Below are 122,548 nucleotides of genomic sequence, written 5' to 3' on the forward strand. Positions count from 1 at the left end.
ATCTAGTTCCCTGCACTGAGGCAGGACTAAGTATTCGCTAGACCATCCGTGACAGATGTTTGTCTAACCTATTCTTAAAAACCACCAATGATGGACATTCCACAATCTCCCTAAGTAATTTGTTCCAGTGCTTATCCACCCTTACAGTCAGAATGTTTTTCCTAATGTCTGGCCTAAATCTCTTTTGGTGCAATTTAAGCCCATTACTTCTTGCCCTGACCTCAATGGCTAAGGAGAACAATTTATCACCCTCCTCTTTTCAAGTATGTAAAATATTGTTATAGACTGTTTTGCCCCCTTCAGTCTTCTCTTCTCCAAACTAAACAAACCCATTTTTGTGAGTCTTTCCTTGTAGGTCATGTTTTCTAGACCTGTAATCATTTTGGATTGTCTCCAACTTGTCCACATCTTTCCCAAAGTGTGGTGCCCAGAACTGAACACAGTACTCCAGTTGAGTGGAGTAGAGTGGAAGAATTATTTCTTGGGTCTTGCTTACCATGCTCTTGCTAATACATCCCAGAATGATGTTCACTGCTTCTTTTTTTTTGGCAACAATATTACATTGTTGACTCATTTAGTTTGTGATCCACTATAACCCCCAGATCCTTTTCTGCAGTACTCCTTCCTAGGCAGTCATCAGTTGCACAAATACAAAATAGGAAATTATTCCTTCCTAACTGTATTACTTTGCATTTTTCCTTATTGAATTTCATCCTATTTATTTCAGACCATTTCTCCAGTTTGTCAAAATCCAATTGAATTATAATCTTGTCTTCCAAAGCGCTTGTGTAAGGGGACTGTTGCCCCCTTACTAACATTCAGTGGGGGTGTTTTGATTGGCTTGCTCCCAGTACTAAAAGGGGAAGGGTCGATGGCAAATCAGGAGCCTGAGACTGACAGTCCCCAGGAACAATGGGGAGAGGCCAATGCTCCAGATCAGCCTGATTGATAGGGCGGGCAGGCTAATCAGAGAATCAGGAGGCGAGGGGGGTCCCGTCCTCCGTGTGAGCTGGAATTGCCTGGGTCAGACAGAGTGGGGCCGAGCTAAGGAGAGAGCAGGGGCCCGAGCTAAGTTGCTGGGAGCAGAGCTGCAGCCCCAAAGCCAGAGCACAGCCCAGAGAGAGCAGACCTGCCCCGGGAGGAGAGCTGCAGCCACAGAGCCAGAGGGGCCAGACAAGCAGCCAGGAAGCAGGTCAGAGCTGGGAGCAGCGTCACAGAAGCAGCCTGCAGAGCAGACCTGTCCTGGGGGCAGAGCTGTAGCAACCAGAGCCAGAGAGGCCAGAGAAGCAGCCCAGGGAGCTGGAGGCAGAGCAGCAGCAGCAGCCGTGCTGAGGCAGAGTGGAGCTGGAGCTGGGGCTGGAGCAGTCCGGAGCTGGGTGCGGTGAGCAGCTGGGGAGAGTGAGGGGGACCCTGGCAGTGGGCCCAGCGCAGGGAGATACCTCAGCCAAGAGGCCTTGCAGGCCAGACTTGGAGGGGGATCGTAACCCTGACAGGCGGGGGCGACGCTGGGAAGAAGGGTCCTGCCACCTAGAGCCTGAGAGCGTGTGGCCACCGCCAGAGCAAGTGTCCAACCCGCAGCATCTCTGCAGCACAGCCAGGGCCTAAGAAGGAGGCCCGGGACCTACAAGGAACAGACTGTGAACTGCCCTGACGTTCCAGAGACACTGCTTGTGATGATCCCTGCCACAGAGCAGGGTGATGGGTTTTCCTTTAACCTTTCCCATTTGTCCTTATTCTTTTTAAAAAGTAATTGTTAATTAAACAACTTGTATTTGCTTTAAATTGTATAAAATGATCAGTGGGTCAGGGAGGTGCCCAGTGCAGAGAGAGTACCCCGGAGTGGGGACACCCTAGCCCCTGTCCTAGGTGACCACAGCAGGGTTGGGGGTCAAGCCCCCCAGGAATCCTGGGCCCAGCCTTGTCGGGGTTTACGAGGACTCTGCCAGACAGGAGAGTGGAAGGGGAGTCCTCAAGGGCAGGGAGGCCTCTGGGTAAAGGAAGTGGGAGCGAGGACTCGGATCCTTTCGCTAGCCCACTTCACCGGGGTAGTGCAGAAGCCAGGAAAGTTCCCCACAATAGCGGGACCATTCCCCCGCTTACACTTGCAACATCTCCAAGATGTATATTGTTTGCACACTTTATAAGTATACTCTCTATGCCATTATCCACATCATTTATGAAGATATTGAACAGAACCGGACGCAGTACCGATCCCTGTGGGACCCCACTCGATATGCCCTTCCGGCTTAATTGTGAACCATTGATAACTACTTTGAGTACAGTTTTCCAGCCACTTGTGCACCCACGTTAGAGTAGGCTTGTCTAGACTATATTTCTCTGCTTATTTATGAGAAGATCATGAGAGACAGTACCAAAAGCCTTACTAAAGTCAAGATATGTCACATCTACTGCTCCCCACCACTCATCCACTAGTCTTAGGATTTCCAAGCCATGTAGAGAAGCTAGATGGAGTAAATTGGGGTTTTTGCCTCAATATATGTTGGATGGAGTTGTTAGACTGTTTTGGAGAATGAGCTGTGATATATTGTGGTCTCTTCACTATGGTGGATAGTTGGGATTTGGGAGAGTTAAGTCTCTGATCTGCCTATGAAGAGTAAAATGGCAAGCTGTGGGTATCTCTATCTAATAAAATAATGAGAGCATTAACTGAAAGATGGTCTGTAGTAAGGTTTATGAGCCATGTGTGACAGGTGAATGATGGTTTGATGGTAGATGGAGGTAAAAGGGTTTCAGATTTATAATGGAGACTGGGTAAAGATATGACAGAGTTAAGGTTGTTTGGGCAACATCATATTTTACAAATGAACAGTGAAATCATCCTGGGAGACCATAGAAAAGAGTTGTCTTACCAGGGATTTTGCTTCTTCCATACTCTGGCCTATTCTTATTCTAGAGGCACTTATTATGCAATTCCATTCTGCAGGTGCTGGTAACAATTCCATAGTAAAAAGTTGAGTTAAGTCCTGAATTTTAAAGCAGAGGTTCATCATTTGTTATAGATGAACATTGCAGTATATCATTTACTTCTGTGGTAATTCTGTACCACTGTGTGTGTGTGTGCACAGAATTCATGTCACCCATGGATTTCTTTGCTTCCCTGCAGAAAAATGGGGAAGCAAAGAAATCAGCGTGGGACACTCACCCCTTCCCCAGCAGCCTGGGCAGTCTATTTGAGTGCCTGGAACAGCCAGCGGAGACGTGCATCAGTGTGTGTGTGTGTGTGGGGGGGCCTAGGCATGTGTGGATGGGGAGACACCAATCATTACTGGGGGGGCAGGGTTGTGGGGGCATGCATGTGAGTGAGCAAGACTCTGTCCCTCATGCTGGCTTGCTTTTGTGGTGCACCTGGTGTGGAGGGGTAAGGCTTCGGGTTGTTTGGAGGTAGGCATGAGGCAGGCTCTGTCCCCTCACACAGAACAGAAAATATAGCGGCCTGCCTGCCTAGTTGTTCCTGTTGTTAGGAAATTGTTCCCATGCTTAGTGAATTCCCCCAGCATAAAACAGGTGTAAAAGTTTTACGGCTCCTTTACACTGCCCGAGAGGTATAAAGGAGCTTTATTGTAAATGACAGTAAGGGAATCCTCAGCTAGGAAGATCTATGTACTGTTTTTTCCTATGCCACAGTGGGGTTAGATTACAGCTCAGAATCTATTTTACTTACCCATTAAAAAAAATAAAGACTTTAAGGGCAAATAAAACTTTTATCAAGCAGTCAATAAAATGTCAGGACAGTCAGAATCAAGCATTTCCCCAAGAATCAGCCAGAATTATAACTGGAATGCAGGGTATCTGTAACTTAACTTCCATGTATTTAGGAAATGCTGAATAGTTAGTGACTTTTTTCTGTATTGCAGCTTAAATAAATTACCAAAATAATTGAAAGTAATGTGATTATATTGTGCTATTTTAACAAATAAAATATGCAGAACAAAATTTTTAATTTTTTGGGGCAGAATTCCCCTAGGAATGATCATACCCCAACTCATAGCTCTTACTTTTTGAATACCAAATGAACATTTGGAGAAGTTACAAGTAAATCTGTTAGCCTGAGTTAAAATAATGTATAATGAGCTCTTAAGGACATTTAGAACTTATTTTTAGATCTTTCTTTGACTTTGATTTCTTTAATAATGGCATAACATAGCCTCTTCAAACCTTCCATGTAGTTAAAATTTACTGAAATCTTGTGCAGAAGGTACATTTGAAAAATTAGTTTGTTAAGCTATGTTATTAAAGATTGTATTGAATTGTTATGATTGCACAGACAATAGCCAGTGACCAGTGACCAGATCAACAGCTCAGGTCACTCTTAAGAGGAACCATTGTGCTATCAGAAGTAACGCAACCAATCATCATCCTTCCTTTACAGCTAATTTGCATGCAACAATTCTATTGGTTGTAATGAACCAGCACTGTGAAGGGAACTATATGCCTTTGTCAACAGTTCTTACTGGTAGATCACTTGGCCGCCACTGCCACAGCAGTAGATGGTTCTGTGATTGCATGTAGGTTCCTGTGCTCCATCATACGGGAGTCTCTTTTCAACCTACTGGATTAAGTTCACTGGAGAGGGTCAGGACTCCAGCTGGACAGGATGAACACTTTCTCTATACGAACATCAATAGGAGGATATGGATACCACCCATTCCCCGCACATCCCCACTTATCACCTGCCGGGTTCATAGCCCTGGTCTCCCCACTACAGGCCTCCTGCGCACATAACCTTGTTCCATCCATTCTTCGGCCTCCCCTAACTAGACATTGTTACTGAATCCCCTTGACCCCCACCTCCACATTCCTGCTCACCCATACTGACAACCCCCACTGAACCCTCATTTCCCCCTTCACTCTGTAATCCCCAGTCATCCCTCCCATACTCCTCATACATTCCTGTTTATATCCCATCATCCCCCCTTCCACACCCACAAAGGCGTGATCTCTCCCATCACCTACCTCATTCTACCAAGTCTGCGTCTGGGCTCTCACAGATAATCAAAATTGGAAAATGAAGCAATGGGTGAGATTGTGTGCTGTGCCGCTTAGAAGTGCAACACATACAGGCACCGCCCAAGGTGTTGGAGGAACCAAGGTATCTTGAAGACACCTTTTCACCCTCCTGATCCTGAGCTGTTCTGAGCACTAGTGTAGCCTGTGTGTGATTTAACCAGCTTTGGGGGACTCCAAAGTTACAGCAGCCCATCCTTGGCAGCCTCTGGGCAGCACCACCACCTAGGATCTCTGCAGTACTACCTGCTGTGTGTGTGTATCCTGGAAAAACCAATCTAGTAAATCAATTGCAAATTAAGCGCCAGATTCACCTGTATGCTTAAGTAAAGGTTGAAAGTACATATCAATTTAAGGATAGAAGACATTACAAAAATGTTGCAACTTTTCTAAAAATAAGTATTGCAGACCCAAGAAATTGAGAGTTAAATTTAAAAGAAATCCAAACATGTTTAAGGTATGGAAATGTGTATGTAAAGCACCCAAATAACCTTAACTCTGCCCTTTAGTGACACCATACAATTACAATTATAGCAATTTACTGTTGGCAGATCTAGGTTACATTAAACTGATTTTTAAGGGTAAGTTAGGGTTTTTCATTATTTTTCCTTATGTCATGTTATAAAATCAATATTGGAAATGTGCTCTACTATTCTTGTAATAATATTTTGGACTTATATAGTGCCTTGCATCTGAGGTTTTCAAAATTCTTTACAATAGCTATGTTGGGTATGAAATGTTATATTGTTCATGGCTTATTAAATTACATGCATGTATTAGACCCAATAATCAGTTTTTAAGGATATTGCAGCAATCCAAGAGGAGTCTAAGCTATCATCTTGTGACTCCATTTTGTGACCCCTCGATGCACTGTCAGCTTAGCCTGGATGTAACTGGATTTAACTGTTTTTTCCCACTACTGGGCTATCCCCAAGATTCTACCACCTCAGACTGTTTCCCGCTTTCCCAGGATCATACCATGTTTTCCCGCCACAAACTGTATAAAAGGACTGTAATCACAGACTGGTGGTGCAGTCCATCTTAGTGACTGTGCATGTGCGGCTTGGGTCTTCGTGGCACCAGTGCACCATCAAAGAATACCATTCACTCCTGAGGTGAGAAGAAAGAAGAAGACGCATTCCACCTTACCTGCTCCTGGGAACATCAACAACCAGAGGGTCCTCGGTCTGTTTCTTCCATCCCAACTGTCATCGAGGGACTCTCCAGTGCTCCTCCTCTACGGGTGCCATGGAGTGGAGGTCCTGGACTTCACCACCGCCACGGAAGTGCTTGGAATATAGTGAGACATAATAATTAGGGTTTTCTTAGTTGGGGTTACATTTTCAATTGCCAGGGTGGGTTCTGTATTTTTGGGCCTGAGGTTTATGCTCATAGGAAGAGCTGCTGTGTCACTGGGTTTGTGTTGTTTATATAGTTATTGCTCGTTACATTTATCCCTTCCCTTATCTGTAATTTATCCTTTAATACACTTACCTGTTGTTTAAGCCTTATTTCTGGTCAGTCTTTATTATTTGTGCACCACATAGGGAAGAGGGAAGGAGATCTGCACCAGTCCACCGGTGACAGATACAGCAGAGGACGGGTCTGCTCTTCTGAGAAAAAGGGGCTTGTTTATATTCTGTTACCTACACCCATTACACAATTAGAGTTATCTTGGCTCCCCTTTGAGATAACAGCTACAGCATCCCTGCAAGGCAAGGGATTATTGCCAATCTCCATTTACAAATGAGGTAGTACAACAATGTATTCTACCCACCACTGGGTGGCACCCCATTCTGGCAATTAGCTCCTCCCTGTACAATGCCCCCTTTCTAGCCTTCCACTGTTGCAGTTTTCCTCCGGCTCACAGAGTTGCAGTACGGCTGCTTTGTGACTCAGCCCTCCGGCCACGTTACACTCTGATTTCCCCTTTTTTGGGTGTGTGTGTGGGGTGGGGGAAGGGGTGTCTTTCAAAGTCTCTCTGCACAAGCAGTATCAGGCAGCCCTCATGCCTGCTACCCTATGTCACTCCTGCAGTCTTCCCATTCACTGTCCGAAGCAATACCACTCTGCAGTGGATGGTACAGGGGAACCCAGGCCCACCCTCTACTCTGGGGTCCAGTCCAGGACCCCCCAGTGAGCAGTTAAAATTCTGGGTCTTCACCAATCTTACTGCTCTCTTCCCTGGACTACTTCCTACTGTGCTTCTTTAAGCTCCTCCTTCACCCAGGGGTGCTGGAACAATTTATATAATGGGGGTGCTGAGAGCCACTGAACCAAACCATAAACCTTGTATATGATGGTAACTACTTCAAGCCGGTCAATGCGGCCACACACCCAGGACTCCTAGTTCCAACATCTATGCCCTCACCAGTCTTCCTAGTCAGCCCCCTCTCTCCTAGGCCTACTGGGTAAACCCTTCCTCACAGGCTCCTATTCCCCTTTCCTTCTCCCTTATCTCAGGGGGTGAGACTGCAGACTTCCTGTTGCCAGCCTCCTGGCTTTATAGAATTCCTGCTTGTTCCCTTACAGGTGATCTCCCTTCTAATTAGTGCCCCCACACAGCCTAAATCGCCCCTGTTTGTAGCTTAATTGACTGATTGGGCCCACATGGCCTAATTCAACTTGTTGGCTGATAGGGTGAGTACACCCCTTCATGGGTAGATGGAGACACAAGAAGTTGGTGACAAAGAGGGAACAGAACCTGAGTTTCCTGTTTCACGTGCTTGTTTTTGCTACAAACCATTCTTCCTTGGTGTCACAGTTTGTGGCACAGAATATGAACACATTGTAGATATGTGGAACAGCAATATATCTCTGTTACTTTTTATATGCAATTCTGAGTTGCTTCTCTTTCTCCTTGCCACTGTATCACACTTTCAATAAAGAGTCACCTTTGGCGCAAAAAAAATTATGTGATTAAAAACAACATGCTTTGGGTGCATGTTCATGATTTCTTTGGTCAGTCATCTACAATAGTTTGTATTATTTAGAATGGAGGCAAACTGAACATCCATTATTATTTTTTTTTAAACAATGCACAAAAGGGTTGTTAGCTGTCAGGATTCTGATGTACAAAAATATTTGACTTTGTCATAGGATTCCCTTCACTTCAGGGTAATGGACTTTTTCAAGCTGTTGTATTATTTGCGGTGTAACAGTTCAGCTTCTTGTGGCACTCACATGAATTTCCTCTTGTGGGCCACAGGGCAGCCTATTCTTGTATCTGGAATCTCCTCATCGTATACGGCAAGAGAAGCAGAAAAGGGTGCAGAAGGCCCAATAATTCTTAGATCAACCACCAAACAAACAACAACAAAACAATAAAAACAAAAAACAAACAAAACATCACAGTAGAATTAAAATCCAACATTGCAGAATCCATGTGAATATTCAAAGTATTAAGGTGCACTTACTCTGTAAAGAAGGAGTCTTTCAATACAGCCTCTTGGTTTTCCTGTTGCATTTAATCCATGTGTAGATGTAGTAGAAAATTGACTTGTTGAAATATATTAGGTGAAAAGCAGTTATTGCCCTGTTTTCAGATATGGCACTGAAAATAAAATGCACAGTAATGTTAACTCTGCCTGTTACCACTATACAACAGCACAGGCTGTTTAGCCAGCGATGGAGCAGAATAAATTCTCATCCATGTTAAAATAAGTGTACATAAATCCCCAAAAGTTGTTTCAATGTGGGAAGAGTACCAAGTTTAAGCTAAATTCAAAATAGATAACTTTAAGAAAAAAATAAAATTAACTACAGTGGCTTCCCTTTTGCCAGATCTCTACATAGAGTCCTAAATTTGTCATGCAAATGAGAGAGAAGGACAGAGAGAAGGCGGCAGTTGAGTCAGCGGAGAGAGAGACTAGTGAGTAATATGTTAACAAAGGCTGTGTTCTGTCTCAGCTTAAAGAAATTATGTAAAAAGGGATCAAACTTTGTTTTAACTCATGCACATAGGGCCAAGTCCTGACGTCCTTACACAGTTCTTATTCAGGCAAAACTCACATTGGGTAAGATTCTGCTCTCATGTAATCCCACTGAAGTAACTGAAACTGCTCAAGGTGTAATTACAGGTGAAGTTGGTTCATTGACTTCACTGGGAATTTTCTGCTGAGTAAAGAGTTCAAGATTTGGCCCTTAGTGCTTTATAAATGCACAAAACAGCATGTTAAATTTATTAAACAAAACAACCTTACATGTTTTGGATGTACATACATTTCTCTTATCAAAACATGTTTCACATTTACAACTAAATGATTTATTAAAGGAACAGAGAGATTAACTGTAATCAGTTAATTAAATTGATTATTTCAGGTCAGCCTGGGAAAATGTTCAAATATGCCTAAGTAAAAGTGATGGGAGTTTGAGTTTGTATTCACCTAAGTCTCTTGAAAATGAAACAACAGTCTCCTAAGTACTTGGACTGTCCTTCAAACTTTTAAAACTAGTAGCTCTCATCCCTTCCTTCCTTGTTTTTATTCATAGACTGGAAGAGAAATATAAGTTTTCCTGCTTTTTCAACTCCCAATAGATTCCTCAGTTTTTATTTTTTAGTCCAAATGAAGAAAATATTCTTTGTGTGCCTGCTGAAGAGGCTACTGCTGTCCAAAACTGGTTTAGCACTTCAACAAACTCTGGTTCCAGGTGCTTAGCTAGTGATTATCAATGGTGTGACTTTCTCTAAAATATCATCAACAAACAGGTCCTGCTTGAATGGTTCACCTCCAGCCCTGATATTATGATTGGCCTGATTGATGGGTGATTATTAGATGCCCATGTCATAGTAGCAGCATCTTCTTCAGTAGTTAGGCATATACCTTAGTACTTTGGGTTGAGAATATTGGCAAGAAAATGAGATTGATTGAGTGCTTGATCCATCTGTTTCTTTATTGCCTGCAAATTAACTTTGCTGTAGAATATTTGTTTCTTCAGTGTCATAAGAAGAGCCATACTGGGTCAGACTAGGGTTACCAGTTAGCAACTGTGAAAAAACGGGTCAGGGGGTCTGAGGTAATATGCGCCAATATAAGAAAAAGTCCCCAAAAATGGGACTGTCCCCTTTAAAAACGGGAAGGATGGTAACCCTAGGTTAGACCAAAGGTCCATCTAGTGCAATATCCTGTCTTCCAACAGTGGCCAATGCCAGGTGCTTCAGAGGGAATGAACAGAACAGGTAATCACCAAGTGATCCAACACATTGCCAGCGCTGGACTAATTCTCCTGTGGGCCCGGGGCTATTAGATTTTGTAGGGCCTCTGGGGGTTTAGAGTGGGGGAATGGGCTCAGGGTTGGGGCAGGGGATTGGGGTGTGAGAGGGCATGGGAGGGGGTGCAGTTCCAGCTGGGGGGGCTCTGAAGTGGGGCCAGGGATGGGACAGGTGGTTGGGTGCAGAAGGAGGTTTGGGGGGTGGGCTCTGGGTGGGAGTTTGGGCGCAGGAGGGGGCTCAAGGCTGGGACAAGGGGTTGGGATGAAGGTGGGGATGTGGGGTCTGGGAGGGAGTTTTGGTGCAGAAGGGAGCTCCGGGCTGGGGTAGGGGGTTGGGGTGTGGGTTCTGGCCTGGAGGCGCTTACCTTGGGCAACTCTTGGTCAGCGGCGCAGCAGGGCTAAGGCAGGATCCCTGCCTACCCCGGCTCCTCGCTACTCTGCTCCCCGAGGTGGCTGGCATGTCCGGCCCCTAGACAGAGGGGCCAAGCTGCTCTGCACGGTGGATGCTGCCCGTGCCCACAGGTGCTGCCCCTACAGCTCCCATTGGCTGCGGTACCCGGCCAATGTGAGCTGTGGAGCCAGTGCTGGGGGCAGGGACAGCGCACAGAGATTCCCTGAATGCCCCTCATCCAGGGACTGCAGGGGCACATCAGCGAGTCAGCACTCGCAGCTTCAGCCTGGGGGGAGGCACCGAGGCTCGAGGACCAGTGTCCAGCCCACGGCGCGGAGACTTGCCATGGGCCCAATGAAAAGAAGCAGTGGGCCGTCCGGCCTGCGGGATCCCCCTTAGCCCAAGGCCCTTGGCTGCAGCCCTTAAAGCCCCTGCATTAATTCGGCCCTGCCTGTTGCCCATTCCTAGCTTCTGGAAAACAGAGGCTAGGGACACCATCCCTGCCCATCCTGCCTAATAACCATTGATGGACCTATCCTGTATTAACTTATCTAGTTCTTTTTTGAACCCTGTTATAGTCTTGGCCTTCACAACATCCTCTGGCAAAGAGTTCTACAGGTTGACTATGCACTGTGTGAATAAATGTCTCTTGAAGTTCTTTCCAGATTTCAACAGCATCGGCAATACAGCAGCAATCTTTCTGCAGTTTGTCCAAGGCTATGAAAGTAGGTTTCAGTATATTCAACACACCTTCTACATTTCTCTTTAGACCAATGTTGACTAATTTGGCTGTGATCCTTCAATCTATTTTGTCACAATTTTCTTCACAAATTGTCACCAGAATATGCTAGTTCTTAATAAATAGCTCTAAACAGTCAACCAATGAATTCCATTGTACATCTTGGGGGAGAATTAGTTTGGTTTCTCCTCCTGCTCTCCTGCATATGCTCTGCCCTGAAAGCCAGAAACCTGGGGCTTTAGTGACTTTACAGGGAGAGCAACTTCCAAAGATGTGGACTTTTTGCTGAATATAGCCTGTTGCCAGGGCCCTAAAAATTGAAACTTTTTGCTGAATATAGCCTGTTGCCAGGGCCCTAAAAATTGAAACTAGAGTCTGTTAGAAGTCGCCAATTGACCATGTGTCTTAGGACGTCACATAAGCCAATACCTAAACCATATAGAGCTTTATATTATAACATCTTGTATTGCACTAAGAAACAAATTGGAAGTCAATGTAACAGATGGAGCACAAGTGTACTGTGTTCAGCTTGTGTTGTCCTGCCAAGTAAGTGGACTCCTGTGCTTGGACAATCTATTTCAGTGTGAGCGGTTTGAACATTATTTCATTTACATGTTGACTAAGAACCCAGTCTTGTGCAGGAAAGCATATCTTCAGAAAGTGTGTAGCACCAGAAGTAGCCTGCTTTGCTTAGCATTTCTGGTATATATATATATATATATAAAAGCTACACAGTGTAACAGTTCTGTTTCACTGCATTGTGCAAGGCCTGTACACACCCTTTAAGTCACTGCCTGTGGAGTAGTATAAAAGGTTCTGGATTTGGGAACAGGATATGTCATGGACTCTGACTGCTGCAACTGGAAAAGTGCCAGTGATAAATGTTGCTTCAGATCCAGGGAAAAATAAATTGCCTTAAGCAATAACTGCTGCGGGGTGCAGCCTACATTTTGGGGAAGGAAATGTACATTTGCTGTACATTTGCTATTTCTGCAGAAAAGGACCTAGGGGGTCACAGTGGACGAGAAGCTGGATATGAGTCAACAGTGTGCCCTTGTTGCCAAGAAGGCTAACAGCATTTTGGGCTGTATAAGTAGGGGCATTGCCAGCAGATCGAGGGACGTGATCATTCCCCTCTATTCAACATTGGTGAGGCCTCATCTGGAGTACTGTGTCCAGTTTTGGGCCCCACACTACAAGGATGTGGAAAAATTGGAAAGAGTCCAGCGGAGGGGAACAAAAATGATTAGGGGGTTGGAGCACATGACTTATGAGAAGAGGCTGAGGGAACTGGGATTGTTTAGTCTGCAGAAGAGATGAATGAGGGGAGATTTGATAGCTGCTTTCAACTACCTGAAAGGGGGTTCCAAAGAGGATGGATCTAGATTGTTCTCAGTGGTAGCAGATGACAGAACCAGGAGTAATGGTCTTCAAGTTGCAGTGAGGGAGGTTTAGGTTGGATATTAGGAAAAACTTTTTTACTGGGAGGGTGGTGAAGCACTGGAATGGGTTACCTAGGGAGGTGGTGGAATCTCCTTCCTTAGAGGTTTTTACGGTCAGGCTTGACAAAGCCCTGGCTGGGATGATTTAGTTGGGGATTGGTCCTGCTTTGAGCAGGGGGTTGGACTAGATGACCTCCTGAGGTCCCTTCCAACCCTGATATTCTATGTATGTATTCAAACTGCTAACATCTGCATTATACCTTCTATTTGCAAATTTGTGGATGGATTCTTATTTACACTAAGGCCACTTTACATTGCTCCAGCAACATTAAAGTCTGCCCCATTAGAGCAGGAGAAGTTGATAAAATATTGTTTATTTTCTTGCATAATTATATCTTTACTTAGGACTCAGCAAAAGCAGAATATCTGCCAATTGCTGAGCATGCAATACACGGTTCTGCTTTTGCTGAGTCTTACTGGAAATGATCTAGTAAGCTTCAAAGAGCATCCAGTCTAAAGGCCCGGTCCTGTGAGGTGCTGAGTGTCCATGACTGTAGTGGGAGTTCAAAGTGCTCAGCACCTTGCAGAAGGAGGCACTAAATTTGACAACTGCCACCCAAAGATGGACAAATCCAAATGCTTCACAACAGGCTTTGCAATTGTTATTAACAGACTAAATAAAAATCACTGCAACCACCTTTTGGGGAGTGAATTGCAGCAACTGTTTAACTACAACATGACGCAACAGCTTAAGAAAGGAAGTGAAAAAACACAATATTCAATGTAATTCCACATCAACAAGGGGAATTTAGATAAGGTTCACCCAGGAGTCTGGGATTAATTTTATCCTACTGTTATGAAAATACTGATCTATCATGACTACAGGTGGGAAGGATCTCAGTTCTATGCTTCCTTGAAATTAGCAAAGTGTGTGGATTTTGAAGCTCCCAGGAGGACAGACAAGCTTGTATAAAATTGACTGTTTTCATTTCATGACATTGTGTGAAGGGCCATCCTGTACTGAGATAAATGTTAGCAAGAATCCCAAATTAGCCTGGCTTTGCTTAGAAGGAAGAAGCCAATATCTAGGTCTCAGAAGCCAACCAGGGCAGCATTTCTCAAATGCGGCCACAATGGCCTCATGCAGTCCGGGGCTTTTCTTGCAGCTACAGCCTCTTGGGCGGTGATTGGTGTGCAGGGGCAAAGCAGCAGCCCCTGCCCTGGGGCCTCCAGCAGGGGCTGGGTCCTGCCCCCTCCTGAAGACACAAACACTGGAGGAGCAGGCAAGCCAGTGAATTGTCCACCTTCCCAGGGGTGGTGGGGTCGGGCTTCAGGGGTAGTGGGTGGAAGACTCCAGTTGCAGAGCTTCGGGCTCTGGCCATGGGCCCCATCCTCTGGCTCCAGTCTCATCACCCTGCCCCTCTCCCACATCGCCCTGGCAATTGCTGCCTTCTCCAGCCCCAGGCTTTATCTGTGCAGTGGCAGGCATGCTCTGTCCCCTGACTGCTGGGCCCCAGGCTCACCACTCCTTCCCCACTGCCCTTGGCCCCTGCTGCCTTCGCCAGCCGCTGGGCCTCAGGCCCCAGCCAAAGGGCTTTGGGTTGGGCCCTGGCTGTGCAGCGGTGGGTGCTGGCCCCCACTGCAGCCTCTGGCCCTTCACCCACCCAGCCCATTGCCCCTGGGCCTTACTGTCTCCCTCAGCCCCCATCCAGCCCCTCCCCTGGCCCCCTATTCATTCCCCCCATGGTGCCTGGCCCCTGCTGCCTCCCTACTCACTTCCCCATCCAGGGCTTAATTAGTCCCCAGACTTGCAGTGGCTGAGTAAACCTGCTGTGAAAAGTTATATTTGTATGTTAATATCACTTTTCACAGCAGACTTAGCAACTAGTTGGGAGACTGTGAAAAGTGATATTAATATACAGGTATCACTTTTCACAGCAGCAGACTTACGAGCTAGCAACAACCAACCAAAAAAGCAAAAGAAACAACAAAAAGGGACAAGAACATGCAAAACACATTATTTGTTTCTATTCTGTGTAGGTCCAGTAAAGAATAGAGACAACTATACATTATTTTTATTATTGAGTCTGCACAAATAAAATCCTTATATAAAGAAATTACACTGGACATGTATATGTGTATATTGATTTGTTTTTCCTAAAGTTAATTAAGTATTTTAGGGAAAATTGTCAAAGCTGTTGTTGGCAAGAGTTGGTGGCTGCACTCTGAGGCCATCAAAAAATGTGTTGTGAGAACCCCGATGGGTCTCTGTAATAAAGATGAGATGGTTAGAGAAAGTCACACACTGTACTGGCCACAGCTACAGTCCCATCTATGCTGGAAAATCAGCTGTGTGGGGCCCCTTGTTCCAGTGTTATTCTCCCCCCCCCCCCCCAAGAGGTTTAAAACCTGTGTCAGCCTGGCAGTCCAAATTAGGGTGACCAGATATCCCGATATTGTCAAGACCATCCTGATATTAGTCGCTTTGTCTTATATATGCAACTATACCCCCTTTCCCTCCACCTCCCGCCCAAAACTCCTGATTTTCCACACTTACTATCTGGTCACCCTAGTCCAAGTGGGCCCCAGCCATGCTCTCATGACACCTCCAAGAAGCCTGCCAAAGCCTGCATGGCGCACAGGGTGCTTTGCTCCCATCTAGGCTGAGAGGCTGTCGGATGTTTCACTCACAGCAGGAGCCCAGCGTTGGTTTTGCAGTGCACCCAGGAACAAAGCTGGGCAGGTGGCTGCGGCCCCAGCCCGCTGGATCCTGGAGGGCGCAGGACGTGGGGTGGCTGGGGAAGGAAACTTGCGCAAGAGCAAAGTGCAAGAGCAAGTATAAGGCCCAAACCCCCACCCAGGAGCCCAGCCCAGCCTCCCGGAGAGGAACTTCCCATCGCCGCAGCCAGACGGAGGAAGCCGGGGCTGAACGACACAGCGCCTCTCCCGCCCCGCAGCACAGCATGGGGCAGCTGCCGCCGCCAGGCAGCTAGAGCAGCCGCTGAGCCGATCGAGGAGCTGGCCATGCCCATGGGGCCGTGCAGGAAGAAGGACTCCCGGCGCCCCGGCCCCGCCGCGCCCCCGCTGCCCTGGGCGCTGCTGATCGCCCTGGTTGGGGCCGGGGTCGTCGTGTGCCAGCCGCACTACACCCTGCCCGTGCCCATCGACAACATCGCGGCGAGCGGGGACAGCCTCCTGCTGGCGGGCGGCAACTGCCTCTACAAGCTGCACCCGTCCCTGAGCCTGCTGCACCAGGTGCACGCGGCGGGGGCGCAGGACTGCGCGCAGCCGGCGGGCACCCACAACAAGCTGCTGCTGCCCGACCTGGAGGGCGGCCGCCTGCTCACCGGCTGGACCCTGTACGGCGGCAGCTGCCAGGTGCGGTTCCTGGGCAACCTGACGGTGCTGACCAACCAGACCGAGGTGGTGAGCTGCCTGCCGCAAGGCTCCACCACCGGGGTGCTCTTCGCGCCGCAGCCCGGCCGCCGCTTGCTGGCGCTGGCCGCCGCCTACTCGCTGTCCAAGCAGTCCGACTCCGATCTGAGGTGCGTTCCCTCGGTCTCGGACGCCAACACAGTGCTCACCATGCGCAGCCTGCCGGAGATGAGCCTGACCGGGGGGGATTCAGCGACGCTGAAGCGCCCCGCCGAAGGGCCCCCACTACACTTCGTGGACGCCTTCCTGTGGGGCGAGCACCTCTTCTTCCCCTACTACCCCTTACCCCTGGCGGGCCACCAGGCGGCGGCGCATCCCAGCGTGGCCGTGCTGAAGAAGGACCTCTCAGTCCCCAGGTGCTTAAGCGAGCTGCGCCTGGACTGCGGCGTCCGCAGCACCCTGCTCTCCTCCAGCCTCCTGGAGCAGGCGGGCTTGTGGGCCGGGGTCTTCAGCGCCGAGCCGGGCGAGCGGCGCTGGGACTCCACAGCGCTCTGCATCTTCGACATGCAGCAGATGGCCGAGAAGTGGAACAGCAGCAGTTGCAGCTCTTCAGGCGAAATCAATGGAAACCGCCATTCTGTGAGTCTCCCCTTCACTTCGGTTAAGCTTGTTGCCCGCGGAGAAATAGATCAGCTGGCCCCAGTCAAAATCCCTGTCCGAGCGCCCCTGAGCTGATCCGGAGCCAGCACCCAGGGACCTGGCTCCCCAGAAGGCTTAGAGAGAGCTTTATATTTTAAAAGCCTTATGTGCTCGCTGGTCCTTGAGGTAGATGGAATCATTCCCCTCTGCAGATGTGGGAAGACAGACATGTTCACGGTTACATCTCAAATGAGGGGTAGAGCCAGGATTGCAATTTAGGAGACCTTGCTTCAAATCCTCCTACGTCCTGTTGCCATCTAGACATGCTTCCTCCACCCGACCCCTAGTGCACCATGCACATCTCTGGGGCTGTATAAATAATAATAATGAATACTAAATATTAGGGCTGTCAATCACAGTTAACCCACACACTTAACTCAAAAAATGAATCGATTAATGATACTTATAACAATAGAATACCAATTGAAATGTATTCAATATTTTGGATGTTTTTCTACATTTTCAATATTGATTTCAATTACAACACAGAATACAAAGTGCACAGTGCTCACTTTGTATTATTATTTTTATTACAGATATATGCACTGTAAAATGATAAAAGAAATAGTATTTTTCAATTCATCTCATACAAATACTGTAGTGCAATCTCTTTATCTTGAAAGTATAACTTACAAATGCAGATTTTTTTTTGGTTACATAACTGCACTCAAAAACAAAACTGTGTAAAACTTTAGAGCCTATAAGTCCAATCAGTCCTACTTCTTGTTCAGCTAATCGCTAAGACAGACACGTTTGTTTACATTGATAGGAGATTCTGCTGCTGGCTTCTTATTTACAGTGTCACCTGAAAGTGAGAACAGGCAAAAGAAACAGCAACAAAAAGACAAGAATGTGATCTGTAAAGGATCTCTGGCAGATCCTCCAACACCCAAGCATTCTGCAGTTTAACCCGCTCCCCCTTCTCAGTTAGGACAGCCTTGTCCAATAATGGATGGAGTATTTTGGAAACTGCATGAGAAGAGGTTGTTTCCCTAACCACAGTTAGGGAAGCACTCTTGAGATCTTTCCAAATAAAAGCTGCAATATAAATGTAAAATATTATATTAAAAATAGCTAGTCACATCAAATAAGATTAAAAATCTGTCCCCTTCCAAATGGAATCATAAGATTAGGTGAGTGAAATCCTGGCTGTATTGAAATCAGTGGCAAAACTCCCATTGATTTCTATGGAGCCAGGATTTCACCCTCTGTTTTTAGGTGTCAGTAACTCACTTTGATTGCTGTGGTCACTGATGGTAAATTGAATGAAAGGAGTTAATAAAAACTCTCTCCTTCTCAAACAATGGTTATTTAGAAATTGAATTTTGGATGCTGGTTCTTTCATTGTAAGTGTTTATATGATTTCTTTACTGGTGATCTAAGGTGTTTTATCAGACTGTCATCCATGGCAAAAGTGAATTATAAACTTCCAATAGCAATCCACACAAAAAACCCTAAATAAATATTTTGCACAGCTCACATATCAGAAATTCTAGAGAATTGTTTTTTGTGACTTTTTGGGAAATGGGTCTAAGGAGTGCAAATACTACAATCTATTATATGGCTGTCATTACCATGGTATCTAAGTATCTAAATATGGAAGACCAACATCCATTATTTAAAGAATAGTTCTGTCTTAGATGAAAAGCATAGTCCCATTATTACAGCAATAACTCCAATCTTTCAAAAGGCTTATCTTTACTGGAAAATTAGGTTGTGCTAGAATATGACCATGAGGAGTTGGGTTAATTAACATGATGCTAAACACAGCTTTGCAGTCAGTATAGACAGGGATCACTATGTTTAATGTGTCACTAACTGGAACTCTAGAGGGTCCTGTGGCACCTTTAAGACTAACAGAAGTATTGGAGCATAAGCTTTCGTGGGTGAATGCCCACTTCATCAGATGCAAGTGGGCATTCACCCACGAAAGCTTATGCTCCAATACTTCTGTTAGTCTTAAAGGTGCCACAGGACCCTCTGTTGCTTTTTACTGATTCAGACTAACACGGCTACCCCTCTGATACTTGGAACTCTAGAGTTAATCATGACACAACGTTAAACTTCACTGGTTCCTGCCTACATTGGCAGTAAAGTCACCCATTTTTTCATGTTCTCTGTGTATATATATCTTCCTACTGTATTTTCCACTGCATGCATCCGATGAAGTAGGGTTTGTTTGTTTACATTTGCAGGAGATAATACTTTACAATGTCACCTGACAGTGAGAACAGGCGTTTTCATGGCATTGTTGTAGCCAGAATTGCAAGATATTTACGTGCCAGATGTGCTAAAGATTCATATGTCCTTTCATGCTTTAGTCACCATTCCAGGGGACATGCATCCATGCTGATGATGGGTTCTGCTCGATAAGAATCTAAAGCAGTGCGGATCGACACATGTTCATTTTCATTTTGTGAGTCAGATGCCCCGAACATAAGGTTGATTTTCTTTTTTGGTGGTTCGGGTTCTGTAGTTTCTGATTTGGAGTGTTGCTCTTTTAAGACTTCTGAAAGCATGCTCTACACCTCATCCCTCTCAGATTTTGGAAGCCACTTCAGATTCTTAAACCTTGGGTTGAGTGTTGTAGCTATCTTTAGAAATCTCACATTGGTACCTTCTTTGTGTTTTGTGAAATCTGCAGTGAAAAGTGTTCTTAACATGAACAACATGTGCTGGGTCATCACCCGAGACTGCCATAACATGAAATATATGGCAGAATGTGGGTAAAACAGAGCAGGGGACATACAATTCTCCCCAAGGAGTTCAGTCACAAATTTAATTAACGCATTATTTTTTTAATGAGCATCATCAGCATGGAAACATGTCCCCTGGAATGTTGCCGAAGCATGAAGGGGCATACGAATGTTTAGCATATCTGGCAAGTAAATACCTTGCAGTGCTGGCTACAAAAGTGCCATGCAAATGCCTGTTCTCACTTTCTGGTGACATTGTTAATAAGAAGAGGGCAACATTATCTCCTGTAAATGTAAACAAACTTTTGTCTTAGCGATTGGCTGAACAAAAAGTAGGACTGAGTGGACTTGTAAGCTCTGAAGTTTTACATTGTTTTGTTTTTGAGTGCAGTTATGTAACAAAAAAATCTACATTTGTAAGTTGCACTTTCAGGACAAAGAGATTGCACTACAGTACTTGTATGAGGTGAATTGAAAAATACTATTTCTTTGGTTTATCATTTTTACACTGCAAATATTTGTAATAAAAATAATTTAAAGTGAGCACTGTACACTTTGTACTCTATGTTGTAGCTGAAATCAATATATTTGAAAATGTATAAAAATATCCCAAAATATTTAATAAAATTCAATTGGTATTCTATTGTTTAACAGTGCAGTTAAAACTGCAATTAATTGTGAATAATTTTTTTAATCGGTATTAATTTTTTTTAGTTAATCGTATGAATTAACTGCGATTAATTGACAGCCCTAATGATAATTCATTGTTCATTATACACATTTGCAGGAAAGACACAGAAACAAATTCAATTCCATTTTAAAAAGTCATTTTACAAGCACGAAAGGCTAGGATAGGTAAACACAACACATGTGCTCACTTCATGCATGCATGCATGCTTCATCTTCCAGATATTTCTACTCGCATTCTTCTGTCATCTTCCCTCAAAAATGTGCAAGGTGGTTCACTTGCATAATGTGATGCCCCTTCGAGTCAAAAGTGTGCATGGGTTCAGAATCTTCAGAAAAATAATGCACAACTTGTCATTCAATATGCAAAACTTAAAAAAAAAAACCTGTAGAAATCGATAGGGCTTTTGGGCACAAAGGAGCACCATGTATCCCAGAACATCAACTGTGCAGCATAAAAAATGTGTAGAAATGCAGCAGGTAGTTGGCGATCTGTATGCTTTACATCCCAGATCTTTTAAAGATAGGGTTGTTATCTGGCTACAGTCATGGCAACATGAATATGTTGTATTATTACCACTGCCTGGAATTGGAGCTCTGAGCAACTCTTGTGGCTGGTTGGCTCATCTGAACATAACCCTGCCTTTTGCCAGCAACCCTTAAAAAATGCCCTTTTAAAAAATATTGCAAATCCTGGTCCTCTTGACCATGTTCTAAATCAGTGATGTGTGGCCAGGCCAGTGTACATAGACCCATCATGTTGGCTCTTTGCTGTGGTTCAGGATGCTACATTTTGGTATTGGGAGTGCAGCCCTCAGCAAGAGCATATGGTGACATGCCACAGCTTTGTGACAGCACTGTTTTTCTAGGGTTACCATATTTCCACAAGCAAAAAAGAGGATGCTGGGGGGGAGGAGCCCTGCTCTAGCCCCGCCCCTGCCCCACCCCCATCCACTCCCTTCCACTTCCCACCCCCTGATTGCCCCCCTCAGAACCCCCAAACTCCCCCTGTTCCTTGTCCCCTGACTGCCCCCTCCTGGGACCCCTGCCACTAACTGCCCCCTAGGATCCCACCCCCTATCTACGCCGCCCTGCTTCTTGTCCCCTGACTGCCCCCTCCTGAGAACCCCCCACTCTCACTGCCCCCCTACGACCCTACCTGTCCCCTGGCTGCCCCGACCCTTATCCACACCCCAACCCCATATTCACACCCCCGCCCCCAGACAGACCCCCGGGGACTCCCATGCCCTATCCAACTGCTCCCTGCCCCCTGACAGGACCCCCAGAACTCCCAACCCATCCAACCCCCTCTGCTACCTGCCTGCCTCGACCCCTCTCCACACCCCTGCCCCCCTGACAGCCCCCCCAGAACCCCAGACCCATCTAACCCCCCCTGCTCCCTGTCCCTGTCCCTGACTGTCCCAACCCCTCTCCACACCCCTGCCCCCCTGACAGCCCCCCCCCCAAACTCCCAACCCATCCAACCCCCTCTTCCTGTCCCCTGACCAGGGCCGGCTTTAAAGAGCCCAGGAATCGGGCTGCGCTCCAGCCGGAGCTCCGGCCGGGGTTGCGGGGCTTGTGGCCGGGCCGGAGGTGCTCGGCCAGGGCTGGCCCGGCGCTGCTGGGGCCCGAGCCGGGCCGGACCGGGGGTGCTCGGCCGGCGCCGGGCCGCCGCCCTGGGGCCGGAACCGGGGCCGCCGCCCTGGGGCCCGAGCCAGGCCGGAGCCGCTGGGGCCGCCGGGCGCCGCTCGGCCCGGGCCGGAGGGAGCCGCTCGGCCAGGGCCGCGCCTCCCCGGAGCTCTCCTCCTCGCGCCCCCGCCCCAGCTTACCTGCTGCTGCCTCCCGCCTGCCCCTGCTTCTTTTCAGACTTCCCGCGAAGATCTGATTCGCGGGAAGCAGGGGAGGGGGAGGAGCAGGTGGGCGGAGCGTTCAGGGGAGGGGAGGAGGGGGAAGACAGCTGCGGGGCCGGACAGCGTGGTAAGGCTGCAGGGGATGGGGGAGTCGGGAAGGGGCTTTGGGTGCCCAGTGGCGCTTGGCCGCCGCTTTTCTGTCTATAAATAGCCGACCAGGGGGAAATCCTGGACATTTTTAGATTTTTAAAAATCCCCCCGGACGGCTATTTATAGACCGAAAAGCCGGACATGTCCGGGGAAAGCCGGACATATGGTAGCCCTAGTTTTTCTGACTGATTTGTGTGGGAATCTCCTATTTGTCCACATTCACACTGCTCTTGCACTTCATGAATGTTGCCTCTGCATTGTGGTTCTGAGTGATATGCAAAGGGTCTGTATTACTAGGGGTATATGCATACTGGATCATCTGTATTCCTGCATTTCATGGAACAATGGTTTGGAGATTCCACTAGAAACTTGATCCTGAAAGGTACTGAGCACTCTGGCCCTGATTTAGCAAAGCACTTAAGCATGTGCTTAACTTTAAGTACACCAATAATCTTGTTGACTTGAAAGGAACTACTCGTGTTTAAAATTAAGCATAAGTTTTAATACTTTACTGGATTGAAACCAGAGGGGGTGTGTGTGTCTGGGTGGGTGGGTGGGTGTGATTTGACACAATATTGCTACTGTGGTCAAACAGAACTTGTGCTTTTGTTTTAGCAATGTATTTAAGTGTAGCATTTCAGACAAGTACATTTAAAATCTGTATCCACCAACTTTATTTCAAAACATATAACTCCAATGCTCACTAGGCCATATGTTGCATTTTTGCTTATGAGACTGGACCAATTATGCTATGATTTCATACAGTGGGGTTTGCACATGGCATTTTGTCCTAGGTTGCTACATTTATAGCAATATACAATATATACACAATTTATAGCTATATGATGTGGAACTCCCAGCAACTCATGACCCATAATTAGCATTCAGGGGAGCAAGGGGACAGAACTATACCTCAAACAAAATGTTATAGTTTTGTAATTTTTTTGTTCTCCTTGCTTTTCTCTGATCCAAATTTCTCTTGCCTTAATTTTGGGTATATCAAATTATAAATACAGCTGAAATATATGTCTTATTGGACCCTGCAATAGAAATTACGTGCAGATGAGCACATTTTCTTCTCAAATTAATGAGTGCTTTTCCCAATGAGAAATCACCAAATTCAATCTGAATTTGTTTTCAGAAATTTGGCTGCATACCAATGAGCATTTTTTGGATGCCTACAATTCTGAAATGGAAGCTCCATGGCTAAAATACATGAGGAATACTTGTTCCAATGCCCTTTGAAGTCAATGGGAGTTTTCCCTTTCAATGGGCTTTGGGCCTGCCCTGTGGGAACTATTGGAATATCACTCCCTGCCGAGAGATTAGGATTTTGTGCACAGTAAATTAGCATACATGACTCTGTAAATAGGGAGAGTGGCTTAATCCAGGGTTACCATATGTCTGGATTTTCCCGGACATGTCCAGCTTTTTGGTCATCAAATCCCCGTCCGGGGGGAAATTCCAAAAAGCCGGACATGTCCGGGAAAATAGGGAGGGGTCGTGGGGCTTGGATCCGCGCTGGGGCCGGAGCCGGAGCCGCTGGGGCCGGCGGTGCTCGGCCGCCGGCCGGTGCCGCTCGGCCGGGGCTGGTGCTGGGGCCGGTGCCGGACGGGCCGGTGCCCCGGGGCCCGATCCGAGCTGGAGTCGCCGGGGCCGGGGCTGGCGTGCTCGCCCGGAACCGGGGCTGGCAGCCCAGGGCCCGAGCCGAGCCGGGCCAGACTGGGCCGCGCCTCCTCGCGCCCCCCCCCCGCCCCAGCTTACCTGCTGCCTGCCTGTCTGTTTCAGGCTTCCCGCGAACATTTGATTCGCGGGAAGCAGGGGAGGGGGAGGAGCAGGGGGCGGAGCGTTCAGGGGAGGGGGCGGAGTTGGGGAGGGGACTTTGGGAAAGGGGCGGAGTTGGGATGGGGCCGGGGCGGGGAAGGGGCGGAGTTGGGGCGGGGAAGGGGCCCCTTGGAGTGTCCTCTTTTTGTTATTTTAAAAAATGGTAACCCTAGCTTAATCTAGATGAATGATCAGAATCAATTTAACTTAGGCAAGAAACTCTATTCTGAGATTTATCTGTGACTGTTCTAGGTGGAAAGCGGTTGCTAACTAATTATTGCAAGGGAATGAACATACTAAAGGAGAGAGTCTACTTACTACCTGCTATTGATATATTGCAAAACTAAAATAGGGCCTATTTTGCAGGGCCAAAAAGGAATGAAGAGTTATGGGCCAGGTCCTCAGTTGCTGTAAATAGGTGCAGTTCCAGGGAAGTTAGTAGAGCTGTGTCCATTTACACCAGCTAAGGATCTGGCTTTGTATCTTTACTTACTGAGCAGCTGCAGTAAGTTCGGAGCTGTACAAACAGGAAAACATAGTCCTTTCCCCAAGGAGCTTGCACTCTAAAACATTTAAATAAAATCAAGACAGAACATAGAGGCATGAATTTAGCAGTCACAGCTGTACTCAAAGTGGAAGAAATCTAGATGTAAATTATAGAACATGTATAAGTAATTTCATGCAAAGGGTCATAAACAGGATACATTACAAGATGAGGTGGTTGTAACACAGTCTAAATTAATCCAGGAGACATCTGGGTTTGTTTGTGAAAGTGAAGGAGATTGAGGAGTGTAGACTAAAGCAGAAAAGTGGGATTTAAGAACTGGAGAGAGCAACCATGTTGGACAGGATGGTCTTTTCTGGGTACATTTCTTGTGTTCTTATGGATCTTGGAAGTTGTGACCGGTGCCCCAGGGGCGGCCACACTGAGATTGCTTAATTAGGGCAAATTGCAAAGAATGGGGCAGACAATCCCCAAAGCTGGTGGTTATTCTAATACTTAGATTCACTGAGCCAGCAACAGAAAAGCTTCTACAATACCTTACTGGTTACCCAGAAGTCAGAAATACAGTTCTCTTAAAGCAACCCAGCTTTGAGCTTCCACCCAGACAGCCTAGTCAAATATGATGAGGATTAGTGAAAACCTTTTTCATCGTATATAAAAAGTGCTTTCAGGTCAATGAATATTTCAGATCTTACCCAAATACACATTTACAGCCAATTCTTATTAACTAAACTAAAATTTATTAAAAAAGAAAAGAGAGTGAGTACTGGTTAAAAGATCATTATACATACAGATATGAATAAAGTTCTAAGGTCAGTTCATAGTAGAGCTGGTGAGCTTCAGAGTTGTAAAAAGTTCTTTCAACTCAAACTTCCCCTGATGAAGCTTAAGCAGATCTGAGATGATAGGATCAGGGTCTAGGGCTCTTTTTATAGTTATCTAGCAGCCTCTTGACAGCGTGCAGTCCTTGGGTGAACAATAGTGTCTTTGACGTAACCTCCTATGTCCTAAGAACCACTAGTGATTAGCTGCATGGATTAATAAAAGGCAATTGCCCATCTCCTACCATTTACAGGTAGTTTCCACAAACTTCAAAGAGAAAGTCAATGATATTACAACATTCACAGTTTACATAAATATTAACATATCCTTTTGATCTTTGAATTAACAGAATACAGCGATAGACAGGAACCATTTGGTTACACTGTCAACCTCAAACACAATCATTATCTACTAATATGTCTCTAAAGGTTGAATCTGGGTCAATTAGCCTGCTAGTTGTGTAACCCTTTCTGGCCCTATGTCACAGAAATGTTCAGGAATAGAGGAACACGGAAGGGAGGAGAAGTATGACTAATGAAGCATAGAGGAAACTCCAACTGTAAATACATTTTTAGGGCTGAATCAAGATTGGTTTTACTTATGAAAGGAAAAGCCTGGGAAGACCCTGCACTACTATAACCCATTTGGTCACAGTGGAAGAAGTAAAAGGGCTGGTTAAAAAACTAAATGCTTGTGAAAAAAGGATGAAAGGAACAGCAGCTGCACCCCAAAGGGAGGGGACAAGATAGGAAATAGGCTGTAAAAGAGTGAAGGCAATTTTTTTGTTTTGATGGCCCACCAAACCTTTCATCATCCATGTAAGCTTAATATTATAGTGCCCCTCCATCTAGCAAGGAGAATTGGGGTGATGTTTTCTCAAACTTGTTAGGGTTGCTTCTTCAGTCAGAAAGAGAGGATGCTAAAGAATGGCACCACTCATCTACTAGTATATAAGTTAAAATAAAACTCAGTCACCATAGTGTTTCAATGTCTAGGTAGTTCCTCCTTCCTTCCAGGGTCTAACTGTGCAGCTTCTGCAAGACACCTTGAGTAGCTTGTCTTCCTTTCACTCTTGCCAGGGGTGAAAGTAAAATTAAGCTCTTACCGGTACGGGGCTAGCTCTGCCCCCTGCTGCCCCGGAAGGGGTGGGGCCTTGGGTGGAAGGGGTGGGGCTGGGGTCAGTGTCCCCCAGCCAGCCCATCTGCACTGCCTGGCCCGCGCCACTTGGGGCTCCAGTGGCGATTTAAAGAGCCCGGGACTCCGGCCGCAGTAGCAGCAGCCGGAGCCCCGGGCCCTTTTAAATCGCGGCCCCGGGGGGCGCAAAAGGGGCAGCGACATTAACGCGCTGCCGTGGCAGCGCTTTAAAGTCAGTGGTACGGGCCGGTACCGGCGGCCACTTTTTACCAGTACACCGTACCGGCCCGTACCACCTTACTTTCACCCCTGACTCCTGCACAACATTCCCTGAAAAAATCATGATGGTCCCAGAAATCCAATCTTGGAACAGTTGGTGACCTCCTTGCTCCTCAGTCTTAACTTAAATTCACTGTAGGGGCTAATGGTTCAAGTTTGTCTTCCTTTGATCTGCTACAAAAATGAAAGGTCAATTAACTTTTTTTCTTAAAATGCTTGCAATCATATGATTTCCTTATTTAAAACAGAGGACCATTGTACAGAAGTCTCATGCCTAAACTGAGTACTTTACATTTCTGTACTGATGCATCGCAATCTCTCTGTGTTTTCCAACCCCTTGAAAAAAGATATATATATTTTTTAATATCAACGTTAATCAAGTTTTTTCCCCCTAAATGTGCTTTCTACAAACTAATTGAAAGTAACTAATTTAAGTTACAGGAAAATATTTTAATTGAGAGTGGATTTACATTGTAGAAAAATATTCTCTCCATCGGAGGAGGGCCTTGTCACTGGACTTGACTTGGCGTGCTCTGTCACAGGTTCACTCTGTGAATGTGGGAAGTCGTGTCATTTTTCTAAAATCCCCAGTTGTAAAATGGGGAGGATAATGCTTCCCATCTCCCATCCTTTGTCTGTTTATGACCAGACCTTCCAAGGGAGCTAGTTAGGTTCCTGTCTTTGATGAAGCTCCATACAGGTGTAGGGATCTGCCTGTGAGGAACAGCGTCCAGGTTTGCTGTTTTAGATTGCAAGCCATTTCAGGCAGGGAAGGTCTCTAACTTAAGCCTGGTCTACACTGCGGGGGGGGATCGACCTAAGATACGCAACTTCAGCTACGAGAATAGCGTAGCTGAAGTCGACATATCTTAGTTCGACTTACCTCGCGTCCTCACGACGCGGGATCGACTGCCGCCGCTCCCCCGTCGACTCCACTTCTGCCTCTCGCCGCGGTGGAGTTCTGGAGTCGACGGCAGAGCGATCGGGGATCAATTTATAGTTTCTACACTAGACGCGATAAATCAATCCCCGATAGATCGATCACTACCCGCCGATCTGGGTAGTGAAGACGTACCCTATGTGTTTCTAAAACATGTAGCACAATGGAGCCCTCATCTTGGTTGGGGTCTCTGGAGGGCCCTATAATACGATTAATAATAAATTGTACATTTTTTTGCATGATATAAAAATAATTTTCTAAAGTGATATTGCCCTACGTTTTCTTATGTTGGAGTTGCCCAGGCATTTCCATAAATTTATATAGTTTTACCACTCAGTTTCAACAAAGAATTGTGGGTGATGCTTGGAATTGAAATGACCACAGATACGTTTTGTTTAGACATAGTGCGTCAAACACTGTTTTTTGTCTCTATAGTGTAAATCTTACACCAGTATTTTGGCCCAGCCTGTTAATAAAGTAATTAATTTGTTATTAAAATATGTCTATAATAATATTATATCATAGTTACATCTTCACAGAGTTTTTTAATTTTTGTTATAGTATTTAGTTATATTTTTATCATGAAGACTGTTACTGGATCTAAATTAAATACGGAAATTTTAATTTTATGCATAACAAAGTTATGATGGAGAGGAAAGCAAGGGAATAAACTGTATTTAATGCCTACAATATCACAAATTGTATGGCACTTTCTAGTTCTTATGGTCTAGCAATATGTTATATAAGATTCAGCTTCCTTTACTGCAAAGCAGGAAACCAAAAAAGGAAGGGTGAAGCACTTCATTTTCTGGCAAGAGAAAAAACAACAATACCTATTTGTTTGACTCTATACCTGCTGTATCCTGGGTAACTGCATTCATTAAAAGAGGCTACTGAACATATTTCAGGTCTGAAGCAGGGTTCCATGGACCCAGCTGAAGGCACACTGAGGATTGCATGGAGTGGGAGCCAGTAATTCATAGTAGATCTGGACATTATAGACTTTAAAACAGCAGAGCGGCTTTGCAGTATAGTACAGCAGGGGTGGACATGTAGACAATTGGCCAGAGAAGTAGTACCAATAACAGGCTTCGTATCTGGATAGATATCCACAGTGTATCAAGGAATAAATGGCTGTATCTGCTTTGATTCTTTCTTTCCCTCCCCATTTATGTTAGTAATTGTTTAGTACTTATATTTGCATAAAAAGAAGCTAATCTATGATAAACTTACATATTCACTGGGTACTTGATTTTTGGTCAAATCTTTGTCCCATTGAAGTCAATGGCTAAACAGGCCAGATTGACAAAAGGACCGTCACATCTCTCTGTACGTTTCCAAGAGTATATTGTGTTGACACGCTGTTGAGAATAGAAATACCTCCAAAAATTGTGGCCCATAAGGGGAGGGCATTTTAGAGTATTGTTGAATAATTTTGTCACATGTTCTTCTCTTGTCTGATTTTCAGCAAGAACTGTTATCACCGGTCAAAAAGTCACCAACCTTGATCCATTCTGATTTATCAGCTGTTTATGCTACTATAGTTTTGAACAAGACAGTTTTGTTTTTGGGAACAAAAGATGGACAGTTACTGAAGGTTAGTGGAATGTGGGATTTTTTCCTAATCAATGTGTTTTAATGAGTAAATGTTTCCCGTGTTCTATTTTATACATTATATTGTAAATTAACATCATCATCTGGATAGCTCTATATTCTGTTTTGTTTGCATTTTAAAGAACTTCAGTATTGTTACTTTCACTTTCTAAACATTCAAATGCACAATTATTGGTTTACAGTCCCTTGGTGACAGAGGAACACAGAGAACAAAATAACATCCAGATGAGATTATATGTCCTGCTTAAAATCCACAAATATATTTCACTAATTAAATAATACCTATAGTCCTTAATTTATTGTTTGTACCACATTTAGTTAGTCTGTGTTTACCAGTGGATACCAAATATTATTAGATTTCTCTAGTTGTTTTTAAAAAAACATTTTTCTGTGTCTGTGGTTATCTGTCCATTAGGAACCGAGACCAGACTCATTTTATTAAGGCTACTGAGCAGTTGACCTTTGCCTGTTTTGAATCAAAAACTTAGAAATGAAAGGCTTCCATCTCACTGTCAAACCCGGGAGGCAACTCTCTTTTATTTTAGATTTTTTGCCCCAGAGTTCTGTAACAGTGCATTTCCTGTCTACACTGCAAAAGATGACTTTTTTTGTTTTTATTAAGCAGACAGCTGGAGTAGAGTAGAATACACTATGAAAAACTTTCTCCTGTTTGTTTCCAGGGTGCTGGAGACCAATTTTTGATAATTAAATAAAACTGAAGGCTTTCATGTTTCTATAGCTCAGTGGAGACCATGAACACGTCTCTGTTGCTTAGCCTTGTTTGTGGAAATAAGAAATAAACTCAGGGCAAATTTTGTACTGATGTTAGTTTGCTGATTAGTATAAACATTAAAATATCTTTGGATCCCCTACTCCTTTTACTTTTGTGAGAGGAGAGGCGTAGACACTTGTGGATTTGGGTTGGGTGAGATATGGAAGAGGAATAGCAACTCACAAGCATCCTCTCATCAACCCCAAAAGCCCCAGGGCAAAGCAACTCCTGTTACTGGAGACAGAGTCAGCAATAACTTGTGTAGGTTCCTTTTCATGCTGTGGAAACTCCCCCTTGAGGGGTGGTCCTGGGAAGCAGGGGTCCGGGGAGCCAAGTCCCGTACAGCATTACTCAGACAAGAGCTGTACTGTCAAGGGGCTGCAGAGAGTATTGGGATTTGGGTGGCAGTGTGGAAGCATGGAGCCTCTACCCAGATAGTCTTTGCCTCTGGGAGTACCCGTGGATTTAGGGGGCTGAACCTCTGCCATGAAGCAGGGTAGGGGCCACTCTCCATCTTCTCAGAGAAGAAGGCATAAGATCGGTCTACGTTAGTGGTCCCCAAACTGTGGGGCGCATCCCCATAATGGGGTGTGGTGGAACATTTAGGGGGGGCGTGGTGGGACCACCCAGCCATGCTCTGCCCCCATCTCTGCTCTGGCCCCACCCCCAGCTGCGGTCCCGGCTGCTGGCTGAGACTCTGCCCCTGGTTCTGCCCTCAGCCTCGGTCCCTGGCCTGGCCGCAACTCCACATGCGGCTCCTGCTGCCGGCCCCAACTGCTGCGTGGCCAAGGCTCCGCTCCCAGCCTTGGCCCCACTCCCAGCTCCAGCCCTGGCCCTGGCCTCGGCCCCTGGCTCCCAGCCCAGCTGCAGCTCTGGCCTGAGCCTTGACTCCCTTATCCCTATCTTCGCCCTCCTTCCCCTGGGAGCCACGACTCAGCCCCAGCCATGTCTCCCGGGCATGGACGGGTAAGGAGCGGCCCGATGTGAAAAGTTTGGGGACCACTGGTCTACATCTTAGACCTTAGTTCGTACTATAGACCCCTTCACCCTCCACTCTACCGATAGAAATTGTTACATACTTCATATCATATGGGTATATCTCTCTCTTCCTCCTCGTTTGATGTTGATTTCAGTTAGTTACTTTATACTGATAAAAATTACATTACCTACCCTACTCCAAGATCCAGATTCAGTACAAAATATATCTAGTTTCTATGCTACAGAAAATATGATCTGATGTTCTTGTCCTCCAGCTTTCTGAATTATGAGAACCAGACACATTCTAAAGAAATCACATCACAATAAGTCCTCTAAGTGGTCTAATGATGTAGCCATTGTCAGAGCACGGAAAGGATTTATGATTAAAATATTAACTGTCTTCTTGTTAATTAAGGGGTTTAGTGGATAATTTTACATCTCATGTTTTTAGACTATTCTTAACGACAATATGGAACCAAACTGCCCAGAGATTTTGTATGAAATTGAAGAAGAATCTTCTGTTTTTCCCAAACTTGTACTTGACCCAGTGGATAGTGACTACATATATCTGGCATTTGCTAACGAGGTTGGTACAATACTAGATAAAATGATTAAATGATTAACTGCTATCTTGAACACTTTAATACATTTTCTGTTATTGTATAAGTAGAGCTTTTCAATTGAATTACAATCAAACCTTGATTATCCAAACTGCAGTTAACCAAAGCTTGGCTGCATCCCCCAAAGTTTCGCTTTAGACCCGCAGAGCTCATAATAGGCACTTAAACCCATGATGACTTTTATGTTCTCCCATTGAGGGAGTACTCATATGATTAAAGTTAAGCACATGGTTAAGTGTTTTGCTGGATCGAGACTAGAGTGTTTGAACCAGTCATGACTGAACACAAGCTGCATAGAAGACCTGCTGATAAACAGGTCTCATAAACTCTGTGGGAACAAAGCGCTGAGCCAGTGGGCTAGTTCTCTATAATGTGCGGCGTTTGGTAGCAGGCTTTGCAGTCAGTACTATTGAATTATGTTAACTCGAGATATGGGTTTGAAATCCTGGCTTTATTGAAGTCAATGGCAAAACTGCTATTCATTTTGGTGGGGCAGTATTTCACCCATGACCTTTATACCTTCCCTTACGATAAAGTCTCTTCAGTGCCAGTGAAAATCATATTTTTACCCTAAAATCTAGCAGAATGATTACAAATTGTTATAGACACCCCTTGACTTTCAAGGATGGAGAATCTCAAAGTGCAAAAGTTTACTGTTCTAAAAATAGGTCTAGATCTTTAGAAGAAAGAGCTTGATGTTCTTTAGTCTTGTTGGAAGAGCAAATTACTATGGAGAAACATTTAGGAATAAATACCTCTCCAAAACCTTGCTTAGGGGCTTAGCAAGATCTTTCATAAAAGGAGACTTCTGATCCTGAGTACAGACTTAAGTTTGTTAGTAAATTCCCCTAATGATCTGAACCTCTAATTATTTCAGACACCTTCAAATAAATTGGGTTCTGTTGTATGTATTTCGAATAAGAGTTGATCGAGGATCTGAGCAAAACCACAATAAACAAAAACAAACAATCTTAATGCCTGCAATACCATTTATAAGCAAATATTTTGAATCAGGAAAAAGTTTAGCATTTATAAATAATGTTCATAGTTTTCATTTAAATTATTTCATATTGAAAATGGTTAATTGGAATATTAGAGACAAATTTTCAAATATACATGTATCCACAATAACCTGTTTTTGCACACTAAAATGGAATTTTGAACACGTTTCATAATTCCATGCATTTGTACCAGTTTGCATGTGTAGTTACCCAATGCATACATGCAAATATCTATTTGCATGCACAGATGCATTTTTTGCACATGCATTTTTGGATGCACACTCATTGCAACATTCAAAAATTTGATTTTTAAGAGGCAAAAATCCATTCTCTGCTAAACTAGAAGATTCATCATAAACATGCCCCTTTCTATTATACATAATTCACTATGCTATTCCAGTATTTCTCCCGTATCCACTTATGGTAACATGGGATTTTTCAGAAGTTAGACCTAATAGCTAGTTTTCCAGACTAAAATTTACCTTACTTTACGAGTTAACTAATGAGAAAACTCCATAGATATCCAGTGGATATCTATTTTTTTTAAGTACATCACTTGCTTGCTGTAGATTTTTTTAAAGGCAAAGAATAAACATTCATTTTATGAGGTTCATGAAAAACTCAGGGCAAATTTTGTAGTGATGTTAGTTTGCTGATTAGTATAAATATTAAAATATCTTTGGATCCCCTACTCCTTTTGCCCTTTTTGAGCAGAGCTAGTACGGTTCAGTGTAAGTGATTGCTTTCTGTATTTTTAGGTGAGAAGAATACAGGTTGCAAACTGCAATAAATATGGTTCCTGTAAAGAATGTTTATCTGCAAAGGATCCACACTGTGGATGGTGTCATTTAAGCAAAAGGTATTGTCTGATATTTTAGACTTTCATACAAAAACATAATTAAATGTTATTTTTTAATAATTCAGGGCTGTATTCAGAATATACTTAGGCCTGATGTACACTAGGAATTTATATTTATATAGCTATGTCTTTTAGAGGTGTGAAAAATTCACACCCTGAGAGACATAGTCAAACTAGCCTTACCCTCCCCCCGTGTAGTCAGTGCTAGGGTGACAGAAAAATTCTTCTGTCAACCTAGATACCACCTCTTGTGGAGATGGATTACCTACACCAACAGGAGAACCTCTTCCATCGGTGGAGGTAATGGCTACACTGAAATGCTACTGTGGCTCAGCTGCAGCAACGCTGCTGTGCCACTGTAGTGTTTTAAGGGTAGGCAAGCCCTAAGTGTCTCTTCAGCTATAGGGGAATTTTTATGAAGCCCTCTAGCTATAAATATATGACATGTTTACTGTCACATGAGAAGGGGCTCCACGCCTTCCAGGGGCTGTGTTAACCTCTGGACATTTAGGATCTCCCGATGAAATTTATGTAGGACTCTTCTATGTGAGAAGAGTGAATTCTTCTGTTTTAAAAAATCATTTGTTGTATTAAATCATGAACAGGTATCTAGAGACCCTCTTTTTAATGCTAGGCATATTTTGTATGTGAAAATATAAATAAAGTCCTGAATCTCCTTCAGCAGTTAGGGTTCATTGTATTAGAATTCTTGTCTGATTCTCTATGCAAAATGTTAGGAAGATTTTTCTTCTAGGTCAGTAGGGAACAACTTCCTAAGCATCTCCCATTTTTGCCATTAGTTTTGTTGCTTTGTTTGAAGCTGCATGGGCAGGTTTGGCAGACTGCTGTAAATTTTAATCCCATCCGGTTTGTTTTGCGTTGATGTTAACAGACTGCTGTTGAAGACCCAGGCATAGGCAGATATTGGTGGAAAGTAATCAAGTATCTTTTAAGTTGTTTTATCCAAGTTGTCTTTTGCTGACCCAGAACAGAAGTTCCACCAAAACTATGTTGTTAATGGAGGATAGGTCCATCAGTATGGAGGATAGATCCGTCAATGGCTATTAGCCAAGATGGTCAGGGATGCAACCCCAGGCTCTGGGTGTCCTTAAATCTTTGATTGCCAGAAGCTGTGACTGGACCACAGGGAATGGATCACTCAGTATTTGCCCTGTTCTATTCATTGCCCATGCAGCATCTGGGATGGGCCACTACAGGGTACTGGGCTAGATGTGCCATTGGTCTGACCCAGCATGGCTGTTCCTGTTTTTATGTTCTTTTGTTATTTATGTTACCCTTATTGAGCTTTTCAGGTTTCAGGTTTTCTATGTGAGAAGTTACACATAGAATAGATGAGAGCTATTAATCAGTAAATCTCCTGTTAATGAAGGGGAGAGATATCACCAAAAGTTTCCATCTGTTGGAGAGAAAGAAAATCTGCATTTTTAAGAAACCAAATTACTGTAATATGCAACCTACTTAACACCCACACGATTTTTCAATATTAATGGATTTGTTTTTGCAAATTGAGGATGAAAAGTGAGTTTTTAGAAAAAGAGGTGGAGATGTTTTTAACAAATGTTTTTATTTAAGTTTCTACATATATACTAAAAACAATGTACTCTGTAATATATCTTTATCATGTGCCAGAAGTACACTTCTTGTTGTCAGCAGATATTGTTCTTTGTACAATAATTTATCCTTATCTGCTCCTTTACTTAAGGATAAATGTTTGTCTTAAATACACTTTCCCTTTATTTGAATAAAACTTATTATCATCTCCTGATTTTAAAGGGATAAAATTATCAGTATTGATTTAAATGATGGTGTTCTGATGTGAAAATATGTACATCTTGTCACATCTGTATACATGAAACAAAAAAATATTTTTTCTACTTTTTCATTAAATAAGGGCTAGTGCATACATTCCCTTCAGTCTGTCAAAACTTTTAATAACAGAATAGAGCATTTCATCTGGATCTATATTTAATTTCCACATGTAAATCTGTGCTTAACTGAAGTATGTTGGAATGAATCCAGTTGAAGGTGCTAATATTTTTTTATGCATTTCACATAGGAAAAGAATACAACCTTGCCTCCATATTTATACCTGCCTCTGGAAATTTCCATTACATGCGTCTGACAAAGTGGGCATTCACCCACGAAAGCTTATGCTCCAATACATCTGTTAGTCTTAAAGGTGCCACAGGACTCTCTGTTGCTTTTTACTGTTCCAGACTAACACGGCTACCCCTCTGATACTTAACAGATCTGTGTTATTTTTCTTATTGAAGAGCAGCTTAATTTTCAAATGTACTGCGCACTTGCAGCTCCCCTTGACTTCAGTGGGAAATGAGTTGATCAGCACTTTTGAAATCAGGCCACATTTCTTCAGAAAGGGCTGTACTTTTGCACCAGGAAACCAGCATTTTGCAGCAAGACAATAAAGAGATGAAGTACAGTAAACCAAAATGGCTTTTTGGTTAACACAGTGGTAAACTAGGTGAAGGTCCTTTATTGACTTAATCATACAGTAATGAATCTGTACATCTAGATATAGTGCTCTTCATGGTATATGAATGAAGTGATGCACATTGTAAAAAGGGATCTTTAACAGAATAAATATTTTGCTTGCTTGTAAAGATGTGACAAATTCTCAATTCTGCATCTGTCTGTACACAAATTCATGCATTTTGCAAATCTCATTGTGAAATTAATTGCAAATACTTAAACTGGACCATGCCACCTTGACTCTGTCAAATCTGCCACCCGCTCTCAGCCATTGCCAGACTCTGTCCTTCTAAACTTGCTCCCGTCTTCAAGATTCCCAGTCATTCACATCAATTTCTTTGTGTTCTCTCTTGCCTCCATGTCCCAGCTCCCTCATTTACAGTGCCGCTGATCCAGTCCCAGCTCTCTGCCTCCATCATGACTGGGCTCCAGATACCCTCACCTGCTCACTCTTAATGCATAGCTCTTTCCCTCCCTAGTAATTTTCTGAATCTGAATGCTGATAGCTGCTAACTGTCTGCCAGATACCAGTAGTCACTTGTAAGTACCCAATGGATCAAAAAAATTATGTGGCTTTGTTAGATCCCAATTTATTATTTATACAGTATGGGCTAAGGCCATGTCTACACTACAAACTGCAGTCATTGCAAGTTATGTCAATGTATAGTTGTCAAAGTTTATGAGTAAACTTGGCTGCTTGTGTTGGTGCTGTGTGTATTCACCAGGAGTGCTTGTGTTTATGTAGTGTGGTGCACCACGGGTAGGTATCCCAGTGGGCCATTCACCCCCACCAGAGCCACTGCCTTTGGGGACATTTTCTCAGTGTTTTCTGGGATAGTAATGATTCGCCAGGCATTTTGGGAAGCTAGGTGTCAAGTTCCCAGCATGCAAGTTTCTCCATTCCATAGTACCTTCCACGTTCCATAATTTTTATGACATTTTTTTAAAAATGCCACAAACTTGTGTGGTACTTTTCAGTGTCTGCTGTCTCTGACACAAGCAGGGAGCCCTCAGAGCTCAGCACTAGTCTCATGACCATTGCAAATACAGAATGCTGACCTTCAGGAAGTACTGCAACAACCAAGATGAGGAAGATGATGATGTCTCTGAGGAGAGTTTGTTGATGGACATAGCAAAACAAAAATTCCAGGTTGTTGGTGGTGTTCATGAGCAGGTGCAGATGGTGGAGCGCCACTTCTGGGCCCAAGAAAAGAGCACTGACTGGTGGGATTGCATTGTAATGCAGGTATGGGATGATGAGCAGTGGCTGCAGAACTTTCAGATGCAAAAGGCCACATTCCTGGATCTCTATGCCAAGCTCGCCCCAGCCCTCCAGTGCAGGGACACCAGAATGAGAGATGCACCAACAGTAGAGAAAAGTGTGGTGATCATGCTCTGGAAGCTTGCAATACCAGATTGCTACTGTTCAGTGAGAAATCATTTTGGAGTTGGAAAATCCACAGTGGAGTCCATTGTCGTGCAAGTGTGTGGGGCTGTTAATTGTCTCCTGCTATGCAGGACTGTGATTCTTGGCAATGTGCAAGAAATAGTGGATGGATTTGAAGCCATGGAATTCCCGAACTGTGGCGAGGTGATAGATGGAACACATATCCCTATTTTGGCACCATCCTACTTTGCTAGTAAGTACACCAACAGAAAGGGCTACTTTTCTATGGTAATACAGGTGCTAGTGGATCACCAGAGCTGCTTCATTGAAATCAATGCAGGCTGGTAAGGGAAGGTGCATAATGCTCTCATCTTTAAGAACACAGGACGGCTGAGAAAGCTGAATGCAGGGATATTCTATCCTGACCAGTGGATTACCTTTGGTGATGTAAAAATGCCTGTAGTGATTCTGGGGGACCTAGCCTACACCTTGCTCCCCTGCCTCATGAAGCCGTACACTGGCCACCTTGACAGCACCAAGGAAAGATTTAACTACAGGCTCAGTAGGTGACTGTGGAATGTTCTTTGGTAGATTGAAGGGTTGCTGGTGTTTTATTCACTAGTCTCAGCGAGGAAAAAATCCCAGTGGTTATAGCTGCATGTTGTATAGGCATCATATACGTGAGGCAAAGAGAGAAAAGCTGCCACCAGGATGGAGGGGCAAGGTGGAGTGGCTGTCTGCTAGTTTGAACAACCTGACACCAGGGCTGTTACAGGAGCCCAATGTGGAGCTATACATTTGAGGGAGGCTTTAAAGATTCCTTTTTACAGTTAGCCACATTAGTGTTCTCTCTTGCTGTCTTGAGAGAGTGTCTCTCTTCTATAGTTTAAAGTATGTATTGTTTTGGTTTTTGCCTGCTGGCATCTATTCCCTTGTGCCTGCTGCAAAATAATAAATACTACTGTGCCTGTGGCTTTCCCTGCCACTAGGAGTTGTGTGGTGCTTGCTGTACCTTTATAAATATGGCTGGGTGTTTTCTGACACTCTCTGAATTCTGGGGTGCGTGATGTGCATTTGTAAGTACTGTTTGATTTCTTAACTGCCAATATGCATTCTGTAATATTTGGTGTGAAACTAATAAAGATACTCTGATTCTCCGAAAATAGAACTTTGCTGAGTGAGCTGCCAGGTGTGTTCGTCAAGTTAGGCAACTAGGAAAGGGCATTTCAAAAATGTGGGGTTTTTCAAGGAGGGAAGGGGGGGGGCAGGCTTCTGGTCTCTTTCATCCTTGGGCAGAAATTATGAGAAGAGCAGTCACTGTCACAGGGAGAGGGGCATTGTGGAACAGTAGCGGGAGGACTCTTAGGGTTGACTCAGGTCGTGCAGTGTCTACACTCGCACTGCATCAGTCAGAGTAGGTTGATCATGGCTCTGCACCGTTCAGGAAGGTGGTTTTACTACATTGCTGTAATGGGATTCTTACTTTGGCTGGAGTCAAATTTGAGTGTAGACGTGCATAAACAGGTCGAGGCAAGGCGGCTTATGTTGACTTAACATTGTAGTGTAGACCAGGCCTAAGGATAGGGATATAACAAGATCATCTCACCCTTAAGTAAGTGTGCTTTACCAACATGTCAAGCATCATTTCAGTTGGTACTGGGGAGTAATAAGAACTTGGTGTGATGGGGCTCTGTGTGTTATACCTTTCCATTGTCACTGTTTCCTATAAAATCACCTTTTCTTTTAGTACTGTGCATGAGCATTAAAGGCCACCTTTAGGGCAGAGAAGGACACATTGTCCAGGGCCTGAAACAAACAGAACTCAGGAAATATCGTTTCTTGTTTTTGCCATGTAGGTATTAGAATTTTCTTATTTAAATCACATAAATTAGATATTCTGATAATCTAGAAGAAAGTTTTTCACTCTCGACCCTTCAGGCAAATATCTTTGCCCTGGATATAATTTAAGAGATTCAGTCTTAAACTCATCTCTGTCTTTCTGCTAATATTGCTGAAGTTAGTCTGTCTCCCTGTTTATAAACTGCAAGATACAATAGATACAGGGCTTTGCATTCCTTCTTTCTTTAACACTGAGCACCTTTGATCAAACTTCTCACTCAGTGGGTCTAATATTACTCTCATGTGCACCTATGTGATCCTACTGAAGTCAGTATGGTTGCAAGAGTGTACAAGAGAGCTGAATTTGTCCCATTTAGTTCAAGTGAAACCTTGTCAACCACATTGTTAATTTCTTGCAGTAAGGTTAGGATCTGAGCATTGTCTGTGAGGGCCTCAGCAGGTTCTGGTGCAATAGGAATTCAGTTTCCTGAGTTAGAGCACACAGAAAGTGGCCACTTGCTTGACTCTGTTTGTGCTGCCAACATCTTGATTTTTAGGCATCTTGGGGGGCGGGGGTGTTCTTCAGTCTTTTATTCATTTTTCCTTTTAGGATAATTCACTGTTTGTCTAAACATACTTTCATATAGTGATCCCTGAAAAATCCCATTGAATCCCCTGTCAGGATCTGTTACTTGAGGAATTTTATTAATTAAAGCCCCAAACATGCTTAATTGTAGATACTTGAGTAGTTCCATTTAAGTAAAGTTAATCATACACATAAGTGTTTTCGGGATTGAGGCATCATCTTTTTCATTCCACATGTCAAACAAACCAGTTTTGAATAGTTTTGTTATTATTTGCCTCCTGGAAATGAATGCTTTATTAAAACATTTCAAAAATTCCTAGTCGCTCCATGGTCTTCTGTCCAAACATACTTCTGTGCAGTCTGATTTACAGTGTATATTTTCTACATCAGTTTGATATTAATTGAACTTCATATGCCTACCCCTCCCACCTCTGATTTGATTTATACTTTAATGCTAGCAAAATATATTTTGCTATACCTTGTCAGAGACAGGGGTCTGATCCAAAGCCCATTAGAGTCAGTGGGAAGAGTCTCATTGGCATCAGTGGGCTTTGGACCAGACTTCAGGCCCCCTAAGACCATCTTAACTCAGATGTGTAAGTGCATTTCTAAACAAAGTCCCATTGACTTCAGAATACTTTGCTGAATCAGGGCCTAAAGGCATAAATGACTGCGCTGTGTATTTATTTCGAAATGCTAAATACGACTAGAAGATTTGTCTGACTGTTTTCCTATAGCTTTTTGTGGTAGCAGTTGGGTTCCTGTTAAAAATCAATAAGATACTGAATAAATTAAAGCCCTGCATCTGGTACTGAAGCTAGTATAAAGAAGAATTGACTAGTGAAATTTTGTGTGTGTATATGTGGTATTATTTTTAGGTGCACTTTAAAAGGAAATTGTTCACATTCAAATAACTCAAGGGACTGGGTTAACATTTCACATGAAGCTGATAAATGCCTTACAATCCAGATACGTCTCACTGGTAGAAACGAGGTATGTAAAAACAGTTTTATGTGTATTTGTTTGTCATTTTAAATGTGCTATTGCATCACTTACAGTAACTTTCCTCTTTTGGTCAGTACACTCCATAAACCAGCACCTGTCCATCTCAAAAACTGAAATATAGTGGATACTCTAACTGGGTGAATTTATAGATATGATAGATGCTCCCCTTATACCTCTTCTCTTCTCAGCCACAAGATGGGACATAAGGCCTTGCTTTATTGTGCTGACTCAGTACTTCATTATGCTGCCCAAGGGAGTGATTTAGTTATATTGTGACTTTATCACTTACGTTGTCCAGGGAGTATTTATGAAATGCACTAACTGGATTCCAGGTTTTATAAGAAGTCCGACTACAAGGCAGCATATGCACACAAATACAAACATGATCTTTGAGACCGTGACACTAGTGTTTGCAAAAATATTGAAATGAAAATGAATAGAGAAAAAAAAATCACAGGATCCTAGGAATGAGAAATGGAATATATGTACAGATGGAAGCCCACAGAGAACTTAATAGGGATGAAATCAGTAAGATTCTATAGAAATTGTTCTAATAATTGATATATAATAATATTAATACCTAGCTCTTGCACAGTGCTTTTTGTCAGTAAATCTGAATGCTTTACAAAAGAGGTAAGCATTGCTATCCCATGCGGGGAAACTGAGGCACGGGGCAGTGAAGTGACTTGCCTAAGGTCACCAGCAGGCCAATGGTCAAACTGGGAAGAGAGCCTAGGTCTCCTGAGTCCCAGCCCAGTGCTCTATGCACTACAGAGTTATTTTTAAAATTCTATAGGAGTTCAAAAAGGGTCCTCCTGTTAGCACAAAAAAAAGAATATGGACTATGGAGTCTAGTTTTATATATGCATACCAGTGCAGCTTTCGCTCCTTCTGTAGTAGATCTCACTTTTAGAATTTTTTTTCTGGGGTTCAGTCTCAATAGTCTTAATGTCATCCCTTTATATATCTCTGTACCCTCTTAAATACTTCTTCTATCTCCTCGTTGATCGCACCCTTTAAATCATTGTAGGCTGGTTTCATGTCCCCCAGCTTAGTTGTTTCTTTGCCAGCCTGTTCATCTTTACCTCTGTTAATCTTTCCTCATACATCAGTCACTCCAGCATCATGATTGTTTTTGCTTCTCTTTTCTATATTCCCTCCATTTCTGAGACATATTTCTGGCAATAAGAAAAAGATAGAAGTATGTTTGCTAAACACCATGAGGCGTAAAGCTGTTTATAGCTTATTCAGATGCAAGTGTCACTCTTACTGCTCCTGCCACCTGCAATCAGCACTACCACTATCACCTGACCAATTATTCTTGACTTGAGTGGGGTAAACAATTCATATTGATTAATATATTGGGCAAACCCAGCTCCTTTGTCCTTTGGAGAATTGTCCATGAACAGACTGCATTTTGTACTAATTTGCTCACTATCTGATTGTTTGGAGTCTCTTGCAAACAAATTTCGGTTTATGGATTTGCTCATTATCTGTTCACCACAAGTATTGCTTTGAGTATTCATTTTTTGAGCTGTGTGGTTGACCACCCAATTTGTATGATATTCATTTTGTTTCTTGATTGCATGAGCTAACATTTATAAATTACTTCCAACCAATTTAGTACAAAACAGATTTTATATTGTAATTAAATGCATTTTGGATATAGACCCAAAAGTTAACTTTCCATGAACATTTATACAGACCTGCACAAATATTTGTGAAAAGGGAATATAAAGGAGCATAACACTGTCAAAGCAAAATTCAATTAAACAGTTGTGAAAATATTCAAAAATATTTTTTCTCTCTTTTCACACACCTCTGATTTTAACAAGTCAGTAGTGCAGTAGCTCTCATCAACATCTTTTTTGTATCCTTCCCTGCTTAGAATTCCCTTTGACAGGCCTCTGGTGAATCTGTCTGCTTCAGACATGGTAGTTTTTCTCTGCACTTTATATAGTTTGAACTTTTGTGAAGACAGAAAGGCAATTTAATAAATATTGCAAGTAATCAATTGTATTTTTACTTTTTTTTTTTAGATTGTTGTGACTGCAATTGGAGATTTTTCAGCGGTCTCCAAAGGACACTTTGTTTGTATTGTGAAAGAGACAAAAACCAACCAAGTACTTTGTGAAAAGGAAGAGCCACAAATCATGAACTGTTCTTGCAATCTAAATAATTCAGCACTAATCAACAGGGGTATGTTTATTGAGCATCCACATGTTAAATACTTATTCATTATCCTTTATAACTGATTAAAACCAACAGTGAATACCTGCCCAGTGAGCGTAAGATGTAGATCAGTGGTCTCCAATCTTTTTACTCACAAGATCACTTATTGAATTTAAGATCAACCCAGGATCTGCCCCACTCCTTCCCCAAGGCCCCTCCCCGCTCACTCCATTCCCCCCATCCTCCGTCGCTCACTCTCCCCCACCCTCACTCACTTTCACTGGGCTGGGGCATGGGTTGGGGTGTGGGAGGGGGTGCAGGCTCTGGGCTGGGGCCGAGGGGTTCGGAGTGTGGGAGTGGGCTCTGGGCTGAGCCTTGGGCAGAGGGTTGGGATGCAGGAGTGAGGGGTGCAAGCTCTGGGAGGGAGTTTGGGTGTAGGGGTCATATGGTCACACTGTACCTAATCTCATAGAATCCACTGGACATTTCATGAGTTTTACTTTTTGTTAGTGTCATTTGTGGTTTATAGATCCAAAATCCTTCAGGGACTGTCACAAATCAGTGTAACATTCTCAACCATGGGGTGTCCAGGCTGGGGAGGAATGTCTGGGTGGGGCAGGGGGTTGGGGTGCAGGCCGGGATGCGAGCTCTGGGAGGGAGTTTGGGTACACGAGGGGTAGGGTGACCAGATGAGAAGCCAAAATATCGGGACCTCCGCAGCCTTTTCAATTGTTACACTCACCCGTCCGAGTCTTCGGAGGCATTTCGGTGGCGGGTAATAAGCCTTGCCGCCAAAGAAGGAAGTACCCTCCGCCGAAATGCCGCTGAGACCCGAACGTGCCGGGTGAGTGTAACAATTGAAAAGGCGCTCCCCTGCCTGTCACCACCGCCCAGAACAACAAGAAAAGAAAAAAAAAACGCCCGAAACAAAATATCGGGACAACTGGCGTCCCGACCGTACTTCGGTCGGGACGCAGGACAAACTGCTCGATATCGGGACAGTCCCGATTTTATTGGGACGTCTGGTCACCCTAATGAGGGGGCTCCGGGCTGGGGCAGGGGGTTGGAATGCAAGAGGGGGTGCAAGGTGCAGGCTCCAGCCGGGAGGCGCTTACCACAGGTAGCTCCCGGTCGGCTGCCTGCCTGTCCTGGCCCCACACCGCTCCTGGAAGCAGCTGGCTGCTGTCACGTCTCTGCTCTCATGTCCATGCACTGCCTGCACCCGCAAGCGCTGCCCCCGCATGGCAGGGACAGTGCTGGGGGCGGGGGCAGCGCACAGAGCCGTCTCACTCAGACACACACATCCCCGGGGCCACAGAGATGTGCCAGCAGCCAGCCGCTTCCAGGAGTGGCATGGGGCCAGGGAAGACAGGCAGCTTGCATGGGCCCCACTGCGCTGCCGGCTTCTGGTGGCCAGAGATCGCGATCAACTGGCAGAGGCTCCAGGATCGACCAGTCGATCGCGATCGACCCGTTGGTGACCACTGATGTAGACCATGCTTTGTATTAAGGTTTTTCATTTGAAAAACACTTGATTCTTATTTTGGCAAGTAATTTGAACATATTAGAGTGTGCTTGATCGTTCAAGTTTTGTTTATATGTAACCTTCTACTGAAGATGTTATAGGTCCCCTTCTGAGCCAATCTGCAGAGAATTTGAGTTGTTTCAACCGCCATCTGGGAAGCCTTGTCTCTTTAGCTCAACCTATACTAGTTCAATCTTTTAGCTCTGGAAGTGCTTGGTACAGCCCCTGCTGTGTTGGCTAAGATAGCAGCTGTCACACATACATTCATGATTATCATGTTATACCTACTTTGGGCTCAATTCTGTCCTCAATTACATGGTAAAACACCTATTGATTTCAATCTGAATTAAACTGAGGGGCAGGGTTGATTTTGTTTATACTGCGAAATATGCTGTTTAATACCTTCTCATACAGTCTCTTAACTTTTTTCTGGAAAATAGCTTTGTTTGGAGACTACTGGCAAGAGATGTTGAAAACTAATGTGAATTAGTGGTTAAGAATCAAATTCTGTTCTCACGTGGGAGACCAGAATTTGGCTTTTAATACTGTTGTACCAGTGTGAAATGAGAGAAAAGTTTGGGTATGTATATCTGAATTATAGTTTAACGTTAATGAACAGTGTTTTTACAATACATTGTTTATCAACTGTAGATAGAAAAACTTAGGGTTCAATGGTGATTGGCTGAGTGATAATTGTAAAGAATAATTTATTTGATAAATTTTGCCTCTTTATGTTTGTGAATTGCCTGCAAAAAGACAATGAACTGACTGTGAACAAATCTATTCTTGATTTCATTCATTATTCAGAGTTATTCATTACATCATTCTGCAGTAATTCTTAGTCCATGGCTTTGTTCATGAGCAGTTAGTTGTGAGTATTAAAAATTATTCTGATTGGACAGATAGGTCATGTGGTATGTTTCCTGACTTGGATGAGTGTAAGTCTTAGAATCAGGTTGTGAATTATTATAAGCTTGGAATTCACTTTCTGGAATTCAGGATTCAGTCCCAAAGTAGCTCAGAAGGTAATCCATGACACCAATTTCTGTTCAATTAGTAACATAATCTTTTTTCCCTGTGCATTGCTTCATGGATCTGTGTGGATACATATGGATCTTTTAAAGATCTGTTTTACAATGTTTCACTAGTCCACTAGAAACTGCTGGTGCCAAAGCAGAAAAGAGAGCTCTAAAACAACTGACAGGCAAGGATGCAGTCGTATTAGTGAACACAAAAATAAAACATCTTTAAAATCTACTGAGAGTTTGACAAAAAAACAGTGGGATAAGGAAATTTAACGTAGACGCTAAAACTCTAGCATTAACCTTTTCTCTTTTCCTAGGTATTGTAGACCAAAAGATATGTAACAGTATGCGTAGATCTGATCCTCTTTTAATACTCCCATGTAAAGGGCTAAATGAAACATCATCAAATTCTTGATTTTATTGTAGACCCCAAACCTGCAAAGAGCTCTGCACAGATGGAGTCTTGTTCCACTGGGAGCTCCTTGCAGTGTCAAGGTCTTAAGATCTCATCCTACAGTCTTTGCTCAGGCAAAACTCCCACTGGAGTCACAGACTTCACAGCCCTAACTGTTACTTAAATGTATTTCTCTGTGTGTTGACATCTTTTTCTAATATTGATTGTTAAAAACAAAAGGAAAAGCTTTTGTCATAAGTGTGTGACAGCTGGGATAATAGAGGATGACTCCAGGGCATTAAGCTGTCCGTTGTAAATACATATTAATGGCCTTTAAAAAATGCAAGTAGTGTTATAAATACATTAGGAACTTTTATAAATCCTATTATTGACCCACTCCCATGAGCCACGTTAGCACAGTTGTAGAATTTGTCACTTCCCCCCTCTTTTTTTATGGGGGGAGGGTCTGTTGCTTACAATGTGTTTGTATAATGCCTAGCACAAATGGGGCCCTGAACTCAACTAGAGCTTCTAAGTGCTACTGTCATTTTACTACAGTTATGACTACTGCTACAAATCAGTTACTAATAGAACCATGGGTGTGGCAAGTATGTTGAAAAGTACACGCTATCTGATATTAACTTGCCCTCACCCTGTGAGAAAGGGCCTTTGCGAGACTCCTGTGATCTTCTCACCAGGGAAAATGCTTTGAAAACAGCTACTGCTCAGTGCAATCTGATGCATTCTTCTTGGGCTCAGTCCAGCTCATACTGAAATCAACAGCTGTTTTTCCGCTAACAACTTGATCAGCCAGGGATAAGAGTAATTTGTTTTTAGTATTTAAAGAAGGCATAAACTCCACCAGAAGCGGCGAAATATCTTTCCTTTGCTCATTCTCTCTCCCCTCCCCTCATTCAAGCACTTATCAATAAATGGTGAATTATGACCAATTAAGTCTCTGATCATGCAGTGACTTAGGCGCGTGGTTAACTTTATGTGCTATGGACCAGATTTTTAAAGGTTTTTACGTGCCTAAAGCTGCAGATTTGCCTTAGTGTGAATTTTCAAATCCTGCTAGGTGCCTATCTGCATCTTTAGATAACTAAAATACCTTTCAGAGTAGCAGCCGTGTTAGTCCTGTTCTTTTAAAAATACCTTTAAAAATCTGGCGTTCTGGCCCCATTGCGGCAAAGTACTTAAACCTATGAGTAGTCCCAAAGTCAGTGTTCATCCCAGGGTAGACCGTGACCAGCTAACACACATAGGTGGGTAGGTGTAACTTGAGCTCGGGCAGTTCTTTGTTCTGTATGCATGTGCATGCAGGCACGCACACACACTCACAAAAATATAAGGGACCATTGCAAAGCACACATCATAGCTTAAGTGGCAAATGCCTGGCTATACTTTTGAGTGTGGTATTCAGCTTATGAGAGAGGAAGGTATTCTTTCATTCCATAGCTGCCAATGAATTGTTGGTATAGTAATTATTGGCTGAAATAATAGCAAATCAATTCATGTAGTCATAAAATATTTAAACAGGATAAAAATTGCTACTGTGTAGATAGCACAATCTGTAGAAGAGTTTGAAACAGAAAGAGAAGGAAGTATTGTTTGTGAAGAGAAGCACCTGTCTAGTGGTTAAAGCACAAGCCTGGAAGTTGGGAAATTCGGGTTTTGCCACAGACATGCTGTGTAATCCTGGGGAAGTCACTTAATTTGCAGCTAGCAAGGGATTTGAAGGGCAACAAGAAGGGTTTCTTCAGGTATGTTAGGAACAAGAAGAAAGTCAAGGAAAGTGTGGGCCCCTTACTGAATGAGGGAGGCAGCCTAGTGACAGAGGATGTGGAAAAAGCTAATGTACTCAATGCTTTTTTTGCCTCTGTCTTCACAAACAAGGTCAGCTCCCAGACTACTGCACTGGGCAGCACAGCATGGGGAGGAGGTGACCAGCCCTCTGTGGAGAAAGAAGTGGGTTAGTACTATTTAGAAAAGCTGGACAAGCACAAGTCCATGGGGTCGGATGCGCTGCATTCGAGGGTGCTAAAGGAGATGGCGGATTTGATTGCAGAGCCATTGGCCATTATCTTTGAAAACTCATGGCGATCCGGGGAGGTCCCGGATGACTGGAAAAAGGCGAATGTAGTCCCCATCTTTAAAAAAGGGAAGAAGGAGGATCCGGGGAACTACAGGCCAGTCAGCCTCACCTCAGTCCTTGGAAAAAGCATGGAGCAGGTCCTCAAGGAATCAATTCTGAAGCACTTAGAGGAGAGGAAAGTGATCAGGAACAGTCAGCATGGATTCACCAAGGGCAAGTCATGCCTGACTAACCTAATTGCCTTCTGTGATGAGATAACTGGCTCTGTGGATGAGGGGAAAGCAGTGGATGTGTTATTCCTTGACTTTAGCAAAGCTTTTGATACGGTCTCCCACAGTATTCTTGCCAGCAAGTTAAAGTAGTATAGACTGGATGAATGGACTATAAGGTGGATAGAAAGCTGGCTAGATCTTCGGGCTCAACAGGTAGTGATCAATGGCTCCATGTCTAGTTGGCAGCCAGTATCAAGCGGAGTGCCCCAAGGGTCGGTCCTGGGGCCGGTTTTGTTCAATATCTTCATTAATGATCTGGAGGATGGCATTAATGATCTGCAAACTTGCATTCTCAGCAAGTTTGCAGACGACACTAAACTGGGAGGAGTGGTAGATACGCTGGAGGGTAGGGATAGCATACAGAGGGACCTAGACAAATTAGAGGATTGGGCCAAAAGTAATCTGATGAGGTTCAACAAGGACAAGTGGAGAGTCCTGCACTTAGGACGGAAGAATCCCATGCACTGCTACAGACTAGGGACCAAATGGCTAGGCAGCAGTTCTGCAGAAAAGGACTTAGGGGCTACAGTGGACAAAAAGATGGATCTGAGTCAACAGTGTGCCCTTGTTGCCAAGAAGGCTAATGGCATTTTGGTCTGTATAAGTAGGGGCATTGCCAGCAGATCGAGAGATGTGATCATTCCCCTCTATTCGACATTGGTGAAGCCTCATCTGGAGTACTGTGTCCAGTTTTGGGCCCCACACTACAAGAAGGATGTGGAAAAATTGGAAAGAGTCCAGCGGAGGGCAAAAAAAAAATGATTAGGGGGCTGGAGCACATGACTTATGAGGAGAGGCTGAGGGAACTGGGATTATTTAGTCTGCAGAAAAGAAGAATGAGGGGGGATTTGATAGCTGCTTTCAACTACCTGAAAGGGGGTTCCAAAGAGGCTGGATCTAGCCTGTTCTCAGTGGTAGCAGATTACAGAACAAGGAGTAATGGTCTCAAGTTGCAGTGGGGGAGGTTTAGGTTGGATATTAGAAAAAACTTTTTCACTAGGAGAGTGGTGAAGCACTGGAATGGGTTACCTAGGGAGGTGGTGGAATCTCCTTCCTTAGAGGTTTTTAAGGTCAGGCTTGACAAAGCCCTGGCTGGGATGATTTAGTTGGGGATTGGATATCCCTTCCAACCCTGATATTCTATGATTTTATGAATTTCTCTGTGGGGGAGTTTCCTTGTCTCTTAGCATGAAGATAATATTACTTTCCTACCTCACAGGGGTGATGCCAAGCTTAAATCATGAAAGTGTGTAAAGTATTTTGAAAATTTTGGATGGAAGGTGCTGTAGAAAGACAAAATGTTGTTGTTGTTGTTGTTGTTATATAAAGCAAAAGTGTATATGTGAGGGAAGAGGGAGAGAGAGAGAGGACAAACATACCAACCGGGATGCAGCTTGATGTATGTTGGCTGCTAAGATTAAGTCAATGAATATTCAGCTATTTCTTGTAGCATGGTAACCAACATACATCTAATACAGATAACTTTTTTATTTCAGCTGTTCAAGTGACACTCATCTCTGATTCTTGGAATTTGTCAAAAACATTTCAGTTGAAAAAGTAAGAGTTTGTTTTCTAAATATGTTCACTAAGGCCTGTGTATCTGAGGTGTGTGCATGTTATTTTTTAAAAGTATTTAAAAAGGGGGATGCACTTCACCAGAGGCCGAGAAATCCCTTTTCCTGGCCTATATCCGCTCCTCTTTTTTGTGGCTTTATAAAGCTGCTTTTATGTGGTGTTTGTTTTAAAATCAAACGATAAAAAGAGATAATTCTTATAAGCCCCTGGCAGCTACAGGAGAGTTGTTATAACAATGCTAACTCCCACTGAAATAATAAAGGCTGTAACCTGGAAATTAGCGGACATTTTACCCGTGTAAGGGCTCAGAGCCATGTTGTACCCTCCCATGGTCTAACCTGGATGAATGGATACAGAAGACCCAGAAAAATGTGTGAAGTTCATCTTAAGGTGTTTGCTCCTATTAAAGCAGTGATGCCATTTGTTATGATGTTAACAGCAGAAAGTAACACCTAATGAAATAGTAGTAATATTGAAACCTGAGGAGCAGTTATATCTGCACATCCATTCTTTAGCACCATATTCTGGGCTTATTTTGCACTGAGAACTCTTACTGAGAGCAGTGGGAGTTACTCATACAGGATGTGGGTAGATTATGAACAAGATTATATATATATATGACAGGGTTGCCTGCGATAGTAGGGGACTGGATTTCATGATCCAAGGAGGTCCCTTCCAGTTCTATGTCCTGTGTTCCTATACCCCTTAATCAACACTTTTCCTTTTCTGACTGTAATAAACATTGAGATAGGGAAGAGTTGCAGGGAGCCTCTCTTCTTTCTCCTTGGTGGGTAGAACACTGGAGATTATAACACAAATAAGTGTTTTGCTCATTTTAATATAGTTTAAAGATTTACAGTGTTGTTCTGTTAGGTTTGTACTTTTTGCATAACTTGAAATTTCATGTTCACAAATGTATTTCTTAATGTATTTGCTTAATCCCTGTATTTGATGCAAACTATCTGTTTTATGTATTGCCAGTTGCTCAAGATGTATCAGCACTCGTGTTTGTGCCTTCTGTGAAAGAAAGCATATCTCTCCCTTTGTTGCCTGCAAGCCTGATGATTCTGGGCAAGTTCAGGTAAAATTCTTTGGGATTTATAGAACTTAACATTTTCTGTGGTACCTTTTTTATTATTTAAGCAAATGTATGTTTCTTATTCATTTTGATGTGACAGAATGTTTGGAATTTTTCAGGATGATTGTCATCCGATTGATAAACAAGGGGATGTGCCAGCAACTACTGCTTCCCAAATGAAAGCTACTACACAGATGTCAGAGGTTAGCTAACATTTTTAGATAGATGTAAATGATGCACAAATTGATCAGGGGAAATGCTCATATTAAAGGAGGGAAGGTTGGAAGGAAGGCAAGGGTAATTATAAGAGAATTAATTGGTATATAATTATTGCACAAACTTGTTATTAATTATTATTATTTATATTAAATAGCGTTTAGTGGCACAAACTAGGATTCGGGCTCCACTCTGCTAGGTGTTGTACATATACATAGAAAGAGACAGTACTTCCCTCAAACACCATACAAAGTACATAGACAAAGGGTGGATAGGAAGTATTACCAGCCCTACTTTACAGATGGAGAATGAGGCAAAGAGAGATGAAAAGTCACACGAGGATTCTGTGGCAGAACCAGAAACTGAACTCAGATCTCCAGTGTCCTAAGTGCCTTAACCACAAGACCATTCTCGCTTTCTTGATGGTTCCAAACAATCTTAAATGTTTGATAAAATTAAATAAACAGAATCAGTTGGTGCTGCTCAGCTTAGCCATCAGTGGTTTGCTGATTTACTGTAGGTGTCAGAAGAGAAGTGGGTATTGAAGAGGAGTTTGATTGATGGCTAATAGGTACAGTAACTCCCCTTTTAACATCCTCTCGCTTACTGTTGGTTTTTGATCTTGCGTCCCTGCTCAATTACAGAACATGCTCCATTTAAAGTTGTGCAATGATTCACTATAACGTCGTTTGGCTGCCTGCTTTGTCCACAGCTGGCAGCCCCCCATCAGCTCCCCTACGCCCCCCCCACAGCGCCTCCCGCCTGCCGGCAGACCCCGCAAATCAGCGCCTTCCCCCTCCTCCCCCCGCCTCCTGCCTGCAGCAATCAGCTGGCTTGTGGCGTTCAGGAGGGAGGGGAGAGGAGTGAGGACTCGGCGCGCAGGCTCCCTCTGCCTCCCAAACGCTGCAAGCCAGCTGATTGCCATGGGCAGGAGACAGGGGAGGGAGGGGGAGCCTGCACGTTGAGTCCTCGCTCCTCCCTCCTGCCTCCTGAACGTCGCAAGCCAGCTGATTGCCACGGGCAGGAGGGAGGGGGGAGGAGCGAGGACACGGCGCACCTCCGCCTTCCCTCCCCTGCCTCCTGCCCGTGGCAATCAGCTGGCTTGCGGTGTTCAGGAGGCAGGGGAGGGAGGGGGAGCCTGTGCGCCGTGTCCTCGCTCCTCCCCCCTGCCTCCTGAACGCTGCAAGCCAGCTGATTGCCGCGGGCAGGAGGCAGGGGAAGGAGGAGCGAGGACGCGGTGTGCAGAGTAAAGGGGGAGGAGGGGGGGAAGAAGAGGCGGGTTAAGGGTGGGGGCTTGGGGGAAGGGGTGGCATGAGCAGGCCGAGGGTTGAGCCCCCCGCCCCTGCTGCTTGCAGAGTAGGGGAAACTGCTGCTGCTGCTGCGCAAGGTGCTTCTCCTAGCCTACAGCACCTTCAGCCTCCTTGCCTGCCTCATTGTCTCCAGTGCCAGTGGGCTGTGCCTGTGTGGAGTAAGGCGGGAGCACCTCCCAACTAAAGTACTGTACTGTATGGCAAAAAAAAAATTCCCTGGAACCTAACCCCCCCCCCATTTACATTCATTCTTATGGGGAAATTGGATTCACTTAACATCGTTTCACTTAAAGTCGCATTTTTCAGGAACATAACTACAACGTTAAGCGAGGAGTTACTGTACATAGAAAGTTGCTACCTATTTGGTTTCTCATTTTCTGCGAGATAGCATGGCTGCTATAAATAGATGCTAAGGGGCAATATAGTATTCTTATCTCTACTTCTCTGAATATGTCCGCCTAATACCTTATACATCAAGATGAGTTACCTCTCAATCCAGCTGCTAGGCTTGATGGTGAAGTTTTTGAACAAAATAATAAGATCACTTTTGTTTTTCAAACAGAAAAATGGGACTGTAGTATGTGCATGTCTGAACACTAATATTTTGGAGTTGATGTGTGCATAGAGTGTTAGCACTGCAGAGAGAACAGAGCAAACTTCTCTATGCCTCGTTTCCAAGTGCATTAGTGTGGAATTGGTAAACGGTTGGAATTGTTGAAAGATGGTTTTCTCCCACATGCCTTATCTTGGAGACACCGTGCTGGACAAAGCTGTTGAAGCATTAAAAAGCAATGGAAAGGCAGATATTGTTTAGACTCAATTGAAACATTCAAAAGGCTTTAAAACTGCAGCTGAAATCCTGCTTTTTCTTTTATTCTGAAGGTTGGAATTTTTATTTTGGCTTTAGAACTTTAGGGTCCAACAGTGGCTGGACCTGCACAGGAGCATTAGAAAGGGGGAAAGGCCACAAGAAACCCTCTGCCCATTGGCAATCCACCCAGGGCACAGCCATAATTTGGCTGCAGGGCGCAGGATGGCTAGTCCTGCTCTGAGAGGTCTGTATCTAGTGGGCTGAGGTAGGGAACTGTGCTTCCTTACAGCCCATGAACCAGCTGACCTATAATGGGGCAATGCTGTCTACACCTTCCAAGATGCAGCAAAAGCCTTTTGCCCAGGACACTTCCCTCAGCACCAGTTGAGGCATTATGCCATTCAAATCAGAGTGGGCAAGATCACCAATTGGTGTAAATTGCTGTAGCTCCATCGAGATCAGTGACCATGTGCTGACGTACACCAGCTAAAGATGTGGCTCAATATCTCCAAGTCCTGCGGCTCAGACAGCAAGCTCCCTCTCTTTGTGTATCTAAGTATTTATACTGCACTCATCAGTGTGGTAGCTGAGCACCTTACAAAGAGTTTAAAAATATCACCCTGTTTCTTTCCTGTTTTCCTCCCTGTTGTTGCTGGGGGCAGGTCTACACTACCCGCCGGATTGGCGGGTAATGATCGATCTATCCGGGGTCGATTTATCGCTGTGGAAGAAACAATATCCACTCTCAGGTTGGAATCAACAAAATCAGAGACAGCTGTATTCAAGCAATTGCAAGGGAAGAATACAGCTGGCAGAGAGTATTTCTGCCTCAGTTTCTCCAAAGTACAAAAAATATCACACAAGCCTTTATACATTTTAATGGCATGCATTAATTAAAAACATCTGCAGTTTGTTTATATTATGTCCTGCCCATTCCTGTATTTTCTCACTTCTGTTCTCAGAACATCGCTATCTCAAGGCTGGGTCACGCTGACTCTACTCTGCTGTCTCTTACTCGCTTCTGACGTGAGCCCTTATTCTACAGGTCTTGCGATATTAGGCTAAGACTTAGCATGACAGTTGCTCTGTTTCTTACAACTGAGAAGCCTATATTTAAATCCTTTAACCCTGTTTCCACATCGCGTCTAGTCTAGACGTGATAAATCGATCCCCGAGTGCTCTCCCATCGACTCCAGTACTCCACCGCTGCGAGAGGCATAAGCGGAGTCGATGGGGGAGCGGCAGCAGTCGACTCAGCGCCGTGAAGACGCCGCGGTAAGTCGACCTAAATACGTCGACTTCAGCGACGCTATTCTCGTAGCTGAAGTTGCGTATCTTAGATCGATCCCCCCCCAGTGTAGACCAGGGCTGGGAGTCTCTCAGCTGAGTTTTGCATGTGCAAGTGGGGAAGTTAACAGTGGTGTTCTGACGCAGAAGTGAGTGATCTAGACATGGGGCTGCTGGCTGACACATCTGTCTCTCCCACATTCACGAGATCATAGTTTCACTGTTCCAGAGAAACTCCAGTTGTTGTGGGCAGCCAGGGGTCATGTAGAGAAGCAGTCGCCCAAGTAGCTTGGGTCAGCACTGTTCAGAGCTCTGAATATCAGCACTAAATCTTTTAATTTGATTCTGTGTTCAGTGAGGAAGCTAATTCCATTTTGCCCAGGAAAAGCATTATTTTGCAATGAAACTTGAGCATCTTTCTGTTTGATGATTTCTACTTTTTAATAAGAAATGAATTAAATTTTAAGTATCCTACATGCCTTTAATATGAGCTCCTTTTCCCTGCTGAACTTGCACCCTCCTTTCTTATATGTCAGCAGTAAAATGAAACTTAGAGCAATCCTACTTTCTAATGGGGCTTGTTACTCAGTTTTGTGAATGTCCTTTTATGCTGCTCTGGCAACGTAAAGGGATCTCAGTGGGGTGGAAATGGCTCACTGAGACTGTTCCCTGTGAAGAGGACCTCCCGAGCCAGTTTAGAGCTGGCATAAGGATTTTACACTAGCTGTCCTCCCACTTCCAGGTGTAGAGCATTGGTTGTTGGCATGATGTGGGTATAGCCAGCGTCTACTGCTCTGTAATTATTCTCTGCTTCCCAGGGCTCATAGGGGGTCCAGGTATTCAGGGTGTAAATTAAAGCATCCCTGAAGCTGCTCTAACTTACTTCAGAGGTCAGATAGGCCTGTGCCAAAGACCCTGCATATGGGAAGCGCCCGCCATAGCTTAAAACATCAGAGTTCCCCACTATCCTCTGGCCATGCACAAATTGCAGGAACCGAGTAATGGAGAATCAGGCCCTGCATTATATTTTAAGTTGAAAGTTGCTGTTTAAAAGATGACTATTCTAAGTGCTTTAAAAATCCACATGCTGACTTGGATTATCTTGAAATTTGTTCTGCTTCATGGGACTGTGGGGTAGAGTTACTGGTTCAAACTTGGGGTTTATTTGAGCAAAGCGTTCCTGATTTACAGCCCTCCTAAAAATTATGTGTTTTCAAAATCACCTGGTTCTTATAATGTTACTTGCACACACCTGGCACTCAAGCTATGACCCTAATCCTTTGCACACTGATCTGAGCCACTCAGGATTTATCTCCACTAGGGCACAGTACTCACTGTCCCTTCAGAGAAGCAATATTTCAAAAACGGTTGAGGGTTAAGTTTAGAACTCCAGGTCAGCTCAAGCCTTTTGCCCTGAGACCAAAGTTTATGCTTAAGAGCTGATATTTTGAAGTGCTCTAAAATCCCCATTCAGACTCTGATTTTACTTTAGAAGTATTGTCAAGGAAATTAGCATTTGTTGAATAGAGAGAAGATGAAAGGCTCTAGTAAGCAGTTGGGGTAATGTGATCATGCTCTTCAGCTGTTTCCTGAATAGTGGGACTGAGCGTGATCAGACTAAGTGTGATCAGAGGAAAGCAAGTTGCTGGGTCATTGGGTCCTGGGGTTTCTGATACATAGTTCCCTAACATGAGCTGCTCATAACATTTTCAGATTTTGGTTTTTTTTTTATGCAGAGCTAGGGAATACAGGGGAATAGAGCTGTGCAGAGTGGGGGTTCTGTACATTTGCTAACCTTCTCCCCTTAGAGCTGTGCTTTGGCTCAGCTACTCAGTGGCCATGCCACCCATAGGTGACAACCTATATTAATATAAGGAGTTATCCAGATACTGTGGTTAAAGAGCCAGTCCAATGACTAGAGCTTTGATGAAAAACTGGGTTTCTAGAAATACCATTTTTCTACATATACTTGATGACCAAGAGGTCATCCTCAAAAGGGCCATTGCCCTCTGGGAGCTCAGAAGCACTGACAGAGCAGAGTCATAATGGAGGGAAGTTGGGTACCTTCCACTCCAGTGACATACTTGGAGGGGAAGGGAAGTGGCGCCATCGGTGACCTCCCCCACTCCTACCCCCCTGCCCTACAACAATCCCCATCCCTCAAAAATTCCTCCCATGGCTGCTCTACCAGGCCAAGGGAGGGGCTTAGAGGCTTCTCTTCCCTTCAGTGCTCCTTGATCAAGGGACTCCCTCCCTCCATGATGCCTCCAGCAGTGCGGAAGGGGCTCCAGGCTCACCCTTCCTCACTAGTGCTGCTGCTTCTAGGGAAGAAAGGGAGGCCACAACAGTGTAGGAGAGAAGTGGAGCTATGTCTTGGGGGATTTAGGGTGGTCTTCAGCCCTGCCCCCCAACCCCCCCCATCTATATCCCTAATTCCTGTCCACCCTTCAAAACATGTCCCTGGTTACTCAGTGTTAGTACCTGCATCCTCTGCCCCGCTCTTCAACCCGTGCTGCCCTCACCCCCCCACCACACACACAAACTGATGCTCAGCCCTTCATAGGGAGGACTTGGCTATGCTGGACTGGCAGAGATAAGGGAGACAAGGAGACTTTGTAGAGGCAGTGAAGTATACAGCCAGTGCATTCGGTGGCCAAGGAGTCAGAGGCAGTGAAGAGGAAGAGCTGTGCTGTGGTAAATGGAGAAGCTGATAAATTGTTATTAAAACAGAACAAACACACACACCTTCCCCCCCCACCAAAGGTTGCGTTAAGATTGCCGCATGGTTCCTCGCTTTCTTCCAGAACATCGAGTTCAGCTACATTAAAAATCTCTAGAACCCATGAAATGAAGAATTAATGTAATGCAAACTTAAACTTCAGAAAACCGAGAAATGCAGAATTAAGATTTATACCACCCCCAACACAACCTTACCTGCTCTTTTAGAGTGACCTTCCAACACACCAATAACACGCATACTAGCGCTCTATCCCTACTGACACTGCAGAACTCTCTGGGAACAGAGCACATGGGCATTGTCAGGCAAAGTCTAATACCTTCTTGCTAAGTCAAAACTTGGGTTTATGTCAGGTGTAGCAGACAGGAGCTACCTATGCCCAAACATTGAGCCTGTGCCACACAAACCAGCCCACACTTGCTGAATGTTCTCACTCCTTCTCCCTGGCCTTTAGGATTCCCTCTGAGACATTGCCTTCACTTTAGCTCTGGAGATCACAGTCATGTATGCCACTGGACTTCTAACCGTCCCTGTGACAAGAAGACCCCTGTGCACCGCTCCTGACACAACCTATGGAACTCAATGCTGAAATGAGGCGTACCTGACACCATACGTACACCTCTCCTCCTACACAGTAATGGCTATGCCAACCTGCTCCAACTAATCCCACAGCTGTTCAGCACAGCTAGACATGACACAGTGAACACAGCTGGAATGCATGCAGGTAAATGCTGCAATTCAAATCTGGAACTAACCACAGCACAAAAATGGTGGCTCATTCTCTTAGCTATTCTTTGTGTGTACTTATTATGGCATCATCCCTACTAAACAATTGCCAGCACCATGGGGGCACAGTTAAGGTTGCATTGCGGGGGGCGGGAGGTGGCATTTATCTTAACTCTTCATTTCCTGATCTTCAGAGAGTTTAGTGTGCTGAACTTGATATTCTGGATGGGCATGAGGCACCAATGGGTAACTTGAACTCTGCCCTAACAGAGCTTTTGGGCAGTTAATTTTTATAAACATCTATGATGGATTTGGAGTTGCCTGCAACAATTTATGAACATTATGTGTTGTCTATGTTATTGGCAGGTTTACTGTATGCATATACTGAGTTAATTCAAAAGCAGTATTGTCAGGAAATGCATCCAGGAAGCGGGAGGTGGATCCAGCAAAATCTTGAGAGACAGTGTAAGAGCTATTCATTTAGATACCCTGACTTGGTCCCATTTGGCCTGCCAAACAGGTGTCCCCAGGAGGGAGTTGGTTCCTGTGGGGAGAGTGGATCACAGGATCCAAGAGGGTTTAAAGAGCCACATGCTCCCTCAAGAGTCAGGTTTTTAAGACTGAGAATGCAGAGCCTTTCAAGTTTGATTCTGGGAGAAGTTAGATCTGTTGGGGTCCTCATCAGAAGGATGGATAGGCTCTGGGCAAGGTAGCACATGTAGACCTTTCGTTGTTTTTAAATTGTTTTTCTCTTATGTTAGGCCTTATGCCTATGGTTAAATAAACAATACTGTTGTTTTAAGAAGGCTGTTTTGGGTCACCATAATTAGGGCCCTACCAAATTCATGGTCCAGTTTGGTCAATTTCACGGTCATAGGGTTAAAAAAAATGGTAAATTTCATGATTTCAGCTATTTAAATCTGAAATTTCACAGTGTTGTAGTTGTAGGGGTCCTGACCCAAAAAGGAGTTGTGGGCGTGTGACGTTGCAGTCTATATGGTTTTATAAAAATATGCTAATGAGTGAATATAATGTAACTGGAATATGCTTCATGCAAAAGGTCTCTTGTAACGTATCATTACAAAGCTTATAATCTACTGAGTGTGATCATCCTATTTGTATAAATGTACCACTCTTGTATCTGAAACTAGAAATATGAAATATAACTCTGAGGGCCTATTGTAATTATGCAAAGTGTGGGCCATTAATGGTGGTTTGGAATCTTGATGACTCCCATTAACCAGGACCGTTGTCTGCAGATGGGTGTGTTTTACCTATAAGTCTTCCTGTATATGTGTGTGCTGGCAAGTGGGCAATGAAGTCTTGCAGTGACATGTGATCATGTCACCTGAACTGGAATCCATCTTTAACCTGGTGTCTTTCCATTGAGAAAGAGGGGGTGGGAACCCGGAGGGGGACAAAGGATTCCCGCCTTATGCAAAAGATATATAAAGGGGTGGAACAGAACAAAGAGGGAGAGGAGCCATCATGAAGAATCCCCTAGCTACCACCTGAGCTGGAACAAGAGCTGTACCAGGGGAAAGAATTGTTCCCGGGCCTGGAAGGTGTCCAGTCTGAGAAAAAAAACTTACTGAAGCATCTCTGAGGGTGAGATTATCTGTATTCAGTTTGATTAGACATAGACTTGCACATTTTATTTTATTTTGCTTGGTGACTTACTTTGTTCTGTCTGTTACTACTTGGAACCACTTAAATCCTACTTTCTGTATTTAATAAAATCACTTTTTACTTATTAATTAACTCAGAGTATGTATTAATGCCTGGGGGAGCAAACAACTGTGCATATCTCTCTATCAGTGTTATAGAGGGCGAACAATTTATGAGTTTACCCTGTATAAGCTTTATACAGGGTAAAACGGATTTATTTGGGTTTAGACCCCATTGGAAGTTGGGCATCTGAGTGTTAAAGACAGGAACACTTCTGTTAGCTGCTTTCAGGTAAACCTGCAGCTTTTGGGGCAAGTAATTCAGACCCTGGGTCTTTGTTGGAGCAGATGGGAGTGTCTGGCTCAGCAAGACAGGGTGCTGGAGTCCTGAGCTGGCAGGGAAAGCAGGGGTAGAAGTAGTCTTGGCACATGGGGTGGCAGCTCCCAAGGGGGTTTCTGTGATCTAACCTGTCACTGGGCGGTCGTAAGGTTATTGTGGTGGGGGGGGGGTGTTGCAGTACTTCTCCTCTTACTTCTGCGCTGCTGCTGGCGGCGGCGCTGCCTTCAGAGCTGGGCAGTTGGAGAGCGGTGGCTGCTGGCCGGGAGCCCAGCTGTAAAGGCAGAACCATCACCAGCAGCAGTGTAGAAGTAAGGATGGCATGGTATGGTATTGCCACCTTTACTTCTGTGCTGCTGGTGGCAGGGTGCTGCCTTCAGAGCTGGGCACTTGGCCAACAGCTGCCACTCTCCGGCCACCCAGCTCTGAAGGCAGCACAGAAGTAAGGGTGGCAATACTACAGCCTCCTCTGAAATAACCTTGTGACCCCCCTGCAACTCCCTTTTGGGTCAGGACCCCCAATTTGAGAAACGCTGATCTCCCCCATGAAATCTATATAGTATGGGGTAAAAGCACACAAAAGACCAGATTTCATGGTCCATGATGTGTTTTTCATGGCTGTGAATTTGGTAGGGCCCTAACCATAATCCATTTGTCACAGCTCCCAAAGGAAAGAATCACAGGTGCCGAGCCCAGTCAGACCTGCTGGGTAAGCATGGTCCATCCATAAAATACTATAGTCCAGGGCCCAGTCTATGAGAGAATCCTGAGACCTGAGGAGTGCACGCAGAGAGGGGACAGAGGTGCAGCTAGCTTTGTAACCATAAAATCAGATAGAGACAGCATAAGTAGTTCAAATTTGGGGCTTAAGCAACCTCGAATTCTTTTAACATTAGAGGTGTGAATCTAAGTTCCCTTTAAGCTGCGCGGCCGCTGTTAAGCCCTGCGTGGGGGCTCAGGGCTGCGGCAGCGAGAGGCGCCCCTCCCTGCCAGCCCAAGTGCGGAGCTGCCGCAATGGAGAGAGGCACCCCTCCCCGCCGGCCCCAGCATGGACCTGCCCCGGACTTGCCACGGCCTGGGGAGAGGAGCCCCTCCCTCGCCCCATCCCAGCCCTACCGGAGCTGCCACAGCAGGGGAGAGGCGCCTCTCCCCCGGCCCTGAGCTGCAGTGGGGAGAGAGGGCTGGGGGGAGTCCTCTCTCCCCACTGCAGCCCCTGGGAAGCCTGCACCCCAAACCCCTCATCCCTGGCCCTACCCCAGAGCCTGCACCCCAGTTCTCTGCCCCAGCACTGATCCCCCTCCCAAACCCCTCATCCCTGGCCCCACCCCAGAGCCTGTACCCCAGCCCTCTGCCCCAGCACTGATCCCCCTCCCAAAGCCTTCAGCCCAGCCGCACCCCAGAGCCTTCACCCCTAGCCGGAGGGAGCCCTCACCCCCTGCACTCAACCCTCTGCCCCAGCCCTGAGCCCACTCCTGCATCCTGAACCCCTCATCCCCAGCCCCACCTCAGAGCTTGCACCCCTAGCCAGAGCCCTCACACCCCCAAACCCCAACCCTCTGCCCCAGCCCTGAGCTCCCTCCTGCACCCCGAACCCCTCATCCCCGGCCCCAGGCCAGAGCCTTCACCCCCAGCCAGAGCCCTCGCCCCTGCCCCACACCCCAACCCTCTGCCCCAGCCCTGAGCCCCCTTCCACACTTTAAATCCCTCAGCCCCACCCCCACCACATGAATTTTGTTATGTGCACCAATATGAAGGTGATGTGTCACACATCACCTCCATATTGGTGCACATAACAAAATTCGTTCTGCACATGGATATAAACAATGAGAGGAAACACTGGTGTGAATGACACTGCTCTGAGAGTAGAGAGGGGAAGCAGCAAATCATGATGAACACAGTGTGCTCTCATCGAATAAATTAGCAATGTTTTCTAGACATACACGCATAAAATGAGCTGGAGAACATATGGTAGAAGCTTTCGATATTTCAGCAGCCATGCTGAACCAAGCTCTAAACCGGGCAAGGGAGTGTGTCAATGGATGTGCCCACAAACAGACTCATTAAAAATTTGGATAATCACAAAACTCGAAATCCTAAAGGGTCATTTTTAACTTGTAATGTAACTAGCTTTTAAAAAATAGTTAAAAATCATTTACCCTTGAAGGCCCCAACCAATTTGTGGTTTTAGAGTCATACCTTCCTATATTTTTAGATATTTTTTTTCTCACCCCTGTTGCATGAATAATGTGCACAGAGGAAACTGACTAACTGATTATAATACAGTGGAAACAGCTAAACTAACTACACACACTCTGGTGTCAAATACACCAAATAAACAAACTGAAATAATTTGAGAACATGTTATTTTTTTTAACAATAGTAAGTAAAAATAAGAAGTCCAGAAAGAAATGTGACTATTAAAATTGGCCATGTTTCTTTAAAACATTTCTGGCTAGCTATTGGGACGTCACCACACATATTGTCATTTTTATACACAGGAGGATGCACACGTAAATTACTTTTCCTTGAAATGTGGCTGTATAGTATTCAAAAACCTGTGTATGGCCTTAAAAAGTGTCCCGTAAGCCAGCTTTATCCTGTTTCTTGTCTTTTCATTCTAGAATTCTAGCCAGCCATACCATTGGCTAGAGTTACCGTTTGTTTCTCTGAACTCTTTCAGTTATAGTGATCACAGGTATTGTTTCAGGTTGTGCTTTTTCTGAAGTGTGGAACAGTAACATATAAAGCTGCGTTTTAAAGTGGATTTCTGTAATACATATCTATCAATATGTTAGATTGCACTTCCTGTTGGTAGTTTTATTTCAGTAGAAATGCAAACGTTAACATTGCTAAAATTAGAAGACTTGAAAAGGAGTTGTGGTTGTTCAGCACCTCTCAGTATCGGATTCAAATATGTTACAATTAACAAGAAAGATGAATTCTGATTCATTTAAAAATATTTTAAATGCATAAGCTCAACATTTGTTTTTTTCAATAGCTTGTTTTTTTAGCCAGGTTTTGTTTTGTTTCCAATAGCCTATCTGCAATATTTCCATAGAACCTTTATGGATATCAGTGTTAGGTAAAAGAGACGTGATAATCAAAGGAGCAAACTTTACAGGAGCGTCAAACATTGCAGTGGTGTTGACTGGAACCAGTAGCTGCAAACAAGACAAGTGAGTCCAAATAATACAAATATTTATGTTTATATTTTTAGTACAGTGAAAATTACACACATACCCCAGAGCTACATTTTGCCTTTAGATGCACAGGCAAGTATGCAGCTCTCATTGACTTACAGTCAAGGGCAAAATGTGGCCCATTATTTACATGAATGACCCCTTAATTAGCCAAGTGCTGAACACATCCTGTAAGGTGCTCTGGCTCTCAACTCCCACTGAAAACCATGGAGGAAATACAGCCCTGCATTAGTGCACAGCCCAAGGGATGGTGTGGGCAGGTGGGAGGGGCACGTCTGATTCTGGATCCTGGAGCTGCCAGAGTGATCCTGGTTCAGCCCTTGGTACTAGTAAGGGATGTTCAGAAGGCTCCCCTGTCTCGTACTCAGGTGTCATTGCCCCTCTGGGCTTTGCAGCAGGCAGAAAATAGTTGGGGCATAGGAATGCTTCCGCTATGTTTGACCCACCCCAACAAATCCCAACCATGCTTCAGAACTCTGCCGGTACTGGAGACTTCTGTGACAACTGAGTGCATAGAGTGTGCAGTGCTCAGTGGGACTGTTTGTGTAAGTGCCTGTTCACCAATGTGAATAAGAATTGCACAGTGTAACCCGTAGTGAAATAGACTAGATTACCCTCGATTAATGATACTCAATCTTGAAGAGTCACTTCAGAGGCACTGAGAGATGCATGCTAATTGTGCAATGGAAACCTGACATTGCTTTACACAACTTCATCAAACAGCCACAATGCAGTGTTTGTGGCACACAACTTCTTCATTCAGCTGACTAGCTGCCTTCTCCTCCTACCCCTTTTTCTTCAAGTAGTATCCCTATGGGTGCTTCACTGTAGGTGTGTCTGCGTCCCTGCGCTGCTGATCAGAGAACTTTGGTAGCAGTCCATCCTGCCCGCGCATGTGTCGCTCCTTGCCTGCCATGAGGCTAGCCAGCACGCACGGGTGACCCTCCTCAGTTCCTTCTCAACCACCCTTGGCTAGAGACATAGCTAAAGCAGTCCTTTCACGGATTGTTAACTCCCTTTAGATTTGCTAATTTTAACTTCCCTTGAAGCCTTTTTTCCTTTGTTTCCTTGTTTGCATTTTATTTGGCCTTGCCTAAAAAAAAATAATAAGAAGAAAGAAAACTGAAGAAGAAAGGGTTTGCCTCCTGCCAAACCTGTTGAGGGGGACCCTCAGGACAAGGGTATGCCATCTCTCCATGCTTCAAAAAGTGCCTCAGTTGCAAGGAATCTATCCCAGTAACTGTCGGACACTGCCTGGGGGAAAAGCACATTCCACAAAAGTGTAACTTGTGCCAACAACTGAAGCGCAGGTCCAGGAAAGAGAGAGATAAGGCTTAAACTCCTGCTCATGGAGTCGGCCCTTCAACCCCCAGAATCCCGTCGGGAACTCTCAAGGCAACTTTCTATGTCATAGGGAAGTGAGCCCAGAGAGATTAGCCACCCACAGGACCACTAAGGTTTGTGAGTGCCCGTAGTGAGCCCAGATCGAGCCGAAAACAATCCCTGGCTCCATCAATATAATCAGTACCAATGGCACGGAAGCTGGCTAAAACTGGTACCCAGGGAACGCATGGTACCAAGCCAACAGAACAAGTTGGACTGCTCAAGGACCCAATGGGCATGGGCAAAGAAGCACTGGTACTGCAGAAGTGTGAAAGACACAGAAGATCCACCCTGGGAAAGGCTCCGTCAGTACGGACATCTGCACCGGTACTGACTCCGGTGCACGTGGCACCAACGGACATTGCAGCCAGGTCCATATCTCCGACTCCATTGGTGCAAGCCGCTCAGCACTGACAACCACTGCCAGTACTGACACTATCGGCACTGCCTGATTTCCGGTGTGTGACGGATCTTTCGATGTCCAACGCACTGGATTCACACTTACTTAGTACTGGAGCCCAGGTACCTAACTCACTCAGAGCCCCAGGTTCACTGAGGTCTCCTTGCTTTACACAACTTCATCAAATAGCACCACCATTATCATTGGAGTTGGAAAGTGAAAAGGAAGATGTGGGTTCCCCATGCTCTTCTCACTTGCCATACTGGGCCCAATTTCACTATGGGCATCAGGCGTATTGCCCACCTGATCCACTGTCTCCCTGGTTTGGCCATCCATGCTACCAGCCGCCGGGCCCCTACCCACCATAATGGCCATACTGGGACTCTTGGCAGGCTCAGAGGCAGCAAACCTTCCATGCCTCCAGCATGGCATACCAACAAGCAAGGAGACACCCTTCTTCAGCTGTGGCTTCGAGGGCTTCTGAACCCCCAGGACAAGGGGAAGAAATTGAGGCAGAGGTGGAAGAAGTTACTCCCAAGCCCATCTCTCATCGTCCTCACCAGATGAGATGGTGATCCACTCACCCCACCCCCACCACCATTGATGACGGATGATTTCAAGTTATTCCAGGACTTGTCACAGAGGGTGGCAGAAGCCCTACAAATACCATTACAAGAAGAAGTGACAAAGTCCCATCACAAACTGGTGGACATCTTACATTCTTCCATCTCCTCCAGAGTGGCCCTCCTGATTAATGAGGCCATACTAGACCCTGCCAGAGTCATATGGCAGACCCCAACATCTGTCCCGCCAATGGGCGAGAGGGTGGATAAAAAGTATTACGTGCTGGCAAAGGACACAGAATTTCTTTTTTCCCCACTCGTCTCCCAATTCCATCATTGTGGATGCCATTAACGCTAAGGTATGACAGCACCAGTTTAAGTCCACTCCTTATGATTGGGACCAGAAACGTTTAGATCTGTTTGGCAGGAAAGTGTACTCATCTGCCACCCTCCAGTTCCATGTAGCAAACTACCAAGCCTTGTTAGCACAATATGACTACCAGAACTACCCAAAACTCTGTTCCTTTATTGACCCACTCCCTGACTCTCATAAGGGCCAATTCAAAACCATAATTAACAAGGGCCAACGGGTGGCTAAGATGTCCCTCCAGTCTGTGAGATGCGGCTGACATAGCAGCATGATCAATTTCCATGGCTGTGGTGATGAGACGGGCTTTGTGGCTCCATTTGTCCAGCTTCCTTAGAGAAGTCCAAACCACGGTGGAGGATCTTCCTTTTGAGGAAACAAAGTTATTCGCAGAGAAGACTGACATGTCTCTCCACATGCTGAAGGATTCTTAGACGACTCTTCGATCCTTTGGGATCTATACTCCCATTTATAAAAGAAAGTACAGTCCTCTGCCACCGTTCAAGCCCCGATCAGCACAATATGCATCTCAGTACTCATCACAAAGATCTTATGAGCCACAGAGGAAGAAGCTGAGGTTCCCCAGGTGAAAGTAATCAGGACCCCAACTGACTTTATCTCAGCCCTCCACTTTGAAGTGGCAATTTTGACAGGTTGGTCGAGGTGCCCATAGAATACTCTCCTCACCATCTCAAACTGGAAAACCTCGCCCATCCCTTCGGAGACCATCTCTCCCCATTCCACAGCACATGGGAACAGATAACCTCTGACAAGTGGGTGCTGGAGATCGTCCAGAACAGATATGCAATTCATTTCTCCTCCCACCCCCTTTCCAAACACCCTTCCCTGTCCCTCTTCAGGGACCCTTCTCTTGAGAGTCTACTACATCTAGAGGTAAACCATCTCCTCAGCATAGGCGCCATAGAACCTGTGCCCGTACATCTCAGAAGCAAAGGCTTCTACGCTTGCTACTTCCTGAGACCAAAGAAAAAGAGAGGTTGGAGACCCATACTGAACCTCAGAGCGCTCAACAAATACATCAAAGCGCACAAATTCAAGATGGTTATCCTATTAATGATTATTCCAGCATTAGATAAAGGAGATGGGTTCTCAGCCCTTGACTTTCAAGATGCCTACTTCCACATTTCTGTCATACTGAGTCTCAGACATTACCTCAGATTCATGCTGGGCCAGGACCACTACCAGTACAGAGTACTCCCGTTTAGCCTCTCATCGACTCCTAGGGTATTCTCCAAGGTCCTTTTGGTAGTGGCGGTCCACTGACACTCTCAGGGCATCCTGATTTATCCTTACCTGGATGACTGCTTTCTCAGGGCATGGTCCTTCACAGAATCCCAATGAATCACCCAGACCACACTGGATCTGTTTCTGAATCTGGGCCTATAGACCTTAACACATGTATAGAGGCTTGACTTCATAGGAGCCAACCTCAACTCTGTTCAGGTGAAGGCGCTCCTCTCATATCACAGATTCCATAGTCTCGCCTCGTTGATAGAGACAGTACAATCCATCCCCCAGATTTTAGCCAGACATTGCCTACAGCTCCTGGAGAAAAAGGAAACATCATACTGATTACTCCCACATGGCTTCTACATGGCCCAGACAGACATGGTATCCTTACTTGTCACAGCTGGCATTATATCCATCGATGATGACTCTTCCAATCACTCCTTATCTCCTGTTGCAGAACGAGAGATGCACTCTTCATCCCAATCTGTGGGTTTTCTGGCTCAAAGCATGGCTCCTTTGTGGTGCCAGCACATGGAGACATCATGCTTTGAGGAGGTACAGGAGGTGCTGTTACACAGTAGGAAAGGAACTACTCGTCGTACCTATCTGCAAAAATGGAAACGATTCCAGATAGGGTACCAACCTAAAGGCGTCACCCATTATACAGCCACCCTACTGGTAATCCTGGACTACCTGTTGGCTTTCAAGAAATTGTGACTCTCCGTTAGTTCACTAAAGGTCCATTTAGCAGCAGTTGCAACCTTCCACCAACAGGTAGAAGATTACTCAGTCTTCTCCCATCCAACTACAAAGAGGTTTCTTAAGGGCATAATGAACTTCTTCTCACAACCTACACTTCCCATTCCTCAATGGGATCTCAACCTAGTACTAAAAGTACTAGGTAGACCGCCATTTGAGCCTATGGCCACTTGCTCATTAACTCACCTTTCCATGAAGACAGCGTTCCTCATAGCCATCACCTCTTCAAGAAGGATAGGGGAAATAGCAGCTCCAATGGCGCATCCCCAAGGTCATGCTTTAGACCACATCCAACGTTCACTCCCAAAGTGACTTCTGCATTCCACGTAAATCAGCTTCCAACCTTTTATCCCAAACCTCATCACGATAATAGGGAAGCCATTCTTCACATGCTTGATGTGAGGAGAGCTTTGGCCTTCTATTTGGACACGACAAGAGCCTTCAGAAAATCTCCGAGACTCTTCCTCCCCGTTGCAGATAGATCAAAAGGTACAGCGATTTCAGCTCAGAGACTCTCCAAGTGGGTCTCGGGCTGTATTATATTCTGTTACCAATTGCGCAATGTAACACCTCACTCTGTAATATGCATGCATTCTACAAGGTCGATCTCCTCATTGGCTGCCTTCTCCAAGGGTATCCCTATATCAGAAATCTGCAGAGCAGCGACCTGGGCATCTACACATACCTTTGCAGAACACTATGCCATCCTGGGTGATTCAGCTGCAGATGCCAAATTTGGTGCTACCGTGCTATCATCCATATCAGACTTGACTCCAAAGTCCCTGCCTCCAGTGGTGGGCACTGCTCAGGAGTCACCAACAGTGGAGCACCCATAGGAACACTACTTGAAGAAGAAGAGGAAGAGGTTACTCACCTGGTGCAGTAATGATGGTTCTTCGAGATGTGTGTCCCTGTGGGTGCTCCATGACCCGCCCTCCTCCCCTCTACTTCAGAGTTTTTGTCATTGACTCTGTGGTAGAGAAGGACCTGAGGAGGGTCGCCCGCACATACTGGCTAGCCTCGTGGCAGGTGAGGAGCAGTGCATGTGCGGGCAGGGCGGACAGCTAACAAAGTTCTCCAACCAGCAGCGCAAGGACGCAGACACACCTACAGTGGAGCACCCATAGGGACACACATCTCAAAGAACCATCGTTACTGCACAAGGTGAGTAACTTCTTCTTTCTGGGAGTCTTTTCTCCTCTCTCCGTCTCTTCAGTTTATGGCCTGCCTGCAGTAACATGGAGAGATGATGGGGGCTTCTGTCAGTTTGTTTAGTGCTACTTGGACTGCATTGCATGATCAGACCCAGGGGACCCGCTTTTGGCAGTTCGGGCGGAAGTCCGAGCGGGGCTTTTTTTTTTTTTTGCTTCGGCAGTTTGGGCAGGAGTCCGAGCGCTTTTTTTTTTTTTTTTTTTGCTTGGAGCGGCAAAAATGGTAGAGCTGGCCCTGCGGCGCGGCAGGGGGTGCGTACTCAAAAAATTTTTACTGATAGGGGAGCACGATCAAAAAAGTTTGGAGACCACTGCTCTAGAGTTACAGCTTGAGTGTCTCTGACCTAGTTAAAATGCTGCAAAAACATCTGCACTGTTTTTCTTTCTCCTCCAGCATACAAGTCAGCAAGGTGTTAAATGACACACACGTGAGAGTCTCTCTCCCACCTAGACGCAAAGAGGCCAAGAGTGTATGCATAAAGGCCAATGGGCGTAAATGTTCACCACCAATCACAGTATATTATGTCTCTGAGCCATCATGTACTAAAATGGAGCCAACCACCACTTGGGCCAGGTAATTCTTGTTTTTGTTTTATTTTTTATAGATTTAATAAAGCTTTATCATACTATGTTAATATTAGTAAACTTAACTGGCTGCCAGGTCCTCGGCTGGTATAAATTGGGATACCTGTGTTGGATTTCAGTGAAGCTGTACTCATTTACACAAGATAAGGTTCTGATCCAATAATCCAGTTAATCACCACTATAACCCATTTGGGTGTATGGCATGGAAGAATTTAGCCCCATGAATTGAACTGAAGCAATATTTCATGTGCAAAGATGATCACTGTAACTAAAAAAAAAAAAAAAAAAAACATTTGTGGAAAAGTACAAAACTATTTTTAACCCCCCCTTAATAGTAAATGAAAAATAAACCTTGGTACTAAACTGAGTTCTAAAACAGAAGTGCCAGGGTACCACAAACATATTTTGATTTCCCCCCATAATTTATTTTGGCCATACATTGTGAATTTCCCCTTCAGGACTAGCTGCAGAGTTTCTCCTGTACATTAAAAGTATCTTTTTAAAAAAAAGAAGTGAACTGAACATAAAATGAAAATTCCCCTTCCTTGAGTAATATGTATGAAATGCCCCCACTGACTTGTCTTTGGGACAAAGTGCCAGATGCTTCCTGTGAGGTGCTCTACACCCTCAACTGCTACTAAAAGACAACGGGAATTGTGCATAGTCCTAGGTTGCTCCAGGAGCAGCAAAACAATGTGATGCTTCTGGCTCAAGGTAGTTCTTTGGCTTATGCTCTGGTGCTAGCCCTTAGTGAGCACAATTTTGGTTAATACAAGCAAATGCATTGTTGCTACTTGAATGGAAGAAAATGTATGACTAACTGAGAAGTAATATATCCCTATAGATTATTAGATCATTTGGGACTTGCCTTGGATCTCTCGTGAGCAAACAGGATTTGCACCATGAAAGAGGCATGTAACTATATCGTATCTTTGAAAGTACTTTCAACGTAACTGGAAAATCAGTCATACAAATTACCTAGCTCTGCAACTTGTTTTTATTTTATCTACTGTTACCAAGGCAAACCGTTATACACTGTGGCTAGTAGTTCCTTCTTGAATAAAACATTTGAAATGTAAACAGGAAAAACAAGATATGTATTTATTTGTGGGGAAAAACTAACATTAACCCCTCAATTTTTTAATTTTTTTTTATAGTGGCGGTCGCAAAATAACCCTCTTTGGGAGAAATTTTAATGTGACAGACAGTGTCATTATTTCAGATGACCAGAGATTAAAATTTACTGTAAGTCTTGAACTCCTTTGCAATAACAAAATATGTGTTTTTAAAGGAATCATTTTTGTTCTTAAGCTCTTTCAAAAGCTTAAGCACATGCTTAACTTTACTCATGTGAGTAGTCCCATTGAATTAAATGGGACTACTCATATCAGTAAAATTGTGTATGTGTTTAAATATTTGCAGTCAAGGTCTAAAATAGTTAATTCCCATGCATAGTTCTCCAAGGCTTTAAAGTTCTAAGGATTCTCCCTCCGATTTTTCTGTTTCTTCACTTCCTGAAAGGCCTTGCATTCCAGCAACCCTCTCCATCACCAACATAGATACAGCCTTAGAAGAGTGCATGGCTGGTGCTATGATTGGTGCTTAAAAGAACAAAAATGACCAATACAGAACTTACTTCAAATATAGTACACAAAGTATTGCTCTTAAATAGAAGGTTTATCAGTTTCCCATGTGATGTCAGCAGGATTTAAAAGTGCTATTGAGTGCCTCAGTTTCTTACTGTATGTACCTTGGAGTACTTCAGCACTGAGAGTTTTGCTGTTTTTTTCCTAGGTCTCTGGATGTCCTGGAAGTACTTCTCCATGTAGTTTCCTAACACCAGATGTTAGCCTTTCAAAAGAGTGTAAATTTATTAATGTGTCACTAAAAGTGGAAACTGTCCTTATACCTTGTATTGAATTACAATATTGTCCTGACCCTATATTTATTGACTATCAACTGCATACTGAGATGGACCCAGATCTGGAATTAAAATTATATGTAAGTTTTTTAAAAAATCAAACAAAAATTCACATATGATAGTTTTAAGTTTTACCACATTTAATAATAGTTTCCCATTTCAAATTTGTTCTCTTCAGAAAAAAAATGACTTCTTAGATATTTCTGAAAATGAGATTGGTGTCACTCTCACTCACATGATGAATGATATACGTTTGGAACCTATCATCTTCATTGTTCATAATATTACCAAAACCGGAGATCGTACTACTATACTGTGCAAAGTCAAAATGGAAAAACCAGGCAAGATTGAGTTATCCACTGTGAAAGTTTGGGTGAGTAAAAATTCTTTCCCTAGTGATTTAACATTGTTTGTTTTTTATGCTTATAAAATAGGTCCTAAGATGTTAATTAGCTGATCATAGATATCCTTTATAATTAAGGAGTGAAATAGCATTATAACATATCTTACCTAAAATATTTCACAGCCAAGTTGTCTTGCTGTGATGCTACTCATGCTCAGGTTTAGGTGAACTTGCAAGATTTGTCCATGTGTATCTGATAAGCTATATGAAAACTTCAAGACCTGTGAGCTATCACAGTGTCTTATGAGGACTTCAAGGGACTAAGTGCTGCTCCTCTCAACCTCCCTGGAGCAGAACCAATGAGAAGAGGGCAGGATGCATGCTTTGCAGCTGTGCCATCTGTGCCACCTTCAGGGTGTGGTTGGTTGTAACTGTGAAGCTCCATTGGCTGAAGTAATTCCCCATGGAGGGTGGGGAGGGAATCCATGGGCTGGGCTACAGAGGTGTGAGCCTAGGTAAGGGCAAGGAAATGACCTCGGTTTGGTGCAAGGCCTCTACCAGAAATGTTGTTTTTCTTTGCTGTTGACTTGAGCCTTACATTTGTCTTTTTGCTGATCAGGGTAGACATCTGTAGTGAAAAGAGCAGTTTTTGTCTGTGAAAACTTGTTTTTACTCTCTTGAAAATGACAACATTTTTGTTTGCAGTGATTCTGGTGAGTGCAGATATTTGGCTGGTTTGAGGCCAAAATCTGCCTTTGCTTACACCACATTAATTTCAGTGTGGCTAGCCTGAAATATAAGTGATGGCAGCATTTGGCTCATTGTCAGTAGTTTTACATTTTTCACACAGCACAGTTTTGTTCTTTTGGTTTAACTTAAGATATGGTAAATGTTATGTTTGGATCAGTTCATATATGTTTTTCCAAACTGCTTCTTCCTTCCCAATGATTTACCTAGTCAGGGTTCATCACTTCAGCTAAAGAGACCAGTTGCTTTATCCATTGAACATGATCTTCTGCAAACATGGACTAGAGTAGCTACATTCCACTAATACAGCTGTCTATTTTTCCATTAGGTCACATTAGGAAACTTTTCGCAGGAAGTTCAAAAGCAATCATCGCACAAGTATTTTTATGTTCTGTCTTTGCTGCCTATCTTATTACTGGGTGTAATTGTTGGTAAGTACTGTTATGCATTACCCTGTAATTTGATTTGCTGAAAGAGATAATTACTGTGTATACCTTAAAAGTGTCTGGGATTGTCCAGGATGATCACAGAAAGTCTGATATTTTTCCCAGGTTCAGTTGGGAACAGCTAGGTAGATTATTTTGCTCTGATGGTAAAGTTCATCATCACAGACTACAAGATGTAACAAGGCTGTTTCAGTAGCCAGTTCTTCCAGGAAATGCACCATGTGGCCATGCAAGATCTAGGAACTACAGCCCAGATCCTCAAATGTCTTTAGGTGCCTAATTCCCATTGAAATCAGTGGGAGTTGGGTGGCTATATACCTCTGGTGATCTGGGCCTACATTCCTACATCACAAGTTAGCGCCTTCCCAGTTGTCAAAACAAAGCTCCCCAAGGGCGAGTGTCTCCAGCACAGTTGCTTACCATCAAACAATGGTTGTGATCATCCCATTTTAGATGATTCATGAGTTTAATTAATTGTAGTTAGTTTGGTCAGGTGTTTATTTCTCACCCATTCTTTTCATTATTCTAATTCTGCCATATTTTTACTCCATCATGTTTTGTAGCGAGAGGCATGTCTCAGCCTTTACTGCTACCCTTGTCAATGCCTCTCCTCTCTCAGGGTATGTCTACACTACGAGAGTAGTTCGATTTTACTTAAATCGAATATGTGGAATCGATATTACAAAATCGAACGTGTGTGTCCACACTAAGGACAGTAATTCGACTTTGTGAGTCCACACTAACGGGGAAAGCGTCGACATTGGAAGCGGTGCACTGTGGGCAGCTATCCCACAGTTCCCGCAGTCCCCGCTGCCCATTGGAATTCTGGGTCGAGCCGCCAATGCCTTCTGGGTAAAAAAATGTGTCGAGGGTGCTTTTGGGTAACTGTCGTCATCCGTCCGTCACTACCACCCTCCCTCCCTGAAAGCGCCAGCGGGAAATCAGTTCACGCACTTTTCTGGTCAGTGACTGCGCGGACGCCACAGCACTGCGAGCATGGAGCCTGCTGCGACCATCGCTGCAGTTATGGCCATTGTCAACACCTCGCAGCTTATCATCCACCTTTCCCAGAGGCAGATGCAGAGAAATCAGGCGAGGAGGCTACGGCAGCGCGGTGAGGGCCTGAAGTCTGAGAGTGGCACAGACCTGTCAGAAAGCACGGGACCCCGCGCCGAGGACATCACGGTGGCAATGGGTCATGTTGATGTTGTGGAACGGCGATTCTGGGCCCGGGAAACAAGCACGGACTGGTGGGACTGTATAGTGCTGCAGGTCTGGGATGAATCACAGTGGCTGCGAAACTTTCGCATGCGGAAGGGGACTTTCATGGAACTTTGTGAGTTGCTGTCCCCTGCCCTGAAGCGCAATGACACCCGGATGCGAGCAGCCCTGACTGTCCAGAAGCGAGTAGCCATAGCCCTCTGGAAGCTTGCAACGCCAGACAGCTACCGGTCAGTCGCGAACCACTTTGGCGTGGGCAAATCTACCGTGGGGGTTGTTGTCATGCAAGTAGCCAACGCAATCGTTGAGGTACTGCTCTCAAAGGTAGTGACCCTGGGAAACGCGCAGGTCATCATAGATGGCTTCACTGCGATGGGATTCCCAAACTGCGGTGGGGCTATAGATGGAACTCACATCCCTATCCTGGGACCGGACCACCAGGCCAGCCAGTACATCAACTGAAAGGGCTACTTTTCAATGGTGCTGCAAGCACTGGTGGACCATAGGGGACGTTTTACAAACATCAACGTCGGAGGGCCGGGCAAGGTTCATGACGCTCGTGTTTTCAGGAACTCAGGTCTGTTTAGACGGCTGCAGGAAGGTATTTACTTCCCGGACCACAAAGTAACTCTTGGGGATGTGGAGATGCCTATAGTCATTCTCGGGGACCCAGCCTACCCGCTAATGCCCTGGCTCATGAAGCCCTATACTGGCGCCCTGGACACTGAAAAAGAACTCTTCAACTACCGGCTGAGCAAGTGCAGAATGGTGGTGGAGTGTGCTTTTGGCCGTCTCAAGGGGAGATGGAGAAGCTTACTGACTCGCTGTGATCTCAGCGAAACCAATATCCCCATTGTTATTGCAGCTTGCTGTGTGCTCCACAATCTCTGTGAGAGCAAGGGGGAGACCTTTATGGCGGGGTGGGAGGTTGAGGCAAATAGCCTGGCTGCTGATTACGCCCAGCCAGACAGCCGGGCGATTAGAAGAGCCCAGCAGGACGCGCTGTGCATCCGGGAGGCTTTGAAAGCTAGGTTCCTGAGTGAGCAGGGTAACCTGTGACTATTAAGTTTGTGTACAGAGAAGCTGAACCTGCCCCCGTTTCTTTACCCACTAAATGTTCAGTATCCTCTCCAGTTACATACCCCGTTCCCCCCCCTTCCAACACACGTTTAAAAATAAAATCACTTGAATTTTGTTAATGAACACCGTTTTCTTTATTATTGTTTTCGCGGGAAAGTGTTGAACCTGGGACGCAGACTGTGGTGGGAAGCGGGTGTAGTGTAGTGATGCAAATGACGCTTCTAAACTCCAGGAATGACAGGCTCCGCAGTGGTGGACTGGTTGTTTCAACGGAGCCTGCCACCCCTCCTGTTCGGGACTCTGTGTGTGTGTGGGCTATGTGACTTTGTGGCAGGGGGAGGACGGTTACAGATCCCCTGCTGCGTGGCTCTGTGATCCAGGATAAGGACCGCTGCATAAGATCTCTAACTGCCCTCCCCCGCCACAAAGTCACAGAGCAACCCCCCCCCTCCCCAGAACATGAAAACCACCTCCCAGACTGACCAGGGTAACTAGTGACTGCACTGTGTGTGTGCCCTGCTGCTGAACCTGCCCCCGCCTCTGTACCCTGGTAAAGGTGACTGTCCTGTCCAATTACCAACCCCCTTCCCCCCCCTCAGACAGACTCTCCTCTAAAAGAACATGATGGAAACAGTAATTAACAGAAACGTATTTTTTATTAGCAACTACACATGAAACTGGGGGGTGAAACTTGGACGGGGGCTTGGGTGAGGCGGGAAGGAAAGGACTTGTCAAATTTTGGGGAATGAGAGCCTTCTAGTACTAGAGCAGTCTGCAGGGGTGGAGTGAGAGTTTTCACGGACTCTGCCACCCCTCCTTCTTTGGACTTTGGGTGAGGGGGGGTATGGGACTTGGTGGCGGGGGAGGGCCGTTACAGATAGACTGCAGCGGGGCTCTGTCCTCCTGCCTCCGGTCCTGCAGAACATCCACAAGGCGCCGGAGCGTGTCCGTTTGCTCCCTCATTAGTCCAAGCAGCGTTTGAGTCGCCTGCTGGTCTTCCTGCCGCCACCTCTCCTCCCGTTCCATGTGTGATCGGTGCATTTGGGACAAGTTATCCCTCCACTGGGTCTGCTGGGCTGCCAGGGCTCGGGAGCAGCCCATAAGTTCCGTGAACATGTCCTCCCGTGTCCTCTTCTTCCTACGCCTAATCTGCGCTAGCCTCTGGGAGTGTGATGCCAGGCTAGGTCGGGAGACAGTCACAGCTGTGGGAATGGGAAAAAGGGAGTGAATTCCTCAGAAAGCTAAATTTAGTTGTGAACAAACAACAAGACCATGCACAGCACCTATCACATGCGCACTCAGGACAAGGTCGAATTTTCGGCCTTCGCATTCAGTGCCTGGGGTCTTGCAGTGCAGATCAGAGAAGCGGGGCAGGACACCGGAATTTGGGTAGCAGGCCGACATGGTAAGCCGTAGACTTGTGGCTGCTTAAAACTTTAATAGTAGCACTGGCCTCCTTTCACATTGAAAGCAATGCCAGTCCCTGCTGCCAGCAATCCGGCAAGCATGAACTCTGCCCCTGTCCCACCCCCTCGCGGCTGTCCCAGGGAAAGATCCCTGTATGCTGCTCCTCTCCCGCCTCCACCGCGTGGCTGTAAACCGCTGGTTACAGTTCTGTAAAGGAACAGGCAAGCAGTCCCAATACTAACATTCCCCTACCTAATTCAAAGCAGGTCACCATGAGCAACATCACTCTGATGAGGATTTCAGAGACGGAAAAAGAAAGAATGCTTCGGGAAAGCCTGCAAAGACCAGGGTCGTATGCCGCCATGCTCTGCAGGGCAATGATCCCGGAGTACTTGCTTGTCTCCTGGCGCGGAAATGTTTGCTACTACGGAGGACCCAATAAGGCCGCTCTCCCCAGGAACCTGATGCAAAGGCTTTCCAATTACCTCCAGGAGAGCTTCGTGGAGATGTCCATGGAGGATTTCAGCTCTATCCCCGGACATATAGACTGGATTTTACTGTAGCTGCACTGGCAGGGACTAAACAGTAGAGCGGCTTGGGCAGAACAATCATGCTAAACCGGACATTGTTAGATTTTTTTCAGTAGTTGCACTGCCAGGGACTGAACCGTTAAGCGCCTAGGGCAAAGTAATCATGCAAAACCCATTGTTAATATTGTTAATATTCCTGTTCTGTTAAAAATAAATGTTTAGATGTTTTAAACACTTACTGAGTGATCCTTCCCCTGATTCTGTGTCCGGGTTAACGCCTGGGGACGGTTGGTAGGGGATCTCTGTAAGGGTGATGAAGAGATCCTGGCTGTCGGGGAAATCAGTGTTGTAAGCGCTGTCGACTGCCTCGTCCTCCTCATCTCCTTCCTCATCTTCCCCGTCCGCTAACATGTCCGAGGAAGCGGCCGTCGACAATATCCCATTGTCAGAGTCCACGGTCAGTGGTGGGGTAGTGGTGGTGGCCGCACCTAGGATGGAATGCAGTGCCTCGTAGAAACGGGATGTCTGGGGCTGGGATCCGGAGCGTCCGTTTGCCTCTTTGGTCTTCTGGTAGCCTTGTCTCAGCTCCTTGATTTTCACGCGGCACTGCGTTGCATCCCGGCTGTATCCTCTCTCTGCCATGGCTTTAGAGATCTTCTCGTAGATCTTTGCATTCCGCCTTTTCGATCGCAGCTCGGAAAGCACGGACTCATCGCCCCACACAGCGATCAGATCCAAGACTTCCCGATCAGTCCATGCTGGGGCCCTCTTTCTATTCTGAGATTGCATGGCCATCTCTGCTGGAGAGCTCTGCATCGTTGCCAGTGCTGCTCAGCTCGCCACGATGTCCAAACAGGAAATGAGATTCAAACTGCCCAGACAGGAAAAAGAATTCAAATTTTCCCAGGGCTTTTCCTGTGTGGCTGGTCAGAGCATCCGAGCTCGGACTGCTGTCCAGAGCGTCAACAGAGTGGTGCACTGTGGGATAGCTCCCGGAGCTATTACCGTCGATTTCCATCCACACCTAGCCTAATTCGACATGGCCATGTCGAATTTAGCGCTACTCCCCTCGTTGGGGAGGAGTACAGAAGTCGAATTTAAGAGACCTCTATGTCGAACTAAATAGCTTCGTGGTGTGGACGGGTGCAGAGTTAATTCGATGTAACGGCGCTAAATTCGACATAAACTCCTAGTGTAGACCAGGCCTCACAAGTGTTAACTAAGCAATTTGGAAATATTTCTCTTTCTTGTAAAATCAGTCAAGTTTGAAGAGTTTTATTCCACTGTCTGTCAGATGCTGCTGCTTAGCATGCAGATTTGAGTGTGTTATCTGTTAAAAGAAAGTCAGCCTGATAATTCTGAGATCCAAATAAAAGGAGTGTGTTATTAAAGAGTGCCTTGCACAATGGGATACTATTGTCAGCGGACTGTGTTTTAAGCAGTCGAGCCTAGTTGTCTGAGCAGGAGTCAGGCCTAGTATTTGGAACGGGAATCAGGCCTGGTGGTCGGAGTCTGAAAGCCAGAGCCAAGGGTTGAGAAAGGATTAGAATCAGGAACCAGGGCCGAAAGTCAGAACCCAAGTCAGAGTCTGAATGCCAGAGACTAGGGTTGAGACAGAGTTGGAGTCAGGAGTCAGTGCCAAGGGTCGGATCCAATTTATCAGATGTCAGGGAAGGCAGGAGCAGGGCTGGTTCTGAGGCAGGCGCAAGGCTGGGACAGGACAGAAACAAGGCTGGGTATAGGGCAAGGTCTGGGCTGGATCTGTGGAGGAGCAGAGCAGAAGCAGGGTGTGGCAAAAGATGAGGCAGAGAATCAGTGGGCCTGTGTGTTGAGCAGCCAGGTAGCTACTGCTGCTCCAGAGTTTAAGAACTGGCCTGCTGGCTTCCTCAGCCAGTCAGGCAGAGTGGTCTGACAGGAAGCCTCACTGGTTTGTTAAGGTGTCAGGAGTACAGAGCAGTTGCAGCTACTGGGCTTTACTCCTGAGGCCTGGTCCATGACTAGGACTCCTCTGTGCTACTAAAATGGAAATTAATAATAATTAATTCAGAAGAATGTTACTGGAGATCCTTTTTTTCTTACACTCATTTTCATTTTATTGTTAGTATTGGTATATAAAGCAGATTTGTTCGTCTTATTTCTATATTAAGTATCTGATACAATTTTCTTTCAATTTTTTTTAGTGGCAATCATAGTAACTAGATACAAATCCAAACAATTAACCCGTAAACTGAGTCAACAAATTGAACTGTTAGAATGGGAAATTCGGAAAAAAATACGTGATGGTAGGTCTGCACAGCTTTCTTTTGTTTAATAAGTATATCATTTCTGAAATTAAAAGTGCCATGAAGAGACTCACATTTTTTAAATATTTTGTTTCATAGACTTCATTAAACAGAAATAGAATAGTTTGGAATGTGAATATCAGAGTTTCTTGTTAATGTTGGTGTGCAGTAGTAGCTAATTCTAGAAGCTAATAGCATTGCATGTAACAATTTACTTGATCAAAATTGGAGATAAAAAAACTGCATCCAATCAATGTTTTCCATCCCACAGAGATTCAGCTTGAAAAATAATGCATCAAGTCTTAGAACTGTTTTTAAGAACATCTTTTCAGGGTCATATTGAAAGCTGTAATTGTGAAGATAATTTTGCGTTATCAAAGCTAACATTCCAGGGGGTTGTTATTTCAGGATTTGCAGAACTACAGATGGATCAATTAGATGTGGTGGATAGTTTTGGAACTGTTCCCTTCCTCGACTACAAACATTTTGCTCTTAGAACTTTCTTCCCAGAGGTAAATGGTTGCTAGTCTTTAGGTGTAATCCTTCCACGGTTATCAAGTAAGAACCAAATAGCTCATGTAAATATCACCATGTGATTTTCACAGGAGACCTTGTATACTACTACAAATCCAGTAGAATAGTGCTGGGCAAACATTGCAGGGGAGTGTTTAGATCTGTTAATCGTAGGTTCTGTAAAACTTCATATGCTCCAAGTCTAATTTTTTTAATTAAATTAACCCTAGTGTCCCCTTAATTCATATGTGTTTAATGATTGTGTGTGCCATGTAAGGGTCTCTCATAGCCTTGCCTCACTAGATCTGCCTCCCTTCATGAGACTACCATTCCTAAACCTGCATTTTATCTGTTGCTTTTTATCTCTCACATGCTCACCTGTCTGTACAAAACTTAATTAAGTTAACTTAAACAGTTCGGCTAACATGTTTACATCAAGGGACTTCCTCGTTGGCTCAGCAAGGTGAGGAGGAGGCCTTACAAGTTCTCTCTCACAAGCCTGCACATGAATTAATTTCAGTAAATTAAATTAAAAGTAGGAAATGAGAAATCGAAAGTGATGTTGATGTTCTGTGTCAAGCTGCAGATTACCTTGCCAGAAATGTTTAGAGGAGTGACAGTGGTCCCAATAGAGGCCAGCACTAAGCACATGCTCAACTTTAAGCCTGTGCTTTAATGTTGTCCTAAATAGGGACTGGGCTTAAGCAAGTGTTTATATGTTTTCTGAACTGGGGCCAGTGTTACTTGCGACATCATGACATTTAATAGCATAAGAAGAATGGGGGAAATAATTTCCCTGGAATAGCTGGAATGATACCAAACTGGGGAAGAAAATACCAGTCTCAAATATCTTTCAAAGTTATATTATGAGACTAACCAAAGCCCATGAGTTTTTAGTATACATACTAATCTTCTAAGAGCATCAATATGAACAACTACTTTTCAAAAACAAATACTTAAACAGAAAATATTTTGTTGTATAGCTGGCTCAAAGGAGAAGATGGCCCTAGTTGGTTTGTATAGTGCCTTGTACAATGGGATCCCAAAATTGACCCTGTAATGTGAATATTAAATATGAATAACAATAAAACTTTCCAAATCTGATATTGATCTCATTTACACCAGAGTAAATCAGGAATTACTCCCCCCAAATCAGTGGAGTTACCCAAGCTGCAACTGGGAGATCATAACAGGGCTCCTGTTGCTATAAATTCTGCATGTTTTCCTTTTGTTTTCTTTTTTTACCAGGGATATTAACATGACAATATTATCATTATTTTTAGGAGTTCATCTGTTCTTTCTGCTTACTCCTCATCAAAAATCTTAACTCTCTTATGAAACAAACAGGATGGGGTTTATAATGTGTCATTTGTTATCAAAGTGGTTATCTCATGTATTTAAAAATATATTATATGACCATTTCAGCTTCCCAAGTTTTGTTACTTAACCCCGTATCTAGCCACCATGGCTTTGATTTTCATTATTAATTCTGGTATTTTAACTTCTGCTTGTGTTATTTATATATGTATATTAAAAACCTTATTACATTTCTCTATATTTAACCCTAATTTTTACCCAGGTTTTCATGCTTTCCTTCTCTGTCTCTATCCTTTTCTTGATCTGTTTTGTTTAACCTTAACCATGTCTGCTTTGTGTAATTGTTTTTTACCCTTACCACATTTCTATTTTGTTTATTATTTATATGTAACTCTTCACACACTGTGTGTGTGTATGTGTTTTGGTGTTGTGTGGGGGTGCTTATGGAAGAGAGGCAGTGGAAATGGAAGGGCGAGGATGGAGGGAGAGGCTAATGGAGAAGGAGAACTACAAAGGCTAATAGGCATGTGGAAGAGGAAAGAGTGGGAGGAAAAGTTGGGATAAGGATCAGGGGACAAGAGCAGGAGGAGTGGCAAGATAGAACACACAGGAAGAATTCTCTGTGTCAATGAAAAAGTGGATAACAGTAAATGCCAACAGAAAAGTCTATTAAGTGCATCTGAATGAGTTTGGAGGCCAAAGATACTGATTTGGAGAAATACAGGCTCTGATGTCAGAGCCTCACGGACTGTGAAGGCCTGGTACTCCCTGCTGCTAACGCTGCTAGGAAACTGGGGTCTTTTAAGATTTGCCCTTGGAAAACTTCTGCTGACTGCTAGCAAGGCTTGCAGCACAGGGCTGATCAGGGGTCAGTGGGACCCAGTGTGCCCTATGGCTCTTCTGTGATTTAATAATACTGACTTGCCTCAAAGGGTTGTGGCAGACTTAATTCATGAACTTTGAGATCCATTGTTAGCAAGTGTATGAAAAGTGTCAGCAGTAATAATAACTGCAGAGAAAAACTCTAAATTTGGCTAAGCCCAGGGGTCCCTGACATCCAGAAGATTCATACTATTGGTATAGTGACATCCGGGAGTAATGCATTCTGGGGTTTCCTCGCATAGCTGGAAAAGCAGCAGATTTTCATGTGATGATAATAAACAGTCTTCCCTATGGCATGTTAGAACATGGCTGGGCTGACTGACCTCCGCAGCCTGGGAGTGAGGGCATTCAGCAGCATACCAGTAAATGTGGCCTAGCTTAATCCTGAGTTTCTCTTTGCAGTTTTCCTTTATGTTACATGCCAGAACTTTTGAGAAATCGTAGAATACATAAATTGCAGGTGCATTTAGAAGCCCAAATCCTCTTTAGTCAGCAAAGTCTGTTGCCTTGGGTACATGCTTAGCCTTTGATATTTCTAACAGTAATGCATCACCTGTCTTTTATTTTAGTCAGGCAGCTTTGCATCCATTTTCATTGAAGACATGCACACTAATGTGTCACGGGTAAGTCTATGTAATGTAATTTTACTTTTATTTAGTGGTTATTCTTTTCATGGTCATCACCATAGAATCTGAGCACCTTCCAAATGATCAGTCAGATTAAATTTTCTCTACATTCCTTCCCATGTGGGGAAAAGTTACATGGCTTTATGTATATAATGTAGTAACATATATGTATATATGAAAACAGGATCTTATAATGGGAAGTATCAGGCAACTTTAACTGTAGGTAGTACTGCCTGTATATAAAGTAAGTGTGTGTGTGTGTGTGTGTGTGTGTGTGTGTGTACAGATATGCTATGGGTGAAATCCTGGCCCCATTGACATCATTGGCAAAACTCCTATTGATTTCAGTGGGTCCAAGATTTCATCTTGTGTGTTGCTTACCCTCATTTCTAAGAATTAAGGACCTGTCGTACCCAACTACAGTTTGCCTTATTTTTGTTTAACTGTTCCAGAGCAGAGACCCCAGGCAAAAGGACGAAAGCCTCACCATGTTGCATGCTTTAATTTGTAACAAGGATTTTCTTGTTACTCTCATTCACACCCTTGAAAAACAGAAAAATTTCTCTGTGAAAGACAGGTATAGTATGATTATGCCTTATAATCTTCAAGCCATAGAATTAAGAGAAAAACGACATGGATTATGACACACACGTATAGTTTTCACTACATACAAAGCAAATTTAAGCTTTTCCAAAGTATTTTTCCTTGTTCTTCACCTGAAACAAGCCATTAAAAAGAGATCAGAAGATTTATAGATGCCTATAGACACTGAACTAGCAAAATACCTCACCTCAGAGCAAGCAGTTCTTGCTTTATAATTTGGAACTTTTCTTTCATTGAAATGGAAACTATTCTTCAGAATTAAATTCGGATACACAAAATACATTTTTTTTTAAAATTGCTGGATGGGATGATCCTGTGTACTTTAAATTTTATAGAGACTTTAGTGGGTATTTGGGGTACCGAAAAAACGAAGGTTCAGCATATAGGCGTAACTGAAAGGTGTATGTTTATTTGAACTAATTTCACAGTAAGCTGTTATGAAAGGCTTAGGATCACCTTTCTATTGTCATAGATTTGAAAAGCAAATTTCAGACCTTTTAGCTATGACTTTTTTATTTTTTGTAAACAGGTGCTTGTTTGCATCCTTCTTGACTATTGCACTACAAAGTAAACTAGTCTACCTAACCCATATTCTAGAAGTCTTGACCAAGGACTTGATGGAGCAGTCTAGCAATACGCAACCTAAGCTCATGCTAAGACGCACAGAATCTGTCGTAGAAAAACTGCTGACAAATTGGATGTCTGTTTGCCTTTCTGGTTTTCTTCGGGTAAGTTTGACATCTTTCCACCACCTTAGACACTAGAATAAGGAATATTTTCAACATAGCACATGCTGACTTCTTCCATGCAGAACTCATGAGAGATCTGTTTGTGCATGAAACCTAACTTTCTATATTACTAATATACCCATATTACTGTCCTGATCACTTATATAGACAGCTGTCATTATGCAAAGGTAAGAAAAGAGCAACTGTATAAATGATGCTAACAATCTGTACTTGGGTTGGACTTTAGATAATTTTGAAACTCTGACATTTTCTTCTGTTGCTTCACATATTATCATCCAAACCCCATCAGATATTTTCTTGTCATGGCAGAAGATTCACATTGTGGTTAGAATGCAATGTGTATTCTCCTCCTCAAAAGCTATCATAGAGCTATGCTTTGAGAGAGTTTAAAGGGAGGCTGTCATTTTGAAAACCTCACTTCTGTTTGAATTTTTTTGCCTATTGTTGTTACAGCTAACACCTATGATTAATAGAACTGTAAGAGGTTGGGGGGAAATGATCCCTCTCATTTTACAGTCTGTTTAATTTAGTCCATTTGGTTGCATTTTGTGTGCTGACAATTTTGTTGTTTGAGGTTGTACTTCCTGTTGTGTGCACTAATATGATGACATCTCTCCCATGCCCTGTTTTGCAGGGAGCTCACGTGCTTTGCCCTAAGGCCTGCAAAGTACAGCAGCAGGGTAGTTTGAAGCTGGCAACTTTCCTGGGACCCAAGTATAGAGCTAGGGGACAGTCAGAGGAAACCTGTTCTTCACATCCCAGTCCTCTTTGTGGGGCTGAGGAGCAATGGTAGCTTGGGATGGTAGGGTGACCTACACAGGGTTTGGGAGTGAGTGACACCTGAGAGAAGATGACAGGTCCCTCTGAGAGCTCCAGAGGCGAGCTAAGCCAGGCCAGAAGAGGCAGGGGAGGTAGGCTTTCTCCACTAGCTGCCTGCCTGTGCCCAGCATGGGGCTCTGAACTGTTGTGGCAGGAGCCCCAGGTGGCTCTTCCCATTTGAGTAAGAGAAACAGGAGTTGGGTGGGGATTTACGAAAGAACAGATAAACCTGCACAGAAAGTATTTTTAATTGCAGGACAGCTGAGCAACTTGGCTAAAAAGGAAGTTTGACTGGCTTCAAATTGTTGGTGTCCCACTAGAGTTCCAATGGGAATGCAGAAGAAAGAACTAAAGCTGTTGCTTGTTTGTGTTTGGTCTTATTTCTTAGGAGACAGTTGGAGAACCATTCTATAAGCTTGTGACTGCCCTCAATCAGAGGATAAACAAAGGGCCGGTAGACGTAATAACTTGCAAAGCCCTGTATACACTAAATGAAGACTGGCTTCTGTGGCAAGTGACCGAATTCAAACCAGTGGTATGTTTGCCAAGCTGCTTTTCCTTCAAATACTGAAATGTTTTGAAAGAACCCACAACATTCTTCTTATGTAAGGATGCTAAATTGAGTCTCTTAGATACTCCAGTGATGGTGACGGTATAAGTACATAGATAGATAAAAATGGGCAGAAAACAAAATTATTATTATTAACACAGTTTCAAAACACAGTAGATGTGAATTAACCCACATTTCACCAATCTGATACCTTCTGCTTCACAGCAGTGATCTAATAGCCAAGCACTGTATCGAGGTCTCATGATACTTCAAGTTATTCTTATTAAAAATTATACTATAGAACATTTGCAAGTACACAATGAGATATTGAAGTAAATAGTTAAAACTAGATTACATTTATCAACAGTACACAGGAAATTTTGTGATGCTGGATATCTGTGATTTTATTGTGTTTGCTTACTCAATAATCCTCAGAATTCAGTAATTCACTGTGGGCTTTCCTGTCATTAACTGCAAATTAGTAAAGTTGTAGTGTGGTGGATTTTAATTAGTTGCCTGAATAAAAACAAGGTCCCTATGAAACTTAGCTAAATCATAAAATTCCAGAGTGGTGGTGTCAGAACTTTCCTCTATACGTAGATTTGTTACATTCATCAAAACAAATACAATGTTCTTACCATTTTGCACTTATTGCTGCAATCCAGCTACTACTGAAGATATTTTCAACCTGAATTACCAAGGTATCCTTTTTTTAAAAAAAGATGATTGCAAAAAGTTAATTAAACATGTTCTGTTTCCTGTGTGCTATGAATCCTTGGGTTTTCTAGGTTTTTTACTGATTTGTAACAAATATTTGGTGCTGCACATTTAATGTTCTGTGATAAAGATAGGTTTTATATGTTATAGCTAAAACTATTATTTCCCAACTGTGATCCATGCACCAAATGCTAGTGGTCCACAGAGAAATGGCTAGTCCCATGGCATTGGTTCTCCTCCTTATTTCTAGCTCTAAAACACATTGAAAGATGTTTAACACTATATTAAGGGTGAGATTTCAAAAAGCACCTAAGAGACGTAGGTACTGAGCTCTCAATGAAAGCTAATCTAATACTTCCTTGGTTTTTCAAGTATGCAATTGCTGCTGTTGCCGTGTGGCCATTATGCTATCAGAAAAGGGAGGGGAAATGGTTTGTGCAATTCTACATGGGAGGCTGAGTTGGTCTGTGTGATTGGGAACAGAAGGGGAAGTGGGAGACCGATAACTTTTGTTAGAATGTTCCAATACCCTGCTCCAGGTTCACTCAGTCTGGCCCAGAGTTAAACATATATTTAAAACAGAAAATTACACAAACTTGAGCCTGATCCCAGAGCAGTATTTGATGGACTCTGTGGGTTTGAAAAGTAAAAAAAGACAGGAAACACAAACTTTGGAACTGAAGTTCTTCTGAAAGAACTCAAATGTGAAGTTGCGGAACTATTAACTAAGGTTTGTAACCTGTCCTTTAAATCGGCTTCGGTACCCAATGACTGGAAGTTAGCTAATGTAACGCCAATATTTAAAAAGGGCTCTAGGGGTGATCCCGGCAATTACAGACCGGTAAGTCTAACGTCGGTACCGGGCAAATTAGTTGAAACAATAGTAAAGAACAAAATTGTCAGACACATAGAAAAACATAAACTCTTGAGCAATAGTCAACATGGTTTCTGTAAAGGGAAATCGTGTCTTACTAATCTATTAGAGTTCTTTGAAGGGGTCAACAAACATGTGGACAAGGGGGATCCGGTGGACATAGTGTACTTAGATTTCCAGAAAGCCTTTGACAAGGTCCCTCACCAAAGGCTCTTACGTAAATTAAGCTGTCATGGGATAAAAGGGAAGGTCCTTTCATGGATTGAGAACTGGTTAAAGGACAGGGAACAAAGGGTAGGAATTAATGGTAAATTCTCAGAATGGAGAGGGGTAACTAGTGGTGTTCCCCAAGGGTCAGTCCTAGGACCTATCCTATTCAATTTATTCATAAATGATCTGGAGAAAGGGGTAAACAGTGAGGTGGCAAAGTTTGCAGATGATACTAAACTACTCAAGATAGTTAAGACCAAAGCAGATTGTGAAGAACTTCAAAAAGATCTCACAAAACTAAGTGATTGGGCAACAAAATGGCAAATGAAATTTAATGTGGATAAATGTAAAGTAATGCACATTGGAAAAAATAACCCCAACTATACATACAACATGATGGGGGCTAATTTAGCTACAACGAGTCAGGAAAAAGATCTTGGCGTCATCGTGGATAGTTCTCTAAAGATGTCCACGCAGTGTGCAGAGGCGGTCAAAAAAGCAAACAGGATGTTAGGAATCATTAAAAAGGGGATAGAGAATAAGACTGAGAATATATTATTCCCCTTATATAAATCCATGGTTCGCCCACATCTCGAATACTGTGTACAGATGTGGTCTCCTCACCTCAAAAAAGATATTCTAGCACTAGAAAAGGTTCAGAAAAGAGCAACTAAAATGATTAAGGGTTTAGAGAGGGTCCCATATGAGGAAAGATTAAAGAGGCTAGGACTCTTCAGTTTGGAAAAGAGAAGACTAAGGGGGGACATGATAGAGGTATATAAAATCATGAGTGATGTTGAGAAAGTGGATAAGGAAAAGTTATTTACTTATTCCCATAATACAAGAACTAGGGGTCACCAAAAGAAATTAATAGGCAGCAGGTTTAAAACAAATAAAAGGAAGTTCTTCTTCACGCAGCGCACAGTCAACTTGTGGAACTCCTTACCTGAGGAGGTTGTGAAGGCTAGGACTATAACAATGTTTAAAAGGGGACTGGATAAATTCATGGTGGCTAAGTCCATAAATGGCTATTAGCCAGGATGGGTAAGAATGGTGTCCCTAGCCTCTGTTCGTCAGAGGATGGAGATGGATGGCAGGAGAGAGATCACTTGATCATTGCCTGTTAGGTTCACTCCCTCTGGGGCACCTGGCATTGGCCACTGTCGGTAGACAGATACTGGGCTAGATGGACCTTTGGTCTGACCCAGTACGGCCTTTCTTATGTTCTTATGTTCTTATGAAGACTTCAAGTGTGGAAGAGCAGACAGCTGTAAGATGCAGATTACTATCAAAATGAATGACCTTTCTTTGAAACAAATTAGCCCTGTCCAATAGGAGTGTGAGGTCTAACATGGACTGGTCAACCAACAGCATCCTACTAAATGGAAAACAAAGCTTTATGATAGCGGACTGAATATTTTGAACAATCAGGTCTACTTTACCGACAAGAGAGAGAAAGGTCCTGCAAGACATCACTGAGTGATTGGCTCTTGGAAGCCTTATCCCTGAACACAGAGGAGCAGCAATGTTATGAGAAGTAGGCCTACCGCATAAGAGTGAAATACATCCAGTTTCCAAATAAAACATCCTGGACATGTTAATTTTGGTCACATTTTATTAGATATAGGAAAACTAGATGAAGGCCGTGTGATTTATGAAGATACTCATCAGCAGCCATTGCATCCAAGCAATCCCCAATAGAAAACCAGCAGTATGAACTGTGGTGATCAGAGAGAATTCTGAATTATAAATGGGACTAATAGTGAGCGTGCCCTCCACTGATAGTACTTATCTAATCTTAGACTAAATTCTATAGCACTGTTTGACAGTTCTAGAACCTCTTGGTGGCTGATTATGCCTGCAGCCCTAGAAAACTCATATTCTCCTTTTCTTTATCCTCCCACACCCTCAGGTTCCCCAGTTTCCACCATTTATTTCAGTCCTGTGTTGGTTTGTTCAGGCTTCTGAGTGTCATGTTGCTGGATTTGGCTTCTTTCTTCATTGTTCTGCATAGTATTTCTCTAGGTCAGGGGTGGGCAAACTTTTTGGCCCAAGGACCACATCTGGGTGGGGAAATTGCATGCAGGGCCATGAATGTAGGGCTGGGGCAGGGGGTTGGGGTGCGGGAGAGGTGCAGCAGGGGGCTCAGGGCAGGGGGTTGGGGTGCAGGAGGAGTTTGGGGTGCAGGAGGGATGCGGGGTGTGGCATGGGGTTGGGGTGCAGGCAGGGGGCTCAGGGCAGAGAATTGGGGTGCAGGAGGGGTTTGGGGTGCAGGCTTTGGCCCGGCGCCGCTTACCTGGAGTGGTTCCAGGATGGCAGTGGCACAGAGCAGGGCTAAGACAGGCTCCCTGCCTGCCCTGGCCTCGCGCCACTCCCAGAAGCGGCCGGCACCACGTCATTGCGGCCCCTGGGGGAGGGGGAACAGAGGGCTCCATGCTCTGCCCTCCCCTGTGGGTACCTCCCCCGAAGCGCCCATTGGCCGCAGTTCCCCGATCTCGGCCAATGGGAGCTGCGGGGGGTGGTGTCTGGAGGCGAGGGCAGCTCACAGAGCCCTCTGCCCCTCCTCACCCAGGGGCTGCAGGGACGTGGTGCCGGCCATTTCCAGCAGAGGTGTGGGGCCCGTGGCACCATGGGGATGGCAATCCCGCGGGCCAGATCCAAAGCCCTGACAGGTCGGATCTGGCCCGTGGGCCGTAGTTTGCCCACCCTTGCTCTAGCTCATCCTTTTTCTCTTTTTCCAAGTGGGTGTGCATATTATCATTTGCCATGGAAGTCACACTGGTGGCATCCTTAAAGTGTGTCCTAAATATGTCCATTGTCGTCGTCTTACCGTGTTTGATGCCTTAGTTTGGTTTGCTCTATTCAGAATTTCTGCTATTGCAAGAAACTCTTTCCAATGGATTCTTAACATCTTCCTCAGACAGTTACTTTGGAGTGAGTTCATCATATCAATTTCTGTTGTAGATTTCCATGACTCTGCTCCATAAAAGAGGACAGATATGATGCTAGTGTTAAAAATTCATACTTTTGTGTCAGTGCTAAGCATGCTACTTCTCCAAAACTTTTCGAGTTTATGAAAATTGTTGGCTGCTTTTGATATTCATTGCGTGACAACTGGTATGGTGTCACCATCATTGTACATCTCACAACCTATATAGCTAAAATGACTTACTTCTAGTGTTTCTTCATCCACTCTAGTGGTTACTTTAGCCATATATTTTGTCTTCCCCTTGTTGATGAACAAGCCAACTTGTTTGACCATATCAGCCAAAAGCTGAGTATTTTCTTTGATTAACTGATGGGTTGAACTAAGCTGGATAGTGTCCTCAGCAAATATGTGGTCATCCAATTGTGCTTTATCATTTATCCATTAAATTCTTCAGTTGCCTTCTGCAGTTACTTTCATAACATAGTCAATGACCAGTGCAAACAATAGTGGGGACATAATACAATCTCTTTGTACGCTGTCAAAAGCCTTCTGGAAATTTATAAAATTGATAACAAGCTGTGCTTGCCACTCCATACTTTGCTTTGTAATATGTCTGAGAACAACAATATGGCCTGCACCTGATCTCAGTGGTCTAAAATATGCTTGTTCCTCTAAGTTGAAGGGCTATTTGGTTCTTGATACATTCCAGGATGATGTTGCACATGATTTTCCCAGGCACTAAGAGTAATGGGATTCCTCTCCAGTTACTAGTATCAGGGGGTAGCCGTATTAGTCTGTGTCCACAAAAACAACGAGTCCGGTGGCACCTTAAAGACTAACAGCTTTATTTGGGCATAAGCTTTCGTGGGTAAAAAACCCACTTCTTCAGATGCATCTCCAGTTACTGCAGTTGGTTAGGTCACCTTACTTTGGCAATTTTACTATAAGGCCTCTCTTCACTGGGTTGGGTTCTTTTCTCCATTCCATATTCTGTCCAGAAACACAAGGAAAATCTGGAGGGCTGTTTCATCACTTGCTTTAACCATCTCTCCACTATTATTATCCTCTTCTGCTGCTTTCCCATTTTTGAGTTTACTGATGGCTTTTCTAACTTTTTCCCATTGTAATATCTCCTAAATCAATAGGCAGCTCTAGGAATAGATCTTCATCACATATTTCTAGTAATTTGCTCGTGCTTGGTCTTTTAGGCTCGAACAAGAGATCAGCTTCATGTGAAGAATATGATAGGGATTGGTCAAACCCATAAGGAAGCACATGTCATGAAAAGTGCCTTGCTCAAGGTCACATCAGTAATGAAAATAGGACTTTGGAATGTGAGAACAATGTCTGAAGCTACTAAAACTGCCCAAGTAATTAAAGAAATAGATAGATAACATCTTGATGTCCTTGGAATCAGTTAGTGTAGATGGACAGGGCTGAAAAACTACACTTCAGAGAAACAAATAACACCATCATTTTCGAGAATGTGGATGTTAGACATGAAGCTGTTGTAGCAATCTTGATGTTGAATGAAGCAGATCAGACATTGACTGAGTGGGAATCAGTCAATGGAAGTATTATTAGAGCTTGCTTTCAGACTCGATTATTCAAACTTTCAGTCATACAGTGCTATGCGCTAACCAACAAAAAGCAAGATGAGGAAAAAAATGCTTTTCATGATTTGTTACAGGATGTGTTAACAAAGGTCCCAAAACATGATATCATAATGACTATGGGTGATTTCAGTACAAAGTAGAAATTTACAGTGTAAATTACCCAATGATAGGTGGAACAATATTTTCCTACTAAAGAAGTCCAACATGGTACTCCCCAGATGATACTACAAAGAATCAGATAGATCATTTCTGTATTTAAAAAAATGTTTTGCAGCTCATACATGCATACAGGGGAGCAGATGTGGGCAGTGACCATAACTTTTGTATTGCTTAATTGAAGATCAAGTTAAAGAGGATGAAGAAAGTTAAAAGACAACTGTGCATCAACAGCGCACAATTAAAAGACTGAAACACAAAAAGCAGGGCCGTCCTTAGCCATTTCGGTGCCCTATGCAGCCCCCCCTCCGTGAGGGGGGGCTGGCCCCAGGCCTCCATGGGAGCGGGACTGGGGGGGAAACAGCCCCCTGGCCCCAGCCTGTTCCGCTCCCCTGGCTCCCAGCCTTGGGGGCCGGGGGGGGAACTGCCCCCCAGCACTCACCAGCGGCGAGGCTGGGAGTCAGGGGAGCGGAGCAGGCTGGGGCCGGGTCACTCCACTTACCATGCGGTGAGTGCAGGCCCGACCCCTGCAGCAGTCCTCAGGGGAGTGGGGGCGGAGCAGGGGCGGGGGCTTTGGGAAAGGGGTGGAGTGGGGGCGGGACTGGGGCAGAGCAGGAGCGGGGGCTTTGGGGAAGGGGTGGAGTGGGGGCAGAACAGGGACGGGAAGAGGCAGGGCTGGGGCAGAGCAGGGGCGGGGGCCATGGGGAAGAGGTGGAGCAGGGGCTGGAGCAGCACACAGCTGCGCAGGGCACCAGGAAATGTGGTGCACCAAATTTCCTGGTGCCCTACACAGCTGCGTATTTTGCGTATGGATAGGGATGGCCCTGACAAAAAGCGCTTTTCATCTTGAACTGAAGAACAGGTTCAGTGTTTTAATGGCATTAACTGACGAGAACCAAGACATTGATGCTCTGTGGGAAAACATCAGAGTGTGCTATCTGGAAAGTGAAAAGACAATTCTAATAACAATGAACTCTAAAAGGGAAGAATGGATTAGCGGTGCTACTTGCGTGGCAGTAGAAAAGAGAAGTGTACAACAACCCCAAAACTGTCAAATGCTAAGACGTGAAGAGACAAGCAAGTGGCAAGAAGAATACAGAGCTCTGGACAGAGAAGTAAAAGGAGTGCCAGAAGAGATAAAAGGGCATATATTAGTAAAATGACAAGAGGCTGAAGATGCTAGCCCAAGAGGTGACCTTACAATCTTGTAAAAGACATCAAATAGCTAAGAGGAAACTTTAGCAGTTTGGAGACCCTATTAAAGGTGCAAATGAAAAGACTGTTAGCACAGAAGAAGAACAAAGGAAAAGATGGACAGAACATTTTCAGTATAATGGCCTAGTCTAATTTCTCCATGTCTATTGCATTTTGCAGTCTGAGAGACAGGGGTAGAATGCTAGACTGGTGGGCAATTTCAGTGGCAGATATAATTTTGCCAGCCCAGTCCCCTTTTAATGAACAATATTCTATCTCAGTTTTTCACTCAGTGTAATAAATGGAAAAGTACTACATACAGAACACTGACAAGACAGAGATTTGAGATACCATGTAGAGCTGGAGTAAAAACTGTGTGCTATATGTGGTAACTTTCCTTTTTCCAGGTTATCTTTCTGTTCTTTGACGCAAGAAACATTATTTTGCATACACCTCTGCCTTAAACCACAGCATAGTTGCCATCTGCTACTGTTCATTAGCTCAAATGCCTCACTTAACTAGAGCAATCACAGTTTTTGCTTTCATTTACAGAAACAACTGTACGTCTGGAAAAATGTCTTTAAATGTTGAATCCAAACCTCTTTTTTTACCTTGTTGGTAGCAAGAAAAAAATGCTCTTTATTTTCCCTGTCCTTTAGCCAGTTTCCAAGCCAATCTCCAGTCAAGTAGGTCCCTTCCAAATGCTTGTCTTGGTCTCCTTAAAATAGTTGTTAAACCTTTCTTGCAACCTATGTTAATCCTTTGGTGCAGAGTTGTGATTTACTACTGCGAAGCACTTACTTCTAGTGCATGAAATCTCAACTCTGGATATTACTGGGTTACCTTAAATGGCCTGTAATTTCCTCCTGAATCTTTCCTTAAGTTAACTTGTACTCTTCCTTGTTTCCCATGCAAAACCAGAAATAGTAGAAAAATACCTATTAATGTTTCTCCAAGATTTCTGTGCTTCCATCCATGTGTCTGTTTAATGTTGTCTGACCTTTAGTGCCCTTAGCAATCTTAAGAGCCTTTTCATAATTTTATCATCTATGATTTCTTTTTTAGTTTTACAATTTGTGGATAAATGTGGTGCTCATGACGGTTAGATTCTAATGAAAGCTTGCTCATGCCAGGCATTGATGAGTCAGGCAAAATCTGAGTCATGAAAATTTCAGCTGTAGAGACAGGCAAAATAATTGTTGGTTTTCTTATTGGCATGTGTACCATTACATCACTCTGATTCTATGTTTTTAGAGGAGTTTTTTGTTGTATGTATATGCATGTGTATGTTGCTTATCATCTGTGCATCTCACACACATCAGTGGATTTATCTCCCTGACACCCCTGTGAGGTAGAGAAGTATTATTATGCCCATTTTATGCAAGGTTTAGATCTGTGAATCCATAAATGCTTCAATGCTGCATACTTAAGAGGCTGCCTCTCTCTGTGTGAGATACTGTTACAGCTACAATCAGTGGAGCATTGGAGCGGGGACACCTTTGGTGTAAAAGAGAGGGAGCTGCTGCTAACAGGACATTCTCTGTGAGGGGTTTGATAGATATGGGAGATCTTACTGTATTAAGTTTATGTAGCATTGTGCGCCAGGGATTGTATATAATTCCACGGGGGCGGGGTGACCACAGCTTCTCCAGGAACGAGCAGCAGTGGAGGGTGATTAGGCAAATTCACTCAGGTTGTAACATCTCCAGAGAGGTACTACCACCTGGGGAGGTTCTCATATACCAGGTCGAACTGGATTCTTCAGAGGCCAACAGGCAAAGAAAGGACTTTTAGATAGCCTGAGTTTAAATTGACTTAGGGCTTTCTTCCTTATCTAGCAAACGGACAGGACCTTCTGTCCGAGGCAGGGCCTCAATCCCTATGGAAGGGTTGGAAGGACTTGACCTATTAGGGCCTCATAAGACTGGTGGGTGACCTCTGGTAAGCTTTTAACATTCTTATAGGAACTTGTATTGTTTTTATGTGATTTCTAAGTAATGCTTTTACCTTAAGAATAAATGTGCTTGCTTATAAAGATCTGGGTGGTAACATAAAACTCCTGGCAATTACGCTGTTCATAGCCTTTGAAGAGAAAGCAAAGCACAGACAGTAGCATGTTTAAGCAGTCTGGTTTGCTGGGAGTATCACAGCATAGGCAGGGAACTGGGCAGGCTGGGGAAAAACCCCAATCAGGAGGGAGAGACACGGGTCTCCACCCAAGAGAGGTGATGGCTGAGGATCAGGGAGTCTAGAGCAGGTGTCCTTGAGGGACCAAAGACGGGGAACACAGATTTAGTTACCCTGAACTGTGACAGGGGAATATCAGTTTTTAGACCTATTCTCCCCTCTCATCCACTCTGACTGGAAATAGCTTGAATGTGATTATTTTCAGGGCACACTGCAAGGCCCATCTCTTAGCCAGGGCTGCTGGGGAAGCAGAGGCATGATAGGATCTGATGTTTATATTGGGCTTGATTTTACTGTGGCTGATTATTTTTTGTTTGTGGGATGTGGAGTACAGTAACTCCTCACTTAAAGTCGTCCCACTTAACGTTGTTTCGTTGTTACGTTGCTGATCAATTAGGGAGCATACTCATTTAAAGTTGTGCAATGCTCCACTCTTACGTTGTTTGGCTGCCTACTTTCTCCACAGCTGGCAGCCTCCCTACAGCCCCCTCCTCCCCCAGTGCTGCCCACCCGGCGGCAGACTCTGCGGATCAGTGCCTTCCCTCCTCCCCCTGCCTCCTGCTGGCGGCAATCAGCTGGCTTGCGGCGTTTTGGAGGCAGGAGGGAGGGGGGAGGTGCGCCGAGTCCTCGCTCCTCCCCCCTCCCTCCTGCCCAGGGCAATCAGCTGGCTTGCGGCGTTTTGGAAGCAGGAGGGAGGGGGAAGGAGCGAGGACTTGGCGCGCGGGCTCCCCCTTCCTCCCCTGCCTCCTGAATGTGGCCAGCCAGCTGATTGCCCCAGGCAGAAGGGAGGGGGGAGGAGCGAGGACTCGGCACGCCTCCCCCCTCCCTCCCCTACTCAGCAATCAGCTGGCTTGCGGCATTTAGAAGGGAGGGGGGAGGAGCCAGGACGCAGCGAGCGAAGTAAAGGGGGGGAGAAGAGGTGAGTCAAGGGTGGGGGCTTAGGGGAAGGAGTGGAGTGGGCGGGCTGAAGGTTGAACCCCCGCCTCTGGTGCTTGCAGAGTAGGGGAAGCTGCCCTGGAACCTAACCCCCCCTATTTACATTAATTCTTATGGGGAAATTGGATTCGCTTAACATCGTTTCACTTAAAGTCGCATTTTTCAGGAACATAACTACAACGTTAGTGAGGAATTACCGTACCTTCTAGTTTTACTTCCAATTGATTTTATTTTTAAAATTTTGGAAAATGCATCTAGATGCTGTTTTGAATCTATTGTTATAAATTGAAATAAAATAAAATATTGGCCTGAACATGAGAGTGAGAGCCAGGAATTCCTGATTTCTCATCCTAATTCTGGCACTTACTATTTGTCTTTAGGCAAGTCACATAATTCTGCTGTATCTTCTTTCTTTATCAGTAAAATAGGGACAGTAATGTTCCCTACTCTGCAGAGATATTTTGAGCATTAATTAGTTACTATTTGGATAGCAGGGTAGAGAGCTAAGTATTTTTATTTATTTTTCCCTATGGTGATGATAGTTCCTTTGCTTGATTTGCCACATGATGTTGCATGTTTTAGGATGCTAGCACAATTATTCTTGAAGCATCAAAAGCTTCATTTTACTCAGTGACAAAAACAGAGCTTTTAAAAGCCACAAGGATCTTCTTTTTCAGGGATGGAACCATAGTGGGCAGATGCCAAGTGGCAAACATGTTTAATTGGCAGTTTGCCACATTACATGCCCTGTTTCCATTTACATAATTACAATCAATGATTGTATTCTCCCCCCATCACCAGTAGCCTGGGGATTCTCTATCAGAGGGAATAGGAGAGTTAAACATAAATATGGCCTGCTTGCTCTCCAAAGCATTTTCTGATTTGCCTTCCAACTGACTATGCTGCAGACCCAAGTCTTCCATTTATCCAAAGAATGTGGGGAGCACCTGGGCATGTTTCTCTACATCTCTGCTAATGTGCCTTGACCCTGAGTTGGAAACTGTAGCGGGGGGGAGGAATAGCGGGATGTAGCGAGGGGGCGTGGTCTCCCTCCCTGACAGATGGGGAGAGGGCCGCGACCGCCCCCTGGTGGGCAGAGCTGGGACACCCACCACCGCCCCGCTGGAAGCAGAGGGGCAGGACAGGAACTGGAAATATAAAAGGCAGGCCCTCCAGCTCAGTTGGAGGAGAGCTGCCAGAGGAGCAGGACGTCTCCCTGCCACTGCTGGAGCTCGGACCCGATGGAGGCTGCTACAGCACCAGAGACCCGGAGGGACTGCCGGAGCTGCCAGACACCGGGGACACTAAGGAGCTGTTGGGGCTGCCACTAGCCATTTACCCCAGTGAGACAAATGATGACCCTGGAACCCAGGTATCCCCTGAACGGGAGTGTAGGAAGGAGCCCAGGGAAGCCGAATAGGGTTCAGCTGTGTTACTGACTGCAAGCCGACCAGCCTGTTTATAGATTCATAGATTCATAGATTCTAGGACTGGAAGGGACCTCGAGAGGTCATCGAGTCCAGTCCCCTGCCCGCATTGCAGGACCAAATACTGTCTAGACCATCCCTGATAGACGTTTATCTAACCTACTCTTAAATATCTCCAGAGATGGAGATTCCACAACCTCCCTAGGCAATTTATTCCAGTGTTTAACCACCCTGACAGTTAGGAACTTTTTCCTAATGTCCAACCTAGACCTCCCTTGCTGCAGTTTAAGCCCATTGCTTCTTGTTCTATCCTCAGAGGCTAAGGTGAACAAGTTTTCTCCCTCCTCCTTATGACACCCTTTTAGATACCTGAAAACTGCTATCATGTCCCCTCTCAGTCTTCTCTTTTCCAAACTAAACAAACCCAATTCTTTCAGCCTTCCTTCATAGGTCATGTTCTCAAGACCTTTAATCATTCTTGTTGCTCTTCTCTGGACCCTTTCCAATTTCTCCACATCTTTCTTGAAATGCGGTGCCCAGAACTGGACAAAATACTCCAGCTGAGGCCTAACCAGAGCAGAGTAGAGCAGAAGAATGACTTCTCGTGTCTTGCTCACAACACACCTGTTAATACATCCCAGAATCATGTTTGCTTTTTTTGCAACAGCATCACACTGTTGACTCATATTTAGCTTGTGGTCCACTATAACCCCTAGATCCCTTTCTGCCGTACTCCTTCCTAGACAGTCTCTTCCCATTCTGTATGTGTGAAATTGATTTTTTTTTCCCTAAGTGGAGCACTTTGCATTTGTCTTTGTTAAACTTCATCCTGTTTAACTCAGACCATTTCTCCAATTTGTCCAGATCATTTTGAATTATGACCCTGTCCTCCAAAGCAGTTGCAATCCCTCCCAGTTTGGTATCATCCACAAACTTAATAAGCGTACTTTCTATGCCAATATCTAAGTCGTTAATGAAGATATTGAACAGAGCCGGTCCCAAAACAGACCCCTGCGGAACCCCACTCGTTATGCCTTTCCAGCAGGATTGGGAACCATTAATAACAACTCTCTGAGTACGGTTATCCAGCCAGTTATGCACCCACCTTATAGTAGCCCCATCTAAATTGTATTTGCCTAGTTTGTCGATAAGAATATCATGCGAGACCGTATCAAATGCCTTACTAAAGTCTAGGTATACCACATCCACAGCTTCTCCCTTATCCACAAGACTCGTTATCCTATCGAAGAAAGCTATTAGATTGGTTTGACATGATTTGTTCTTTACAAATCCATGCTGGCTGTTCCCTATCACCTTACCACCTTCCAAGTGTTTGCAGATGATTTCCTTAATTACTTGCTCCATTATCTTCCCTGGCACAGAAGTTAAACTAACTGGTCTGTAGTTTCCTGGGTTGTTTTTATTTCCCTTTTTATAGATGGGCACTATATTTGCCCTTTTCCAGTCTTCTGGAATCTCTCCCGTCTCCCATGATTTTCCAAAGATAATAGCTAGAGGCTCAGATACCTCTTCTATTAGCTCCTTGAGTATTCTAGGATGCATTTCATCAGGCCCTGGTGACTTGCAGGCATCTAACTTTTCTAAGTGATTTTTAACTTGTTCTTTTTTTATTTTATCTGCTAAACCTACCCCCTTCCCATTAGCATTCACTATGTTAGGCATTCCTTCAGACTTCTCGGTGAAGACCGAAACAAAGAAGTCATTAAGCATCTCTGCCATTTCCAAGTTTCCTGTTACTGTTTCTCCCTCTTCACTAAGCAGTGGGCCTACCCTGTCTTTGGTCTTCCTCTTGCTTCTAATGTATTGATAAAAAGTCTTCTTGTTCCCCTTTATTCCCGTAGCTAGTTTGAGCTCATTTTGTGCCTTTGCCTTTCTAATCTTGCCCCTGCATTCCTGTGTTGTTTGCCTATATTCATCCTTTGTAATCTGTCCTAGTTTCCATTTTTTATATGACTCCTTTTTATTTTTTAGATCATGCAAGATCTCGTGGTTAAGCCAAGGTGGTCTTTTGCCACATTTTCTATCTTTCCTAACCAGCGGAATAGCTTGCTTTTGGGCCCTTAATAGTGTCCCTTTGAAAAACCGCCAACTCTCCTCAGTTGTTTTTCCCCTCAGTCTTGATTCCCATGGGACCTTACCTATCAGCTCTCTGAGCTTACCAAAATCCGCCTTCCTGAAATCCATTGTCTCTATTTTGCTGTTCTCCCTTCTACCCTTCCTTAGAATTGCAAACTCTATGATTTCATGATCACTTTCACCCAAGCTGCCTTCTACTTTCAAATTCTCAATGAGTTCCTCCCTATTTGTTAAAATCAAGTCTAGAACAGCTTCCCCCCTAGTAGCTTTTTCAACCTTCTGAAATAAAAAGTTGTCTGCAATGCAGTCCAAGAATTTGTTGGATAGTCTGTGCCCCGCTGTGTTATTTTCCCAACATATATCCGGATAGTTGAAGTCCCCCATCACCACCAAATCTTGGGCTTTGGATGATTTTGTTAGTTGTTTAAAAAAAGCCTCATCCACCTCTTCCACCTGGTTAGGTGGCCTGTAGTAGACTCCTAGCATGACATCACCCTTGTTTTTTACCCCTTTTAGCCTAACCCAGAGACTCTCAACACTTCCATCTCCTATGTCCATCTCTACCTCAGTCCAAGTGTGTACATTTTTAATATATAAGGCAACACCTCCTCCCTTTTTCCCCTGTCTATCCTTCCTGAGCAAGCTGTATCCATCCACACCAACATTCCAACATTCCAATGTTGCGGCTGGATTTCCCCGTTGACCCAGTGGCGGATCACTCGGCCACTGTTAGGGCCCTGGGCTGGGACGCAGTGGAGTTGGGTGGGCCTGTGTCCCTTTACCCCCTGCCACCCTACCCCTGGGGCGATGGCAGCCTCCCCAACTTTAGACCAAGAGACCTGCATTGGTCTGTCACCCGCCCGAGCTAGGATGCCAGATGGTTTTGCTGCCTGTCCCGCCAGAGAGCTGGTCCCCCTAGACTGTTGCATTGCTCTGCCTGATTGCAGACCAGAGCCATTAACTGTTTGCAGCTTTGCCTGGACCGAGACCTCCTGGCCTATAGTTTCTCTGCTGTTCAGCCTGACTGCAGGCCAGAGCCATTAACTGTTGGCTAATTTCCCCCTGAACTGAGTCGCTCCAGAAGCATTGTAGCGAGGGGGCGTGGTCTCCCTCCCTGATGGACGGGGAGAGAGCTGCGACCGTCTTACAAGGGAGAATGCTCCCCTTTGGTGAATGTGGCTCCTCTCGGTTGGAGTAGCGAGGCCTAGCTGTTGGAGATTAGGGAACTGCCCTTGTCCTCAGGGCAGCAAGGCCTAGAGGCCAGAGCCTATGAGGCTGCCTTTGTCCTCAGGACAGCAGGGCCTAGCGACTAGAGTCTATGAGGGGTAGGGGGACCCAGGCCTACCTTACTCCACCGGGTTCCAACCCAGGGCCTGTGAACTGGGAGTCCTGGCTTCAGGCTTAGGTCCCTTGCTCAACAAATGCGTTCTCTGGGCCACTTCATACCCTTGATCCCAGATCCTGTAGTTCCTCCCGGGGTGGCAGCTTTCCAACTCCCTCATCCTCCATGGTCGAGTGGGGTCCCGTGATGGACTCAATGTGCTTGGCCTCCTCAGGCTGGGGCTCTCGCAGTTCTCTCGCAGGAGCCTGTAGCTTGCGTCAGCTCTGGTCAGCCCAGACTGACCCAAGCTGCTTTCTTGTATATACTCCCTCCACCGGGAACATGCACAGCAGGGGTGAGAGGGCGTGACCTCCTGGGCCAAAGCGAGTGGTTAACTCTCGCGGGGCCAGTGCGAGGTTGGTACACCCCGTCACAGAGACATTACTCTTGGGTCAGTTAGTTCAATCTCAGTTGCCATTCAGTCTTAGGCCTCTCTGCTGAGACTGCCTGAAGGGTGCCGGCTGTAGTGAATTTTGTGACATGGATACTTGTTCACAAGGACCTGCACTGAGACAATCAACTGATTTTCCAATAGACTACTGAACAGCCAAAATATTAAGCAACTTTTTGTCCCCTCCAACTTGTGGTGGACTTGACCTAGCAACCTAAAGGCTCTGTGCCATTACCAAGTCTTTTAGTTTCACATTCTGCCTTAACCAAGCTAATCCTAGAGGAAGGGCAATGTCCTGGGTGAATTTAGACCAAGACACACACCCTGCTATTTGTCTTCTCAGCCTTTTTTCATTGCGTGTTATAAAGAATGCAAATTGTTGCTGTTTGTCTGGTGGGCAGTGCAGAAATGGAGGGAGGACTCAAATTTCTGGCATGCTAACATATGAAGAGGTTTCACAGCACCTTCCACTGAGCTATTTGTGTGGGAATGTACGTGTAGAAAAGGAGACTCAACAGAGGAAACAGAACTTTTCTTGTTAGCCCAAAAGCAAGAGAGTTTCAGATTGAAACAGGGAAGTTTGTATTATATTGTGGGGCAAATGCTATAATAGGAAAATCACCTAAACAATAAAACATGTTTGCAAGAAGTTGAAGAGGAATCAGCTTCATTTTAAATCTTCAATTTAACACTCAGTAAGCACCCTTGAAAGTGTTTAGTTAGGAATCCACCTAGTAGCAGAGGAATGAACTAGAGCCGTGCGGGAATATGTCAAGGGAGGCGCGAGCTGTGTGCCTTTTTTTTTTAAGAGCTCTGGGTGTCTGTCTTGGGTGTCTGAGGCTCATGCAGAAGGGCCATGCACACCCAGTAAGCGGAGATAAAGCTTGGGCTCTCCTTCCCCACAGCCCCCAATCCCTCACCTGGAGGCGGCAGGGCTCCGGCTGTCAGCCCCGAGGCAGCAACGCAGAAGTAAGGGTGCCAATGGGGCACTAAGTCTGCTGTGAAAAGTGATATTGATGAATATCCCTTTTCACATTGCCACCCTGACTTCTGTGCAGCTGCAGTGCTGCCTTCAGAGCTGGGTGGCAGTATATGTACTTGGGCCGGGGGGGGGGGGGGGGGGTCACAAACAACTACAGATACAAAGAAGGGGGGGTGCCGATCAAATACTGAACTAGAGGCTTGATCCAAAGGCCATTGAAGTCAGTGGGAGTTTTCCCATAGACTTTAATGATCTTGGATCAGGCCCTAGATAAAGTATTAAGCCATTTTGCTGAAATGATTCTATTATTCTATTGTTTGGATGTTATGATACAAAGCCTGTTGAAGTTGACAGGGAGACTTCCATCAGCATCAGAGAACTTTGGATCAGGCCCTAAGTGTAAGTCACTTATACTTCCTTTTACTGGTTTTTCTGCATCAAATCTCAGTCAGTATTCATTTCTTTCTTCAGGCGCGATGTCCGCCCCCACTATTTCGACATCTCCTCCCCTTCCACTCAGTTTGTCCTTTCAGTAGACTCATTACCCTGGTAATTAAACATCTCTATGTCCTGATTAAGTCATTCTCAGTTACTTCAGTTACATTGTATTGTTCATTAAATCCTGATGTTTGCAGTTTTGCAATCTTGTTTTTAATACTCCATCTGTTTTTATAGAAACAGGGAAGTTAAGTAATGTCTCTTTCGGTTCTTTCCTTTTCTTTCCTCACCACAATGTAGTAGTTTCCACTCATGGCTGATAAAAAAAAATAGAAAGAACCACTCATCTATTATAATTATTAATATTTCTAAATCTGAGAGAGAAAAGAGGCCCACACAATGGCCTGAGGCTAACTTGTCTCTACTTCTCATGAGAGCAGAAAGGAAAAAAATAACATTTTTGGTTGCTTCCCCTTTTAACAATCTTTCCTCTCATGAGTCACACCCACGATCCTCATGTTTCAGTTAGGGTTTATTATAACACAGGTGTTCAACTGCTTAAATGTAGAGAGTTATTACATTCGTTTTTTCCTCTGTGGCTTGCATTCAGTGGCAGACTTTTAAAACAACATTTGTTATAGTCACATATAGAACACAAGAGAGAGAAAGGGAGTGAGAGTGTGGGCTACCTGGACCATGGACCTGGGTACATAGGACTAGGCACCTGTTTCCTACCTCCCTGGAGTGGAGGAGCATGGAATAAGCAAAGCCTTGATTCTAGCCCCTCACACTCTGGCCAATATAGAGGGGCATGTCAGTGATCCTTCAAACACTATGAATTAATTAGATCTACTTGATTCATTATTTAACTCCACCAAACAAACTTTTTGATTGGAAAAATAGTTTAAATAGGTGGATAGCTTGAAAAGCCTAGTGTAGTGTGTCTAACTTGATATACAGTGTTTGCTACTGTGAAGCCCATCTCATTCTCCATAGATTTGAATAACATTTATATTCTTGCAGGCACTGAATGTCTTCTTTGAAAAAATCCCAGAAAATGAGAGTGCAGATACCTGTCTTGATATCGAAGCTAATGTTCTGGATTGTGATACCATAGAGCAAGCCAAAGAGAAGATCTTTCAAGCATTTCTAAACAAGAATGGCTCTCTTTATGGTCTTCAGCTCAGTGAAATTGGTCTTGGTAAGAGAGTGCCATTGTGTATTATCCTCTTACGTTTGCTGCTGTTTCTGTGAAGATTCCTACTTCGTAGATCCTATCACTGACTTTGGCTACTGTTAGTTAATGCTGCTTTGTCATAATAAATTCTGGGGGAATTCATACAGCTAGTAAGGCTGTAACCCTGTGCTTGCCCCCAAGGTTTCATTCTTACAAGTTAATGTGTTAAAACCACAACTGCCTTTACCTGCACTACAATTTTAACAAACATTAGCTAACACGTGTTAAAAATACCCCTTTTCCCCTTAGTATAAACATAGCAACAATGACAGGGCACACTTGTGCAGCAGAACAGCATTAATTCTGGTGCACAGGGTATCGCAATAACAAAACTGCATTCAAAACTAGGCTCTTTCTTTCCCCAGGACATTACTGTTTTCCTTTACTATCCTCAGCAGGCAGCCACTAAGAGAACTCAAATGACTGTATAAGACTGCCAAGGGGATGAGGAGTGAGATAGTTACAATGGCAGATGGCAAACAGCATGCCCTTAAGACCATTGAATCTTGATCTGAAATAGCTATATAAACTGTACAAAAATAATCTAATCTGGTTCATCCAAATATCCAGTTTTAGAAACAATTCCATAAAATACTCACGAAGCATCCATTTGGGCTTGATTAGTTGAAAGCACTTGTCTGGGTTGTGGCTTAAGTAGGATAAGGTGAGACACTTCCAATAGCCTCATCCTCCAGATAGCCTTACGTGTACAAAGGATTTCTACAGGCAGGGCATGCAAGTCATGCTCATGGAAACTAGCACATGGACAGTGATTAGTAGAACTCGGATTGGGACCATTAGTCCAAAAATGATAAAATAACAATGCTGTATTTTGCTTTATGGGACCAGTTTTAGCATGTAATTGTTTTGTCAATATCATTGTTTTACAGAACTTCAGTCTGGTGCACACCAAAAAGAACTGTTAGATATAGATGGTTCCTCTGTGATTCTGGACGATGGGATAACAAAGCTAAACACCATAGGTCACTATGAGGTAGGAACAAAAATAGTGCAATTGAATTAGGAACCTATTTCTCCCAACCCCCAAGTACTGCCTGCCCAGAAATGTCTTGATTGATTAGAAGTCTGAACATTCACAAAGGTGGGGAAAGCTCTGTAGGCTGAGCATCTAATGCGGACACCTAGAAATTTTTTTATCTCATACAATATTTATGAAATGGTCTTAATGTTGAGTCACATGCTATTTCATGTTACTTGTGGAGAGATTTGTTTGTTAGGGAATCACCCAGAGTTAGATAGCTCAGGTATGCTGTACTTGGTAGTGCCGTCCAGTAAATAGTAATAATTAAAGTGTCTGAGGTTCAACGTCCAAAATCAGAGGTACCCAAAAATACCGATCACTTTTGAAAACTTAGGTTCTCAATTTTTGCATTGCCCAACTTTTTTTCTTTTCAATTTTAAACCAAGTGACCCTAACATTGCATTAATATAGAGCTTTAGCTTTTAATTTCTTAGGGCTTTATTGGCTTTTTCTTACTAGAAAAAAATAAAATAAAAAGAAGCTCACCTCCAGGAAGCGTATGCTCCTTTCACTACACTACTCCTGGATGGCACGTCAGGGCATGCACACTCAGTGGAGGCACTGCTGTGCTTTTTACAAGATCTCCACCACTTTCTCGTAAACGCACCCAAGAGCCTTGACAAAGAGACCATGACAAGAGGTTAATTGCTTGCTCCCCAAGCAAGTAGAGATGGGAAACAGCTTACACACCTGTTCTACAGTCATAGACTTTAAATTTCCCAGGCTTCACAGTCACCAGTGAATTCTAGGGGCACGAAGCTGAAGAAATTTGAATCGGACGTGAGATCCAGCGATCCCTCATTCAAAAAACAGTTTTCTGTGGAGGATAAGGGGCCTGGAGGGCTGGACGAGAGGCACAGGCAAAGGCAGACTGCTGCCTCTTCAGCTGTTCTGAAATGAACATGTCCCATGCTGCACAGAAATGAGTGTCTCCCCCCGAAGCTGTGCATCTCACAAATTAATAACATTTTAACTGCCTGTGAAAACGATTAGGACACGAACGAGCAATTGAAGCACCAGGACAGAAAAGAAGGGCCTCATTGTTTATATATTGTGGAGGAAGAAATGGCGGATTTGGTCACAATGACAATAGAAAAGAGAAACTTTTATTCCATTAGATGCTAGGGGCTAGCTTTTGTCACAGAGACATGACCCATTGTAGGGGTGGTGCAAAGCTGCACTGCACCCGTGGCATCAGTTTCTATAGGGAACCACAATTCCCTCCCAGTTCCTCTCGCCCTGGTTGGTAGCTGGCGTATATCAGCATTAATCTTCCCTCTGTGCTGGCCAGAGTGTGAGGGGCTAGAATCAAGGCTTTGCTTATTCCATGCTCCTCCACTCCAGGGAGGTAGGAAACAGCTGCCTAGTCCTATGTACCCAGATCCATGGTCCAGGTAGCCCACACAGAGATGTAAGAGGGACTCTCACTCCCTCTCTCTCTCGTGTGGGCAGGGGCGGCTCTATGTTTTTAGGCGGCCTTGGGCGGCACGCCTGCGGGCAGTCCGTGGGATTGGGTGGCGTTTCTGCCGGTGATCTGCCGGTCCCAAGGCTTCGGCGTACCCGCCGCCGAATTGCCACAGAAACCGTGGGACCGGCGGACCTCCCGCAGGCACGCCGCCAAAGTCCGCCTGACTGCTGCCCTCACAGCGACCGGCACGCTGCCCCCCCATGGCTTGCCGCCCCAGGCACGCGCTTGCTGCGCTGGTGCCTGGAGCCGCCCCTGTGTGTGGGTGCGGGATCCAAATCACAGTCTAGCCCTAACAAATTTGCCCATCTTTTGAGTGGTCTTAAATTACCATATGCTGAAACATTCTTGCAGCTCTGGATGAGCTGTGAAACACTGCATTATCAAATGAAACTTTTTCTTTATAAATATACTTATAAAATATTCCGTGTCTGCCTCCCAGGAGCAAGTGTAAGGGCAAGATTTCTTTGGCACAAGACACAGCTTTCTACAAAGTATCTTAATGCTCATGCTGGTTCCCAGCAGTGGGCTGGCTGCCAAGGTTTTAAAAGACATTTAAATTATTTTGGCAGAGATCCCTTCGTAGGATTGGCCAGTTGTTTTTGTAATTATAGAGCAGAGTGTGCTAGCACTTGGCAAAACACAGGTTTCAACAACTGTCTACACTCAACACTACACAGGATTAGCTTTAGATCCGTTCTTTGACAGTAACAGTATGACTCACCAGTTTCTTTTTAAGGGAAGATTTACTGCCTTAGCAGTGGAGTTTATTCATGGAGGGAGGATGAGGATTTTCCTCGAAGTCTCAAGCCACCTGCCTAGGTACCTTAAGCCTAGAAAACTGAAGTGCAGAAATCTACAGTACACAAGTTTTATCTTCATCGCTTTGGAAATTGAAGCCTGGAAATAACTATTAGAAACTTGAGGCCTGGCCATCTGCATCCCCTCAAAATGCAGATCTCACCCTCCCTTGCAAAAAGTGATAGACGGCATCATATGCCTCCCCAGCACCATCCCCACATGGGAAGGGATTGGGTGGGAAGCCAGGCTAGGGGGTCACACATCATCCTTGTATCAATCCTGAAGGGAATCCATAGAAATAGGAATGTGAATGGAGAGCACAAAACAGTGCCTGGGAATGATTAATGAAACCTAAGGAGATATATGCAGAGCATAAATAAACCAGCAAAATCTGGCAAGGAGGAAAGCCTTAAGCAACTGATTTTTCAGAGGTGCTGAATTTCTCTAACTTCAGTTAATGTCTGTGGCAGCTGTAGCTGCTCAACGTCTCTGAAAATAAGACTTTATAGCCCAGATCCTCAAAGGTAATGAAATCAATGAGAGTTAGATGCCAAAATACCTTTGAGGATCTGGGTCTAAATGCTTAGTGAGAATCATGTGTGCTATGTTGAGAATGGATAGTGCTGGCATAACTCACATTTTGTATGATTTGAGATTTATCATGGTGATGAGGACATGAAATCTAGGGCTTCATTAATTATGGACACGTATATTTCAATAAGAGATACTTGTTTTTGCTTTCAGATTTCAGATGGAGCAACTATAAAAGTCTTTAAAAAGAAAACTAATTTCACATCAGGTAACAAAGGAACTGAGAATTATTTTATTTTTATGTGAAGACTGTAATAAAGTTGTAGAGATTTGCATTCATAGTAGTTTGTATCTCATAGATACAATGTCAAAAACATGACACTGAATTGTAACTGAGAACAGGGACAATCATTTTAATCTTGTTCTGAGCCTTTGACGGGCAACACCTCCACAGGGCATTGGGAGGAAGAGGTCCCCCCCCAAAAAAAAGACCCATAGAAAACATACAGTCTTAGGTAATGGAATGCATAAAGACACACGGACTGAGTGGCAAGATGACAAGGCAAAGAAGCATAAACATCACAAATGTTGGCTAATGAGAATATAAACTGTGCACAGGAAACTTATGAACAATTGTATGAACTATAGTAATAAGCAGTTAAAGACAGAACTTCAAGTCAGCTCAATTATTCACTCCGTAAACCTAGAACTTTTGACTCAGCTGTTTCAATAACACACCAGTAACTACAAGTTACACATTAGGTGTCAAGCACCACTGGGTTGTGGTCTAAGATTGTTGAGGGCTGAAGTTGCTGTCTCCCATTCCAGAGGCAGCAGGATCATCCATTGCTGGCCTCGTTCCTGTAAACACATGCTTCCCCCTTCGTATGCTGTCCCAGGCAGAAGCTGGCCTCCATCTCCCTTCCAGGATTTGTCTACATTACAAAATTGTAACCACGATTAAAACTTTGGAGTCACAATTCCTCCTATGCCTCCCCCTTGCACCAAGAGAGAGGTAATTTGCTGCTGGCCTACACCAACAACAAATTATGCTAGCCCTGTTCCGGCTCAGTTTGTGGGCCAGAGAATGGAGGGGCAATTGGAATCATGGCTCTGCCCTTTTCCCCAACCTCTCCCTGCCCACCTATGTAGAGGGAGCAAGTAAAATGCAGGACCTGTGAACTCTGACCCAAGGTCTGGTAGCCTGCCTAGGAATGTAGAGTGAGGTTCTTGCTCCCTTGCATGGGCACATAGCCCAACTCACAGTCTAGTCCGAAATAAAGATGCCCATTGCTGCGTGCATTTAACCGACACCAGTTCATGCTCTTTCTCCTTTTCCCTATTGCCTAGATGTGGAATACTCTAACAAACACTGTCATTTGGTGAGTTAAATAAACCAACCATTTAATTGTTCACTTATTTAACATCGAACGATTATATCAGGATAACATCTCTCCTGCCCTTCCTGTAGATTTTACCTGACTCTGAAGAGCCACAGGGAGCAATGCACAAAGGAAAGCAAAAATTTGAAGTGAAAGAAATGTATCTGACAAAGCTGCTGTCTACCAAGGTAATAGTTCCGGATTCGTTTTGGGGTAGGTTGGGCGGCATGTTTGACTTAGCAGAAATTGGAGTGAAAATTATGCAAACCTGATGTATGTGTATGACACAATGTTAAACTGTAAAATCACTACTAGCTACAGATTTTTATCAATCACAAACATAACTATCTTACAGATTGGCAAAGTGGAGCCCTAAGATAGCCATCTAGTAATGCATTCTCCCCCTCTCAGCACAATTGTTACCTCCTTGCCTTTTGAGGATAAGATTGTAGTTATTGGGGGTGATGGGGTTCCTACTTGTTGTACAGGCAAAGGAGAGGTTAGTGTTTATAAACATTCCGGGTGAAACCTGGCCCTGTTGGAGTCAATGTGAGTTTTACTGTTGCCTTCCATAGAGCCAGGATTTCACCTTCTGGATGGATAGACTATGGTCTAAATGTTCCAGAATGATGAGAGACTTTCGGTGCCCAACACGAGATACCCTGAAAGGGCCTGCTTTTCAGAAAATGCTGAGCACCCACTATTATTTTTGAAAATACAAGTTACTGTTGAAAATGTAGGTCATAACTTTTATAATCTAAGGGATCTAATTCTCATAGTGCCCAATTTTAGAAACAATCCCCACCATCACTACCAAAAAAAAAAAAAATACCCTCACTAAATTAGAGTGAGTTATTTCTAATGACTCCAACAGAATATAAATGTAAAAGCTCTTAGCAACAGCATATCATTTAAAAAAATTATTACCAATTCCCTTACTGGGTAAAATTCTGTGTTATTCAGGAGGTCAGACTAGATGATCCTTAAGGCCCTCGTGGCCTTAAATCTAGCAATCTATAATTATTAAGGTTATGGAAGCACCCAGAATGTGCCAGGATGCTTTCCAAAGAGAATGAAGACCAAGATCCACAAAAATTAATCCTGCCTCTGCAATTCCCCAGCTGCCTAGTAACATTCAGTGCTAGCAAACTGACCTAAAATCTGGCTGCTGTGGAAAAGAGGCTGAGAAACAACAAAACAGAAATAGTCTTTTAAATTTCTTTAAAGTAAATTAATCATCTACTACTTTATAATAGTGTACTGCATCCAGTGTCAGCATTAGAATAAGACAGTGCTTTGAAAATATCACACTAAAACCCTATCTATATGTGCCATGAACTACAGGAAGTGTCAGTGTGTTGGGCCACTTTAGATAAGCTCTGGTCCTAGCTCCTGGCAGTTGGAGGTTCAGGGACACCCAGAGCATGGGATTGAGTCCCTGACCATCTTGGCTTATAGTCATTGATAGACCTGTCCTCGGAACTTGTCTAAGTCTTATTTGAATCCAGTTATACTTTTGGCTTTCATAATGTTATTTGTTTTTTGCCATTTCCTCCTTCTTAATAATATTGTATGAATAGTGTCCATGTGTTTTTTGTTAACCTGACTTGCCCTTCTACCACCTCTGGGAGTTTTTTGTTTTGTTTGTTTTGCATTAAAAATATCCAATCCTCCATTCCTCTCTTTAGTGGAGGACTTTTTCAAGGTCTCTGACTATCGCCCAAAGCTGAATCTTAAGACTCAGCAACACCTCTTCTCTCAGTTGTGAACCAGGGAGGGAGAACAGCAGCTTGGCTTACAGTCTCATGTGACATCATTAATCAGGTCCTCTAGAAATTTTGATAAGATCCTCCCCTCCCAAAAAAGAATAAAGTGAGCACCTGTTGTATTCCTGATTTTCTTTGAAAAAGGTAGAAAAAATATACTTTTAGTTAAAATTGTGTGTTGTTATCTAAATGTACCATAAAGAAGCAGGGAAGGGCTCAAGACAGTTCCTCCTCCCACACAGAGTTCAGCTTTACATTTACCACAATTCTCCCTGTTGACAAAACAATGTAGCATAGCTGATGAGCCGTTAGCACAGCTGATGGTGATAGGTCTCCAGTTTCTTTTTTATTTGTGATTCTGTCCATACCTATTGAGTCAATCTTACCCAAACCCTATAGAGTGTGCATGAGCATGCATGCACGCACACGCATCAACCCCTCGGCTTCATTTCTGTGTATGTTTCACTTGGATTGTGTTTCAATTCTCCTCCCCCGGCCATCTTTGTCCTTTTCACCTGTAATAACAGGACTGCTCATTTTCTTGCTTTTCAGGTTGCAATTCATTTAGTTGTTGAAAACCTCTTTAAAAGCATTTGGAGTTTACCCAACAATAAAGCCCCAGTTGCCATCAAATACTTTTTTGACTTTTTGGATGCTCAGGCTGAAAGTAAAAAAATTACAGATCCTGATGTGGTCCATATATGGAAAACCAACAGGTTTGTGTATATATATATATCTGTGTGTGTGTGTGTGTGTGTGTGCTTTCTCAGTGTACTTATGTGAAATTAGAACAAGATACTTGTAACCATACCTTGTTATATAATCTGTGTAGGTGGTATGCTGTGACTAAGTAGTGATGACTCTGAAACAATCTTGCCTTGTTGCTGTTTGTGAAAAATGAATCACTTAAAATTGAGCATTGCTCACTAACTTTTGTGGTGTGACTACCTGGATCCAAGTTATCTGCCTGGCGCTCTAATACATCAGTTAGATTCTGGTATATGGCATCATAGCTTCTAGAAATTTGATTCAATACATTAATTTTTCTCACCTGAAGGAAGTCTTTACAAATCCACAGAGAATGATTTGAACATTAATTGGTGCTGGCTGAAGCTAGAGCATGGATTTGACTGGTCTGGTAGCTTTGTGGCATTCACTAATGCTCATTACTGCATGAATGAGCAGCTCAGAATTGTGCCTGTCTGCATGGTGTAATGAATTCTAAATACTGAATAAGTCCTCTGGCTTGAGCTGCTGAACTTAAAGTGCTTGTCTTTTCTCTGATTAGTCTTCCTCTTCGCTTCTGGGTGAATATATTGAAGAACCCTCAGTTTGTCTTTGATATTAAGAAGACACCACATATAGATGGCTGTTTGTCAGTAATTGCACAAGCTTTCATGGATGCCTTTTCTCTAACAGAACAGCACCTGGGAAAGGTAATGCTTGGCCTTCATATTTTTTTGCTGTTTCCAGACTGAATAATGTTACTTTTAATTGTGTAATGCTTTTTGGATGAAATCCTGGCTAAAGTGAAAGTCAGTGATAAAACTCCTATTTCACCCTTTATTACTCTATCTCATAGGAAAATAAGAAATTGAACAATCCAGATAGATGTACCTAAGAGAGAATTTAACTAGCAATTGTCATATCTAGTCTAAATTTCCTCATTCATTTTCTATGTTCCTTTCCATCTTGCCATTTTTAAAGAGTATGATGAAGAGGGGGGAAAGTTCCACATTATTTGGTCAAAGTTGCATCTGTGATTAATCAAAAGTTTTTAGAGATGTTAAAATTATTAAACCAGAAGTCCAGATTTTTCTGCCATACATTAATGAGGCATGCAGCAAGGACTGCTGATAAGCTGCTAACCAGAATAATAATAGGTAAACTTGAAAAGCATTGGAGATGTGATGCAGTTCCTTTTGCAAAATGTTGGCTGCTTATCTGAACATATCCAAACTTCTTTGGTGGAGAAGCCAGTTTGGAAATCTCACAAGTAGAGCCTTTCTTACAAAATTTCCAGAACTTCTTGGTTGACCTGCTCAGAAAAACTTCAGTAGTCATTTTTTCTGCCATTTCCCCTTCTGGCTTAAACCAGAAAATACAGGGTTAAACTAAATGATTTTTTAAAATGTTAACTAGACAATTTTGAGCCTCAAAAAAGTTTCAGACAAAAATGGAGTTATTTCCTGTTTGATCTGTACCAGTTTGCTCATCCAAAATAGGTGTTTGGAAAAAGGAGGATTTTTTTAAAAACAGTTATTTGATAATAGGACTTTAGATTTCTTGAAACTAAAGCTAAATTGACTAATAATTCAATGGAAAACTCCAAACCGCTGTCACCTATGTATTAAAACCCTCCTATTGTTAGATTTATGTTCCCTGCTCTAACCATCATTAGAAACCATTGCTGATACAATGGCTTATATTAGCCATTTAAAAAAAATCAAGCTGAAACTTGCTATGTGTATTATCAGTGCAGTTAAGAGTTTTTTAGTTCTTAAAAAGACAACAAATGTTATTTTCATGATTGTGCATGACTTTTCTAAGCTTTAGATTAAAATATTCTTCAGTCACTTGTCAAATAAACTTATTTGTTTATTTTTATTTTAAAACGCTAATAGTAGTGCCAGGATATTTAAAAAGTTAATTATAAGCATACACATAGTTTATTCCCCATAATTTAAAATAAATAAACTATGTGTATGCTTATAATTAACTTTTTAAATATCCTGGCACTACTATTAGTGTTTTAAAATAAAAATAAACAATTACTGAAATCTGAGAGCACTAGCTGTTAGCCCCTGAAATCTTAGGTTCAAAGAGGGAGCTTTAGCTCATATAAAAAATCTCTTATATTTTGAGGGTCATTCCTCAAGGAAGATTAGAAGTGGAATAGCTAGGCTGGCTTGTTGGTCAGTATCACTTTAGACTGTTAAAGCCAAGGCGAAAATCCATTTGGCTCTGCCTCAATCTCACCCGTGCATTAACTCATTCTTCTAAGCACCAGATTCACATAATCTCCCTGCTCTTTCAGTAATATTAAAAAGAACAAGAGTACTTGTACCACAAGTACTCTTGTTCTTTTTGCAGATACAGACTAACACGGTTGCTACTCTGAAACCAGTAATATTAAACCGTCCTCTCATCCTTAGAGAGGAGCCCACTGCAAGGCAGGGCTAGGTCCACTGGCAGGTTAATGTAAGGGAAACTAACACAGCTGCTGCCCACGTTCTGTACATAAATAGAATTTCAGTCTCAAGAGTGTTGGTTCAGCTCTCACAAGCAGGGGCAAATATAGTAATTAGTACTCCTGAGCCCAGTAGAAATAGTTCTACAGTAACTGTCATGAAATTCAATTTTGCAAAAGCTCGACTCTCTTAGCACGTGACCACTCTGCAAACAGAAGTGGTCACGTGCTAACAGAAAATGCAGTAAATCCACTGTGTGGAGGCAGAAGCTTGAGCAAATTTGTGCTGTTAAAATTTACTAGTCTTCATAATATGTTTTCTTTTTAAGGATGCACCAACAAATAAACTTCTCTATGCTAAGGATATTCCACTCTACAAGGAGGAGGTGAAAGCTTACTATAAAGCAATCAGGGATTTGCCTCTATTGCCCTCAGAGGTAGAAGAATTTTTAACTCAGGAATCTAAGGTATCATTAATAACCAGACACTTTACTAACTTTTTGTTACTTTTTAAAAAGCAAAACTGTCTCATCAGATCTCTCTTCTTTTTTAGAAACATGAAAATGAATTAAATGAGGACATGGCCTTGACTGAAATCTACAAATACATAGCAAGATATTATGATGAAGTAAGACCAACTGTCATTCCTATTTATGCAGTTAATGTAGACTAACCACATCAGGCATTGATGTTTGACTTTTCAAGCTAAGCAGGGTCTAGTTTGGTCAGTGCTTGTTTGGGAGACCTCCACGAAAATGTCAGAGGCTACTGGTAATTCAGAGATTGTCTGAGTAAGTATAGAACGAATACCTCGCATGGGGATAAATGTGCTATATTTATAGTATCTTTGGACTAAGCCATAGAGTTAAGATTCTGAGCACACCTCGTTCCCTGCCACCACTTTTAACAAAAGTGAATTTAAATTCTCCCTGCAGTTTCAGAAGGATACTGTGTTCTACACTTCCTGTCCCAAAGTGTTTGGAAATGTTGCTAAGTGACTGTTAAACAACTGTCACAACCCACCCAGGACTGGGGGTTGCATTTCCCTGGAGATTCTGGAACTCTTTGGGATTCAGTGTGCTAGATAACATAGAATGGGAGCCCCAGATCCCCAAAGTTATTTAGTCACCTAACTCCCATTGTTTTCAATGGAAGGTAAGAGCCTATATGCCATTGAGGAGCTGGGGCAGAGTTTATTGTCATTGGTATGGCTATCACTTTATGAAAACTCATAGCTAAATTTAACACTACAGCAGAGCAAATTCCTTCTCGGTACATTACAGCAAGGAGGAATATTCTCCTGGCTGTCACTGACCTCTTGGCTGGCCCCATTTTGGTCCACATCCTGTCCTCATGAAAATAACCTCCCACCTCGCTAGTCCTCCCCAATCCCAGCTGTGACTGTCAAGCGGGGTACCTCCCTGCGCATCTGCTCTCAGGTCCGGCCACCTCTTCAGCAAGTGACCACTCAGTCATCCATGCCAGAAAAATCCCTGCACCCTGCTGTGACTGGGCTCCCCCCACACCGGGTGAAATAAGGGTGCTGATTGGAGCCTGGTCCTGGAGTGATGTACGACACAGCAGGAGGGCTGGGTGGGGAAGAGGAGTGGGAATATGGTGTGGAGGACAGTTGGGATTTACTGCAGGGAAGTGTCTCATCCTCATCAAGCCAATTTCTAGCAGCTTGGGCCTCATTCCTAGCAGACCAGACTCTCCTATGCAGCACAGCACCAGCAGGTTCCCCAAAATGTATTAGTCTGCTGGTCAGTTTTCAACTCCACTTACTTGAATTCTGCATCAAAGCATGTCCTTTGCCATGTATGATAATTACTAAATGACTCTGGTAGTGTTTTTAAAGTCTCTCATCTGTCTTTATTAGGGTACTTAAACTATTGCCTCCAGAGCCTTTCTTTATAATCCCCTCTAAGCTAGTAATGATGTTTTGTTAGTATGTGGTATCTAAACCTTCCCTATCCATTCTGGGCCCCCTGCTCCCCATGTAGCTTTGGACCAATAGCAACTACAAGCTTATTGACCCTTCCTCTGCCATAGTGTGGATTTAAATGCCAACAAAGGACATTCAACGTGCAGCACTGCTCTGCTTTACATCCTCTGGCCCAAGGCCACGTGTATAATTTATACCACCAGTTTAGTGCAGGGGGTGATATACAAGAGCAATTCTAGATCAGTCTCTCTGCCCCAGGGTACTGTGCTGACCTTCCATTCAGTAAATAAAAGTGGGGGTTTTGGTGGTGGGGAGGGACGGTTTAAACTGAGGTTGCTATTTTCAGCAGAAGTGTTGTAGATCCTGTGATTGTAATGACTTGTGAAGCAAGGCACAGAAACAGTGTTAATGTTTGAAGAACATATTATAGGCACAAGTTCAGACAGATCTTACCACTGATATCTTCAGATGAGAACAAAGTGTTTGTTTAAAACAAGTAGCAAAAAAAAGTAAATCTTTTTTCTAATTAATTGTCAACAGATTCGAAGTAAATTAGAGAGAGAACGGGGGCTAGAAGATGCCCAGAAAGATCTCCTGCATATAAAAGCCTTATTTGATGAAAAGAAAAAATGCAAGTGGATGTGACCAGAGCACACGGGCCCAGGACTGTAATCTGGTGAAGTTTTAAACTAGAGGTGCTGGTACCAAACTAGTGTTTTGGCTGGTTATGTGTATTTGTTTTTTAACCATTTGGGTATTGTTCTCCATTATGACCATTTAAAGTGTAGGGCATAAACAACAGGCCTGCATACAGGGCGAGACTTTCATGTAAAAGGGCATGTGAGCCTTGTACTCATGCGTTGAGCCTGCTTAGTATTATACATGCATTTGTGTGCCCAGACCCTCCGATTTGAAAGTCTGCCCCACGTATTTTAAAATGAAATAAACATGCAGAAACCAGTGTACTCACTGTAAGTTAGAGCATGTTTTTTGTAGGTCACTGCCACCTTATTAACAGAGAATAGTGCTAATTGGTCATACACCCTGACACTTCATTGGTCTTAGTGTGGCCTTAAATACTATTTTAAGTACAATTCCCCTCCCTTGTTCCCCCTTAAACACAAAAATGTGCTAGTTTTGTTTGAAAACAATAGAAGAGTAGCACTTATGACCAGGTAATTCAGTATTAGCAGAAAAGCTGGCTGAGAGGCTCCAGGGCTAGATGTGACGAACCATTTTTTTAACTCAAGGTATACTGATTCTTGTTTTAGAAATTCTCAATGTGAAAGAATCCAAAGTTGTGCAGAACATTAGGTTGCTGGTGCAATCAACTGTTCCAAGGACATTTTCCATAGTTTACGTTGCTTATAATTTTTTAAGATTTGAGAGTATCAAGACAGTCTTGAACACATTTATGTTTTGATGATGGTACACCTCTACCCCGATATAACACTGTCCTCGGGAGCCAAAAAATCTTACTGCATTATAGGTGAAACCGCGTTATATCGCACTTGCTTTGATCTGCCGGAGTGTGCAGCCCCGCCCTCCCCAGGAGCGCTGCTTTACCGTGTTATATCCGAATTCGTGTTATATCGGGTCGTGTTATATCGGGGTAGAGGTGTATATAAATATTCCCATTATTTCACTAAATCAAATGGAGGTTGGTTTTCTTGGGTGATAAAAGATTTACTTAGTGGCAGTTTAGATTAGTATGGACGAGGGGACTCTAGTTTTCACTGTGGCTACTAGTTTCTCAAATGTATAAAGCTAGTAGTTTGCCTGAGAACACAAGTGACGTGTTCTGTTGGAAGTTTAGGGTTATTCTAAGAAATTGCAAAAAAGCAAAAGTCGGTCACAGTTGCTGATGTTTTTACTGCTGTGTATGTGGTGCTACTTTTTGATACATACAGTACACCTGGGCTTTGCTTGAGAGATCCTTGCCTGACTGCCTTAAACGCCTATAGGCCTCAAGATTTAGCTCAGGACTCATGTATATTACAGTAATAACTGAGTCAGGGATCCCAAATACAATGCACTTCCATTTTGGAGCATGCAGGGTTTTAGCCTATGGCACATGAGTAAGGTCCTGTCTATGCTGTACATTGGAACTGTTTTGTAGCTACATTCTCTGACCCAGTTGCAACTGCTGTACAGCTGGGCTCTCTAAGGGTAAAGCTTTCTACTAGGTTTGGGGTGAGGTTAAAGGATATCTCTCCTTTCACAGCAAAACACAAAAGGGAAACAGTTACTTAGGAAGCCCTGCACTGAGTTTGAGTCATCAACCACTTGCAGGAGGAGGTGTAGATAAGGGGGAAAAGACTGGTTCAGCAGCTTCCTGAAGGAGGAAGCATGGTCCTTGAGCTGCTTCAAACTCCTGGGGCTCTGAACAGCCATGCCCATGAACAGCAAGCACCTCGACGCTGCACCCCAGACAGCATAGCTGAGTTAGGAGTTGTGCTACTAGTGACTCTGCCTCACTGAGCGGGTAGCAGGCCCACCGCAGGCGTTAATACTGGCTGGTATCTCTGCAGGAAATGCTAGGGGGTTGGTCAGGCATAGTGCCACGACTATGCCTGGCCAAATCTGAGGCATGCTAACCACCTGCTGAGGGCAGCAGGGCCTAGCTGTTAACTTGGGGAAAGGGGGAGGTTGGCTGCAGCTCTGCTTCTTCCGCTCCCAGACTTTGTCTGGCATATGCACACATTTCCCTCTCTTTTACCCAAAAGGGGAGCCCTTAATTCACACTGCTTTAGTAAGCATTAATAATCTAACCTTTTATCTGATGTTTATATTTCATGGACTGTAGCCACTGTAAAAATACTGTGTGACATACCCAGGGTACAAGCTGGAGAAAAACCAGGGAGTGCTCCGCACCCATGGGGCTGGCCACCGATCTGCTGTTCAGTGGCTGGCCCCCAGCAGCTGTGCCACCGAGCAGCTGTTGGGCAGGGCTGCCCTGCCACGCTCTGCCCCCCAGTGCCCTTAAGGGGGGGGGTGCAGAGTGGGACCTCACAGGAGGGGGAGCAGAGTCCGTGTGGGGGCACCCACTGGCTAAAGCAAAAGTCATTGCCTGTGGGTACAACCAATTCTCACAGCAGCCATTCACCTTAGCTGCTCTGTTTAGTTGTTTTAGGAATGCTTAATGGTCCTGCTGTAGCCTTTTAAACAACACGTTTGAAGTGAATATTATAGGAGTGGAACAGGGCAGATTTGAGTGGCAGGAAGGGGTAAAAGGTCACTTACAGTTCAGGTTGCTGGTGACTGTTCTTTAAAAGGAAATGCAATCGTTTTGTACAAGCATAACCGCTTGTGTAGATGGGGTAGTGGAGGCCGCCTTCCAAGAGTGCCCCTATTAGCAAGCATAGACACAGTGCTGCTTGAGGCTCCCTGCCATTGGGAAGAAGGAATGGAAATAGCCCTCTTTAGACACATAATCAGCATGTGTTTAAAGGGACAGAGAAGTTAAAGTCAGTCCTGTTTTGTATTTGTTTTTGGGCCACTGCTTACCAGCTAATAGGTAAAATGGTGAAGCAGGTGTAATGCACTTATATCCCACACAGGAACAGGATTACTGCATTTTATTTAAGTCTCAGCAGTAGCTTCACTCCAATTTTTGGTAAATCATTTAAACATATACTGGGGCTTACCAACCTGTGAAGTGGGTCTCCTATAGTGTAATTAAATGTATAATCAAATGTTTGTAAATTGTTTTAGAACCTTGGGTGAGATTGTAAACCATTATGGAAGGCACTTAGTATTTGCACTCCACTGACATTTCATCACCCAGAGAACACTGACAGTCAACTCACATACCTGTTTTGGAAAGTCTGTGGATTAAAGCAAGCCCTAGTACAGATAAGTGGTAATTGTAACAGTATTGGCTGTAAGGGAACCAACCAACCTGTCTTGAACTTATTTTCAGATGTTTACAGGCAAATTAACTATTTGTAAGTAGTATTTGTTTTTCTAACACTAGCTTATAAAGCATTATTTTGCAGTTAGTATAACGTAATGTTAAATCCTACTAACATGTAAAGTAGTCCCTTTTGTACAGAATTTAAGCTGTTTAAAATGGATGTTTCAAGTACATACATGGCAGAGATGCATCTTGATGTGTGTATAGATTATTCAGAATAAAATGTATTTGAAATTTAGTTGACCAACTTATTTTGTCCTTTAGAGTCACTTTTTTTTAATGACTAGTGTTCAAATTGAAACACAGTTACTTACTGTAATAATAGGAGGCATGTCAGAGCAACTTTGATTTCTAGTGATACCTAGGTTAACAGACTGGCATAAAACATACTATTAATCATTCCAACAGGGCTACCATGCTAGTCCAGCTTTGCAAAAGTCTCTCTAACCCCTCCCTTAAGTTTAGCACTTAGGAATTAGCCAATCAAAGTGGATGTCAGTCACCTAGGAACTCTGTTAGGCTTCTTATCTGGAGTGACTCTAAAGTGAGCTCCATCAACCACCTGAATAAGTCTTGCTTCCTTCTTGGAAGCAAAAAAGAGGCATCTCAGAAACAAAAAAGGCACATGCCACGCAGCATCAGCTGAGAGTGCGGTGGAAAGTTACTGGCATGAAACTCTGACCTACTGACTTTCTGCAGATGTATAGGAAGTGGGAGGTGGGGGAATCCCCTGTGTGTGTTCCCAGTGCAAGAGAGGTAGCAGCTGCCAGGAAGAATGCAGGACAAGTAGATCTATCCTGAGTTCAGCAATGCAGTTCTGAGGAGCAGCACTATGTTTTCAGTGTCCTAAGGCTTGAGGTCAATGCCCAGAAAGGGCATTTAAATGCTAGTGTTAGCATGGCAATTTAAGACATGTATTGTGCTAGTTCACAGAAGGGGATAGAGGGTGATTTAAGAAACTGAAGGTTTACCTTGCAGGGTTTCCATCAAGTCTTTTCAAGAGGAGGGCATAAAGGGCCAATGCAGGAACATGGGTTTGGCTTCCCAAACCCCTAGATCGCCAGGGTCTATGGGGAAGGGCCCCCTAAATCTGGGGAAAGACTGTTTGTCCTTACTCCTGCTATGGTCCTTTCTTCTTCCATTCAGGAGCCAGGCTCCACAGAGGCACCCAGACTGTAAATTCCCTCTGATAATGCAATGGTCACTCCCACAATGAAGTCTTTTCTTACTGAATAGCATGTAGCTGGGGGGAGAGGCTAAAGTGTAAGTTTTTATTTCTGCCCATTACATTTTATATCTGAATATTTATCACTGTGCACTAATATACACACATTTTAATGTGCATTAAATTTGGGAAACCTAGTTCCAATGCAAACAAGGATTAATTTATTCCAGAGCACTTCTAAAGATTTTAGAAACAACTTCCACTATGTTAAACAATTACAATAATCTGCTTGGCATAGGAATACAGCTTATTAATTTTCTTTAGAACGTATATGTGAAATTTTAGATTTCCCCCCCCAAAAGTAGTAGTGTTCAAATGTGTGCATTCCTGGGAGAATCTGAAATGCAGGGGGTGGAGAGAAGAGAGGCATTTGAACAGATGCTCCTGTGATTGAGCCACTCTTTTGCGTACCATTGTAGTACTTTTACATAAAGGAATATGTTTTAGCTAATAGTATTAACTATTAAAGAAATAGATTATGTGCTTCACTTCTTCAGATGCAAGTGAGGTTCTTACCCACGAAAACTTATGCTCCCAATACTTCTGTTAGTCTTAAAGGTGCCACAGGGCCCTCTGTTGCTTTTTACAGA

General features: G+C 44.0%; 1 protein-coding gene across 1 annotated transcript; it reads left to right on the forward strand.

Annotated features, from left to right (window-relative positions):
* The first annotated feature begins 15,399 nt into the window (after positions 1-15,399).
* PLXNC1 (plexin C1) lies at positions 15,400-117,618 on the forward strand. Its single transcript, XM_065417273.1, is given in 32 exon segments — positions 15,400-15,621; positions 15,623-16,822; positions 29,238-29,366; positions 31,585-31,719; positions 33,513-33,613; positions 40,815-40,929; positions 42,981-43,140; positions 49,921-49,981; positions 50,981-51,080; positions 51,197-51,280; positions 63,205-63,344; positions 69,697-69,876; positions 71,045-71,132; positions 71,682-71,888; positions 71,987-72,181; positions 73,227-73,329; positions 79,763-79,864; positions 80,273-80,376; positions 83,146-83,199; positions 83,655-83,779; positions 84,335-84,533; positions 85,762-85,908; positions 104,482-104,659; positions 105,586-105,689; positions 108,748-108,802; positions 109,885-109,916; positions 110,006-110,104; positions 112,235-112,398; positions 112,971-113,118; positions 115,202-115,339; positions 115,426-115,500; positions 117,358-117,618. Coding segments are annotated over 32 exon segments (5,049 nt in total). The 3' UTR covers positions 117,463-117,618.
* Positions 117,619-122,548: the final 4,930 nt, after the last annotated feature.

This window comes from Emys orbicularis, chromosome 1, assembly GCF_028017835.1.
Source record: "Emys orbicularis isolate rEmyOrb1 chromosome 1, rEmyOrb1.hap1, whole genome shotgun sequence".
In the NCBI taxonomy this organism is placed as follows: domain Eukaryota; kingdom Metazoa; phylum Chordata; order Testudines; family Emydidae; genus Emys; species Emys orbicularis.